This window comes from Mixophyes fleayi, chromosome 5 (assembly GCF_038048845.1).
Source record: "Mixophyes fleayi isolate aMixFle1 chromosome 5, aMixFle1.hap1, whole genome shotgun sequence".
NCBI classification, from domain to species: Eukaryota; Metazoa; Chordata; class Amphibia; order Anura; family Limnodynastidae; genus Mixophyes; species Mixophyes fleayi.
The window spans coordinates 51,197,540-51,303,899 of NC_134406.1; the positions used below are offsets into that span (position 1 = coordinate 51,197,540).

General features: G+C 39.7%; 3 protein-coding genes across 3 annotated transcripts; 1 reads left to right on the forward strand and 2 right to left on the reverse strand.

Annotated features, from left to right (window-relative positions):
• The first annotated feature begins 8,523 nt into the window (after positions 1-8,523).
• Positions 8,524-31,093, forward strand: XIRP1 (xin actin binding repeat containing 1). Its single transcript, XM_075212175.1, has 4 exons — positions 8,524-8,638; positions 20,289-20,402; positions 21,014-21,075; positions 22,792-31,093. Exon 4 carries the CDS (start codon positions 22,792-22,794, stop codon positions 29,839-29,841), a length of 7,050 nt encoding a protein of 2,349 aa, XP_075068276.1. The 5' UTR covers positions 8,524-8,638; positions 20,289-20,402; positions 21,014-21,075; the 3' UTR covers positions 29,842-31,093.
• A 4,011-nt stretch (positions 31,094-35,104) lies between these two features.
• On the reverse strand, positions 35,105-62,252 carry LOC142157658 (solute carrier family 22 member 13-like). Its single transcript, XM_075211242.1, has 10 exons — positions 61,877-62,252; positions 57,339-57,442; positions 55,997-56,151; positions 54,705-54,873; positions 52,841-52,961; positions 50,392-50,486; positions 42,316-42,530; positions 37,708-37,816; positions 37,221-37,430; positions 35,105-36,119 (listed from the first exon to the last, which is right to left on the reverse strand). Exons 1-10 carry the CDS (start codon positions 62,249-62,251, stop codon positions 36,035-36,037), a joined length of 1,638 nt encoding a protein of 545 aa, XP_075067343.1. The 5' UTR covers position 62,252; the 3' UTR covers positions 35,105-36,034.
• A 3,387-nt stretch (positions 62,253-65,639) lies between these two features.
• Positions 65,640-98,481, reverse strand: LOC142158310 (solute carrier family 22 member 13-like). Its single transcript, XM_075212176.1, has 10 exons — positions 98,096-98,481; positions 87,025-87,128; positions 85,424-85,578; positions 84,180-84,348; positions 78,868-78,988; positions 77,625-77,719; positions 76,957-77,171; positions 75,274-75,382; positions 67,325-67,534; positions 65,640-66,126 (listed from the first exon to the last, which is right to left on the reverse strand). Exons 1-10 carry the CDS (start codon positions 98,474-98,476, stop codon positions 66,033-66,035), a joined length of 1,653 nt encoding a protein of 550 aa, XP_075068277.1. The 5' UTR covers positions 98,477-98,481; the 3' UTR covers positions 65,640-66,032.
• Positions 98,482-106,360: the final 7,879 nt, after the last annotated feature.

A 106,360-nucleotide genomic window follows, 5' to 3' on the forward strand; every position in this document is an offset into this window, starting at 1 on the left:
TACTGATGCAGTAACTGATCACAGATAGTTGGAGCCAGGGCTAGTTCCCTACCCCATCAGTCTCACCTCTCTCCTCAGGATGTGGCCCCCGCATCTTCCATACTGAGGAGCATCTGCTGCTCAAATTGGGAGTGTGCCGCTGGCCTGTGACATTATCGCCCCCATCACCACACTCCCAGGGCATCACTGATTTGGAAGAGCAGCATCCGCCTGCCCCACAAATAAGAAGCTGCTGACTGCGGCTTCTCCATATCAGTATCTGACACTGGATGAGAGACCAGGGGTATATTTACTAAACTGCGGTTTTGAAAAAGTGGAGATGTTGCCTATAGCAACCAATTCTAGTTATTTATTGTACATTCTACAAAATGACAGCCAGAATCTGATTGGTTGCTACAGGCAACATCTCCACTTTTTCAAACCTGCAGTTTAGTAAATATACCCCCTGATGTCACTCATTCAGTGTTTTAGGCGTCCCTAAATATTGGCGCTCTAGGCGTCTACCTAGGTCACCTACTGGTAGCCCCGGCCATGACTGCTAAACAAAGAGCAGAGAATTACCAAAGGCCTAATTTATATATTTCATTAAACATACACTTTGCTCTCCCTGATAACTTGTTTGGTCTGTGAATGTTCCAGAAAATGTCCTACTAAATGGGACAATGACATGTTTACACTGGTCACATTTACTATGCAACCCTGACCGTAATATGGTGTGCAGCCATTCAATGCTTTCATTTATTCATGAGTCAAACATTTAAAATCTATAATATTCACATACCAGTGGACACATTGCTTGTGCAGAGGTATAATTGGATCATTTTACGTCAAGGTCTGTGATAGTGGATCAGTGGGGTTTCCGTTTAGGAAAAGTTATGCTCATAAATCACACACATTGTCAATGAGCCTTTGCAAAGAATTTCACTATACACTTTATTCTGATATAGTTAAACATACTTGCCTACTCTCCCGGAATTTCCAGGAGGCTCCCGAATCTCGAGGAGTCCTCCTGGACTCCTGAAGGAGTAGGTAGACCTCCTGGACACTTGTGGAAGCGGGGATTAATGACGCAATCACGCAATTAAGCTCCGCCCCTGCCATTCAATGCCCCAATGACGGCTATGGTGACATGACGGCATCACCACACCACCCTACACTTATCACATGACCTGTTCTCCGGGGGTCTCTCGGAGGACAGGTCTTAGAAGTTGTAGTATGATACAGGATATGTGCGTAGAATACAGAGCGTGAGTTGCCCTCAGAATGCATGCCCTAATGAATCGGGCCCATATAACCCATGATTTAAGCAGAGTACTTCATTAATATGATATGGTGTATACCATCGTATTCTTCATATTCATAGTAAATTGCCCTACTTAAGAGTCGTTTAAAGTGGCTTAACTGTGTATTCACATCACGGTATTTGCCTCCCTCGTACAACTTTCTTGTAATGTTTTAAGGTGAATCCACCGCTACCTCATGCTATTATCGCTAACTCATGACCACCCATTGAGGCATTATAATGTGTAACTGTATTCATGTCACTGTTATTATATGTGTCATTCATATGTATTGTACTCATATATGTCATATCTGTATGCGTCTGGTGCTACGGAATTATTATTATTGTAAGACGCAGCAGTGCTCCGCAGTATCGTACAGTAGGGAAAGCAGGACATACAAGGTAGACAAATAAACACAGACATGAAAACAAAGGGTATGAAGGACCCTGCACATTAGAGAGATTACATTCTAAGTGGAACAGCTGAAACAAGAGGAGCGAGTATGGCTAAGAGTGGAGAATGGGACAGTAGTTATCGTGCATTAGTGTGAGTAGTGTCCATGGGAGCAGGGTAAGATTTAAGAAAGAGATATGTTTTCCGAGATCGTTTAAAGATTTTAAGGCTGTGGGAAAGTCTTATTGGGCATAGTAAGGAATTCCATTAGGGTGTAGCAGCACAAGAGAAGTCTTGTAGGCGGGAGAAAAAGGTGAGGCGCAGGTCATAGCTAGATCACAGCTAGCACCATAGTGCTATATAAAGAATGCAGTGTGTATATAAAGAGTACACAGTCTTGACCTGCCCCTTAGATTGAGCGAAACCGTTACCAAAAATTGGGTTTGTCCCACTAGAATCAGAACATTTGACAGACTATATTACTGGGTTTTGTCACTTTCACCACCTGTGGCTGCTGGTTTCTTTAGTTGCGGCTTGTCTGGATCCTGGAATGTTGGGTGCCCTATTTGGAAAAAATAGGGTACATTTAGAAAATTACAACCAGGCCCGGCGTTAAATCAATTAATACTTGTACTTGTACCTTCCCCCACCTCTTCTTTATCACTCTGTCCTCTTCTGGACCCCTCTTCTTCATCACTCTGTGCCTTTCTGCCTCCCTCTTCTTCATCACTCTGTGCTTTCTCCCCCCCCTCTTCTTCATCACTCTGTGCCTCCCCCCTCTTCTTCATCACTCTGTGCCTCCCCCCTGCTTCATCACTCTGTGCCTCGCCCCCCCCCCCCTCTTCTTCTTCATCACTCTGTGCCTTCACCCCCTCTTCTTCATTACTCTGTGCCTCCCCCTGCTTCATCACTCTATGCCTCGCCCCCCCTCTTCTTCATCACTCTGTGCCTTCACCCCCTCTTCTTCTTCATCACTCTGTGCCTTCCCTCCTCTTCCTCATCACTCTGTGCCTCCCGCCATCTTCTTCATCACTCTGTTCCTTTCTGTTTCCCTCCCTTTGTCTCCGTTCTTTTACATACCTTCCTATTGGCATCTTCCATCTCTCTTCTTCTCTTCTTGTCTTCTGCAGGGACTATATAAACTAAGATGCGTTTTTCTATCTTTTCGCAAAAAATATTTCCATTGCAGCCAAGTCTAAACTGTATGCTGTGATGAGCAGGGTCCTCTCTGTCCCAACATATGGAGTTATGGCACAGACAGGGCTTCCACAATTTTGAGATAGAAAACTAGGACACATTTATGGTATAAATGTATTTAGCCCATAAGAGCTAAACCATGTTACTTTTATCTCTACCAAACACAGTAAAATAATTATACATTCATATTCCTACTATTTCTGTTTGTTACAGATTCCCAATATTAAAACAAAAATGGTTCTGTAAAAGGTAAAAGAGTGATATGTATTTGCTGTAAGGATGTGACCAGGAATAGCTGACTCGCATCTTAGGTAAAGGCAGAGAAGTATAAGGACTAAGAGATGAAATGTTAATAAAATAATTTTCCAAATAACCTAAATTTCCCAGAAGGCACCATTGTATGTAGCTATACTTGTCATACAACGGTTTTGAGATAATTCTGTATTGCTGCCTGAGATGAAAAAAAAATAAAAATAACATTTTCTTTAATATTCAGTTCCAATATGTATGATCACTATCTGAGGAGCACAGTAATGAAATATGCCCTGAGCTGATAATCATATTATAATAACGCCATAGTCTTGAGCAACTCAAGTTCAATGACCTATCTAAAAATAACATCAAGTCATTTTGTTCTGCATCTCACATCACAGAACATGAGACTTATTTTAGAATGGTACTGTAGGTCAGTGTATCCGTCTACAGTGACTCAGTAGTGACTGTATAATAACATTTATCAAGGAGCAAGATTGTGCCAGTGGTCATGTGTTAAATGTAGTGTCTGATGCTTCATTATAAGATATCATGAATGACATGCCTTACACGGTGCTATATGATGTATGCACATCAATATAAACAAGTAAGGTAGACTAACAATATAAGTAAAAATGTCATAAAACACCGCTGAGTGTGATTTCGGAAATATCTCTGTCAATATCAAACAGCATGGATAGATGAAAAAATAACAATTTATTTAACTTGTGCATACAAATAAATAAATGAATAATACATGTAATCAAAAATGACCAGCTGATCCCATTAAAAAAATGTAACAAATGATATCAATGTTCCAAAGTGGTCTAATAGGGAGTAGAAAGATGGTTAATGGCCACTAAGTAACTCCTCAAGTGTCTCTAAGTTGGTAATGACTCCCGTGCTCAACCGAGCTAATAGTAAAATGGAACATAGATTTAGTGAAGTCTGTAAAGCAGGTGTGTCTGCTAGATCAAAAGTACTCGTAGTACTATGTCCGCGGAACCTCTAAATGAGCCGTGATTTCTGATCAATCAGACAAGTTGTAAATAGTCTCCAAAGTAAGTATCTACGAGCAAAAATGGTAGTGCAGTTCATCCAGTAATGGATACACAGGTGAATGGGGACGATCAAGTCTCTAATCATTCATTGATAGATCTCCAAATGACAAAACTAGTTCAATCTCTCAATGTGGAAAGATTATATAACTTCATCCGGTATAGCCAGCAAGCATTACAAATACCGTATCAAGATGAATCCACGAGATCGATCCTAATCAGTCAGTCTGGCAAAGAGTTTACCACCGGATAATCTGGGCTCGGATCTCCCAATATCTCCCGATAACGGGCCACCTCTTGAATGGAGTAATTATCCCAAAACCGGATAGTGAATAGTAGATAGATACCACATACAGAGCTGATGATCGTAACTAGCAGCACACCACTCGATCTCCACTTCGAAAATAGATCAGTTCAACTGGTCATGTGACCTGACGCGTTTCATCACCAATTGGTGATTTCATCAGAGGTACAATATAAGTAGGTTGATAAACAGTTGTCACGCACAAAGCCAATTTGAATGCTGAAAACTTATGCCAATGAAATATAATATTTGAAGTATTACTTTAGCCTTATTAGCGCGGCCAGTAAGCCTTGCATATGTATGGCTGTATCTCTATCTTATCACAACATGGACACCTCTGAAATAATTTTAGAACAAAAAATTGCAATGGTATCTCAAGTCACAATAAACAAATTGAGCACTGTGGATATTCAAAATATAATTTATTTGTATATTGGTATAAACACATTTAAAATCTCACCAAAAAGGTGATACCACTACTCAATATCATTCAATAGTAGGATCTAAAAATTATCTAAAATATAATAAAAAAAAGAGACCTCAAAACTATATAGGTGCACCTCTATGAATAATACATAAATCTCTCTCTGTGATGTCCTGAATGATCCTTACAACAGCATATAGATGTTATAGCATTGAAACATCAAAGTCTTGTTCAATTATGAGCCAATGGTATTCATGAAGTTTGATATCCAATAAGCAAAACAAGTTCATGCAGCTAGATGAGAAAATTGTAGCAATCCACAGAATATAACGTAGAAAAAATAGTCTCTTACCAGGTGAGCTTTTCTTACCATACAAGAGCAGGGACAACATCCGTAGGTGTAATATTGAAAACAAGCTCCTACCAGATGCCTGGAGTATTGATGTAAAATTCAGCTCAAGTTTTCACAGCAGTGTCTCGGATAGTCAAAGGTTTTAGATAGGGTTTCACCCCCAAAAATTTCTACCTTAATGCTGATTCCGTGACTTCCGTTATACGGCGTCTCACCCGCTCGAACTCTTAGTTTAAGTTTCTTAGGTTAAATTCCAACCGGGCACGACCAAAACACATGCATGAGGTCCCCTGCACCCCCACAGTTGCGCCAGCACAGTTTCAAAAGGCTAGGCCATATCTTCTGAAGGCGGGCTGGGGTAAGGTAAGTACGATATAACAATTTATATAGCATTTCCACATGGTTGGTGCATTTAGATACAGTAGACAAATTACTATATATTATGTCCCACTGAATTAGGGAAAAAGAGGTGTTGAGATCCAACTCCCACCTAATTTGGGAAGTGTGTTTGGGAATGGCAGGCAAAGAGGAAAGATGTCTATACCAAAAGGTGATTCCACCCAGATTGTTACCCTTGGTCAATTTGGTAAACAGAAGAGAAGGGGGTGGGTGAAGTGGAACTCTCTGGCGGTGAAGGTCTCCGATCCAATGCCTCAACCTCAGGTATTTATAAAAATCCTTAGATGGGAGTCCAAATGTGTCTTGCAGCTGGGCAAAAGAGCAGAGGCCCCCAGAGCCAAAAAGTTGCGCTAAAGTTAAGATTCCTACTCGTTTCCAACCAGAGATATCAAAATTGGAGAAAAACGTAGACACCGTGAGGAGAGAAACATTACTTGTTGGAATGGTGAATTCTGCAGATGCCCCCCAGTTCTGTCCCACACTCTTAGAGCATCCTCTATAGATGTTAAGGGGTTAAGTGCATGAGGCCTCAACTATTTAGGGAGCCAAATCAAATCTGCGATTGGGCACGTGTGAAATAGAGCCCTTTCCCAGGGTTTTTGGGAGGCCGGGAGAGACCAGTCTCTAATTTGTGATTTGTGGCTGTATATTGAGTTGGGCTTATCTAATTCTTGCACTCACTTGTGTTTGGTGAGGCAGGTCAGGAGCAATCATGTGTAAATTTATTACATTAAGGACATGGAAACGTAAGTCAACGCAATATAATCTTCAATAGACCGTGAGTCGCTTTCAAGGTTGATGTTTCACATTAAAGTTAGTATTTTTAAATATTTTTATTTTCAAATACTATTTAAATAATATATTTAGATAATAAGAAAATAATTGTAACTGTTTTTTTCCAACCATAAGCACTACTTGTTCAAAGTTTCAATTTCGTCATTGCCATTTTTAAATAATTATATCAATTTATGCTTCATATGTTCAAGCTGGTTCACACATGTACAAAGGTTTTTATATATTATGTGCACTCAATAGAGTATATTGACCCACTCTAAATTGTTCAGGAGAACTAACAACTGATAATTCTTCTTATTAAATTTGTATCAATGTCTGTTTCTCGTTTGGGATATCCACAATTTCACACAGCTAAATAAATCCACAGGGAAACATATGTTTTAATGCAAACGCTGCAGTCGCCCACACCTGTATATTTTTATATAGACTGTAGAAGATGTAACATCTATGTTCTGTGGAAAGCTCCAGGTAGATTCTCACAAAGTTCCTGTGTTAAACAAAACACAGCAATATATAAACTGGAGTGATAGGCTCTTAGTATCTGTAATCAGCTGATAACAAGCCTTGCATATTCCTAATTAGGCAATTATTCCAAACTTCCATATTTATTAGTCTACATTCCTTGTAGTGGAAATGTTATTTTAGCTTCATGTTACGCAGCCGGTGTTTAGTGTCCACTCCAAGTTCTTAATACTCAATATTCACAGCAGGAAAGTTGGATGTGTTAGACGTGTGTGAATATGTTACAGCATGTAATAAATAGCTTGTAAGAAGTAGAATATTTGTCATGGTTAGTGTCAGAGAAATGGGAAATGCTGACATTATTCGGATAACCAACAATTACCCAAGTTAATGTAAAAAAAAAAAAATTCTGGGTGCGTGTTCCGTATAATTCTCAATCTTACAGGCCAGTGTAATGGACAAGTAATAACGTCAGCCAGAGGTGTAATGAGAAGCTTTGTGTCCTGGGAACAGAGATTTGTAAGTACACCCTGTCTTCCAGAAGCAAGTAAACCCAATGTCCCCTTATCATTATACAATGTCAGCTACAGTTCAGCTATGGCAATTGGCAACTATGGTACAATATAACACTTGTGAATGCTACAAGATTAGACACAGAAGAAAATAATGACACTTCCATTACACATACATTTCCAGCTGCAGTGCCAGCCACGTGTTTTGAAATTACACATATATATATAGTGTGTGTGTGTGTGTGTGTGTGTGTGTGTGTGTATATATATATATATATATATATATATATATATATATATATATATATATATATATATATACACAGTATATACACATAATTATTTTATTCGTTGCTCTTCAGCAAACTTTATTCTCAGTGTGACATTGTGCCCTATCTTCAACTTTGGGCTTCCGCCCCAGCTGCTCTCCCCCCTCCTGGGGTCACGCCTATGGCATTGACCTCCAATCCCAGTACCTCTCACTTATTATGGAAAATACATTTACAATTTAGTTTACTTGTGTGCAGGTAGTGTCAGATTTGCAATACTAAGGCTAACAAAACCAAATTACATACATGTCTGTTAAATACACAAGTTGGAAACGGAGCAAATGTGTATACGCTTCTGATGTCTCAGTGCAGACAGAGTTGTAGGATTGGATCATAAATATATTTAAAAAACAGGGAAAAAATTATTTAAGCATCAGGGATCCATATTTCCGTCCATGTGTTCTTTAAGTCTGGGCATGATTACGGATGTCCTTGTACTCTAGTCCTTCGTTGTCCCTATGGTCGATGTAGCTTCCATGTTCATCTCTGGAGTTCCTGGTAGAGGAAGATCATATTATAGTGACCTCATCTATCAAGGTGTCTGACAATGACTCAGGGAGAGACATAACAGGCCTCACTTCTCAGCACTTATAGCTTAGTGTCCCTTACTGCTTACCCTTTACTTGACGCGTCTCCCTCCTATGGTTTCAGTACAGTAATGGGTTGACTCAAACTGATAGAATAGTATAGTACTTGCAATTCCCTAAAAATAGACCTGTAGATTCATAGTCCCAACATAGCTCAGCTCCCTGATAAAAACAGCTGCCACTTGCTTGAGCCAGACACAGAGGGAAGCAGGTCCTGCCAGGGACACAGGGAAATTGATCGACCCACTTGGGGACTTTCTATTCACCATTATCTGGGACCACACTTTTCTTGTAAGTCAAAACAAATATCCATATTTATATCTCACCGATTTTCAATAGAAGCATGCAGAATATTATATTTTAGAATTATATTATCCATACTGTTACATTTGTCCTACAATACATTCAGTTTAAGCTTTAACACAAGTAATCTAAAAGAATTGAGCAAATAATTATTCTGTTTAGTTATGAAATAATTACAGTGTTGTTTTATATATACCTATTTTGTTTTAGATTTACTTATTGTTGTTTCTTATGTTTTGGTGTTACTTATGTTGCCTATTAGGCATAAACTCTATTTCTACAATTTAATTACAATTTTGCTTCTTTTGTAAAACATTACAGTTGTTCTAGTCTTTAACAAGCGTCATGCTCATACAGTGATAAGGAAAGACAATATATGATTACATGTGAATGTATATGTCATGATAGAACATATGAGACTTGTAGGGATGTGTTATATATGGCACTTGTTGCAGGTACCGTGTTATGCTCTTCAGTATGAAGAATAATTGCTGAAACTATTGTATATTGGAATTCAATTATAAACACTGGTGTTTCATACAATTGCTATAATCAGTTGCATTTTGAAAGGAGAATACAATGTGTATGAAAAGCAAATAATAAAGCAAAATTCAGGGTATATATTCATTCCTCCCAGAGATAAATTATCAGTCGTCAATTATCTGACTATACAATGGTCTAAATAAATCCTGCCTGCTATGAGGGTGGACGAAAGATGGCTCACTGTATAAAAAAAGACATCAAACTATGGTAATAGTAGTAATACAACACAATAATAATAATAGTAATTCAAATAAAGAAAATACATAATATTGTCCACTACAAAATGCAATAATAAGATGTAATATGCACTAGGAAAACTGATCAATTCAGATGTAAAGGATGATGGTAGCAGAAGGCAGTTAGTTGTATAACCTAATAAAATGTCATCATCCTCATCATTTATTCATTTATATAGCGCCGCTAATTCCGCAGCTCTGTACAGAGAACTCACTGTCATCAGTCCCTGCGGTCTACAAATTGTTTACAAAAAGAGAGGAAAAGTCTAGTGTAACTTATACAAAGCGATCATATATTTGGTTTTATTTGCTAGACAGTCTGAAAAATGTGATCTGTTTGAGTGCTATGGGCACCTTTGTATGTGCACTAATTACATACAGTAACTATGCCTTAATCACTATTTACAGTCCATGCACATGCTCAGTTCTAACACAGAATACAAGTGTCCCATTTTAAAAGTACTGAATCGGATCTGAACTGTAACGGGAAGAGATTATATATATACATGTACTTTTTTTTCTAATTGATACTGTGACAGCTTCATGTAAATCACAAGAGGCAGCGAGTAAAAGGAAAAGGAGAGAGTATGAGATCAGGCAGCACTGGAGAGAGAGATAAAACAATATGGGAACTGTGCAGGAATTCTGGCAGGTCGGAGGATGGATGGGATGGAGAGAGTAAAGTGGAGAAAACTTTAGCGAAATGATACAAAAATATGATTAGCTTTTTTTATTTTTATAAAGCGCTGACATATTCTACAATCCTGTGCAATAAGGGAGACAAAGTAAAAACAAACTAACAATAACAACACAGGAACATAAATTCAAGCAGAAGGCGAGAGTGAACTTTCCACTAGAGTTTGCAAACTAAGACTATCTCAGACCACCTGTGGCTTTTCCAACTGTTGTGGAATTACAACAAGTCTGAGAATGCTGGTGCTTGTGGTACCACAACAAACGGAAAGGCTCAGATTACAGACTTGAAATCTAAAGAATAAAAACAGTGGGAACAGGGTATAAAGTGAAAGGAATAAAATGACTTATAATTATTATTTTTTGCTCTTACCCTTCACATTTTCACCAAAAGACACTGATAGCTTTTTATTAGTTTAAATGTATGCATACATTTGTAGAATTTATTTTCTTGATTCTACTTTCAATGACTCCCAGTTATATCTCATAATATATAAGCCCCACTTACAGTTATTTAAAATGCTTCATCATACACTAGGGGCTAGATTTACTAAGCTGCGGGTTTGAAAAAGTGGGGATGTTGCCTATAGCAACCAATCAGATTCTTGCTGTCATTTTGTAGAAAGCACAATGAATGAAAGCTAGAATCTGATTCGTTGCTATAGGCAACATCCCCACTTTTTCAAACCCACAGCTTAGTAAATCTAGCCCTAGGTTTCCTCCGTGCCTATAGGATATACTTGAGGTCATCTTTCATACCAGTGGAGACTTATTCATTTAATGTTGTCATGGGTGCGGTAAATACAGAACTAGGGGCCATCAAATAAACGCTGTTTAAAATGCCTGAGATGTTTCCCTGAAGAAGAGGGACCTGCTAAGGACATTTGCCTAGTGGTAGATAAGACCACTTCCTGGAGCCACATGACAGCTGCATGGGACCTCAGCCACAATGCTGCTCTTAGAATACTTTCCCACATTCCTGCGTTAGACATAATTCTGCAAAGACTTAAATACAGCACAGTATGATCTATTTTGCTTCCATCATCTTAGACACCAGTTGTCACTAGAAGGGGAGGGACATACCTCTGATTTTTTTCTGTCAACATTGCAAGTCAGAACACTAGAGGTTTTGGGCAAACTCTCATAAACCTTCCTTCACCCAAAAAATATTGTTATTAATAATAATAACAATTATTGCTAAGACACCACAAAGGTCCTCACCGCGGTACAATGAGGTGTAGAACAAAACAACAATGTAATCCAGAACAAGGGAAGAAGGACGTGCTATACCCAGCAGTATAAGTGCAGCGTGCAGTGCATAACAGGCAATAAGAGGTGACATAGATATTAGGCTGAAGGTAGCAGACACGGGAGCGCAGGTGGACAGGGTGGGGGCAGGCAGGAAAACAAAGGAGAGAAAGCTCTGGTCATGGCAGCTTGCAATCTAAAGGGGATGGGCTGACACTAGAAAGCCTGAACACTAATACAGACAGGTGACAGACATTTATAGAAAGAACACATACAACATGTGATGTCACATTTCCGTCTAATGCGCCTGTAAATGTCCAATTCTCAAAATATAAAAAAACGGATTTAATAAATCCACTCCTAAAATGGAAATATTAATCTCCCACTGGGAATAAATACATAGGGCCTCATTTAGAGTCGGACGCAAAGTCCGTTTTAGGTGCATCGACCACAAAACCACTATCACGCCTGTGTAGCAAGCACCATATGCGCCTGCATCTTGGACGTAATTGACACTTGCGACAGCTTGTGGCTTAGTACAAGGAAAAGGGCGGAATGCGTAATTGTGAAGGCGTGGACTTGTATAATATAGACACAGGGGGTGTGACCCCATAAGTAAATCCTAGACACAGTGAGGCGCAGACGCGACATACGTCATAAAAGAGTTAAAAATGTGCAGCATCAATTAGGTGGCCCAAGCAGTTAGCTAGCTGCAGGAACTGCTCGCAGCTCGGTAGGGTATTACGAGTGGGGCACAACTGGGATTGCATGCCACTCGTAGTACCCTACCAAGCTGCGGCACCCTCCCACTCCTGCATGTCTTAGACGCACATTGCGTCCGACTCTAAATGAGGCCCATAATCCTCAATAATCGCTAACGCAAACTACTAAGGGACACACATTGCTTTGCTCTGACCCATGTATCCTTCTGGGATGCTAGACCTTATCTTGCTTCTATTGCCTTAAATCACAACATTGCATCTTCTCACATGACCTGGTGAGCTATGCTATGCTCACCAGGTCAAGTAAATCTTATACTCCAGCTGTAGATTTATATTGAACCACTTTGAGCAGTATGAACATCAATGCATACCCAAAATAGCTCCATTTGTGTTGGGACACATCTGTGGTGTTTGTGGTGGTGCATAGCCATAGTATTGATTGTCGCTCAGAGGATCAAGGTGGGGCTTGGACAAGGTTTATTCCATTTTTCGTCTACGTCTGCCCCTATATCCATCCTCCAGCCAACCGTTTGGAATAGTAGTGACAATTACTCAAGTTTATTTAGCAGCACAGGGACAGCAAAATAAATGTAGTATGCAACCTTAGAGACTGGAATAAAGCCCTAGCATGCATAATATGCCGTATTATGAAACGTTCATAGAATTTAATAATACACAGCTGTACCCTGGCCCTACTATGACCATTTTAATATCACAGAAATGCTCACAGCTAAATGCAATAACACATACAGAGAGAGCCCTATAAATGATAGAAAAGAAAAGAAACTGTGAGGATATTCTCCACATACTTTTCCATACAAAGTTTTTTAAATAAAATATGTTTACACAATTATTATGTACACATTGCAAGCAGTGCGAAATGACAAAAGGCAATATTTTGCTAAAAACAATATACAAGCAGTGCATTTTTAAAGTCACTTTTATTAACTCCCAAAAATAGCTATACACTTGTCAGAAATCATAAGCAATATAAATGTTTCTAAAGGCAATTAATCTTTTCCCCAGTTTCTTTCCCTTCGGTCTTTTGTGACTATCTTTCAATTTGATATAACTTATGTAATAAGTTATGTAATATGTAATAATAATGTATCTGATATAAACATTGTAGGATTATTTTATTTGTTTCATCTGTAACAGCCATGAGCGGCTTACAGGCATCCATACAGAATGGTCTGTGGCCGTGAATTGGATCTGTCACCAATGGCTGACAAGTATAAAGTCACATAGATTAGACAGACACACTGGTTTCTTATCCAGCTATTATGAGTGCCTAGCCATCTATGAGAATTCCACAAGACAGGCCACATCAGAGGCGCCAGAGATTACTGAGCCCTTTGTCAGGACAGATATTGTCATTCAGTGTATAAGGGAGGACGTGTACAGTCTCTCTCCGTGTAGCACTTACTGCAGGCACATTACCCAAATACTGTCATTCTATCACCCTTACACCTACACGTGTTCATTTTCATTTTTTGAGAGATATTTATTTAGAGATATTCTAACAACGTGTTCTGGTAGACAAAATAAGAACTCTGGGCCTGATTCATTAAGGATCTTAAATGAAGAGGTATCTTATTTCAGTCTCCTGGACAAACCTATGTTACAATGCAAGGGGTGCAAATTAGTATTCTGTTTTGCACATACGTTAAATACTGACTGTTTTTTCATGTAGCACACACATACTTGATAGCTTATTTGTACACTGAAATTTAAAGTTTATATTTGTGTGCTACATGAAAAAACAGTCAGTATTTAACTTATACGCAAAACAGAATACTAATTTGCACCCCTTGCAATGTAACATGGTTTTGTCCAGGAGACTGAAATAAGATCTTCTTCATTTAAGATCCTTAATGAATCAGGCCCTCTAAGAGGAAAGCAGATCTTATGTACAAAAATATTGGGGTGATTTTCTAAAGCCTATTACTTTGTCCAGTGCAATGGAGGTTGTCTGAGTTCATTCCTGTCCTGTCCAGTTAGGTGTGTGTGATGGGGGGAGGTGATGAGAGACAGGCTCAGTTCCACTGAACTGGTGAATGTTAAACACTTTAGTAAATTACTTTGCTCCCCCCAAGTCCACACTAGGCAGGCCCACAGCACATTCCTGTTGATACACTTAGAGAAAGTGGGTATATATATATATATATATATATATATATATATATATATATATATATATATATATATATATATATATATATATATATATGGAGTTTGCTGCTGTTCATGCCCTCAATTAATATATATATATCGGATCAATTATCTGGGATTTCTCAGACTTTTTTTTCTCCATCAGCAGGTGCTATGTAACCTGTATGTTACATTGGATATTTTATGTGTGTTTATTTCACACACTGCAGCTCTTCAATTGCATACAAAGCAGACCATGCATTTGCTATGAGACCATGCTGCATCAGGGCCCATTCATAAAACGTGTCTCTATACGATCCCATTTTTCGTTGAATAATGTATAAAATGTCTCCACTTACATGGTGAGGTATGTAATGTCTCCACTTACCTGGTGAGGTATGTACCACCCTCTCTCCTACACAGAGGGAACAGGCTTTCTTTGCCATCTTGTGGTTTCTGTGCATAATCTGGAAGGTGTTGGTAGGAATCCCCTGTGTTTAGATCACCAATACATAGCATTCTGTACAGGACACTTTGGGCTTCATTTAGAGTCGGACGCAATGTGCGTCTAAGACTTACATGAAAGAGTAGGAGTGGGAGTGTGCCGCAGCTTGGTAGGGTATTACAAGTGGCGTGCAACCCCAGTTGTGTCCCACTCGTAATACCCTACCAAGCTGCAACCAGTTCTTGCAGCTAGCTAACTACTTGCGCCACCTAATTCCTGCTGCACTTTTTCAGTCTTGTTTTGACGTGTGTTCTGCCTGCGTCTTAATCCGATTAGGGTAGTTTTTGCGGGTAGACTCTCATAGTATCTGAATTATTCACGGTCACGCCTACATAACTCCGTGTTCCACCCTTTCCCTCGTACTGAGACGCAAGCTGTCGCAGTGTAGACTTGCGTCTGAAAAGCAGACGGAACTGCAGGGAACTATTGCTTACTGTGCATGCTCCATCAGTGGAAATGTGCAGGAATGCGCCTGAAATGGACTTTGCGTCCGACTCTAAATGAGGCCCTTTGTGCCTATGGCTGTGGCTGGAGTTCCATTTCATACAAGAACTCCAATGAAATCACTGCTCTCCTCAGTGCATAGTACTGGTAGTAGTAGTAGTGTTGGAGACTATTAACATGCTTTAACATGAGCGTAGGTGCCAAGTGCATCTAAGATTCTACATCTTTTAACACTTGCTCTTTTATTAAAACCAAAAAAATAAGATGGGATTTACCTAATGGAGAGAAAAATAATGTAATAAATACACACAAACATACACAGTTTATAAGAGGTTATACAAAGAATCCAATACTACAGTCAATCATGGCTAATTGCATTTCCCTGGTCCTTTTCCTCTATGCATTCAAAAAATAAATCCATATTTATCCTGAAAGAAATGCCCGATCTGACCTGAAATAAAAATAAACAATATAAAATTCATGTGGGTGGGTTAAGTACTCCGGCTGTACTCATCATGGCCGAAATATGAAAATTGTGCTGGAATGAAATGTTGGAACACGGCAAGGCATGCAGGGGTTAAAAAAGAGTAATTCACAAGTTCTGTCTAAAATATTTAGATGTTAAAACACAAAGAGGGGCGATTCAATTGGTCGTGTTACTGCCGAAAGTAACGCAGCCTGCGCACTATAACCATTACTATGGTAAAAGTGCACAGTATTACCGTTAGTACAGCGATTTTGACGCTGATGTCTGCTTACAGCCCTCGGGGCCGCAAGCAGAAAAACGGGTTAAATGACTGTATTAATGGTAATACTCTTAGTGCCGCATTATTCCTAGAATAATGTGGCCGAATTGAATCGGGCCCAAAGTATGTGCTTTTTTGCACGTCCCTATCCACAATTATTAAGTGTGTTTTCCCTGAGTGATCTGTAGTCTGCGGATTGTTTGCTGTAATTTGATGGAACTCTGTGAATTCCTTATTTGTTTTTATAGACAGAGGAAGTGATTTCACCATGTTTTTCCCATCAATATTGTGATCCATTCACTCAGAATGAGAGGTATCGGAGTTAACACAGTACACATTATACACATTACATTTACCATGTTGTCGGGCTGGCACGGGCACAGATTTTACAGTATGAAGTCACCACACTGGGTAATAACATGAAACTGGCAGAGCTGCATTGTGTCCGGTCACTCGGATGGGGATTACAGGAGGTGATCGCAGATGACAAGTTCTGGTTGCCCAGTCTGGATGTGTTGGTGCTGAGCTTGCAGTTTGTTATACAGACACAGGCAGGGCACCTCTGTTGGCGATCCTACACACTCTACAAAAACACAAGACCATGATGGATGTGAACAGGTGGGTGTGGGTCTTAACATTGCACTGTAAGAAGCTGAGATTTAGGGAACGCCTCTGACTAGTGACAATATTGTATTGTAGATATATTACTAGGATATAATGACAGCACATTACACTGTTTTGCATCATTCGACTCAAGCAGGTACAATAACTGTATTGTACGTTTTATAGCGTAATGCTAAAAGATTCTAACATAATTAGGTGATGCAAGCTTAGGTAATACAGCTGTTGTAGAACTACAATTCCCAGCATGCTTCATCTTGCTATGGGCTATGAACAGTGGAGAGTCAAAAGTTGGCTAAAAATAAATAATGATATGATAAATAATGTGAAAATCAGAGGCAATAAATAAGGAAGCCAGAATATGTGTTAAGTACTGTAAATGTATCCAATGCTTACTATCAATGTGCCTGAATGTATGGAACATGTTTAATATTTAGGGGTTAATATTTTGCTATAAATAATATAGGGATTAAAAAGACATTCTGTGATCATGTAAAGATGTAAGGCCTCAGGTAAAATGTTTTTTTTTATTAACCACAAAAATCTGAGATGGCTTTAAATATCAATATAACCATACACCATGGTATAGTAATTATTATTCTGTATGTCCTTATATACATTATTAAGTATTGTTTATGTGTATTCTATTGTAGTGTAAGTAGTTTTATTACAATTGATACAAATTTGTAGTTCTAAAAAAACTACTAGACCAAGCTTATAAATGACATAAATAATGTTTCAATAGAAATGCCTGAGGGTCCATATATCTATCTATAGGTTTTAATATATTTCTGTTAATGCAATGAAACAAGGGCATTTTTTTAATGCATTTACACACATCTGCAAATGTCCTGTAATCGGGATTGTTACTGTAAAGTAAGTAGCACTGTGTGTTGACAAATTGTTATTGTAGCTCAGACACCGCACATAAACCGCATAGGTGGGTGTGGATCCTAAGTTCGACATAGAAATCCTGCGTCTCTGTGGCTGCTAATACAAAGTCCTAGAATATACACCAGAGACTGACAGGACATACTGAGCCTTATACAACAACCACAGCAACAAATAGCCTACATCTGGTTTAATAAATCAATACATGCAAGAAAAATAAACGATGTCCATTGATACAGCTCTTATAATTACTAATTACAAAATGTGCTTGGTGAAATTTGGACTGGATTTTGAGTGAAAGACATTAGACTGTTGTTCCACAATTCAGTTGCAGGGATTATATAAGCGCTTTTGTCAGTGGGATCTTTGGTCTATGCTATTCTTAATCTCAAAGAATGTTGTGTCAGACAATGCAATGGCGTGTTATATTTAAGGCCTGTAATAAAAGAGCAGGTGTTACTCTCAGTGATAATCAAGTGAGTGCAATTCAGAATTAAATCTGTTGTTTCTGCAGTTAGTAGCTTCCTGTCGTTATCCAGGCTGGGGAAATGCATATTTAAAATACTTTAAAGACACATGCAGCTTATTTTAGGCAAGCTTATCTCATGAATAGTGATAAGGAATTGTTCTAAATTTGTTCAGCTAGTGGTGGAATGTGTGCAGGACAAGCGGCTGATCTAAAAAAAAAAAAAACAGACTGCTCAATGATATAATACAGACAGATTTAATACAGACAATGTGGATTAACACATCAGCTTCTGTCAAAAAAAACAAAAAAAACTCATCTGAGGTTAACTAAGGACCACTGATTCATGTAATCTGTGCACTGCAGGAATGAAAGAGTTAAAATTTTATTTAGTGAAAATTCTGCTTTACAGGGCTGCATTGATAATCTGCTGTTCAGTCTAACCCTGTAAAAGGATTTTTCAGAATTTTATTTCTCCTAACAACCTTAATTCTATCACTTACAGAGAGTGCAGCTTAAAGAGAGCAATACTAAGGAGTAATAATTGCTCAATATACATTTCTATCGGCCTCATTGACTTTATATAGTTTATTTATATATATGGCAATAACATGACATATGGAGGGTCATGCTGATTTGTAGGCAGATTTAATATTCTGCATATAGGACCTCATTTAGAGTCGGACGCAAAGTCCGTATTAGGTGCATCCAAGAAAAAAACACTATCGCACATGTGCAGAAAGCACCAAATCCGCCTTGGACGCAATTAACACTTGCTATAGCTTCCGACTCACTACGAGAGAATGGAAGGAACGTTGAATTGTGAAGGCGTGACCATGTAAGTAAATCCTAGTCACAGTGAGGTGCAGACGCAACATACGTCAAAACAGGGCAAAAGCTGTGCGGCAGGAATTAGGTGGCGTAAGCAGTTAGCTAGCTGCAGGAACTGCTCGCAACTCGACAGGGTATTAAGAGTGGGAGTGGGGTTGCTTGCCCCTCGTAATACCCTACCAAGCTGCGGCACACTCCTACTCCTACACTTCTTAAACAGACTTTGCGTCCAACTCTAAATGAGGTCCTTAATACGTTTTTTTGCTACGGCACAAGCACACAAAGCACTAATTCCAAAACCAGAGCTTTGTGAACATGGTTAGAAGTGTATTATATGTCAGCTCAACATGACCCCATGATGTCAGGTAGGTAACAACAGTAGAGCAGACTTAGTTACATGCAAATTATTCTTTCTAACTAAAATGAGGCACTTTATAAAAAGATTAATATGAACTCAAAGAGGCTTTTATATAGCAAGTACTCACTGTATTTCTTTGCAGATAATAATTATAATATACGACCTTTAGAACAAGCAAATGTAATAAAATATAATAAAAACTTAGTTGTCACATTGGTAAGATAAGGAAGTAGATAAATATTCTTTATGGGAAAGGGCCTTCTAAACAAAGTATTGAAATTGAAGAAACTAAAACACTGTTTAGTATGCAGTTTATTAAAGATTATTTGTTCTGAAATAAAGTTTAATATGCTATTTAATTAACATTATTTGTGGTAAAGAGCTGCACAAACACCTAGCTACTTGCTGCAACCTAGTTTATTTTGCTAATAATATTATTTTTATCTTCTTATATATGAAATATTGTTCTTTCAGCTGTTTCACTAATTAATTATACCACCCAACATTGGACTATACAGCATCAGGACAGGGGGCGTGGCCCCATCATGATGGGGGTTGGATCTCCTCAGGATAGGAGCGTGGCCACTCCCCCAGGGGGCTGACTAGCGCTATAAAGCACTGTGGGCTGCCCCTTTAGAAACCTCCCTTCCCCTCCTAACACACCAACGTGCACAAGGGGCAGGTGCTACGTAGAGCAGCTGTGGATGGAAGACACTTCCCAATGTTCCTCCCAAGGGACAAACATGGACAATCTGCACAATCAGTACAATCAGCTCCAGATTTGGAATAAATACATTTAGGGCCAGGCCTAGGACTGCAAAGTTGCAGGCGTGACATTCAGGGGTGGGCTGGCTGGTGGGCAGGGGGGCATTTGCCCCCCGGGCTGGTCCTATAGTGGGCTACCTCGGGCTGGGTCACTGGGCCACCTGCCTTTTTTTCCCTTTAAAATAGGCCACTGAGTCGAGTCTTGCCCCCCAGGCTAAAATTTGCCAGCCCTCCCTGGCATTTTACTACATTTTATTGTTTTCTTAAGATTATTAGCTTGTTATTTTTATCTATATGCTAGTTAGTACTTCTGCTGTGGTGTAGAGGTGGCTGTGTTGTAGCACTAATATCTGCCTGTTCTCTATAACCTGATCTTATTCCTGACTGTCCAAGTAATCAGTCTGATGTCATGTTTTAGATGAAGAAAGCCGTCATAGACATACCAGAGGAATAAGTCTCTGTGAGGAAACTATCGTCATACTCATAAAGACAGCTGCAGTCTATTGTAGACAATACCAAAGACGCAAACACAGTAAGTATTTCATTCTTTACATTCTTCTTCCAAGCTATATCCATTTACTTTCCATTCGTATCCAGCAATGATCTGACATACAGGATGTCATGGAAGAATCTATTCAGATACGGTCTGTATTTATCTTGGTTCTCATCAGAATCTATATGATCCAGGTACCATTGTATCATGTGCAGTAATCGATGTATCTAACCGTTCTGCGCAGCACAAACTAACAGATATTTCTATTAACATAGGGCACATAATAAAAGACACATATTGACACTTTAATCAACACTAATTTTATCATAAAGAAGGAATCAATAATTTAGACTCAATCATGTTTCCTCACTCCATAGTATTCTGTACACGTCATAACCAAAGCAAAATAAACATATTCATACCTCATGAACAGCACAGTATACACCCTATATCAAACTATAATCTGTGCAATAAAAATCTTTGAATAATACACAGTTACTGAACAAGGAAAAATTGATGACCCAATAATTAGTTTATTTGTAGTAACAATTCTAGAGCAAAGAATAGGAGAAATGGATGGATTGATATAATTTACTGGTTCTGTGCAGTAAGAGCCTTTGATTGCCTGTTAATATTATCTTTGCTTACAGATCCTAGGAAGATAAGGAGGACAACACAAGACACCGGTATACACACTAACTGGACACTCAAGGTAGGATGATACATTGTTTATGGTCAGATGTTTATTTCATTTAACCAATTAATATAGCTATGGAGCAGACTATATTGCATCATTTGTGGAAATGTAAGGCCACTAAAACACACATTGGATCCAGTATGACAAAATATCTTCCAATATTCACAAAGTAATTGTAATTTTTCATATGGAAAAGTTGACAGTACTTGAGAAGTGTGATGCTGTTTTTACATTTGATGTGCATCTGACTGCAAGCTGCTTTCCTCTCAGACATTCCAGTCTGGGATAGAATGATTGCTATATTTTAATAGGCTCAAAACTAGACGTCTGGTGTGCAAAGATAGAAAAAACTCTCCCCACAATCATAACAGCCCCTCAGATATCTTTAATTCCTCAAGCTTCTGAATTATAAATTCTAGCTCTATAACATAAGGTAAACGGCATCTTAGGTTTAATTGTCTTTTCAATAACCCACAGAATATGCAATTAAGTCTGCTCACCTTAGGTATGCAGTGACACTGAATGGCATGGGTGAGGTTAGTGATTATCATATTTTAATGACGTTCCTACCGTATGCAATGTCCACAGTTTTAAAGTGCTCCTGTCAGCTATAAACAGTGGAGGCAGCCATTTTGCAAATGCATCTTACCAATTTACAAGCAACATCACTCAGGTTATTTGAACCCCAGTGATGTAACTTGTTTTTAATGATAGGCAGCATTATCATGAATATTGGTTCAGCAAACAAAATGACAGTTTCCATTGTAGGCAACAGGTACACTTTAAATACTACGGGCCCCATTTAGAGTTAGGAGCAAATCTAGCTAACGGGTGCAAATGTTTACCTGGGCAAACTATTTGATGTAACTATTGGATATAAATGCATTTTTTGCACGCAGGGAATACTGCCTGCTTTCGCCTGTCGCAGACAAACACTGCATTTTAGAGTTGAGCTAAAAAAAAGTCTCCCTTCCAACTCTAAATCTGCCTGCACGTTATAAATTTACCCATACTGCAGTGCGACATGGATTTGCCAAAGTTCAAAGTTACTCATTTTGTTGCTTTACTTTCCTTAATGAATCAGGCCCAATGTATGAGTTTGGATAAAGTTTTGGAATTTGACTAATTGAAACTGACCCTAATTTCTCTGAGATTTTAGAGCATTGGTGTTATTGCTTCAACAAGCTAAAATAACATATAAGATGTATAATATATGCCCCTCCTCCTAAATTTTAATATGTATGTTAGGGTTTGGTTCACTTCAGTATTCATCCATTTGGTAAAATGATTCAGTGATTAGACAGATTCTAATGTGTATTTGCTGCCGCTCTAAAGCAAAATATTTCCCAATGTCCACAGTACACTTGTGTATATCACAATGTAAAGTACCACATTGCTCATTTATTTAATACATGTATTTTTAGTAATTGCTTTATGCTTAAACCAATTTTATATTTAACTGAGAATTCAGTGAGAGTATTGGAGCTACACCTAATTTTGTCCTGGTAAACCACTTTTCCAACCTGACCTAAAAAAATAGAAAATGTTAATAGAAAACATTGCATTAATCTTTTTTAGGTTTTGTTATTGTGTTTCTTATGCTAATTCAAAACAAATCTATACTTATGCCTGTATATTATAAGTACTAAGTTGCTGTTTCTACTAACCCTATTTTGCTGTGTGGGGATGATTGTGGAAAAGGTCTTAAAACACCATTATTTACTCCTTAAGATGGCAGACAACGTCATGAAGTTATCTAAGGACGCCGATACTGATAAAAGGATTGATGCTGATCAACCTTTACCACCTCCTCCAGAATCAGCACATCCTTCAGTGACAGTAACTGGAATACAAGAGCAAAGTTTTATGCCTCCACCGCCCCCGAAACAGTCATTTTCCAAGTTCTATGAGCAGCGGCAAGTAAATGAGGTAAAAAGACTTTATCGCCATATGCATCCAGAGCTAAGAAAGAACTTGGAGCATGTAGTGACCAGAGACATTTCAGAATTGTTAAGAGCTGATGAGCCTAATCAACAAGATTCGGTCAATCTGGATTCAGTGCTACCTGGTGAGGTACAATCCATGCGTTGGATCTTTGAAAACTGGAACTTGGATACCATTGGAGAACACCAAGGTAGTCGAAAACTGACTGAAGAAGAGTCCGTACTTGGTGGCAATGTCAAAAACACATCTCTGATGTTTCAAGGCCAGACATGCGTTGATAGCAACAAATCCTCCAACGCCATGCTTGGAAAAGATCAAACCAAAGGTGACGTGAAGACAGCTTTGTGGTTATTTGAAACACAGCCACTGCCATCATTAAATAAAAGCTATCCTGCGGACACAGAAGTCCAGGAGGCAGTTTTGAAAGATCCCATTGAAAGAGGCGATGTGAAGGGCACCAAAATCCTCTTTGAGACACAATCCTTAGATGAAGTCGGCCGTTGTAACTCTGTAGAAGAACATACAATTCTTCAGCTTAAATCTGAAATTCAAGAACTGAAAGGAGATGTGAACAAAACGATAAAACTGTTTCAGACTGAGCCTTTGTGTGCAATCAGGGATACAACTGGAAATATTCATGAAATTAAATCTATTTGTAGAGAGGAAACTCAGAGCAATAGTGTAAACACATCAAGATGGTTGTTTGAAACTCAGCCTTTGGACACTATTCACAAGGATTCCTCAAATGTTCAGATTATTAGAGGTATTTCTTTGGAAGCAATAGAAAAAGGAGGTGTGAATGCAGCCAAGTGGATATTTGAAACTCAACCACTGGACACAATAAAGGAACACATAGAAGAAGGAGTTTTCCAGGCATCCACAGACACCATCCAAGGAGTAGACGTGAGCAAGCAAAGCAATATCTTTGAGAAGCAATCTCTTGACTCCATTAACAGTAACACTGATAGTAAGATCACCAATACAGAAGACATACTTGCTGGTGATGTGAAGTCCACTCTGTGGCTATTTGAAACACAACCAATGGAAACACTCAAAGGAAATATTGAAGTTGGTCAACTGAAAAAGGTTGAGCTATTAAACGAAGAGAAGGGAGATGTTAAACAAAGAAAGCACATTTTTGAGACATGTTCACTAGATAGAATTTCCAACAAAGAAGAGGAATCAGGAGACCAATATGGAATAGCCACAGAAGAAATTATAAAGGGAGAAGTGAAGTCATTTAAAAACCTGTTTGAAACACTTCCCTTGGATAGCATTAAAAACAACAGGAGTGTTCATGTCTCCAATCAGGATGAGATAAAATTAGGAAACGTGAAGGCAAATCAATCTTTGTTTGAAACCACACCGCTTTATGCTATTGAAGACAGTTTGGGTAATTACCATGAAGTCACATCTGTCAGTCGGGAGCAAGTAATAAGTGGAGATGTTAAAAATTACAAATGGATGTTTGAAACAAAACCGTTGGATCAGTGTAATGACAGTATCCAAAAAGTGGATCTTATTAAAGGCATCACAAAACAAGAGATTGTGTCTGGTGATGTGGGGACAGCTAAATGGCTCTTTGAAACACAACCTGTTGATGTAATTCATCATGAAAAGAATGAAAAGTGCACAAATCAGAAAGAAATCTTACAGAAAGGTGATGTTAAGAAGTGTAGGTGGCTGTTTGAAACCCAGCCTATTGATATGTTATATGATAAATCAGAGAAAACCCAAGAAAGGGAAACTCATGTTCAAGGTAATGTTAAGTCTTACACATGGATGTTTGAAACTCAACCATTAGACTCCATCAGAGACTCAGAAGAACATTATATAAAAATGAGTATTGCTTCACAAGATAATTTGGAAGGTGTTAACGTGAAAACCACCAAACATCTGTTTGAGACGGAACCTTTAGACAGCATTTCATCTACTAGTGAATTAAAGAACATGGTCAGGTATTCAAGTAGAGTTGAAATTGAATCGGGTGAGGTCTCCAGGGTGAAGGAGATATTTGAATCTAAGCCAAATGAATGCATACCTTTAATAAAGACAGATATCCCCACAGAAGACAACATACAGGTTGGTTCTGTAAATAAATTCACATGGCTGTTTGAAAATTGTCCAATGGACACTATGAAAATTAACAAAGATGGATTTCAAGAACTACCCCCCGAAATGACTATCCAAGGTGGGGATGTTGGAGGGAAAAAATTCATTTTTGAAACATATTCTTTGGATCAAATCCACCAGGAATCAGAAAAGAAGGACATCAGTGAAGTCCAAGAGGCTCTCACCAAAGGAGATGTGAAGTCCTGTACAATGCTTTTTGAAACCAAGCCACTATATGCTATTCAAGACCAAGGAGGAGAATACCATGAGGTGACATCAGTAAAGAAGGAAGAAATTCAGAAAGGAGATGTGAGCGGTGCAAAATGGTTGTTTGAAACAAAACCTCTTGACAAGATCAATAAGGATGAGGAAGTTTTTGTTATCAGAGCTGTGACACAAGAGGATATTGAGAAAGGCTGTGTCAAGGCAGCACGGTGGAGATTTGAGACAGAACCACTGGATTCTATCACCGATATCGGAAAGCACACCGGGAGAACAGTTGACGATATACAAAAGGGTGATATCCAAATAAATAAGGAACTATTTGAATCACAGCAAGTAAACCAGAAGAAGTATGTCAGGCTGGTTAGTGTCAGTGATGTACAAAAGGGAAATGTTAGGACTTCTACGTGGCTCTTTGAAAACCATCCCATTGATTGTTTAAAAGGAGAGGATCAAGAACATTCTGGCATTATAAAAGTACAAAGAGAAGATAATCAAAAAGGAGATGTAAAGAGATGCACTTGGTTATTTGAGTCTCAACCATTAGATAGCCTAAAAGATACGGAAAGGCCAGTTGCTCCTCAAACCATGGAAGAGGTTCCCAAAGCTAATGTTAAAAGTACCACATGGCTGTTTGAGAGTACACCTCTAGATGAATTTGACTTTAAGCATTCAACTAGCGTTGAACAAGAAGAAATTAATATAAGAGTTACCCTTGATGCTTTCTTATCCTGCAAAATAATTCAGCATCCAGGAATTGTGATAGAAAATATTAATGGTAGGAGTGTAAACATGATAAAATATCAGTTATCAACACAGACAACAACTGATATTCAAAAGGAAGAGACTGTTGGTGGCAACCTGCAAAGAATATTATTACAATTACTCCACCGAGCCGATGTTGATCCCCAAGGTACGCTTGTTGAAGAAAACAGTAGCGGACAACTTCATATTACCAGGGTAAATCTACTGAATCCAGTTCAATCAGCAGATAAAGAAGATGAATATGTCAGTGATGATATAGCTAAAGCCCTCAAGATATTGTTAAATGAAGATATTTGCATTAAGACTGGTATTATAATGGAGGAATCTGAAGGAGGCTCTGTGAAAATTATTGTTTATTCTATTTCATCACACTGTAAATTTATTGTGGATGAGGACGATATTGTCAAAGGGGATGTCAAATCCACAATTGGAAATCTCCTTGCTTGCAGCCAAGACAGCAAATCAAAGGTCTCAGTTACCCGTGAGCAAAATGAGAAAGGAAATGTCCAGTTGTACACAAGCTGCATTGAAAAAGGAGATTTAGGATACTTGAGAAGCCTTCAAGCTGAATCAGAAATAGAAGCTCTTACGCTTTTTCAAAGTGAACCTGTACATGAAGACTTAAGTACTGAACAACATAAGCAGTCATCTAACCAAAGCATAACAGGTGCAGGATGTGTGTATGTTACATCCAACCCTGTGTTCCATCCTGTACAGCCTGAAATAAATGTGGTTGATACAATCAAAGGCACAAACTCCCAAAAAGCTTCACTTGGATGCAAAGTAGAAAAGAGGGACATTACTCTGAGTAATACAATGCAAAGCAATAATGCATTGCAGAAAGCCACAGCCAGCAAACAGTCAACTGGAGAACAGAATAGTTCTACATTTGTTAAAGAGGGTTGTGTTGGGGATTCTAATATGGCACAAAACAATTGTGCCGGTAACACCGATCTACAAGCTGCACTGCTAGATCTAAAACAAGCCACAGCTGAAGCTAAGAGCATTCAACAACAGGCACAATGCAAGAATCACAAAAGTGCCCAAGAAATTCAACTCTCCAGCAAGGACATAAAAAGAGATATTGTGCAACCAGTTCAAGCAACATTACATCAAGAACAAGCAAAGCATACAACAAGTGTCATGACCAAAGTTCAAGACACAAGGACATCTTATGCGAGTCTTCAGAAATCCACATCATCCACCAAAAAGGTCAGTGTTTCTGAGGAGGAGAAAGTTGCACAGGAGCATAAAGAGATATCTAGGGCAGAAAGTAGCAGTATGAAAGATGATGTTGAGTCCCCCAAACAAGCAAAACACTATTTAAATCCCTTTATTGATTGTGAATATAAAACACAATTAGAACAAGAAGAAAGAGATCAAGATACTGTCAGGGGAGATGTAAAGGCAGCGATCAAAGCACTGCAATGTGCTTCAACAGAGCAGAAAGAAGTAGAAAAGGAAGAAGTTGTAAGAGGTAATTTAACGTCTGCCCTTCAATCTCTCCAAAAATCTAACGTAAATGTATCAAAGGGAGACTTTAAAGCAGCTATGATATACAGAAATGCAGGGCAGTCTTATGCTGCGTGTAAAAGGAAGACTGATGTTCAGCAGTTTACAGATCAGGCTATGGTAACGTCTGTGCAACCATTTGATAATGACTCTCCTCCTTCTCCAGCTGCTGTGACTGGCCAAGAAAGATGTCAACCTTCAAACACAAGTCATTTAGAAGCAACAAAAGATGACTCTACACAGGTGAAGGATCCTACATTAAAGACTCTCGATTCCGTAGCAAAGGCAAGCGAAAAGACTCCAGGGAATGCACCTACTCAAATGCCACAAAGGAAAAAGCCAGCGCTGCCGCCAAAACCAAAACATCTGCCTCCAAGTTTACGACCCCCTCCACGGCACAAAGCGAACAGAACCTTGACCTCACCGTCATCTCCATTATCTAATCCTATGACTCCAACTGATGAAAGGGATTTCAAAACCTTAACAGATCTAGACAACATGTCCATACAGGTCCAATCTGCACATAGTAACACAGCTAAATCTGCTTACATTTATCCTTCAGTAAACACAAATGGAGAATCAGAGAAGGAAATGCTTTTTCACAATGCACATGTGACATGCAATGAAAGCCACATGGTTACCTCTAAAACTCAAAATTCCAGAGACATATCTACAGTCAAAGCCATTAAATCAAACAAGGAAGACTCATTAAGTGAATGTAGTTCTATTTCAACCAAAGACTTAAAGACAGCACCAGTAGAAAATGTAAAACGATCTTCAGAACATATGTGTGAACAGACATTGTGCCAAAATTCAAATAGTCAAGAGGAGGCACCAAAGAAGTCAGGTGTCACTGTGACAGAATCATTACACAGCTTTAGTCACAGCGATAACAAAGGCGTAGTCATGAGGGTCAAGCATAAAAGGGAAACAGAAGATGAAAGGCTCAAAAGATTATCGGTCCATAGGGATGAAATATTGAAAGACAATGTCAGGGCAGCAACAGATATTTTTGACAACTTGAGAAAACAAGATGAGCTTAAAATGATTTTGGAAAAAGTGAAAGAATTAGAAGAAGAAACTAAAGATGTGGATGTAAAGTCCATGAGGGGTTTATTTGAGACTGTCCCGGATTGGATAGTAAGCAGTAAAGAAAGAGCAACCGCTCCTCAGAAGCAAAAGGAAAGCCACAAAGATGACAATGTTGAGCTACTAAAGGAAGACACCGAAAGTGTTTCGTCAGTGGAACTTGCCTTTGAGGACCTTGAAAAGGCAAGTGCTGAAATCAAGAATTTGAAAGAGCAGACATTGGCAAGACTGTTAGATATTGAAGAAACAATTAAGAAAGCGCTTTTCTCTGTTTCTAATTTGAAATCAGATTCTGACATCGCAAGTCTTTCAAGCCTTTTCCGTGAATCTCTCGGAACATCTACTACAACCAATAACATACGAAAGATTAGCATTGTTTCCAGTAAGACAAAACCCGAGAAACCAACACAACTTTTTGAACAGAAGTATAGTGATGGTGTGAATAGTCAAGAAATAATAGAGAATAAGAAAACAGAGCTGGAGGTTACCAATACTTCCAGCCGCCTTTCCCCAACATCCCCATCATTCATTACTATAGAATCTGCTGCCAGGAAGCCAACACAACACAACGGCAACTCTTCGCCTCCAGCTGTGACTTCAAACCAAAGTGAATACATGTCTCCAGATTTGCTTAGTATGCACAAACCAGGTGTTAGTGGAAACGGACAGAAAGGACAAGATCCTTTCAACCAGTGGAGTATTTCATGTGATAACGGCCAGAGTGCTTCAGCCGGGTTACTTGGTGTCCCTGCCGTTCATGAGCAAAACACTCATGGGAACCTCAAATCACCATCAAGTCCAAATTCTCAGCGGCAAAAAAGTGTTCTAGAGATAAAAACTGGATCCGAAAATCCCAAAGTAATTGGAACAACAATAGTGACGGAGAAATATGAAGAATCTGACCAGTATGGGAACAAAACTGTAAGATCCAAAACATCTACAACTGTTACACAACAATCGGACACTCAGAGCTCTTCCACCATTGAGTTTGTATCAGCTCCTCCTCGCTATGAGGTGACTGCCTCCCCTCTTCTCAGACAACACGTGATGTCATCAGTGGAGAATTCCAGCAGCAAAGCCAACGAGACTGGTGTTATATTCGTTACTTTTGGGAATTCAAAACCAGCAAAAAAATAATATTATTTAGCATGGAGCCCAAGGAATTAAGGTTTCTAATCAAAACATGTCTGGCGGCAGTATACTTGACTTGACAAATCTGGACAATTGTTAGCCACTGCTGAGATTCTGGTTCATATACACCATCATTAGGAAGATTAGTGGAAGGCATTATTGTCTGTTAAATTCTGATTTTATATGCAGTTTGGTCAGAGAAATTAAGAATAATAAAATAGGATATATTGTACATAAATTCTGCTTACAAAGGCGGTCATATACAAAGTATGCTAAACCTCACTCTAAGTCTTTCAGCAAAATTTTACTAATGTCAAAGGATGAAGTTCAGTGATGTAGAAACACAAGTCTTAGGAAATATAAATCTTCTTATGTGGATAGCACTTTTTTAAATACCTTCTGGATTTTTATCAAAACAGACATCTATAGCATAAATTTCTATATAAGAGTAGTCACAGTCTCAATGTGCAAGGTCCTTATGGAATAAATATATCGCTTGCTATTGTCTATTCCTTGGAATGTCCTTCAATATTAGTGAAGATTCTTTTCTTCATATACGCATTGTTATTGTAATGTCATCTGCCTTAGAGTAAATTAAATTAAGTAAATTAAGTAAAATAATATGTGGTTATTTTAATTTGGGAGCTATGCAGTTTAGCTAAAGTGTCCTTTATTAAAATACATGGTATGATCACTTTAAAGATGTAGCATCATATGGACATATTAACCCCTTTACCCTGAAACCAAGTGCATAAAAGAATTCTACACAAGGAAGACTAAAACTATTCTTGCTGCAAGAATTAAATGTAAATTGCAGAATTATCAAGTCATTAATTGCTTTGCATAAAAATGTTATCATTTCAGAGGCACAATGTATTTTAACCTCAGAGAAAGTGCTACAGGTATACGTTTTGAGTAGTGACTCACATATTGTATAATGTCTAAAAATTATCTTATTCATATAAGGTATATGGCTGTATGTGCCTTATTAAATATAAATCCTTCCTTAGTGACACAGCAAAATAAAATTTTACTTTACCTTAGTTATAAGCCTTTGTATGCTTTTCTTAACAAACATATTTTAGAATGTTTAAATATTCTACAATATAATTTATTATTTATGAGATCAATTGTGATTTTTTTTTTATTAGAGTTGTATGCATTAAAATGTTCCATTTATAGAAAGATTATTTACCTTTGCATAGTATTACTTTTCTCATGAAATTCTTTTTTATCCCTTGTGCACCACTGTCTTTGTCAATCTCTTCATTTTTATTGTTGCATAATAAACATATGTATTTGCATTAAATGTATTGTTGGCATTCCTACTTCAACTGGGAGGAGAAAACGTTTAGGAAACCAAATAAGAGGCTGTATACAAAAGATGTATATGATATATGCATAAGCATATGAAATATTAGTTCTGTATTACATATGCATATTTTGCATATTACAGTTTGCAAACTACACAGAGTATTGTTTATGTGATGTTAAATAATTTTGTGTGCTAAATACCTTTGCGTCAAAAAAGACAAAAGTATTATAGGAGTGATACCTTTATTGGCTAACCAAAAAAATTATTATTAGATTTGCTACCGTTCAGAACACAGAGGCACCTTCATCAGGCAACTTTAGGGCTTCTGTACTCTAAAAGATAGCAAATATAATAATAATTTTTTGGGTTAGCCAATAAAGGTATCACTCCTATAATATTTTTGTCTTTTTTGACACAAAAGTATTTAACATCACATAGATTTTTCTGGCTAACACGGTACTGCAATAATAAATTTTAAAAATATTTTTTTTGCTACACATCCAGAGTATTGTTTGAAAGAAATACCTCTGCATTGCCACTCTCCGGTCACAAGTGTTACTGCAGCATTTCTTTAAACAATGAGGAAGCAACAATTTATTTGAATGTACTGATTAGCACTATTATATTATATATCACGTTCAGTTATTCCAATAATGAGAGGTATTGCTGGTAAACTTTGTGCATCCCAAAATATTAAACGTCTCCGCAATTTGAGGGGTAGAAATTCAAGGTTTCATTATCTGCCGCAACACTTAAATGTCTTTATAAATTATCTATCTATCTATCTGTACATATACACACTATAGACATTAAAGAAAACTTTAGAGAGCTGATAGTGAGTGTGCTTAATTACAAAAGATACAAAAAAGGTTGATACTGTGTACTTTTAAGGGATTATATATGTAAGCTTCCCTGGTATTGTGCACCTCACTGATGGTAGATACCATTTATCACTACAAGTGCTAGTAAAGATTAAGAAATTAGAATGAAGTAAATCTCTCATAGATAATAAAATAATCTATACTTAGAAGGGGATACTTGGTCAGTACAGTATTCTAGATATAGAATTATACACAGCCCAAGCATTCAGATATTAATTTAACAGTAATCAGATATTTCATTATAGGACAAATTAATATCAACAAATCAAGGATAGATTAACAAAAAATGCCAGATATATTGACAGATATAGATAGATAGATAGATAGATAGATATAATAAAAAAATGGGACTGTGTTACAAGAAGGGCGATATTTCATTGTAATCATTTTAATCATTAGGGCCTGATTCATTAAGGAAAGTTAAGTAAAAAAAATTGAGTAAGTAGTCTCCTGGACAAAACCACGTTGCAATGCAAGGGGTGCAAATTGTTTTTCTATTCTGCACATAAGTAAAAACTGTCTGTTTTTTGATGTAGCACACAAATATCAACTTTAAATTTCAGTGTGCAAAAAAGCTATCAAGTATTTTTGTGCTGCATAAAAAAACTGACAGTATATAACTTATGTTCAAAATAGAAAACTAATTTGCACCCCTTGCATTGTAACATGGTTTTGTCCAGGAGACTACTTAATGAATTTTTTTACTTAACTTTCCTTAATGAATCAGGCCCTTAGATTGGAAAGTTTGAAGCTGGTGAATCAAGAACATCTCTCTCTGGGATAACTGTTTGAGGATATCATCGCCCCTGTCTTCCAGCTAGATATGTTCTATTAGTCTGTACGTGAGGATTTGAGGATTGGATTAATGGAATTATTTGAAATTATTAGGAACCAACCGAGTGTGTGGTGACTGAGAGTTTGATATTTCTAATGTACTCTTGTAATCTTATTTTACATTGTCTCTGTCTTTACAGTATACTTTAAATGACATGTAATTTCTAACAAGGAAATGACTGAAGCTTTGGTGCAGTTAAAAAGAAAAACTATTAATATTCTATTTAGACCTGTTTTCAGTGTCCTTGGGGTAAATGTGTCAAGCTGCGAGTTTCCTGCGTATTTGGAAAGTGGAGATGTTGCCTATAGCAACCAATCAGATTCTAGCTGTCATTTTGTAGAATGTACTAAATAAATAATAACTAGAATCTGATTAGTTGCTATAGGCAACATCTCCACTTTTTAAACCCGCTGGAAAGTCGCAGCTTGATATATTTACCCCTTGAATTATTTAGTTATTGTTCCCATGTTTATACACATTACATTATTTTAAAGAACCGTGGGCTTGTTGGAATCTAGCCAATTACTATTAAGGTGCACACTATATTACAAACAGCTGGGAGCTAACAGATCAATTAATGCTCTGTTTTATGCTTTATAATCAATCAGGGTCTCTCCGAGATGACTGCACCCAGGTGGGGATTGTTTCGAAAGACTTTCCAGTATTTATTCATAGGGGGAATTCAATTCACCCCTTACCACGCAGCGTTAAACCTATTACCGTTAATACGGTCATTTTAGCACTGATTTCTGCTCGCGGGTCAGGGAGCTGCGAGCAAAAAGGCAGCGTTGAAGTTACCGCATTAATGGAAATAATGCGCATTATTACTGTAATAACGGTAATAGTGCACAGGCCGCGTTACTTTTGACAGTAACACTCCCAATTGAATATGCCTCAAAGTGGGTTTGATCTGTTTCTCATGACAGTTATATGCCGAAATAATCAAGAATTCTTTGTATTGCAAAAAAGAATCACTTTGGAATTGTGTTCTTGTGATTTCCTTTTCAGTAGGAGGTTTAGGATATTTACTTTCTCTTAACCTTTTTCAGTATAGTGAAATGTGATGGTTGAAAGCCTCCTCTCGACTACAGTTTTTTTATTCTGGTAAACTGACAAAGAAATGCCGCTTTTCCATTTCACAACTTGAATAATGCTATTGGTATCGACTGATTTTACAAAAATTTTGTTAATCAGTTGAATTGACTGTTATCTCCTTTCTAAAGCATCAAATCTAAAGAAAAAAAAATCAGAACCTGAAGGATACTGAAAATTTAAATTATTGTTATGAATATAGGCTGCACCATTACATATCATCTATGTATCTGTACATTAAATATGTTACAGTATATGCATAGTGGCCAACATCGGCAACTTGTGTCCTGGGAGGCAGGTGGGTGTGTGGGGGCGGGGCTCGAAGATCACATTATTAGCCCCGCCCTCAAAGCCGACATCACTTTTTTGGCCAATAAAAATAGGGGGCAGGGCAACAATGACGTGTACCCGGCGCCACTAAGCCTCCCTCTGTTTAATTTGCAGAGCCGGCCGGGAATCGGGAGAATTGCCTGCTCTCCCTGGAGTCTGGGAGACCCACCCGGATTTCGGGAGTCTCCCGGACATTCCAGGAGAGTATATGAATTATGTGGCATATATTAGAAGTCACAGAGGAGAGTTCTTTTATACAGAACCTGAATGGCTTCTGTTATCCTTATATTTCGCAGTATGGGGTGCATTATTCCTTATTGACAAATTAAAATAAAATATTATAGTAAAGTAATTACCATTGTTATATATTATGTTTTGGTAGAGTTATTTTGTTTAAGTATGTATTTAGATTTTTTAACATGAAAAAGCAAAGCTATTAGTCTGTCATACAACTGTGTCTTGTGAGAGGATTCTGTCACAGAACTCTGTGTGGAGGGAGTGCAGGTAACGCCGGCTACAAGACTAATCCCCAGGGCATTGTGATCTGTGTGATGTCTACCTCATTTAAAATTGATGGCCAAAAAAAAAAATAAAGTAGACAAACTGCAGTTATTGTTTAAACCTAGGAGATCAATTTTAATGCAATACTAGAGAAATCCAGCTGTAACCGCCTTAAATTAAACTGAAATGTAATGACTAAATTGCTTTATTAATAGAATTCAATAACTTTTTTATACACTACCTAACAAAAATTTAGACATTTTAAAAATGAAATTTTAAAAATGAAGTATAATTAATAAATAAGTATATTATCAATCACTATTGAAGGAACTAAAGAAATTCTTTAAATACTACAGTATATGAATAAGTTCTTCCATCAATGTTATTTTGCTGGGCATAGTGCACGCAAGACACGCTGATATATGTGGCTGCAAATAACTGTCATAGTTTTAATACTGCCCATCAGGTCACATGTTCCACGTCACCGAGCAGGGCTGCAAATAACTGTCACAGTTTCCAGACCACCCATCAGGGCACAGTTTTCAGGTCACCCAGCAGGTGCACTGGGAGTTCACTGACTGTCACAGCTTCCAGAGCAACCAGCAGGTGCACAGATGTATTGCCAACGCCATATTTTCCAGAGGACAAAGGTAAGGCATTGTTGAATAAGGCAGGCAGACATTTTACGAAATAACTCCGAAACAATGCAACTGATTACACTAATATTTTTCTGCAATTCTACTGTCCAAGACCTTTAATTTGGTATATGATGTGGCCTGCACAGACAACGGCATCTTAGAAATAAGTCACTCATAAAAGTCGTACTTATGCTATTAATATATACATTAGATGAACTTTAGAGTGTGAACTATGTTAGTTTTTTCACTCTGACATAGGTAAGGTATGTCCTAACATGGCCCTATAGTGGAAAATATTATTGCCTTTGATGACTAGAATTGTCAGAGAATGGGCTTTGTGGTCACAACCCTCCTAGGCTGAAAATTTTCACTGAAAATGATAGGATTGAAGTGTGTATAAGGTATTTGCTCAATCAAACTCCATCGATCCAACTACTGTTCTATATTGAGCATGTACTGCAATTGTCTTTCTGCTCTGTCAGATGAAAATTGTTATATGGGTGATAAAAAAAATCACTCAAAATTGTAACATACATTCTGATTAATAGCAATCACTAGAGCTGGGATTTTTATTTAAATACATATTTTTTCCTGGCTATTTGGTTCCTTAGAAATGAGTACTCTTTTCCTCCTGTTCTGTATATAATATGTGCAGTCCATTTACCAAATGTTCCTCTTGCAGGTTATCAGATCTGAAAAAGAAAATTCAGCTATAGTGATGACTGCGATAAAATACTTACAATCTACTATATAAATGCCTAGTGGCGTGTGTGGTGAAAAAAAAAACCAAGCTGCAGCACCACCTGCTGGGCAGAGTTATACACTGACCTATATATTTCTTGAAGGAGAAGTGACAGTTGGGAGTGGTTGGTGGTTGCCGGGGGTGACAGTGGGGAGTTTTTAACACCTTAAGTAGCTTGATGAAGGATGTGGCGATGAAGATGAAGGATGAGGTGATGGAGAAAAATGATGAGGTGGTGACATGTGGACAAAACCACGTTAAAAAAGGGCGCTTGCGTCGGAAAGTAACGCTCTTCCCCTGAGGAGGCCTGGGCTAGGCCCAAATGCATGACAAGAATCTTTTTAACACCTTAAATAGCTTGATTTGACTAGAATGCATGAGTATCATGCACGGGTTAACTTGTATTAACAGATGTACAATATACCATATTTTTTTCCCCATTTCAACATAGATGTGAGTTTGCTATAAAATAAAGTAAAGCTGGCGATTTAACTGAAATCACAAGAATTGAAGTTTTGGGGCTAGATTACCTAAACTGCGGGTTTGAAAAAGTGGAGATGTTACCTATAGCAACCAATCAGATTCTAGCTATCATTTATTTAGTACATTCTACAAAATGACAGCTAGAATCTGATTGGTTGCTATAGGCAACATCTCCACCTTTTTAAACCCGCAGTTTAGTAAATATACCCCCTGGTGTCCATTACAATTTCTTCTGCAAGACTCCTCCTGCAAAACTACTTGTTATTTGTGAATTATGAGAATGAATGGATTCCTTCTAACTATATGACTAGGTTTTGTACTATAAGGGATGCAAATGCATTCTTTTTTTTTTTTTTGTATGCTGAGAAAATACTGGCTGCTTATGCACGTAGCACACACTGCAATTTAGAGTTGATCTTTGACTCGCCCTTTCCCATTGTTAAATCTTCCTGCACATTATAAATCCTCCCCCCCCCAATACAGTGCAACATGGTTTTATTGGTGATATTGACCACATTGACTTGATATTTAATATTCTACATCTAAAAGTAGCAAAAAGTAGCTTTACCTTGGAAAACCATTGGCTTCATGCGTATGGTCCTGAAGCTCCTTGTTCCGAGTCTCTGGTAATAAGAAGCAAAGGGAACCACCAATGATGGGGACACTGCCATAAATGGCCAATGGTATAGCAGGGTGGTACTTGTCCAAGAGACTAATAAGTGGTGCACCTATTCCAGCTACACGGGCGGTCATAGAGCATAGCCCCACTCCATTCTGCCTGCAAGTGGACAAAACACTATCATGTTCACAACAGTCATTAAACATGGGCCAAACTTTACAACTTCAGTTATTCAACAGTAACAAGAGGCAGAATACGTAATATAAGACTCAAGTTAACTAAGATGCTTGTTTGCCTTCACCCCAACAAAATAAACTTCCCACTTTGTATTAAATGCTCTCACTATCAAATTACCCTCCTAACACAACTGGTCTAATGTGCATATTAGCCTGAGCAAATTCTTAAAAATGTACAGATTTGTTTGGAGATAGCTCACCTGATGACTGTGGGAAATAACTCTGCCGCATATATATAACAGACTGAATATGATGATGCAGTTGCAGATTTTCCAATTACCGAAAGAACTGTGATTACAACAGAAAACTCTGTAAAAAATGTCAAAGGAAATATTATAGAACACATTATCGGTTATTATATATTACTATAAGTTATTTTATAGGTTTTATTTGCATCAAGACAAATATTATTGATCCTAGTTGAATAGATATTAACATATTGGGGCTCACATAGAGTTGGACCTATGTCTGTTTTATTTGCATAATTCTGGACTGCAGATGCAGATTTTGCTGCATGTTACACTTACGATTTGGAGAGGACCTTGGAGAGGTTGAACAGAGGAGGGAAGGGGCATGCAAAGCGTAGGCCATGTTCACGTAATTGCAACTCAGTTAGACCTGGATGCGTATACTCCTGTGAGGGGCAGTATTGCGGGTGCTGGAGGGCTAGTGCAACAAGACATTATAATGATGATGATGACTATCAGCAGTACTAGCTAGCTGCTTCTGATTGGCTAATCGTGAATTGACCCCTATACCATATAGTACTTAATTAATTAATGTGGCTTCTATTATTTGAAGTCACTCCATATAATCACATTAGTTAATTGACAACAGGAGAAAGAAAGATTCCCATTTCATTTTTATTGAGGATAGCAACTACTGTTTGTATTCAATTTAATTTGTATTTTGTATTTCTGTGTGTTTAATTATATTTTATATGGAATATACAACTTTCACATTTATTATTAATGTCTAAATACTATACTCTATTGTATGACACTTCACTACACTATTGCATTGTGTATGAATAAGGTAATGCGTCTTTTGCATTTACTGCAAACTGTGTTTTGCCTGTCGTCTCTAAGCTATTGTGGGATGTAAGTATACACACTTATTACTTCTTATATAAACATATGGTAGAGATATATAGCTGGACACATCTTGAGGTTTGTCCGTCTAAACAAATACACATAGAAGTGCTTTTGCATGGGTGTGTCTTCTCCTGTTTAATTTCGGGTCATTAATGTGCTCAACTCCATTATATCTATTATACAACACCAAACATCTGTTATACTTTGTGTGAATGTGGTGCTGTATGATTCATCCTAAGTTGTGCATTATATTGTTCATAATAACAAATGAACACAGAGGCTGCATTTATACTATTTTATATTTTCAATTTTTATTTACATTGGAAGATGTTCTAATATTTTCATGCGCTTGTATGTTTCATATAGTATAGTGCCATATAATCCTTATAACCATTTTAAAACGGTGCCTGTAGATTTGCCTTCATTCCATAAAGATTGTAGTTCAAGAAAAGAACGTTTTAGTTGTGTCAGTTGTCTCACTTCTTTGAGACAAGCGTGCAAATAAACCATTTCTGATTTCTGGCTATGCCATTTACACGGAGGTCTTCAAATAAAGGCCTTACTCACTGGGTATAACTGAGTATGTGTATGTTTGTATGGTATACTTATTTATCACTGTATGTGAAGTCATCCTATTGGCTTATAGGGAGGACTTCAGCTTACAGGATGTTTCAGAAGGCTGCAATCTCAAAAATGGTTGATGGTGAATTTATCTAAAAAAAATGGAACATGGGACCAGCTATCTTTTAAATGATTGATATGGTGCACTATACATTGAAATAGATGGCAGTATGTTTAGATTTTCAGATTTTTCATTACATCACTTGGGATTAAAAGCAGAATTAGGCTCAGGGGGTAAGTCATCATCATCATCATCAGTTATTTATATAGCACCACTAATTCCGCAGCGTTGACTAGAAAGCTCATTCACATCAGTCCCTGCCCGATTGGAGCTTACAGTCTAATGCCCTAACATACTCACACACACACTGTGGGCAGCACGGTGGCTTAGTGGTTAGCACTTCTGCTTTACAGCACTGGGGTCGTGAGTTCAATTCCCGACCATGGCCTTATCTGTGAGGAGTTTGTATGTTCTCCCCGTGTTTGTGTGGGTTTCCTCCGGGTGTTCCGGTTTCCTCCAACTAAAAAAAACATACTGGTAGGTTAATTGGCTGCTGACAAATTGACCTTAGTCTGTCTGTGTCTGTGTGTATGTGTTATGGAATTTAGACTGTAAGCCCCAATGGGGCAGGGACTGATGTGAGTGAGTCCTCTGTACAGCGCTGCGGAATTAGTGGCGCTATATAAATAAATGGTGATGAAGATGATGATGTTGCACACACACAGACAGAGAGACTAGGGTTAATTTAGATAGCAGCCAATTAACCTACCAGTATGTTTTTGAAGTGGAGGAAACCAGAGCACCCAGAGGAAACCCACATAAACAAACACAGGGAGAACATACAAACTCCACACAAATGGTCGGGAATCAAACTAATGACCCCAGTGCTGTGAGGCAGAAGTGCTAACCACTAGGCCACTGTGCTACCCGATTTTTTCGGCAATTTAAAATCGCTGCAAATCGCAAGAGATAACCGCCAATTTGAAAAGCAAAATCGCCAAATGTATTAACCAGCGATTTTGACTTTTCAAAGTCCAATCTCTGGTAATTTGTGTTGGTTTTAAAACACCTATCTCTCCCATGTTATAGTCAAACTCGCCGGAGATTAAACACAAACTCACTCGCGTTTCAACAGAAACTGAAACTCGCCCGAGATTGATAAGAAATTAAAGCATTTAGTGTAAGCAATCAGGTCAATGTTAATATAACAGGAGTTTAAATAAACCAAGATTTTTGTTGTAGAGGGGCAAAATTGATTATGAATTTTCTTACGGGGGGGCATTTATTTTAAGAATAAATTAGTGGGCCAAATGTATTAATAGATTAAATGTAAGTTTTTGGGTTTTTTTATTATTACTGTGGCTTATTATTTCACCACCAGTGGGGCAATATTTATATTTTTTTGATATGGCAATACTTAAAAATTCCTGATGGGGACACCATTAAAAGTACAGACCCAAAGAAAAATTTTTTTGCAGTACCGTGTCAGCCAGAAAAATTTATGGGATGTTGAATACTTGCGTGTCAAAAAAGACAAAAGTATTATAGGAGTGATACCTTTATTGGCTAACCAAAATAAATTTTTATATTTGCTAACTTTCAGAGCACAGAGGCCCCTTCATCAGGCAAGTTTACAAATGAATGACTGAGAAAAGGACACAACAATTAGTAGATGTTACATCAAGCAATTTGTACAGGGGGGGGGAATACGTCATAAAGATAAGGTAAAGTAATAAAAAGGAGGTTTTCGCTAAGTATGGAAGAGTGAAAGTCTTAAGAGTTCAGAGATCTGGAGTCACTCTGCTGTGGGGTGTGAAGTGTGTCCATGTAGTGGGTCATAAATCCAGGTCTTAGGTTGAGTCCTTGAGTCAATAACTGGAATGTTCTTATCAGGTTGAATTCACAGACTTTTCTCTCCCTGTCATTTTAAAAAAAAAAAACCTTTGCAAACTGTACAAATTACTTGATGTAACATCTCTTAAATGTTGTGCCCTTTTCTCTGTGCTCTGAAAACTAGCAAATAGAAAAAAATATTTTGGTTAGCCAATAAAGGTATGACTCTTGTGACACTTCCCTTGTGCCTTCTGTTATATTAACATTGCCCTGCAGTGTAACAGTCATGTGTTTGGCAATCTCGTCAATAGAAAGCAGCGTATTGTATCTGGCTGTTTTGAATTCAAACCGGGGCGAGTTTGCAAAATTGCAGCTTCATACATTTGGCGATTTGTATAGCTAGAGTGGAAAAAGATTGGGACTGCGGTTTGTAGTGATTTTGAGATTACCAATTTTGAAAGAAACACATCTCTGGCGATTTTACATCAGAACGCCGGTTAATAAATCGGCAAATTACAACTCTGCAGAGAAAATCGCTGGAGATGCAAATTCGCAGCTTGAAACATTTACCCCCAGGAAACATCTGTAGGCTTCTTAGGGTTCAGGCTATATACATAGAACATGTATATACAAGACCCAACATTCATAGAGATAAAAGGCAATGTCAATGTCAGGCCACATTCAGCCACAGTAGAGATGATGCAGCACCAAATCGGTAACCAGGAGAATATTTCAAATCCAAAGGCAAGACCAGGAGACTGAGAGGGTGAACACACCACAAGAACCACAAGCAGCACTATACCTAATAACTAAACAGAACTTATCACAGGTAGCCAATGCCAATCCAAACTTATGAGCACACCCACGCCTGCCTGCCATACCGAGATGCGTGATCCCGCCTGCTGTTTATGCCAGGAATCCAGCCAGCAATGCATTGTGCTTGCAGGTACAATACATATATATATATATATATGACAGAGATATTCTGTACTCTCCAAATACACAATTAATGCTGTACTAACTGCTGTTCTATAGGGAATTTTAGCTCCACATGTTGCAATATATGTTAAGCTGACCAATTAATGCCAAAGTCTTCTCTTCTGGCCAGTCCTTTCATGTTATGATTGGCCAGGTGGGAATCTTTCCATATCAAAAATTGTTGATGGCAGGAGGTGGAACTAAAGATTGAAAGGAGATGTTTCTTGTGGAATTCAATGTGGGAATTCCACTGTATAACTTTATTGCATAACATAACCTACCTCTTGGTATTGTAGTAATAATTAGGCAGGCGGTTCCTGCCAGTAAGAGACACAGTGCTTGACTCCACTTTCTTCCTAAATATTGCACCATGAATATGGATCCAAGACGGGCTGGAATTTCCACAGCTCCAAATACAAGTTGAGTAATATATATGTCAAGTCCGAAGCTTCCAACACTCAGACTAAGTCCATAGTAGACCAAACTGTTGGCAAACCTGGAAGCAAATTTGGAAATACAGAGAGAGATTACCTTTTCCACCAATGTATGATTGCAGGGAGATGATTGTACCTAATTTGCCATCTGTAAGGTCCCCTGGAGCATCCAGCGCTGCTCTGTACTAACACTTGCCTGTTTCATACAGGAAATAGTGATGTCAATGCCTCTCCCCTGTGAACAGCCCATTTATGTGAATGGGAAGTTAGCAAGGGATGGACATCAATATTACCACTGCCTGTATAAAATAGGTCAAGCATAGGACATAAAGCAGAGCAGTGCTAGTTTGTTGGAGGCCTTTGGTGAACATACATTGGAAGTTAGTATTATATCTTAACACAGTAATCTATAATCAAAATTAATTTTTGGAAGCAGGTTCTCTTTAAGAAAAAACACGCAATATTGAGAAGCGCAACTCACTGATACCAAGTAATCTTTACCACCACAAATTCATTCAATATCAAATAAAAACTATTCATTAAAAATAAACAACTAATAAGACATGTTTTATCATATTCAGATTAAAAAAATAAAATATATATATATATAGAAAATACAATGTAATAAAAAGTCCAATTCAAATATCAATTAATAAGGACACAACTGGGGGCGTGGTCTCACAGCCATACTGAGAGCACGCACCTTTCATCGGCTCGGTTTCTTTTACCACTTTCTACCCTTCTTTGGACCCCCATTGATAGCCTTTGGGCTTGTGAACTATCCTGATACCTGGGCGCTGCCCTTTAATAAACAACCGGATCTCCCCCACGGTCTGGGTCCGTTACCCATCTAGTGCAGCCTGCGTTGCACTCGAATCCCCGGGCTCAAGTTCCAGCCTCACGGCCCTTGGACCCCCTTCAGACTCCTGTTCCTGAATCGCTGCATGTGGGGCTACATACAACGCCCCGAATAGCAAGGGGACCTACTGCACCTGAAGTTAAGACCTCCCTGGAACGAGAACGGACTCCTTCCTTCACTGTAGGATGCAGTGAGGGAACATTAACAACTGTTGTGGTACAAGCCTCTCTACTGGCCCCTCTGGACTGCCTATTCTGCACTGAAGAGCTCAGAATCCCACCTGGTCACCCATGCGACCTACTTATACATAGGGAATCCTACCTTCATGGGAATTCTGGCGGCTCTCTGAACCTCACCATACTCTGCTGGCTCTTCTCCTAAACATACCACAGGCTCAAGTGAACTTAATGTAATCACCTTCCTCGGCTCGGACCTAGAGGGACCCCGCTGATATGTTCTGTGACTATTGTGTGGTCCCCTATCCTCTTCTTCCTTACCCTATCCCATCCCCCTTTTGAGTCTTCTTGGATGCGTGTGGCTTCCTTTACATCCACAATGTCCAACAAACCGGCTCAAGGAACTTCTACCAATTTCTTCGGAACAAAACCCAAAATTTCTCTTCTTCAAGCTGAACACAGTGAGGCATCATATTCCCCCACCCCTGCTGAGGTTGAACTGGACCCGCAAATCCAGGCTGTAATGACAAACCTCCTCGAGGGTGTCATGCATTCTAGCAAGAACTCTCTTAAGTAGTCAATGAGTTCAAACCAGAGCTGATCTCGCTGGGAAGCAGGACGGATGCCCTGGAGATAAAAACAGATGACTTATGTCGCTCACAGTCTGTATTGGATAATGAACTATCTAGTCTCCATGACAAAATAGAGTCCTTGAATCGCTCTCGATGTAACAATGTCCACATTAGAAACGTTGCAGAGAATATCTCTCCATCAGAACTCCACTCTTATTAAATATCTATTTCTCCATATTTTGCAAAGCAGAGGTCTGGGTGTCTGCGCTTCTATTAGACTTATGTAAGATGGCTGCCTAGGTCTGGGGAAAGTGGGGGGTGGGGGGCTCCAGCCCATCCAATTGTGGCTATGCAGCAGTAATTCCAAAGGCGCCTGTTAGTATGTTATACTTAATGCAGACAACAGAAAGGTGGAATAAAGTAATGTGGAACGAAAAATTGTATAATGGTAGTATGCAGATACAATACAAAATAGTAGGTCAATCAAAGAGTAAACACAATGATATATTGAGTAATAAAAAAGGATCTATAAAGAGCTCTAGCTTTCAAACGTGTGCACACAATATGTAGTAGTCCAAAAAAAGAGAAAGTCCTCCACGTAGAAACGGTTATGTAAGCCAAAAGCCAAAGTTCCCTCTGAAGCGTCTTCCTAAGGTATATTTCCAGAAAAGATGTGGAGGAGTAAAAATTGTCTCAATATCAACCAGTGTAACAGTAGCACGGATTGGTAGGCAGTAGCCGGTAAACATCAGGAGTCCGAGTGGAAAGACTTACCCCACTCTCAGGTGTAGTCCCCAATCTCCAATCCACGAAACAGCTCCTCCAATAAAGGCCGCCGGTGATTTTGCCTCCAGATGTGTCCACGTCCTGGCGTTGTGTAGATAAAAGGCGCGCATGTGCATGCAGCCTCTCTATATGAAAACACTTTGTCCATGCTCCCGGATAGAGTAAATGTCCTTAAAAATATAAAAGTGGTCAGAAGTAAGGAAAAAACAACAGAAACCAACGCATTTCACCAAGTAAATTGGCTTCCTCAGGGATATCTGCAGAGATGCCTGAATTCAGGTCCTTATAAGTAAGATAGTGGTGTGCTTCCTAGCTTTTGATTGCCTGTTCATACAGATAGAGAGCTGTAGGCTAAGGATCCAGTAATCACAGGTAATAAGTGAATCCTCTCCTGCGATGTAAGAAGAGTCTTGTCAGCAAAAAGATTGTAGAGGGTTGTATAGCAGTAAACACATAAATAAGTGTCCATGGCTTAATTCAGTAAATAACACTTGCATATTTGTCACGAACAGCACTCATCTGAGCTTGCGTGACGTGTGTATGACAAAGGGTTAATCAAAAACAACAACATGGTCTGTCTAAAATGATTAAATCCTTCCCTATCTACGCCAAGCATTAGCTTTGACATATCAACTATGCCACCACCAAGGTTTTTTCTGAAGAGCTGAAACTCCTATTTAGGAAGCCTTCGGTTCTCCCTTAAAACTAATCTATCACAATTTACTTTAATCAGAGTTAACATAGACCACAATGTTCTCCTCGGTTTTCAATTATGTAGAGTTTTGACCAAACTTTTGCGTGAATTCATAAGAACACAGAGACTTGAACTTATTAAGTGTAATTTAATATGGAAAATACATCCACAATGCTTAAGATAAAACAGTTAGTAAATGACATACAAATATAATGCAATTGTTTTTTATAAAATAGAAATAATAAAACACACAATTAATAACTCACATATAATCAAATTTCTGGTGCTGGGAAAATGTCACAACTTTTCACCAGAATGGCTTACAAACATGATTTTACCTCCACACAGCAGGTCATAAGTTCCCCTTCCTCTTTGAGGAAAGTCCTAGTCTAAATGTTGTTGTTCTCAATGTAACTTTCTAGGTTGAGAAACTTCACTCTCTCTGCACTGATGTTGGCGATGAAGTGAATATTCAAATCATTGTCATTTATGTAAAGAAGGAACAGGTCAAGCTCTTTTCTGGTCCCTGTCCATATACATATGACATCATCTATAAACTTATACCACTGCAGGATGTTACTGCTATGTGGGTTGTTTTCCCAAATGCATAGATTTTCCCAGTGGGCCATAAACAGATTTGCGTAACTAGGTGCGATTTCGCGCTCATAGCCATCCCGCGAATATGTCTATAGTACCCACTTGTAGCCCAAAAATAGTTGTGATGTAACAAACTGTATGCTGTCCAGGATGAACTCTATCTGTTGAACAGGTAGTTTGGCATCATTCATAAGGATAGATTTGACATGGTTACAGCCTGCTTCATGTTCTATGATGATATAGACATAAGCAAGTAGCCTTCCTTCCATTGAACATTTCTCAGAACCTTATGTATATGACTGGTGTCTTTAAGTTAGCACCTCTGTTGGGTAACCAGAGGTTGGAGATAAAAGTCAATGTAGCTGGATAGGTTGGTAGTAATGGAATCAATATCCGAGACGATCGGTCTCCCTGGCAGATTTAGTTAAGGATTTGTGTAGTTTGGGTAGGTGGTAGATAACTGGTAATCATGGGTTCTTTACTGATAGGAAGTCTAACTCCGATTTGTAAAGTATGCCCACTTGTGTTACTTTCAACAGAAGTCTGTCTAGACTCTTCTTGTAGTGAGTAGTAGGGTCCTCTGAGAGGGGTTCATAAGTGCTGGTGTCCCCAAGTTGACTCTCTAATTCTGAAATGTAGTTGCTAGTGTCCAGGATAGTGATCCCTCCCCCTTTATCAGCCGGTTAGATAATTGTCTTAATTAGATTTAAGCTCCCTAATCGCCAAAACTTTCTGCTTTACTGATATTAGACTGGGTGGTCTTTTTCTGGATGTACATCTTTTCCAAATTCTCTACCACCAGTTTCTGAAAAGTGGCAATGTAGGGACTCTTGCAATATTGGGGATAAAAGGTTGATTTACTTTTAAAGTCAGTGTGTCCGAACAGATCAGGAGGGTTGTTGGTGGGTGAAGGTGTCATGCTGATGGCATTTCTCTGATCCTTCATAAAAAAAAATTACGGGTTAGTTTGTGTATAAACTTGTGCAGGTTTATGAAGGTGTCAAATTTATTCAAGGGTTTTTCTGGTGTAAAATTTGAGTAAGCTTTTTTTTGTGGTGCAGTAACCTTATCACTGCTTAGGTTGAAGATACCTCTTGGCGTTCTTATTTACTTGTTTTGGGTGTGGTCCCTACATCTCTTTCCTCCTTGCTTCCCTCGGATGGTTTTTGTCTGTTCCTCCTCTGTACAGAGAGTGGGCTCTGTTGCTGGGAGCTGGTGGCAGTCTGAACGTCGTCCACTGGGAACACATGCTCCTTGGTCAACTCTAATAAAAGATCTAGATTTATCTCTGAATCTGGATCCCATCTTGTGCAATCGGTTATACGGTTTTTGTGCACTTTCTCCAATTTATCTAGGTAATTTTGTTAAGTGTAAATAAGCTCTTGGCAGATGGTATATCTTCCCTTTTTAAACCCCTCCCTTACTAATCCCCCATAGTCTCTCCTGGGTGTATTAATTTTGTGTGGGGAAGTGATGTTTCTTGGGTCTAGGGGTTTATAAATCCTCCTCTGTGTTCCTCTACTTGGGATCTTTTTTATAAGGGGAGATTTGGAATGTGTACATTTGATGGAGTTAGTTTGATAGAAAGTGTCTCGGAACCCATATCTGTCCTGAGCCTTTAAGTTCCTGAAATTGTAAATGCTTTTATTTATATTGTGGTTAGTTCCTGTATGTTGTCTTTTCTCCACCTTTTTGTTTGTTGTTGTTGAATTTAGGTTTGCACTTGGGATATTGTAGATTAAGTTCATAGTCCTCTACATCTCTCAGGATTTTTTTTTCCTTTCTCTTTATAATACCCTCCCCTATGTCTTTGATTTCCCTGAGGGTTAGTTCCTCTAAGTGTAATAATCTTCCAGATGTGGGAGGGAGCTAAATTTCGCTTGTATAAGTGTGATTTCTTCTTCTATTCTAAGTAGTGAAGTTTCTCTCTCTTCAATAATGATCTTCATTAATTCAAATGAGCATGCCTCCAATTTTGAGTGCCATGCGCTCATAAACCCTGTGTTGTCTAAATTGAACGTGGGTAGCTTGGAAATTCTAAGTCCTCTGGGGACAATTTTATTTTCAATATATTTAGTCAATGTGGTATCCTCCCACCATTGTTTAACCTCTAGAGTAAGCAATTTCTCATAGAGTAGAAAATTGGCGCAAAAGTTGTCCCCTAACCTAGACAATCTTTCCTTTCTTTGTAAGTGTATCATTCCTGGCTGAGTAATGTACTAATCCAGTGTTTCCCAACCCTAGACCTCAGGGACCCCTAACAGTGCAGGTTTTTCAGGTGACCAGTGATATAATTATACCACCTGTGGATCTTTCAAAATGTGTCAGTCAGTAATGATTACACCTGTGCTCCAGCAAGAAGATAAGAAAAATATGCACTGTTAGGGGTACTTGAGGACTAGGGTTGGGAAACACTGTACTAATCCAAAGATGCAGCTAATACCCGTGGAGCCCAAAAATAGATAATGTAAAGCAGAGGTCTGGGTGTCTGTGCTTCTATTGGACATATGTAAGGTAACTGCCTAGGTCTGGGAAAAGTGGGGGGTGGGGTGCTCCAGCCCTTACTATTGTGGCTATGCAGCAGTAATTGCCAAGGTGCCCGTTAGTGTGTTATACTCTAATGTTCCTCTGATGCTCAGAGATCCTTGTGTGTAGGTTACGGATAGTTCTTCCCACATATTGCCTACCACACGGACACTCTAGTAGGTAAATGATGCCCTTACTATCGTAAGTAAGTTTGTCATGGATTGTGTGTACTTCATCCGTTACATTTGATTTAAAGGTTTTAATGTGTATAGTGCTCTTGTTAGATCTCACCCCAATAAGGACACAACTTAATATTATTAATAATCTGCTGTCTCACTCTCTACCTACAGTGCAGTTGTAGAAAAGAAAATGCATATATATTTGAAGATTGTAGATACTGCGATTGATGTTATACATAATACGGAAGAGTTGTAAGGCAATACTGTTATTGTTAGGATCTGCTCGTTATCTCGCTCTAGATGTGGAACTTTCTTCTGCTGGACCTTGAACATATACATTTTGTTTCGAGAGGGGAGAATTGAAAGTGGAACCCGGTAACTGTGTCGGCGGTTAGATTCCTCGTCGGCTACAGCTGCCTCCAGTCCCTTGTAACTCACTGCACTCGAACAGCTGGTTTAAGCAACAGTTCCTTTTACTCACAGTCAGATTGTTCCAATAGGAGATTCACATTATCAATTCACAATTTAGGTGTCAAAAAGCTTCTTTCATTATTTCTAAGAACCAATATCAGACGTTAGTCCTTATACCCACCGATCTTACACGTTTCTCCACGTATAGCCTGGTTTCATCAGAGATATTTTTGCAAGGAGCTGGACTTCCTTTTAAACAGCCGCCATTCAATTAAAAGAAGTGTATAAAAAACTTTCACCTGTCTCGCAATATATCCAATTAAACACATTAATTACCCTATATCTATTTGTGGTGGTAAATTGTGGCTAAACAACACTTTTTAATAGGAGCATTGCTAGTATGTTGGAGGCTTTTGGTTAACAGACATTGCAAGTAAGTATTATATCTTAACACAGTGATCTATATTAGGTGGGTGCAGGTTCTCTTTAAGAAATGTAGTCATTGATATATGAGAAACCATCCGGACACTATAAGGGTCATTTACAAACTGCAAACCTGTACTGCTTTCTTTTTCACATAAGTGTGCCAGCACATTTCCAAGTGCACATCCACTTCCCAGTTCTTGTAACTTCCCCTGTAAAAGGGGGATGCACCACCACCAGGTTTGCACCTTTTCTAGTGTGCACATTTTCAGATGTAAATAAAACTTTACACCTTGTGTAAACAAAAGTTTACACAATTCAAGTCCAATCTACTACTAATATAGGACCACACCGTTATTACTTCCAGTATAAACCTTCCCACCTTGCACATTCTCAGGTTTATCTACCAACCCACAAACCTAGGTGCAGAATGTTCTTACAAGGGTGTTTCCAAAGGTCTTGCATTGGGCGCAAAATCCACTTGAAATGTACTTGATACAAAGTACATAAATAAGCAATGGGGGTCCATATAAATGGTGGTTCATAAAAACTCTATAGACATCATATTTTCTAGATTTTTTTTTTCAAATAGTAATGTTGAAGCCTCACTGTAGAATACATATAAATATACAAGATAAGAACAATAATATCGTTGTTTTATTTCCATTATCTCCTGAAAAATTACCGTAATGGAACTTACCATACAAAACACATAATAAGTGTTTTTTTCCTTAGATTTGGTATCCTAAAAAGATCTATCAAGTTCCCAGGAACAGTCGGTTTTTCCTCTTGTAACTTAGAAAATAAGAAGAGAAAAAAAACTGTTTTGGAACAGTAAAAATATTATCTCTAATCCCAACAAGTTTGTATGTGTATCCTGCTTTAGGTGTGATACATATGTCAGACAGTTACATGATCAACAGTTATATGATCAACACCATAATGTAGACAGTATTATTAGGTCGACAATTCGAATGTAGACAGTATTATTAGGTCAACAATTTGAATGTAGACAGTATTATTAGGTCGACAATTCGAATGTAGACACCATTATTGGGTCGACAATAATATCCCTAACCCTATCTCTAACTCTAACCATATAATATTGTCTACATTTCAATTGTCTACCTAATATTACTGTCTACCATGTGAATTGTCTACCTAATGTTGTTGACTTTTTGAATATTGACCAAATTAATTCCTAGCCGTCGACAGCATACTTCTGCTTCAATGCATCCATTTTTTACCCACATCTCCCTTTTTCTCATTACATATTTCATGTCTTAGAGATTATTTCTATAAACTGTCCTATGCTATTTCATAGTGGGGGCTGCCATTTTGTGTACAAATGAAAAAAGCCTCAGTGATATCACAACTAGTTCCTAGAGAAATTATTTGTCGCATTCTCATGAATACAATACCTCCCACATGTCCCCTCTTAGGGACTTTACCTGATAAGACAGTGTGGCCACATACAGCTGGGACATGGCCATGTAATGTTGTGGGTGTCTATGTCTCCCAGGGTCTGTCAAGAACTTATGAACTGCTGGGCTGTTCACCTTTCCCCTCCCCTATGACCAAAGTCCTGACAGCTGGATAGTCACCTGACATCAGGACATTTGGGAGGTATGGAATACTGCTCTAGTTGCATAATTGTTGCCTCTACTGGGTCCCATTTTTTTGAAGAACAAAACAGCTGAGGTACAATCCAAAATGCACTTTGTGTCAGCAATGGCTTAAAAGCATAGTGTAGATTGTGGAGGAGAAGTGAGCACCAGTCAATAGGAGGGATTGGATGGAGTGAGGATGCACTTTGCTATTGTAAAGTAGGTGTGCATAGCTTTACAGTTTAGAAATAAGTGAAGATATTGCAGTGTATAGAAACAAAGCAGAACAAGATTTCATGATGCAGAGCGATGGTAGTGACATAAAATAAAGAGGTGTCTACTGAGAGCATGTGCGCTGCTTAATGTGTGCTTGGATCATCCTGGAACCCCAGTGCAAATCCTAGGAGATATGCTTTACGCAGACACCAGGTGCATTGTAACTTACACAACATGTCCCCAAGGGGTGCTCACACAATGGAATTGGAGGCTTTGCTTTCCAATATCTAGACTAACACACTTGAAATGGAAACACGTTTAGGACTGATCTTTTTAACACATTTTACATAGTCTTGAGAAGATACTGTGAATGTCCTATAGCTCTTCCATGCTGGGAATGTCTTGTGCAACCTGCCTGGACATCTATATTATCTAGTGGATACAATTTTATAATTGGTTTCTCGCAATTTAGAGTGAAGTGGGGATATTGTTTAACATAGTTACACCCTCTACCACTCTGTCACTAGATAGAGTCCTGCCCAGCTCTCTTTCTCAGTGATCACAATAGACGGTACAAAAGAGGGCGGTATACCTGTGACATTACATGTACATTACATGTGCCTCTATTTCATTTACCAAATAGATGTAGAGTAAGTAGCTATGTATAAAGTTAGACAATTGGTTATATGCAAATTTGCCTAATAAAGCAGTATTGCTGTGTCTTTTATAAGAGTCCTCTCCACATTACATCATATATTGAGATATGTTGTTTCTCCAGATGAAAGGTTCAAGTTCCCAAGTCTGAGTGTGAGGATTCACAACACTAGCTCCAGGTGACAGCTGTCAGAAAACTGTTCTAATCTAGCTCTTACTCTGCAAACAGCCCTTCAGTGAAAACGTCAAGTTAATCAGAACAATTTATCTCACCTTTTTGCAACCTTTATTAAGTCCATAAGTTCTACCAAACCTTTGCAAGAGCAAAGTTTTGTTTTTGATTTTGTTTTGTTTGACTGTACATCAAAATTCTACCTTCTCTAATCCTTCTACCTTGGCTTTTCCCCCCACTATTCTATCTTCTACCATGTCTACATTTATAATTGAACCCATTATGCCCATTAATACGTCTACACTATACACAAAGATGTCCAATAGGATGACCACTAAGCAAGTAACCACAGTGAGGAGCGTTACCACACAAAGTATAAGGAAGCTAATCTCATCGTGCTCTGTCATCAATCTACAATATGGTCTCTGGGTAGAGACACCTGACATCTGGAACTCCATTTGGCTTAGAACAAACAGATGCTAAAGAAAGGCTTTTGTTACCTGTTTTAGTAATTCCTCAGTTAATTCCCGTTTATTAATATATGCAGCTTTCTGAAGGAGTTTTTTGGCCTTTTCATTTTTGCCTTTAGCTAGAAGCCACCGAGGAGATTCTGGAAGGAGCCTGAGTTAAGATAACTTCATATTAAATGAATGTAAATGCACAAAATAGAATAAACATTTATTATATATTGCAACCCTACTGTAAAGTATAATGAGATTAGAAGTTCCAGAATAAGTCCCAGGGCTTCTGTACAGGAACCAGAACTCTAAGGTGCCTTATAATATCATTATATTTCACAGTAGGGGTGCATTAGTACATATAATACATGTAGTAGGTTATAACAAAAATAGAATATTTTAATACTATTATCAGTTTATTAATTATGTTAATGCAGCCTTGTTTTGTGAGGTGATTTTGTCCATTGGTGACAGGTTGCTGCATGGGAGAGGGGCAGAGGCAGGTTCAGGTGCAGAAGTGGTGAATTGTAGACAGTGTAATATCTGGCTGAGGTAAATAATATTGAGGAAGAGAGAAATAAATCAGATAAACAGCCGGCTGCAATGACAAAGGGCAAAATGGCTGAGGCGAAGTACAAAAAACTCTTTGGTGGCACTGTGTGCCGAGAGTTACGCAACTGAGCCTAGATATCAGCCAAAGTGCATGGGTTTGCCGACCAAGATGGTGGCATTTGTAGTGGAGCAGAAGGAACAAGATTATACATTGCATGCTTAGGAGCGTTCCTTGATGTGCGGAAGGATGCTCAGCCATTTCCACTCTACTAAAAGACTTTGAGGTAAGGCTTGAGTTTTGCCCCAGCACTGACCTGGTGGAGATCAGGTCTTGCCCTATACTTTTGATTAGACACATTTTGCACTTTGCAGTTACACTTTTGTGGAGAAGCGCATTTCTAGTCGCACTTCACCAAAGACTATGAGGTGCCTCTTCGATTTGTTTAGCTACCTAAATCATAATTACCAACTTTTTACAACTTTTTACTGTTTGCCTCTGGGAGATACTGGAGGTGAGATGAAGTACCTCGAAACTATGACGCAAAAGCATCATTTGTGGGGGGTGGGTCCAAAATGACGCTACTCACCCCAAGTCGTGTCATGGAGGCTCCTACCGGGCACACTTCACTAGTAAGTGGGCAGGGTGCAGAAGAATGACCTACCCTTCCCCTACAGAATTCTTTTCAAACTCCTCACCACCACTTACAAGGCTCTCTCCAACTCTACTACCCCTTATATCTCTAACCTCCTCTCCATTCACACTCCCACCCGCTCCCTGCGCTCGGCCAATGACCGCCGCCTCTCCTCCACTCTGATCACCTCTTCCCATTCCAGAATCCAGGACTTTTCCCGTGCTGCCCCCCTTCACTGGAATGACCTCCCTCGCTCCATCCGCCTCTCTCCTACTCTGTGCTCCTTCAAACGTGCACTCAAAACTCACCTCTTTCTCAAAGCCTACCAACCATCCACTTAACCCCCATCTCCTCCACTCATTCTCCCCTCTCTCCCATTCCCTCAACTGGCTCCTCTTGTGCCTGGTCTGTTTAACCCTCCCTTAGGATGTAAGCTCGTTTGAGCAGGGCCCTCTTCCCTCCTGTCTCCTTACCCGTTCTTCTGCTCCCTGTCTATTGCATCTGCCTGCCTGGAGTTTCTGAAGTATTGGTACTTTTGTTTATTGTTCTGTACTGTTATACCCTGTATAGTCTACTGTTTGTACTATGTGCGGCGCTGCGGAAACCTTGTGGCGCCTAACAAATAAATGATAATAATAATAATCCCAGGCACATATTATCATTTATTTATCTAGGATTTCACCCTTATTTTCTTTACATAATTTCAGAATGATTTTACTTACCAAATGTAGCAGACTAATATAGCTGTGGGTGCGGAACAAGCTATCTGTAACAACCTCCAGTTTCGGATGCCATAACCAAGCCCAGCTAAAGCCATTAGTCCAATTGCAAAACAAACATGGCCAGTGATTGTGGCATATGCACGTTGTGCTGATCCCACCCACTCTGCAACTGAAATATAAATAATTATTGTCTATTATCGTCTATTATTGTGCATTGACTACACATACATCTTTTCTTTCATGATTCTATATTTATTTTCTATGATTTTGTATTCATGAATGCAGTATTTGTTACAGCGGATGCGATTACCCAGCACTAATTTGCATTTTAATGTAGAAATTGTGTATGTCGGTATATGTTTTTATATTATTAAATTATATTAATATATTTCCTCAGTGTACGAATCTGTTGTGGCCCATGTACACTATTGCATTTGCGTTTTTTCAGACATTTGTTTTTTTTTGGGTGGGGGGGTATTGCAGACCCTTTTAATTGGTGGCCTCGACTACAGCCTATCAAGCCCCGAAAGATTTATTGTGTTTGTTTAGTACATTCATCTTTTCATCTGATCTGTTCACTACACTTAATAATCTCTCTTTCAAAATAGTTAAAAATCTTCAAGCACTCAATAAGCACAACATTTATATTTGCAGATTAATCATATGATTTATCAATCTATTCTCTCAAATAGACAAATATACAAAGTGACATCAACAGCAACCTGTTGGGGCACTGGCATAGGTTCCTGTAGAACCAGGGAGCACATGCATGAGACCTTCACAGTTTTGCTTGCTGTGGGAGGGGGGATATTAGCTAAAATATAAACTTTGAATGTAATTACCCTTTAAATGTTCTGAGTTAGGAGTTGCTTTGTAAATATTATGGTATTAATTCAAGTAAAATAAAGTAAGGGTTAACTGATTCCTGGGGACTGGGAGGGATTCTTTACAAATTCACTCGATAAATATTAGCTTGGTCCTAGTTTAAACAAGAAGATGTGTTTTAAAAAAAAAAGCATTGTATGCAATGTATTTCAGCCATAAGGCAGCAAAGAAATTTGCACTGTTGTTCAGGTCATCTTGTTATGAGTTTGGGGATTTAATTATAAAAAAAAAGCTATTGCATGAACCTGGGTTACACTAACTCTTCACATAAGTGATTTGGTACATAGGAATATAACTCAGTTTCAAGTAGGTTAATACAAAATTTACAAATAGAATATAAGAAGAGTTAAAAAGTGGGAACTAAACAGAAGGCAAGAAAGATAAGAGCCTGGAATACCATACATTACCTAGTACGAAATTATTTATCAGGACCCCAGACATGGCGATTCCCACAACACATCGCAGCACTATATAGGTGTAAAAATCTGTAACAAATGCCGCTCCAACACCAAAAGTCAACATCAATAAAACTGAGATTAGTATAACAGGACGTCTCCCAATCCTTTAAAAATTAACAAATTGTATAGATATAATAGATGCATAAATAAATGGACATAGGTATTAGTTTACCACTGCAACTTATTTTACAGATGCCTAAAATATCAATACATAACAAAACTTTCCAATGAAAATGTTAGAGTGTCTCTATATTAAATGTTTTACTTTTTTATACGGTTGATTATAATGGTGATGCTGCTATTCATAAGCATCATATAGGCAATATGCTACTCAAAGGTTTATGGGAGATTAGACCCAGCCTAGTTTGGCAAAAATGCTTTGAAGATCATTCAAACTGGTTTCAAAACTTGTGAGATGACCCAGATTTTTTTTGTACAATACATTCAGCCCTGGTCATGATAGCAGCAGGAAAGCTAAACTTACCGCTTTTTATAATAATATAAAATAAAGCAATACATATTTTTAATAAATATTTGCTGGTATAAAAATCATGCAGACATTTAGGGGTATATTTACTAAGCTGCGGCTCCTACGAACCACCCATTCTCTGAATTCTGCAGCCATTTTTTAAAATGGCAATTCTATTAAAGACAAAGCCCATTGGGTTTTGACTTAAATAAAATTGCAGTTTTAAGAAAATGACTGCAAAGAGCAGAGAATCGGAGGTTCGTCGGAACCGCCTCTTTGTAAATATACCTCTTAGACTGTATCAGAGAGGATTGTTGATGAGTGAAACTATGAAGCGTGTTTTATCATTCATTGAACTGTTGGACTGGAGGAAGATAATGATTCGTCATTGTACAATTATTCAAATGACAGAAGAGAGTGTGTATCACTATCTTAATAATACATACAAAATAAACTATGATCAATAACATTTGTAATGATGATATCCTATCAAACAAAACCGTTATTTTTGGTTTAACCAACACATATGTGAATTGCAATTGTGGTTTTGTCATGAAGTAGCACCAGTCATTAAGGGGTTAAAGGATTTGCAAACCTGTTCACCAGTGTCCCAGCAGCATCCAAAACCACTTTTAATGTTCTTCTAAATGTGTCATTTCTACCAAGAATAACTGTAGGAGCAATAATTGTGTTCATTACAAAGTAAAATAAACGTGGGCCATTACTTCTTGGGAAATTAATATATTATTTAGGAAAAATAGTCCAGTCTCAATTTAATATGAAAATAAGGATGAAATATTAATGTCAGACTTTAATTCTTACCTGTCTCCTAAAGGACCAAATATGAGAGATCCGATGAGGAGTCCCAACATGTAAATGGACTGGGAGATATTAGTCTGTTCTTTTCTTTTGCAGACCAGATCAAACTTAAAAGAAGTCAGATATAAACATGATTTTCATTGGTGCAGCATGTGATGTTACATGGCTTTGTGCATAGTAAACTAACAGCATAGCTTCTTTCTATTCTGCAGAGCACACTCATATAAGATCTAATATATACATAAAATATTAGTAAATAATGCTGGCGCTATAGATACTCATCTATCTCTGAGAAAATCACGACATTTTTTAAAAACAAAATTGTATACATAAATGACCAAATGTTGTTACTTCTTCCTTCTAACACAAACCCCTCTTATATGACATAGGGAATCACCTAATCATGTATACAAGAGGATAATTCAAATTTTTGAAAAACATTTTCGGGATTTTCTCAGAGTATCAATAGCGCCAGCACTATTTACTAATATTTATGTCTATACGCTTGAACATATGTTGATGGAATGTATGTAAGTTAATAGTGGCTGCTCTTTGATTATTTAGCGCAGACATACCAGCTTTTTATAAAGATCTAATATATACCTACATTCTTGAATTAGAAATCTCGAAAACATATATCAGCAATAATTGGAAACTTTACCATATATAATAAGTGTAAAACAAATTGCATCTACCTGCAAGCAGTACAAAGTAATCCACCCCCACAGCTAGCGCCCAGCTTTTATATTACAATCGTTACAAAGGGACCGACTCATGACCCACGGTGGCTCAGTGGTTAGCACTTCTGCCTCACAGCACTGGGGTCATGAGTTCAATTCCCAACCATGGCCTTATCTGTGTGGCGTTTGTATGTTCTCCCAGTGTTTGTGTGGGTTTTTTTTTTTATTGAAAGCCTAGGAACGTGCAATCAAAAACCCAATGTGACCAAAAAAGGTGCAAAACCAGTAAAAAAGTGCACAAGGTCTGCGGTACTTGGCCCTTCCTTTAAAAAGAAAGGGCCCTGGTCCCCGACCCCTGGAACCAAAAGGTCCCTTAGGGAGCAAGGGTCTTCAGACCCCTTCGCCGCAAGGCTAGGGGGGTCCCTTTAGCCCCTGGGATCCACCGAAGCTTCAGCTAGGGCTCAACAACTAGTCCACCCCCTAAGGGGAGGACCTATGTAGGTGTTCAGGGGGGCCGGCGCCTCAGGGCCACACAACCCCCCCTAGATCTTCTCTGGGACAGGAGCCCAAAAGGGCCTACCCGCACCCAAAAAAAATCCAGAAACTGTGACATAAAAGTGAAAGTGACAAACGTGAAGAAAAAATAAATAAGTGCCGAGTGGACACGGTCCTAGCCTAACGGCTGGGCTTGGTATAAAAATTTTCTCACCCAGCCATAAGGCCGGGGCAAAGAATATAGCGAGTTCTTAAAAAGAAAGTGGTCAAAAGTGCATGGGTGCCAATCTAATCACGTGTTTAAGGTCCATGACCAGTGATTTATGGCAACCCCGGGGTCGCCACTCCCGGAGGCACATTTGTCCCAGGCTTTCATAAGCTGCCTACCCGGCCCCTGGCCAGAGGACCAAGTACAGCTCTACCACAACTTCACTTGATCTTAGCCAAAAGGCCGAAAAGAGATGTTTGCGTGGGTTTCCTCCGGGTGCTCCGGTTTCCTCCCACACTCCAAAAACATACTAGTAGGTTAATTGGCTGCTACTAAATTGATCTTAGTCTCTCTCTGGGAGAGCATACAAACACCACAGATGAGGACCATGTGAGGACATTTAGGATGTAAAATCAAATGGGGCAAGGACTGATGTGAGTTCTTTGTAAGCACTGCGGAATTAGTGGAGCTATATAAATAGCTGATGATGACCCTTACAACTATGTGTAGTGACTTATATTCATGTTGTCACAAATCTTGTGATAACTAATAGTGTGAACAATCCAGGGAGGACTACGGTTAGGAGGATGCAGGCGGTTGGGAGTGATGGAACAATGGTAGGTAGGTGCATACATTCTGTGACTAGAGACTGTCAGTGGTTGATGGGTATAAAATATTATAACAGAGTGGGAAGGCAAGTGGAGGACTCTGCTAAATTCAAATATCAAGCTGAGTAGTTAAAAAAAGTGATAGTGAACATTTACTTGTATGGCAATACAAAACAAACAGAATGTTGATTATTTTTTTCTTGATTTTAGTACATAGTTTAGTAGATGTCTCTGTTTCTGAGGAAAATGCCTTGTTTTGGGGGTTTTCTACCAGACATTCCGCCCCCTTTGGTTCCAATTTGACCCTTGTGTCTTAAAATGTGTTGTAACTATGTTTTACAATGGAATGTTTATAGCGTTATGTTTTTATTGTACATCACTATATAAATGGACAACTTTACAGTTGTTTTTCTTTTGTTACAAACTAACCTAGACTGCAACCATAAACTTAACCATACTAATAACAGGGAAGAAAGCCATACAATTATTCAGCATTGGTGCACTATAAATCCCTTTGGTTCTTTTGTGTAATTGTTAACAAATTGGAACGTCTTCTTATATTAAAATATAATCTTTATTAAATTGCATTAAAATTTGTTATGTAAAACCAGTGAAATATAAATAACAAATGTGCATGTGAACAGACAAGATAGTGCATTTAAAATGACTGGATGCCATTCAGTTATTTCGTATGTTATTTTAAGGATTTGAAATAGACATAGGCGATAACTGAAGTGCATCCAGTCATTTTTCCAAATTGCTGTTGCAAATGCTAAAGTGGCAGGAACAAAAGTGTAGTTTCTGCAGGGTATAGCTTCTTACCTATCGGGGAAGGGGATGGTATTGTTAGTGTTGCATAACTCCTTACTATTGAAGTTAGGGAATTGGGAAAATGTCCACGAGAATGGGGCAACGTCCACAGGCAGGGGAGGACTGGCAAATTTTAGCACGGAGGGCAACATTCGACTCAGCTGCGTATTAGGAACATTTTAAAGAAAAGAAAATGCAGGTGGCCCAGTGACCCAGCCCAAGGTAGCCCACGTTAGGACCGGCCCGGGGGGCAGATGCCCTCCTACCCCTCAGCCCAGTGATGCCCCTGTCCACGGGAAGGAGGCATGTCCACGACCCACCGGGAGCGTGTTCTGCACTTCCAAATGCTGGCCCGGCCCCAGCCACCTTCAAAACATTCTGTCAGTCCCATGCGGCACCCGCTGACCACTGCTCTGCTCCCACCTAAATGAAGATAGTTGGGAGGTTTGGGGCTTGTGCTTCTGCTGCTCTGTGTCACTCTGGGAATGAGGCACAGAACCACGCAGCCTTTCACTGACATCCAGGAGCAAAAGCCAGCAGCTTCACGGTTAAGAGGTGCATAATGAGCGCTGAAGTTAATTTCAATTATTAAACACACCCCTCTTCAGCATTGTCAGCGAAAGGAAAAAAGAAACAAAGTAAATGAGTAACAAGATGTTATTTATTCTGTATTTTAGGTGTCCCCTAAACCCTGGTACCGTTGGCAACCTACTGAGTTCAAGTAAGGTATTTTGGGAAAGCGCCTCTAAGGTGTGTTGGGGAATAGGAATGGGGATGCAGCCCTATTACCCTGTAGAAGGGACTCTGTGTCCTCCTCTTGTGGTATAGATGATATAAAGAACAAGGTTGAAGGCGCAAAAAAGGATTCAGATGGGGGCAGGGAGAAATGTGTTATTTTTAGAATATGTATCTAATCTGATAATCTGAATGTGAATGTTATAAATGAATCAGTGACAAACAGAGTCTGAATGTGAACCAGATATCAATCAACAGTTTTAGGGATGAGGTTAGTTGCGAGTAATTGGCTTTTTCTTCCTATTTTTAGTCTGATACTTCCATGGTTAATAGGTGATTTATCAGCTATATGATGTATGAAAAGTCCCGTAAGTCCCTTAACTAACGCATTTCATCTGTAGTCAGACTTCCTCAGGGCAACAGATGAAACGTGTTGGGTAAACTACACTCTGTCGACCTCAAATTGATTACTGTCTCCTGACTCTGCACAGGGCACTCTGATCCGGATGAAAGCTGATAGAACTATCAGCATAAGAGTCAGGCATTACGGGACTTTTATACACCACATAGCGGATCAATCACCTATTAACCAAGTACCTTTCAGACTAAAAATAGGAGGAAAAAGCCAATTACTGGCAACTAACCTCATCCCTAAAACTGCTGATTGATATCTGGTTCACATTCAGACTCTGTTTATCACTGACTCATTTATAACATTTACAATAAGATTAGATACATATTCTGAAAATAACATAATATAATAAATATAATAATTTCTCCCTGTCCCCATCCGAATTCCACCCTTTATTGCACCTTTAACCTTATTCTTTATACAACCTACTAAGTTCACCTAATGGCAGCTTCATCCCTGGTTCAGCCACAGTTATATATAAACGTTAAAGGTTAACTGGACCCTTTTACACCTAGTCTGGCTTTATTCTTCCATTACAGGTTCTTGATTATATATGATTAAGCATTTTAATTAATAGACAAATATCTACAGACCTCAGTGACCAGTGTTGACTTTTGCTGTGACGTATCATACATCCATCCATTCTGGCAGACACTTGTGCTGTTCAGTCCATATCTTTGAATTGATTCGATGTCCCAATCCACTGGGGCGTACATCAGACATTGTTCATATGACCCATATTCATTGCGTGGGATGGTTAAATTCAGCTGCACTTCCTCAGTTAGGTTTGGGGCTTTCTCTAGGATCCAGTCTGTATTGCAGTGGTGAGGGACAGATATTCCCATAAACACCTGCCCAAACATGTGGAAGGCATTGAAGAAACTAAGGAAACAAAGTATAAACACCAAAGTTTTCTGAAAGCGACCAAATTCTCCAACATTTTTTAGGATTTCCCCAAAGTCCGTCATTGTCATCTGGTTCACAGTTATGAAAGACACTCTACTGACAGTGAGAAATTAATGGTTAACCTCTGTTCGAGAGCCACCTATAATAAGTCAAAGTCCCATATTTAATAACACTTGAATCTGTTTACTAGCACAATATATGTACTGTACATTCATAATCACAACATATGCAATACTTTCCATCCACTATATAACTATGATCTCCCTGGAAATACATTTGTTTTCTGTCTCTATTATACATATCAATAGTGATAATAACATCACTCTTGTTTGTCTAGTTATATTGTTTAGGGTTTGTAGAAATGTTTTATAAATAATGTCAAAAGTTTATATTATATTATTTTTGTTGTTATTATTATTATTATTATTATCCTTTACCACAGAATGTTTATTCATTCACACCCGTCCCTGCCCCAGTGTAGATTACAATCTACTTCACTACTACAAATACACACACACACAGGTCAATTTTAGTCAGAGATTATTTAACCTACCACTATGTTTTTGGACCATGGGAGTAAACAGGAACGCCCAAATGAAAGCCACGTCAACACCGTGAGAATATACAAACTGTATGCAAAACGCATCTTCAGCAGAGAATACAGAATAAAAGTCATCAAAATATATTGTGCATTGACCACTTGTATTGTATTATGTGGAAGAAGTAGAGAGATTACTTTCATTCATTTACACTAGAAGTTACAAAAGTCAATTTTTCTCCATTGTCCTCCAAAGCTTAATGTGGAGGATACATTATATTATAAATATCCCAAAAGTGTAATATAAATGTTTATGGCTTCATGGTGATTATTAGTAGCAAACTAGAGTCATCTCACATCCACCTTTTTTGCTAAATGTATTTAGTTCACAGTATCATCTCTATGCGGATAATACCCAAATCTATCTATCCTCTCCTGATATCTCGACATCTGTGTTGTCCCGTGTAACTGACTGTCTTTCTGCCATTTCATCTTGGATGTCCTCTCGTCAACTCAAACTTAATCTTTCTAAAACAGAGTTAATAATATTCCCACCCGCCAACAAGAGCATACCTGACATTTCTATCTCTGTTGATAACATGACCATAAATCCCACCCCACAAGCTCGCTGCCTAGGTGTAATCCTTGATTCACGCCTATCCTTTGTTCCCCACATTGACTCTATATCTAAATCATGTTACATACATCTAAAGAACATTTCCAGAATCCGCACATATCTCACACAAGACACTGCTAAAACCTTAATTCATGCACTAATCATCTCCCGCATTGACTATTGCAATTCCCTCCTTACTGGTCTTCCCAAAAACAGACTCAAACCCCTAAAATCTATTTTGCATGCTTCGGCAAGACTGATTTTCCTTGCAAATAGCTATTCCTCTGTTGAATCACTCTGTATGTCTCTACACTGGCTGCCTGTCTTCTACCGAATCCAATATAAAATACTTTTACTAACCTACAAGGCCATCAACAAAGCTGCACCAACATACATCTCCTCTCTTGTCTCAAAATATCTCCCAACTCGGCAACTCCGTTCTGCAAAAGATCTGCGTCTCTCATCCACCCTCATTACATCCTCCCATTCCCGGTTACAGGACTTTTTTCGGGCTGCACCCACTCTATGGAACTCTCTCCCTCGCACAATAAGACTCTCCTCTGTTCTACAAACTTTCAAGCGTTCTCTGAAAACCTACCTATTCAGACAAGCTTATAATATTCCTCAACCACCATCTTAACCTCACTACCTTTAGCCTGTTACACAATTTCACACAAGACAACTACCCCCGGACCAACATTGTTGTGTGACAGGATCATTTAGCTTATGAGTCACCTTACCTTTGCAGTCTGGCTGGGCCAAGATGCAAAATGTATACTTAACCTCATGTGTCAATCTCCCATTGTCCCATAGATTGTAAGCTTGCGAGCAGGGACTTCTCACCTCTTTGTCTGTTTTACCCAGTTTGTTTATTAGTTTATTACGTTTGTCCCCAATTGTAAAGCGCTACGGAATATGTTGGCGCTATATAAATAAATGATGATGATGATGATGATGAGAGACAGTCTGTCTCCCTGAACTCCTTATTTTCAAATGAACAGCAATGTTAAACCGGTAAATGCTATCACCTTATGCCAGCTGACATACATATAAAGAATATATGTAATGTAATAGTCTGTAGGAAATGGACATATAACGTAATAGTCTGTACAAAGTGTCACTTGTGTAAACCCTTTAAGCAAGAACAATAGGTCCCTCACCATTCACTCTAACCCATACTTGCCAACTCTCCCGGAATGTCCGGGAGACTCCCGCATTTTGCGAGAGTCTCCCGGACTCCCGGGAGAGTGTGGCAATATCCCGGATCTGCCCACTTCACTAGGAAGTGCCCCAATCGCAGCGTTTGACCCCGCCCCCCGCTGTCAAATGACGGGTTTGCGTCATTACGTCACAGAGGGCGGGCCCAAAATGACACGCATTTTGGAGCCCCGTACCCATCATGCCCACCTCTCCCGGAAACCAACTTTGTCAAGTTGGTAAGTATGCTCTAACCTCTGTTAACTATACACCAATCAGCCACAATATTAAACCACTGACAAGTGAAGGAGGAGGGCTACACAATATTAGGGGGGTGGTTTTAATGTTATGGCTGATCAGTGTATGTACTTGTATAAGCAGGGTCTGATCAACCAATAGGCTGACCAGGGCGCTGGGACCTGGAGGGTAGTTGGGACCTGGAGGGGCGCTAAGGACCTGGAGGGACGCAGCGCCGGCTGCATGTAAGATTTTTTTACATTTTTTGTTTTGTTTCACTATTGATTTTCCTGCACACGGAGCGCCTCACCCCTCCTACACACTATTTGCACATTTCCAAAACAGGACCACAACTTTCCAGAAGACAGCTAAATGACAACAAGGCTGCAAGAACAAGCAAGAAAGAACAGCAAGAACAGGTAAGAGAGTCTGTCTAAATTTGTTTGCTGGAAAATACTCCTGAATTTTCCTTTAGTGATTTGGGGGGGGGGAAGGGTGCTACGGGTGTATTAGTCTAGGGCAGCCATTACCCTTAATCAGGCCCTGTGCATAAGGTACTGTTGTGAAAGAGTTGTAGGAGCACTGTCTGAAAGCCCAGGAACCAATGCACTTACTGAAGACATTGAGCTTCAGATTAAGGTGGGTGCAGTTCTCCTATAGTCTCTAGTACAGGCAAGTACAGAGGTCAGGAAAAATTAAATTAAATTGGCCTTGTGTGACTCTCATGCTCACAGTTGGCAAACACACAGTGCAGAGTAGACATCGTTGTAGAATAACAAAATTATTACTTGGGCATCTCTCCTGAATTGGATACATCTTGGGTTGAGGCAGTTTTTCATTTGCAAATAATTTACTATTCTGAGGACTTTGAAAGTTTTATTATTGCTCAAAGTTGTTCTAAAAGTCAGTTATAATTCCCATAGAACCACTTTCCTCACAATCCTTGCAAATCTATATTTAACAAACAACTAACAAGAATCTTTGTTATATAGTTTTAATAGAAATCGATATAGGCATTTAATTGTTTTGTGTGCTTGTAATTACAGGATGAACACAATAAATACATTATCGACACAGGTGCAATTTGCAGTTACTGACCTCCCCTTTTCTCATTAATATTCTAGGCTGTCTATTATAAATAAACCCACATTGGAGAGCACAAAATAAAAATATATCACTATTTTTATGCATTTTGGTGAGGGCAACGCAAAAAAATGTTAAATCTAATTTATCCAAATGGAGATACATAAAGTTCTTAAAGGCGGGTTGATTTTTGTTGTTCTTTTGGATCCAGTTCATGGTATTGATGGTTTTCATTTACCAATTGTTCTTTCGTTACGTCAAGTGATCTGTTAGCAATGGGAAAATAAAAACATGCTTTAAGGGCCTATAATAACTAACTACAGCCATAATTTAATGTGGCCATATATAAAAGGAAACATATTACATATTACTGAGCTGAATATCTGAAATAACTGAAATGTTTTTAATTAACTAAATTTATCCACTACACTCTTATCATTTTGCTGAAGGCTGCTATATTAAAGAAAATAGTCTTCTCCAGGGGAGGACTGAGCCAGGGAGCAAAGGTTAGTCCCAGAGGCTATACAATTTTGTTTTATTATAAACACATTTGATTCAGCCAGGGAGCATACTCTGCATTTCTCTTGTCCTTAGAATTGGGATCTGCATTTTATAGTAGCCTCCAAAATAGGGTATTGAATAGTAGTCACAAGTATGCATTGCATTTTGACTAGTGGTCACCAGAATGCTCTCTGTATTATAGATATCACTACAATGCTCTCTGTATTGTATGCAGATCACTAGATTGCTCTCTGTATTGTATAGAGGCCACTAGAATGCTCTCTGTATTGTATACAGATCACTAGATTGCTCTCTGTATTGTATAGAGGCCACTAGAATGCTCTCTATATTGTATACAGATCACTAGAATGCTCGATGTATTGTATAGAGGTCATTAGAAAAGTGTCTTATTATATATTTGTTGTTAATGATGTCTTCTGTGTTGTATATCGGTCATTATGATGCTCTCTGCATTGTATATCAGTAACTAGAATGTTCTCTGTATTGTATAGTGGTCAATAGAATGTTATCTGCATTGTATTTATGTCATTAGAATGGTTTATGAAATGTATAAATGTTACTAGAATGTTCTCTGTATTGTATAGAGGCCACTGGACTACTCAGTGTATTGTATATTGGTCACTAGAATGATGTCTGTATTGTATATAGGTCCCTGGAATGCTCTCCGAATTATATAGAAGCAACCAGATTAATATCTGCATTAAATAGTAGTCAGATAAAGCTAGGTAGCTGTTATATTTGATTACAGCTTTTTGACATAACATCTCTCCATAGCGGTACTCTGGTATATATCACTATTATTATTAATACTTTTATAGTTTTAAAGGACAAAGAAGACGGGCCACTGAGATAATTCTATCTTAAAATAGCAAAGCCTACTACAGATGGCTACATCTGTATGTAACAATATGTGTTCCTTTTGCTAAATATGGGAGGATTTACCTTGGAATACCATTGGCTTCATCCGTGTGGTCCTGAAGGTCCATGTTCCGTGTTTCTGGCAATAAAAAGCAGAGAAGACCTCCAATGACTGGGCCACTGCCATAAATGGACATTGGTATAGCAGGGTGGTACTTGTCCAAGAGGCTAATGAGTGGTGCAATTATCCCAGCTACACGGGCGGTCATAGAGCATAGCCCCACTCCATTCTGCCTGTAAGGGGAAAAAAATCAAACTCTGAAGCTTGTCCACGCTAGAATATATAGGAGTGTAAATGGAAAATAAAGCTCACCCTCACGGGATACAACATCAAGGCATCCTCAAGAAAACCATTCAAATTAACTATCCAACCCAGAAGATACTATAACTTATATATTTTTTTTCCTACTTCTATTTGTTTTTCCTACTAGATGGCACAATTGCAGAGACGAGGCTCTCACTCCTGGCCCCCATCGACCTCTCTAGTGGCCTGTGTAAACCATTGCCTTACTCCTGTACAGAATGCATGGCGACACATTTTACTGTAGGCTTCCTTCTGTAGTTCCTATGTGAGGAGAGTGGTGACTGTGTTTGGGAGATTGGGAGTAGAGGAATATGGGGGAGGGGGCAAACCATGTCCCGCATACAGATGCACCAAGACTCAGGTGTGGGAGTCTGATTGTTTGAGTAGCATCGGTCATGGGTAAATTGGATTGAGGGTTTTATTTTTTTCTTTCTTTATTGTGATGTTCTCATATGGTAGGCAAGATAGCTCAAACAGCGTGAGATTTGAGCTACGACTACTGTGGTTTATATGCCTACCATGTATAAAAATCAGGACGTTGGTTTACAATATGGTAGTTTAACAAAATGTGGTTTTATGTACGGTAGTAAATCCCACAATTTAAAAACTGCACATAAAACTGCACATAAAACTGCCAAAAAACATGATTTTGCAAGACCACCCCATAGTATATCTTCGAGTCACTTAAATAAGACATACTGAATAAAGCTGTACTTTAGCTTAAATAATGCTGTACTACAGACATTAAGTGAACTGGATTCATTTGCATACATATTTTGCTCATTAGCCAAGAGAAAAAAGAATTGTTATACTTCTGTTAAATCCTTTTATCTTAGTCAATTGGGGGACACTGAAGACATTGGAGTGTAGAGTGCAGCCGGAGCGCGGGCATTTTAAACATTTCAATTTTAAATACCCTGCGCCCTCTAGAGCATAAGTGACCTTTTTAACCCACAAATCCCACAGGACAGTTTAGGAAAAACACATAAACAAGGAGGGGAAAACAACTATGTTCTCCCAAAACAAGTCAACAGACAGACTAGTGCCTAATGGACTAAGGGATAAGGATTTAACATAAGTGTGAAGATACCGAGTTTTCTGACCCAATTCTACCCACTTCACAATGCCTGGCCACCCAGAGGGGCTTTACTATGCCAGGGAAGCCTACCCAGTACCTTCTAAAGTACAACAGTACATTTATTGTAATAAAAACACTAGAATAGTATATACAAATAGTAAATATGTCCCTTACCCCACCAACTTAAGGAGTTACAGTCATTTGGCTGTCTTCACTTGAAGACCCATGGATCTGCAGATATAGTCCACTGGTAGAGAATGGCCACTCAACACCAGACCTTGCACCTTTCAGGAATCAATCCACATAATGAACAACCCTCCCAACTTGGGGATAAATGTATCAAGCTGAGAGTTTTCCGACGGGTTTGAAAAAACAATCAGATTGTAGCATTCATTTATTTAGTACTGTCACGGTTCAAATACAAAGTGCAGCTCAGGAGCCAGGAATGAAGTGAAAACACATGAAGTTTATTGCTGAATACTGAATATACAGGAACATGCAGGAATAAATACCGGGTAGATGGCTGCTGAAGGTAAGTGGTAATATGGAGAGATCCAGGCAGCATGAAACCATAAGCACAGCAGAGGAAAGGAACAACAGGATGGGACAACAGGTCGGCAGAATGTATGTTGAGATCCCAATGCAGCATAATCACAGGAGCAAAGCAGCAGGAAGAATCCACAGGGTGTAACAACAATAACAAGCCCTGAATGCTGGGAGAGACAGGTATAAATGGAACACACCCAGGTGCATGGGATAATGAGTGAGGCAGAGTTAACTCCTAAGGAACTAGGAGCAGGCACAATAGCAGCACCTCTGGTGATCAGAGGTACTGCTGCTAACACATAAAATGAACACAAATAGTAAAGTCTGATAGTCCAGGTTAGGAGCTGCAAGGCAAAGCAGTATGCTGCAGGCAGATCGTGACAAGTACATTCTACAAAATGATAGCTAGAATCTGATTGGTTGCCATAGGCAACATCTCCACTTTTCAAACCCGCCGGAAAACTCTCAGCTTGATACATTTACCCCTTGGAGTGACTCCTTATATCCAGGGTCAAATTTCCACAGTGCTTTCCCCTCCCTAGGCAAACGCCTGGCTCTCTCCCTCTTAAACATTGGAGGGTGCTAGATCAGGGGGTTGGAGGGGGTGTGGAGATGAGCTGTGTTTCCACAGAAGCTCCCCTGCTGGGTTGCAGACAAAATGTCTGGACAGTCCTGTGAAGGACAATGGATACTAATTGGCCTTCCCTAACTCCAGATATAGGATAGCAGTCAGTTCATCACCTGTGTCCTGGAACTTGATCCTTACCCATAACTCACCTGCCTTCACTTTAATAACAATGAATAACAGCTTCACTGCAACATCAACAATATACAATAAACAATATACATATTTACAATGAGCTACAATGTCACCTTATCCACATGTAATTAGACACTGTATTTGTACTCTGGTGATCTGGGAAACATAAACAGGGCTATAAAAAGCACATGTTGTAAAGCTAAACATTTTCTTAGAAATGAGGGACAGGCTGGTTGAGGGGATATCAAGCTCGTTTCGTCACAGTAAGCATAAAAATCCGCTTTTGACCTATGTCCTATTGTGTGACACTGAAGTTACTGGGGACATCCCAAAGCTAGGCTTACAGGTGGTAATGCTCAGTAGAAGTGGTGAAAGCACCTTTCTTCCAAAACTGGCATGCCTAAATGCAATCACATTGAACCTATACAATTTGGTAAATGTGTGAACTAAGGAACAGATTGCAGTCCGACACAGCTTCTCAGCCGAGGCCCATGCCGTGTGGCCATGAGGCATCCAATGACCTGGTGTAGTGATCCCTGAGATTTTCTGGAACAGGGCACCCTGCTCCCCTGTAAGGATTATGGCCATAATCCATCTGGCAATGAATACCTTGGATGGTGGCCAACCTCTGCTATGGGCCTCATAGAGGAACAAAAGGCTATCCATCTTGCAAATATCGCAAGTCCTATGAACATAGGTCCTAAAATCATTGACAACATCCAGAGACTGAAATCAGTCCTCTTCCTCTGGAGACCTACCATGGTCCAAGGCCAGAATCACTATGTCTTGGTTAAGGTTAAACTTGGAGATTACCTTATGCTTAAAGAAAGTTTTGGTTCGAACAGCCGCCCTATCCTCATGCTATAAAAGAAAAAGGAGACTTGTAGGACACAGCCGCCAGTTCGGATACTCATCTAGCAGTCAAAATAGCTAAAAGAAAAACTGATTTCCAAGTAAGAAGTTTTAATTCTACTGCAATCAAGGGTTCAAATAGCGAATGCTTCAAATCATCTAGCTCCAAACCAAGATCCCACTGGAAAAACGTAAGGAGAAAGTATATGCAACACCCCCCAGCAAAAACGTCTTAACATATGGCAACAGAACTAATCTTCTTTGAAAGAAGATGAAGAGTGCTGACACCTGAACTTTCAGGGTGCTAAAGCTCAACATAGCATTCAGCCTGTCCTGCAAGTAAATAAGAAACCTAGGAAACGAAAAAGTAGAGATATGAAACCTCTTCCTTTTGCACAAGAAAATATATGTACTCCACACTCTTTGGAAAATCCTGCCCCTTAGCATAGTTTGTACCATAATGTCAGGCAAACCTTTAGCTCTAAGAATAAATGCTACTAAAGTTCGCCGCTATAAACCTTGGTACCTTGGTTGCCTCTCTCTTCAACTTCTTTAAGATCCACTGAAATATTGCTATTGAAGGGAACACGTAAACTAGATCCAACAGCCAGGTAAATGACATGGCATGTACTAAGACAGACTTTCGTTCTCATCATATCGACGTCTGGCTGACCCCACCTGCCCACAATCTGATGAAAGCCATGTGGGTTAAGAGACCATTCCCCTAGGTTAATAGTCTGCCTGCTCAGAAATTCTTCCTTCCAGTTCTCTACCCCTGGTATGACGAATGCCACGATGGCCTGAACATTTTGTTCTGCGCAGTGCAAGATTTTGCTGGTTTCTTGCATGGTGTGAGGACTTATTGTGCCTTCCTGATGACTGAGATACGCCATGGCCTTTGCATTGTCCAGCTGTATCTTCACTAACCTTCCCTGCAAAAAATGTTCTTTGCTGACTAGAGCGCATAACACTGCATGCAATTCTAATGTGTTTATTGGAAGTCTTGACATAAAGAGTGACAGCTCCCCAACGCCATAGGCTGGTGTCCATAATCACCAGAGTCCACCCCCAAATGGACAATGGGTAACCCTCGCTGTGGTTCTCACCTATTAGCCACCAAAGATATCAGTGACGTACTCTTTGGAAAAGACATATCACCTGACTGGATAGGCAAAAGAGAGATTTGTCCCACCTTAAGATGAATTCCTGTTGGAACTCTCTTGCATGAAACTGATCAAATTGGACTGCCTCAAAGATCGAGGCCATCTTGTCCAGTGCCCTCCAGCACAGATGGACAGAAGACTGTTTGTGAGCCAACAGAGACTGTACTATACTCTGCAAGGACAGAATTTTGTCCAACGGTAAGTAAACACTCTGTTTTTGGGTGTCAAACAGAATACCTAAAAAGATCATCCCCTGTGACCGTGTCAATTTAGACATTTTGTAATTGAGGTTAAAGTCTCTTGCACATGGGCCTGGAGCACCATTTTTAATTTTGCTGTGATCAACAGATCGTCCAAGTAGGGATAGCAGAGCTGCCATGAACGACATTGACCTTGATGAGGGCCATTTAAAGACCAAAAGGAATAGTCTGAAATTGGTAATGATTGGACTAGACAGCAAACCTGAGAAGAAAAGGATGCCCTTCCCAGATCGGAGCGTGTAGATACACATCATCGGTATTCAAAACACCATAGACCTGTGCCGTTCAATGCTGTTTACTACCAATCTCAGGGACTCCATCTTGAATTTGTCAACCAAACACTGGGTGTTTAAAGTTTTCACACTTGAAATGGGTCTTAATGAGCAGTCAGATTTTTAAACCAAGAAAAGGTTTGAGTAAAATCCAAATCCATCTAGTGATCCAGAACCAGAATAACCAGTCCTGAAGAAATAAGAGATTGAATGATTTTTTGCAACCCTTGATGTTTTGTTTTGTCTGCAGGGTGGTGAAGAATTTTCTGGGTGGGTATTTGTGGAGATCTATAAAGTATCCCCAAGTCTAAATCCCTCTCACCCAGGCATCTGTAGTGGACTCTAACCACTGATCACCAAAGAGGAGGAGACAGCCCCTCACAACAGACGATTCTGGATAGGCAAAATGCCCAACATGCTTATGGAGTGTCAGAACATGAGAACGGATCAGCTGAGTAAGCGCTACAACAAGTTGGCTAAGACTTAGCCCAGGTTGGTTCTGCCGCATCAGTACCAGAGCACCCAGGAGTACAGGGCACCTTAGCCTCAGAATGGCAGGATGCACCTAGGACATCCATGCCTAAATGTCCCAGAGGTAACTTAACTTGGCATCTGCGTAAATTCTTTACGGAAGCCACCCTCTCAGCCTTAGCTCTGAAATAAACTACCTGGTCTGACATGGCAGAAAAGAGTAGCTAGAAAACAATAAGCAGAATACAATCAAAAGAAAAAAATGTGATCCTGCTATACAGGCCCAAGCCCAGTAAACGGAGATAAAGATCGCTTAGAAAAAAAAGCTCACGGTATAGAAAGGGAGAGCTGGACTGGAGATGTCTATACTGCTGCTTCTTTTGTGCTGCACTCACAGCGAGAAGAAATGCAAAGGGTCCACCTTCTGATGGAAAAGCCCCTCTACCCATGGCCCATCACAAAGATGGCAGCTTTCCTAAAGGGCGGCCCCCTCAGTCCATCCCAGGGGCATGCTATACTAGTAGGCCTACTATACTAGGCTAACTAAGAGACTCCCCCCTAATAAGAGCAGCTCCCAGAGCCCACTGCAACGTTAGATACCATCTTTCTCCCTGCACTACTTATGACAGGCTGCTCTCTGGTGCACAGTGGTACGGCCATCTCGACGCAGCTGCTGCATATAACGCCGGTCACTTCCAGTGAAGGCAGTTATCGGCTCCGACAGAGTAATCTACCATTCGAGCAGGGTCGGGCGGCAACAGATGCACGACTGGAACCTCTAATCCACATTACAGCAGCTGTCTGTGCTGAGCATTGCACTAAAACCTTCCTTCAGAACTCTGCAGCGGCCCTTCAGCAGCCACTGATGTGCCCAGTATTTAATAATTCTATAAATAAATGAATATAAAACTTTTAAACAAAATTGCTGCAAAGCAGCAGTCTACTATGGCCCCTGCACTGTAGGGCACATTAAAACAAACTGATGCTCCAGCAGGCAAAGGGTATGGAGGTGGAGAAGCTACAATTTAAATACTTAATCCCTGCGCTCCTGGCTGCATGCTATACCCCAATATCTTCAATGTGTTACAAAATAGGACGTAGGAGAAAACAGGATTTAGTTTTGTTAAGTCACCATTTAATAAGAAAACACTAACAAATGCAGGGGAAAAGCCTTTAATTGAGAAAATACATTATATAGGGTGAAAGAATATTTACATTACAAAATATATTAATTGTGTTATTATTTTTGTTATATATTTTAATACCTAAGACTTAAAGGTTATGCATAGCATGAAAACTAGCACAAATAAATGAACAATTACAGTTTACACCACTCTATGGGGCAGATTCAATTGACCGCGTTACTCTCAAAAGTAACGTGGCCCGCGTACTACTACCACTACTTACTACGGTAATAGTGCACATTATTACAGTTAGTATGGTAATTTCAATGCTGATTTTGCGTTAAAATTACTTTATTGATGGTAATAATGCGCAGGCCGCGTTACTTTAGAGAGTAACACAGTTAATTGAATCTGCCCTATAGGGGTTACTTTCAAGAGTAATGCGGTCAATTAAATCTGCGCACTATTATCGTTAATACGGTAAGTTTAATGCATAATCAGTGTTGAAATTACCGTACTAAGGGCAATAATGTGCACTATTTACGTAGTAACGGTAATAGTGTGCAGGCCGCGTTACTTTCGAGAGTAACGCGGTCAATTGAATCTGCCCCTATGAATCCAATATTCTGAGGTCGCTTGGCAGGACAACATAATATCAACCCTTGTAAGAACCTTACACAGCCTCTGTTATGGGGCTGGTAGCAGCATTACTAAATGGTGTTACTCTTGTACCCATTCCCACATGTCATATAAATCATTTTATGCAAGGGTGATTAATTTAATGAATAATTTCACTCACTAGACCCGGGCAAACCAGTGTGACTGGGAAGTAGGCTGAAGTAGTAGGAAAAATGTACTGTCGTTTCATAAGTGATGATTTATAAAGTCAGGTTACGAATGTCATGCCATGTAAACCAATTTTGCATAGAAATATCACCACTTGCTGTCAGTTTTACCAAGAACAGCTGCTTTCTCACAGGACAGGTATGTGTGGTAAAAGGTATGATCTGTAACTACTGGAGGTAGATCCCTCTACTATGGGGATACTAAGACCAAAAATGGAGAAAGTTGCGGAAGTTGTAAATACACTGTATATACTTTATCTGGCTTGGTAATGCATACAAGTTATAATAAGTAACTCACCTGATGACTGTGGGAAATAACTCTGCTGCATAGATATAACAAATAGAAAATGAAGCGGCAATTGCAAATTTTCCAATAACTGCCAGCACGGTGATTACAACAGGCAACGCTAGAAAGAAAGGAGGAAAACGTTAAGATTAAATTCTTTTCCACTTCTCCAACATTGCAGGTACTCTTAATACTGTTGTATAAAGTAATGGTAATTTAACTACTCTATTTTTTTCTATGAAATATTACAGGAATTATTTTCTATTGATGCTCCTCTTTTTCACTATATTATTTTCAACTTCCGGATCATAGAGATATATTTCTTGTTATTACTGTCTATTGAGAGGTGCAAACTACTATTCTCAGATTGCAGAGCACAGAGAACCAGCAAAATATTCTTACAGGATGTAGTATTCCAATATTCCAGATAACCATCTATAGCCTAGCAAACTACTACCTCCGGCTCTATAGATAGGGCAGTGTATCAGTGATGTGTTTTACTAATCACGTAGCTAGATGAGGACAACACAGGAGAGTTTATTAAACACGGAAGTGTTTGACATCGCAGCAAATCGCCAGAGATGACCAGAGATTTTTTAAGATCAGAGTAAAAATCGCAGTTTAATACATCTGGCGACTTGGGGACTGAAATTGCGGGTTATGACTGCGGGTTTGAAAAAGTGAAGATATTGCCTATAGCAACCAGTCAGATGCTAGCTGTCATTTTGTAGAATGTACTAAAAAAATGATAACTAGAGTCTGATTGGTTGCTATAGGCAACATCTTCACTTTTTCAAACCCGCAGTTTAGTAAATATACCCCTTTGTCCCCTTTACTAAAGCAAGTACAACTCATCATGTTAAACTAATTCATAATAAGTAAATAAAAGGTGCTGCTATAATATAATAGGGTAAAAATCGTCTGAGAGCAGTGCCCTTAATGTCCCTGTGAATACAATCTTTTAAATCAAAATGTTGATTGTAATATAATGAGACTAACTTGCTGGTACAGTTTATAATGGCATTATGGAAGCTAATGTATAAATAGAGCCCTTCCTGAGCCAGAAAACAAAGTAGATCCCCACCCTGGGGTCTAGTGTAACGGTACCTAAATCTGGATACACACTACACAGTTTTCATCCAATAATCGTCTCAAACAACCGACATACGACCACTCGTTCAAAAGTCGGGTCAGTCGAAAGTCTGCCCAAATGGACGATTATCGCCTCATTTGGTTGGTCGTACCGTTTAATATTTTCGTTCCAATCTCGTTTCCGCTGTGTAGTGTGTATAAACTTCCGACCGATCCACAACTGTGAGTACGAAATTACAGTCATTGCTCACGACAACATGGCTGTAAAAAGTCACTAAAGGGACGTCTGCTCTTCCCTTTATCGTCCTAAACAAGGCTAGTGTGTATGCAGTCCATGGACCGAGCGATCGGAACATCGATCGCATGTAAAATCTATTGGCATAAAAAGTTGTTGGAAAATTCTGTAGTGTGTACCCAGCTTTAGTGGGCAACAGTACAGCCAGATAAATACTGGGAAGTTATATAAGGGGAATAAATCCACAAGGAGTTTGTGGCAGTGTTGTTTTTATTTATTTAACTATCTGTTTTATGGTTTGAACGTAAAATGTTCTGTAACAGGCTGCTTTGAAAGGCCTAAAATAAGGTAATCATACCATAACTTACTTTTTGGTATTGCAGTAATAATTAGACAAACCGTTCCGCCTAGTAAGAGACACATAGATTGACTAAGTTTCCGTCCACAGATCTGAACAATGAACATGGATCCCAGACGAGCAGGAATTTCTACTGCTCCAAATATAAGCTGGGTGAGATATATGTCCAGCCCAAAGCTCCCGACATTCAGACTTAGACCATAATAGACCAGACTGTTCACAAACCTAAAACATATAAAAAACACAATGATTTTCTCTAGCAATAATAATATAATAATAATAATAATAATAATAATAATAATAATAATAATAATAATAAATGAGAATCTGCATTGTAGAAGACATGAATGGAAAATTAAATATAAATTAAAGAACATTAATTATTTTGTAGAAAATGTAGGACAAACTGGGAAAGTATATTTAATATAGTGAATCATGCAGTTGCAATATAATGGGCTCCATCTACAGCTGCTACTCCGCTAAACTAGGAGCCTTGTTTCCATGTTGCTTGCATTAAGCATTAAATAAACACTTTGCATCTGCTTCATGTCCATGTCTATGATCCTAACATGTTCTGAAGAGAGGTAGTCAATGCCAGGGGCGACAGTTGTTGTCTACAGACCCCACAAATACCAGGGTTATATCTACTTCCCACTTGTGTATTGTCATGGAACTTACCACACAAAACTCATAACGAGGGTTATTTTTCTTAGATTTGGCCTCCTGAACAGATCTATCATACTTCCAGGTTTCGTCCGTTTGTCTTCTTGCAGCTTAGAAGAAGAAACAATAAACAAAATTTCTACCAAGCAATATTATTTCTCCTTTGCCATATAATTGGTAACCACAGGAGACATTGTAACATTTCCAGGATCACTAGATTTTGACACTATATTCAATACACTTTCCAATGTATTAAATGGCTAAAGCATATAACATAAGGTTAGTGTTAGCAAACAGATTTGTTTATGTCACAGTTATATACATAGAAATTCATATACAGTTCTATATAGATACAGTGGTGAAAGTGGGCTGTATACTATGGTAAGCCATACCGCCACTTGTCCTACTGCTTTGATTGTAAAACTATTAAATTCCATACCACCACTTCTAAATATCCATTCGACCACTGTATACATACTGTAAAGCAAAACTTACATACATAAGCATACAAAATTAAAACCAAACGTAAAAGACTGGGTATTATTAATATTGAACAGTATTATTGAACATTTTGATTCTAGATGCCCTGAAGGATTAGAAATTAGATGTTGCTGCACCTATGAAGATAATAAAAGACAATGGGCCTGATTCATTAAGGAAAGTTAAGCAAAAAATTGAGTAAGTTTTCATACTCAAGTTTTCTGGACAAAACCATGTTGCAATGTAAGGGGTGCAAATTAATTTATTATTTTGCACATAAGGAAAATACTGGCTGTTTTTTCATGTAGCACACAAATAATTGAGAGCTTATATGTACAATGAAATTTAAAGTTGATCTAAGACATGCCCTACCCCTACTATAAATCTGCCATCACATTTTGAATTTACCTTTCCCTCCAATGCAACATGGTTTTGCCTTACTTACTTACTTTTGCTTAACTTTCCTTAATGAATCAGGCCCAGAGTCATCTACTTTGACCAAACTAAAGGGGCATATTCAATTAGCATTAGCGGGCCGCGATTACGCACGGCTGCACAGATCCAGGTACCGCAACATACCATAATGGCACTTTACACACGCAGTCGCCCGTAATCATGGCCGCGAATCCTAATTGAATACCCCCTAAAGAGTCTTTGTTTCCACAGAACATTCCACTTACACACCTGGCCGGCATTTCTCAGTGTAATGTACCAAATTTAATGACTCCTATGATCCCATTTTAGGGGCACCCATTAGATAGACAGGGCCTCATGTTACCTTTGATAGTAATTCTTCTGATAACTTCTGTTTATTGAAAGATGCAGCTTTCTGGAGGAGTTTTTTGGCACGTTCATTTTTTCCTTTAGTTAAAAGCCACCTGGGTGATTCTGGGAGTAGCCTGTATTAAGACAGCTTCACATTAGATGAATAAAAGTCTGAAAACATGCATAATACTTTATGTAATAATTATGGGATGACTTCATTGAAACCAAAATTGTTTCATTGAGAAACAGAAACAGGCCGCAGGACAGGCATGGTCCCCAGTACTTTGTGTAGGCTCCCACCCCCTTGCGTCCTCAGCGCCCCTGACACTTATACATGCCATATACATATCTCATTCTCACAGAAAATTGTGATCTTTGTAATACATTCCCTAACAGTAATTCTCAGTAGATTTACTATATTTGCTAGGTGTTCTATGGTCCACGGGGTAACAGGTTATCCTTTATTAAAGAAAGTGCCATCCGGTATATCACCTAAGGCACCACGGTGCTATTTGCCCGATCTAAGTTTTTCTTCAGCTACACTGGCCGAATATTCTCAGGACGTGTGAAGGACACTATGATGTATTAACTTTATTTGTGAGCAGGCCTGTGCAGGCTGATTACACTACTAACAGGGTGGAATAAATCTGTTTTAGTTGCCATGTGAAAGTGCAACATCACTCAGCTTTATATTTCACAAAGTCTGTATCTGCTGTTTTATCTGCATCTGTGGGGACAGGTTTTTATTTAATTTTTCTTTTAAGTGAATATTTTGGTGTTGATAAAGATACAGGTATGTGTACGGATACAAATACATATGCAGCGACAGGAAGCGGATGCAGATAGGATTGGATACAGATACATGTAGGGTATGATGATACAGGTACACGTAGGGTATGATGATACAGGTACACGTAGGGTATGATGATACAGATACATGTAGGGTATGATGATACAGGTACACGTAGGGTATGATGATACAGATACACGTAGGGTATGATGATACAGGTACACGTAGGGTATGATGATACAGGTACACGTAGGGTATGATGATACAGGTACACGTAGGGTATGATGATACAGGTACACGTAGGGTATGATGATACAGGTACATGTAGGGTATGATGATACAGGTACACGTAGGGTATGATGATACAGATACACGTAGGGTATGATGATACAGGTACACATAGGGTATGATGATACAGATACACGTAGGGTATGATGATACAGGTACACGTAGGGTATGATGATACAGGTACACGTAGGGTATGATGATACAGGTACACGTAGGGTATGATGATACAGGTACACGTAGGGTATGATGATACAGGTACACGTAGGGTATGATGATACAGGTACACGTAGGGTATGATGATACAGATACACGTAGGGCATGATGATACAGGTACACGTAGGGTATGATGATACAGGTACATGTAGGGTATGATGATACAGGTACATGTAGGGTATGATAATACAGGTACACGTAGGGTATGATGATACAGATACACGTAGGGTATGATGATACAGATACATGTAGGATATGATGATACAGGTACATGTAGGGTATGATGATACAGGGACACGTAGGGTATGATGATACAGGTACACGTAGGGTATGATGATACAGGTACACGTAGGGTATGATGATACAGATACACGTAGGGTATGATGATACAGATACACGTAGGGTATGATGATACAGGTACACGTAGGGTATGATGATACAGGTACACGTAGGGTATGATGATACAGGTACACGTAGGGTATGATGATACAGATACACGTAGGGTATGATGATACAGGTACACATAGGGTATGATGATACAGATACATGTAGGGTATGATGATACAGATACATGTAGGGTACCTGCATTGCACTGCTAGGTTCATGTGATTAAGCAGTGCTCCTCGTATGAAGCTACTGGGTTTATAGAGTGTCCAAGACAAAACTTGTTGAATTTTTAGACTTAATTTACAAAGGCACAGGGCATTTGGATATAGTTACATGCAGAGAGCTATTGGCTATCAACAAAAGTACTAGTTAAAAACAAGGGGGTTGTACTTTCAGAGTATTTCCTTACGTATAGCAATATGCGTTCCTCGGGAAGGAGGTAGGATGCACAGTCTTTCGAATTGGATAAGGCCCACTGTCTCCTTTCCCCTCCTACAGGAGTGGGTGGTCAATGGGGGCCTATGACCTGGTGTCACAGCCCTACTTCTTCCCTAGTTTACTTCCCCATTCTACACAGTAACATATGTGATCAGGGGAGGGTCACGTAGACCCATTGTATCATTAATATCTCCAATACAAATTTACCCGTCTGCAGTTACTGAACAGGGATAGGTCGAGTGAATGAGTTGGCCTGATACAGTTTCTCTCATGCCCTGTGAGACAGACAACATGCCTTACAGCATGGAGGCCCTTCCTTCTCCTGGTTATGGATGTGGGTTTGGACCCTAGTTATAATGATGGGAAATGGTATTTTGGAGTTGGACGTTTCTTGTTTATATAAATTTAGAGAAGAAAAGTCGTTATAGTCTTGCCAGGAGCCACTGATCACTCCAGTACCAGGATGTAGCTCACCATCCAGGTCATTTGATTCAGCTCAATTCACCCTACGGGCAACAATGTTATCTGGTAATCATTGGGTCTGCAGGGACACGGTATAAACGTAGTCCGATATTTCTGGCCTCACATTTTCAGCTTGGGTGCGGCATTAATCCTGAGAGAGCGGGCTCTGATTGAAGTAATTGGAATTGCACCATAGCCTGCGTATTTGATTAATCTGATATACAGTATTTGCAATGCAGTCTCCTATGACGCTGCAATCCCTTATGTTTATGCTTTGCTCACTTCGATATTGTTTGGTGCACAGTATTTACACTGTAGTCCCTTATGGTTACGTTGTAGGCATGGCAGGTGGGTTAGGGGTTACTCCTTATGCCAGGTCATTTCCACTCAATGGCGGACGATGCGTACGAGAGTTCCCTGGTTCGTGCTGCCTTTGTGATATTGTACTGTGGGTTTCAGGTGAGCGAAGTGATTGCACGTGGTGCTTGCACACTCCCAGGTCAGCTGTACAGTGAGGAGGTTCAAATCAGAACAGCTGGGTAGGGGACGCTGGGTCACGTTAGCGGCCAGGGTTGGTTTCTCTGTATGACCAGTTGCAATTGTCAGTGAATTTTCCAGCCTTCGGTCGCGGCCCCGTAGCGGGGGAGTGGTGATGGTTCTCCCCTCACCAGGTACCCATTCTTGGTGTTTTTTTCAAGCAAATATGGGTTGCACTAGGCTTGGATAGTTGTTCAATTCGGCACCCATTCCTTCCAGACTGGCACCACAAGGTTTCATGGTTTTACCTTCGCTAGTGTCTTCCAGTTCCCCTTTTATTTTCCTGTTTTGCCTCGTGAGCGTGTACACCTCTGGTATGGTGAGCTGCTGGTGCTGCTGGGTGTGTGAGGTTCTCCACTGGTCTCTCTATTCTTTATTTCTTTTTCCTTTTCCCCACTCCGCCTGTTTTAATTTGCCACTGCTTATGTATGCTAACATTGTGGTTTCTTTCCTGTCTTACAGACCACCGGATCCCGGTGCAGATTTGAGTGATGGTACACTTAGATGTCCAATGAGCTGCGTTGCATAGTGCAAAAGGGGACACCTTTCCATTTCCGGGGTCAGTATTTGTCTATGGGAGAGGTTAAAGGGTTTTACAATGGCCCGGGTTTAGGGTGCTCCTGGAGGCTGACATAGCTAGACATGTGATGCCCCATATCTTGGTGATACATTCGTGGGAATGATTTGGGCTGCTATATATCCATGGACCTGATGCTATTGAGACAATCCTACCTAGCTTGGGTCCATGCCTCCTGGCCTGCCCTTCTCCTATGCTGATCCGATGCAATACCTAGGAGGGTCTGGCGTTTCTTACCAGAAGGGCGCGGGGCAGTTTGTTATCCAGAAGATAGTTTGTCCCATGTGGTCCCAGTTCATGTGCCCTTGAGGTGGCTGGCAGATGGAGCACCCACAAATTAGATTCCCGTGCCCGTTCCTCTATAGGCCGTTTGGAGTTCGCTTGAGCAATGAGGGCATTGGCTTTGTTTATAGGTGACATGTAAGAGTTTAGCATAGGTAGGTGTAGGTATGGTGGTGGGCCTTGGGCCTTGAGGACCCGGGCTTGGCCTGAAAAAGCAGTGCAGTCGACGGCCAGTGGTTGGGGAGCATATTAGGGTAGTGGGCACACTGAACCCGCCTCTCTTCTTGCGAATCGGCTATAGTCTCGGTACAGGTACCGCCCCTGTGGGTTGCCCTATGGTTGCTTTCCGTCTAGCACAGAGGATGGGCGGGTTGTGTAAGCCCAGGACGCAATGTCCAGCTAAGGTAGATATGTGCGCCTGGGGTGTGATTGGTTGCCCCACACTTGGACCCATTGTTTGATTGATTGTCCACCCATTGATGAGGTCCCATGGTTAATGCTGGGACACTTGGGTTTTGCTTGACGGACATCGAACTGACTGCTCTCTTCTCCACCACCATATTTAAATAAACTATTTAAATTTGCCACACTCAGGTCTCGTGTCAGTTATTTAAGGTTATAGTTGAGTAAGAGTAAGAATGTAAATGAAGTCAGGATATCAGCCATTAAGCCTTTTAATCATTATACAGTGTATAAGACATAATAGGTAGATTATATGACCGGTGTTGTAAAGAACATGCAGGAGGCCAGAGACAAGGTTGCACAGGTAGACACGGTAGCAGCAGACAAGAAGACAAGAGGAAGGATGGGCCTGCTCTTGAGGGCTTACAATATAATGGATGTAAAAATAATTTCAAACCATCAATTCACTAATTTCCATCTACCTCTTCACTAAATTAATTAAAGCTTGTGGGTCACAAAGCATACCTCCCAACAGTCCCTGGCAGCAGAGGGCGTGGTCATATCACAATGGCACTATGGGGCGTAGCCATGATATGATGGGGCATGGCCATGACACTGTGGGTGGTGCACCAAACCCAGAGGGCTGCCTAGCGCTGTAATACCCATAGCAGGCAGGACAGCGGGGCAGAGCCCTAAAATCGGGACTATCCTACTGAAATTGGGACATTTTGGAGGTATGATAAGGTGGCCCTCTAACCACAACTGTTCAGTTACATTTTACATACTGCCAATTTACACTTCGACCACTGCCACTGATGGTAAGTTCTCCTAAGCAGGGCTCTCCATAGCTATATGTATCTAGATTTGTCATCCCATGTAACCTATTATTGCACAGTACTATCCACTAAACTGGCGATTTATAAATAACATAATGAATGGTTTTACCTACCAAAAGTAGAAAAACAATAGACCTGTGGGTGCGGAACAAACAATCTGTAACAACCTCCAATTCCTGATGCCATAACCAAGTCCAGCCAAAACCATTTGTCCTACTGCAAAACAAACATGGCCGGTGATGGTGGCATACGCACGATGTGATGATCCCACCCACTCAGCAACTGAAATAAAAGAAAACGTTTATTTGTTATATAGTTTTCTTTTAGATGAATGTTTTATTTACACTAAAATGACAGAGCAGAGATTATTCAAAAGTATAACCCAGGGTTTCCCAAACCCAGTCCTCAGGGCTCCCCAACAGTGCAGGTTTTCCATATCTCCTTGCTGGAGCACAGGTGTAGTCATTACTGACTGACACATTGTAACAGATCCACAGGTGATCCAGAAAACCTGCACTGTTGGGGAGTCCTGAGGACTGCGTTTGGGAAACCCTGGTATAACACCATCTACGTGATTCTTGACTTCTAAATCAATGTTTAATATTAAAACATGGCCTGCTAAACAATTTGTGACGTTATGACAGTCATTGACACTAATATAGAGGTAGGTACTGTTATGTAACAATAGAAGTGTGAAGTAATTAGTACATATGGGCATCACGGTGGATTAATGGTTAGCACTTCTGCCTCACACCACTGAGGTCATGAGTTCGATTCCAGATCATGGCCTTAGCTATGTGGATGTTCTCCCTGTGTTTGCGTGGGTTTCCTCTGGTTGCTGCTCCCACACCCCAAAAACATACTAGTAGGTTAATTGTCTTCTATCAAATTGACCCTAGTCTGTGTGCATATATTAGGGAACTTAGACTGTAAGCTCCAGTGTGGCAGAGACATATGTGAGTGAGTTCTCTGTACAGCGCTATGGAATTAGTGGCGCTATATAAATAAATGATGATAATGATGATAAATATCCTAAAAGTGATTTTATGGAGCAAAGGGCACAGTTGCTGCTGTACCAGTAACTGCTACATATTCAGTTAAATTTGATGTTGCTTGCTTTGGCAAAAGGCAAAGGTATAACACTAGTCACAGTGGCCTTATCAGCCCGATGGACTCGGCAGCCGGAATTTACTAAGAGGGAGTAAGAAGATAAAAGCTGAATAAGTTTTCATTTTATCATTAAAAGTTTGGTATCTTCACCAGGAAATGCAATAAAAATCATATACAAGTTAAGCTAAAAATGGGAAGATGACATGAAACAGATATCACTGAAAAAGAGATGTGTATAGTGTTTTACCTAAGACGAGATTGTTAATCAGGACCCCTGACATAGCGATTCCCACAACACAACGGAGTATTGTATAGACGTAAAACTCTGTCACAAATGCTGCTCCAACACCAAACGCCAACATCAATAATATTGAGATTAATATAACAGGACGTCTCCCAATCCTTTAAAACACAGCATTAAATATTCATTCAAAATCTGCATAGAGAGAATAGTTAGTAGCATTTTGATTGTCATTGTAACTTTAAAGAGGTAGGTCTACAGCCAACACAGAAATAATCAATTTGTAAAGGAAAACTACATTTATTTGCAATATTAATAACTTGCGAGATTCTTCATGTTGCTTAAAACATTTGTTTGAAATATTCTTTTCTGTAAAGTGCTGGGTAATATGTGGGCGGTATATAAATAAAAGATTAATAAATAAACATGCATTTGGATGCAATTTTAAAGAGCGCAATACCTTCAAAGGCCATTAGATGGTGTTTTGCAATCTATTACTAGTATACTGCTGGTGCAAAGGTATCCAGCCCCACCTACTGACAGGACACATCAACAATATACTGTATATTAGGAAAACTAAACATATTTAAACATATTGCAAAGTGCAATAACATTACCCAACATATTTAACCATCCTTCTTGTTTATTGAATAATATATACATAGTAAAATGAATTACATATTATATTTCTATTAATAGGAGCCGCACACTGTATCATCAATATGTAGTTCTTCTATTTATTAAATGTACCCCACAGCAACCAGTTTCTGTCACTGCGGTGGTACAGTGTAGAAAAAAACAATTACGACACAATAAGAATAGTTTATGCAAACTGCATCTAATGTAAAGAATAAGAGAATATTGACTGAGCAATTCGCCAGTATTGACAAACAATAACATTGTCAGTGACAAATCATTAAATTCAAGGACTGTGGAAACTAGGGACAGTCGGAATCTATGTGTCTTGTTACTATGGGTTACATCAACTTTTTACACAGTTACATCTGCACCAGGTTTCAGAATGTTTTTCCTAACTTGGATGGATCTCATAAGGTTTATGAAGAAGGTAAGAGGGACATAATACAATGAACAATGAAATGCTATTGCAGTCCTACCGCCTCTCAGCAAATTGTAACTAAGTAATATTTTTTGATGAAATATGTAACAGAATACAATGAATATACATAACAGGACATTTATGAAATCTGGTTCTCATATAAAAGCTGCTGTAAAAATAAAATATTTGCTTTTGTACCGTAAACTTTATAAGAAAAAAATAATATCAGTTACAGCATGCTATAGTATCTGAATTAGAATGGGCCTATCTAGGGGGAGGCAGAACTTGAATAACCGGCTACAATACATTCTGATTCATAGAAAAACCCTAACCATTCAACTAGCTAAATGAAATACTGATGAATCCTGATTCGGAAGTTCCTAGCTGTGATAATATGTCAGCCCTCTAAAAATATTGCATAGTAATAATAATTGCTGAATACAGTGAATAATTAAATTAGTTCTTAAAATGTAATTCTACTCTTGAAGTCAAAATTTCTTCTCTGTATTAAAATAATGGTAAAATATTAATTTCTGACGTTCATTCTTACCTATCTCCTAAAGGACCAAAAATAACAGATCCGATGAGGAGCCCCAACATGTAAATCGCCTGGGAAATGTCTGCTTGTTGTTTTCTGTGACAAACCAGGTTGAACTACATGGTAAAAAATTAAAATATTTACATTTCAGTATTTATTTAACTAGACTTCATTGTTTAGAGGATTCCCTGTAAGGAAACATGTGAATCCTGACATTCAGTGGTGAAATACATGCTGATTGATATGTAGCAGGGGACTTTGTGATGTCAATCTGCTTTGGTATAGAACAGTCAGGTATCAGTTGAGTCTAAGCAATATACACATACATACATTGTCTATTGCTGAGACTGTTTGCAGATGTCAAGTGGTCACTTTATTAGGTACACTTGTACATCTGCTTGTTAATGGAAATATCTAATCAGAAAATCATATGGCAGCAACTGAATGCATGAAAGCATGCAGACATGGTCAAGAGGTTCAGTCGTTGTTCAGACCAAACACCAGAATTTCACCAAAGTGACCGCTGATCTCCTCGAATTTTCACACACAGCAGTCTCTAGATTTACAGAGACTGGTGCTCAAAACAAAAAAACATCCAGCAAGCGGCAGTTCTTTGAAGGCTGACAGGAAGGTGACAGTAGCACAAATATCCATGCCTTACAATAGTGGTATGCAGAAGAGCATCTCTGACACATTGAACCTTGAAGTAGATGGTCTACAGCAGCAGAAGACCACACTGGGTTCCTTTCCTGATAGTTAATAACCGGAAACTGATGCTACCAGTGAGCACAGACTCACCAAAACTGGACATGTGAAAGTTGCAAAAACATTGCATTGTCGGATAAATCTGTATATCTCTTGCAACATGCAGATGGTAGGGTAAGAATTTGGCAGGAACGAGGTGATATAATGGTGGGGGAATGTTTTCTAGGCGCATATTAGGCATCTTAATACCAATTGAGCATTGTTTAAAGGCCACAATCAAAACAGCAGAAGTAGTGGCGGTATGACATTTCACTGTATACTGGCCCACTTCGGCCACTATATACACTCAGTAGCCACTTTACTAGATACACACTTTAGCAATGGGTAGTGACCCCCTTTGCCCTCAGTACAGCCTGATTTGTTTGTAGTATGGGTTCAACAAGGTGCTGAAAACATTCTTTAGACATTCTGGTCCATGGTGCCATGATAGGATCACCCAATTGCTATGGTTTGTTAGCTGCACATTCATACTACACATTTTCTGTTCCACCACATCTTAAACATGGTCCATTGGATTGAGATCTGTGGGTAAATGTATCATACCCCGGTTTCTTCAACTCGCGGGGGATCAGCGTCTTTGCAGCTTAAATTTAAAGCTGTGCTGCCTTGGAAAGGGGGAGACCATTGTTGTTGTTGTGACCATTTCTTTATGGCCACCGTCTACCTATCCTCTAATGGCCACATCCAACAGGATAACATGCCACATCACAAAGCATACATCATCTCTAGCTGGTTCCACAAACATGACAATGAGTTCAGTATACTCCAATGTTCTCCACGCATTGTATACCTCTGTCCCTCATGATGGAGGTATCAATGCTGTTAACAATATGTTGCTGAGAGATAATACTTTAACAACACATAAGAGATTGTTTATAATTGATTGGATACAGTATATCCTTACCCATAATTATTTGTGGTTATCATGCTTTTCATAAAAGCTGTTGTGGGTGAGTGGAAATGTATTTTGGAAACCTACGGACAGAACAGTCATACTTCATGGGCTTCCTTATTCTCAATTTTTAAGACCAACTGTTATGTGAACAACAATTACACAAAATGCTTCAGATGTTAATTGAGAATGCTCCAAGAAACAGGGATAGGTATTTTAAGACTTGAACTAAAGAAGATTGTATATTTGTATTCTTTATATTTTCTTTCATCGATTGAAGTAACCATAGTGAAAAAAGACTATTGGCCTCTGATCAGCAGTGATACCACACCACCGGTTATTTTATCCACTTTGGATTACATATAGTAAGGTTAGAAACTTTAGAGAGATTCTGGTTAAAACAGATCCAGTAGCAATATATGGTAAGAAAATGGAGTGACTACAGCAGCAACATAGTGCTCTTGGTGCACTACATATAATGGGCCTGAGTCAAGGTACCACATTTTGCCACCCACATGCTAACCACAAATACTCTCTCCAACACTGAGGGGTCTATTTAAGAAGCAGTGGACGCCAGCAAAAGGCTCCATCATCGTTTTTTTGTTATTTATCAATATGTTAACATTGGATAAATCATAGATTTCTCCGACATTCAGGGCCGGATTAACAATGGGCCTGATAGGGCTGTAGCCCCAGGCCTCTCCACAGAAATAGGCCCAGGCCTGCCAGGAGTGAAAAAGAAAAAAAAAGAAAAAGGGGCACCATGGGGAGGGTGGTGAGGCTTCCCTTGTTGCCAGGGGGCAGTCCTATCATTGGAAAGCAACAGGCTGAGTGAGCGGGGTGGGGGCTGCGTCTACAGAAGCTATGTGTGACTCGTAATGTGTGACGCATGCTGGATCAACTTCCACCCAGTCACACACGGAGGTCAGCGGCATTCAACACAATAGGTAGGAACTATTTCTTTTTAACAGGGATATGTGACAACAGGCCCAATAGGGGATATGTGACAACAGGGGATATGTGACAACAGGCCCAACAGGGGATATGTGACAACAGAGGATATGTGACAACAGACCCAACAGGGGATATGTGACAACAGGGGATATGTGACAACAGGCCCAACAGGGCATATGTGACAACAGGCCCAACAGGGGATATGTGACAACAGGGGATATGGGACAACAGGTCCAATAGGGGATATGTGACAAAAGGGGATATGTGACAACAGACCCAACAGGGTATATGTGACAACAGGGGATATGTGACAACAGGGGATATGTGACAACAGGCCCAACAAGGGATATGTGACATCAGGGGATATGTGACAACAGGGGATATGTGACAACAGGCCCAACAAGGGATATGTGACAACAGGGGATATGTGACAACAGGCCCAACAAGGGATATGTGACTGTAAGTATATCTATCTCTATCTCTATATATCATATATATATATATATATATATATATATATATATATATATATATATATATATATATGAGAGATAGATATAGATGTAGGGGCCCCGGTGCACTGCTTTGCCCGGGGGCCCATAATGTTGTTAAGATGGCCCTGAAGAGAGGTGCAGATTTTGTGCAGGACGGAGGCGTTGAGTTAGAAGATATTTTGAGACAAGTGAGGAGATGTATTTTGGTGCAATTTTGTGGATGGCCTTGTATGTTAGTAGAAGGATTTTATATTGGATTTGTTGAAATACAGGCAACCAATGTAGAGACTGACAGAGTGGTTTAGCAGAGGAAGGACGATTTGCAAGGAAAATCAAACTAGCCGCTGCGTCCAAAATAGATTGTAGGGGTTTGAGTCTGATCTTGGGAAGACTAGTAAGGAGGAAATTGCAAATTTTGATGCGAGAGATGATGAGTGCATGAATTAAAATTTTTGCAGTGTCCTGTGCAGGGCCGGACTGGGACTAAAAATCAGCCCTGGCATTTAAAGCACGCAGGCCCACCTCTGTTGATTAGCAGGAAAAAAAAATGTGTGCCGCAGTGCAGTGGCGGTGCCGCCAAGAACGTAGCTACATTATGTTGGGGGCATGGTCAAAATGGTGCGTTGATACATACATTATAATAAAACATTACATTTATCAGACCCTCCCCATCCACATTACACCACCCCCCCAGATACATTATGACACCCCCAGCCCACTGTACTTATCTATGCTTCTGATGCTGCTGACATTCCTGTAGAGTGAGCAGGGAAGCTCTTAGTCTCATGAGATTAATAAATCTCATGAGACTTAGAGCTCCTCAGCTTGCTCTGCAGGCTGTGCCCTGTCCGGGATGGAGCACAGATCCTCCTGCTGACCAACTGGATTAAGGCTCGGGGGCCCCGGCACTTACGTCAGGGGGGCTCCTATGATGTAATTTGGTTATTAGACAAATTTTTGACAAATACACAGGCAATACTGTGTGCACTACTGTTAGGTGCACACAGTTCTGCCTTAACAAGCAGTACAGTGTGAAGCAGGACATATCTCCCAACTGTTCTTGTAGTCAGACCAAATCCTGACTAAGTGGGACAGTCACTCACCAAATTCAGAACAGTTGGCAGACTGTCCTGGTCTCTCCTACCTGTCTTGTCATGGTCACCACTTGTGGCTGCTGGTGTCTTTAGATCAGTTGCTGCTTGTCTGGATCCTGGAATGCTGGATGCCCTATTTGGAGAAAAAAATGAGCAGTTGAAATTTAGCCCTGGTGTTAAATCAATATAGCATCCATGTTTTAAAATTAGGCCTCACTGCAGCCACAACATTAAAATACTAGTATTCACATTTGATAAATACATCAATTTCCCTCCAACTAGCCCTGACATTAAATAGTATTCCCATTTAATAAATAAAACTATTTCCCTCTCTCCAAAGCACCCCAGCATTAAATAAAAAATGCAATCACCCCATCTGAAATTGATAGGCCCCACTATTAAATTGCCCCCACCATCACCCCACAAATTGAATTGCACCCAATAATTAGGCCCCACCTGCAATTCCCTATTAGATTAACAGCCTACCTCCCATATTATATTAAGAGCTACCCATACACACATTATTGTCATACACCGGCCCTCACACACACACACATTATGGTCATACGCCAGCCCACACACACATACTATAGTTATATTGTTACACACATACACACTATAATCATACCCTGTCACACACACACACACATACTATAGTTATACTGTTACACACATACACACTATAATCATAAGGGTCATTCTTTGGATATTTTTTTTGGGGGTTATTTTTTTGGTTATTTGTATTCATTGTCATTCAGAGCTTGATTTATATATTTTTTAACTTTGTCGATCCCATTTTTATTGGCGCCTGTCAGTAAATTCTGTGTTATTTTTTGTTCCACTATAATCATACCCTGTCACACAAATAGCTCCTCTGTCACACAAATAGCTCCCCTGTCACACAAATAGCTCCCCTGTCACACAAATAGCTCCCCTGTCACACATATAGATCCCCTGTCACACATATAGCTCCCCTGTCACACAAATAGCTCCCCTGTCACACAAATAGCTCCCCTGTCCACATATAGCTCCCCTGTCACACAAATAGCTCCCCTGTCACTTACATAGATCCCCTGTTACACATATAGCTCCCCTGTCACACATATAGCTCCCCTGTCACACATATAGCTCCCCTGTCACACAAATAGCTCCCCTGTCACACATATAGCTCCCCTGTCACACATATAGCTCCCCTGTCACACATATAGCTCCCCTGTCACACATATAGCTCCCCTGTCACACAAATAGCTCCCCTGTCACACATATAGATCCCCTGTCACACATATAGATCCCCTGTCACACATATAGCTCCCCTGTCACACATATAGCTCCCCTGTCACACATATAGCTTCCCTGTCACACATATAGCTCCCCTGTCACACATATAGATCCCCTGTCACACATATAGCTCCCCTGTCCACATATAGCTCCCCTGTCACACAAATAGCTCCCCTGTCACACAAATAGCTCCCCTGTCACACAAATAGCTCCCCTGTCACACATATAGATCCCCTGTCACACACATAGCTCCCCTGTCACACACATAGCTCCCCTGTCACACACATAGCTCCCCTGTCACACACATAGATCCCCTGTCACACACATAGCTCCCCTGTCACTTATATAGATCCCCTGTCACACATATAGCTCCCCTGTCACACATATAGCTCCCCTGTCACACATATAGCTCCCCTGTCACACATATAGCTCCCCTGTCACACATATAGCTCCCCTGTCCACATATAGCTCCCCTGTCACACAAATAGCTCCCCTGTCACACAAATAGCTCCCCTGTCACACAAATAGCTCCCCTGTCACACATATAGATCCCCTGTCACACACATAGCTCCCCTGTCACACACATAGCTCCCCTGTCACACACATAGATCCCCTGTCACACACATAGCTCCCCTGTCACTTATATAGATCCCCTGTCACACATATAGCTCCCCTGTCACACATATAGCTCCCCTGTCACACATATAGCTCCCCTGTCACACATATAGATCCCCTGTCACACATATAGCTCCCCTGTCCACATATAGCTCCCCTGTCACACATATAGATCCCCTGTCACACACATAGCTCCCCTGTCACACACATAGCTCCCCTGTCACACACATAGATCCCCTGTCACACACATAGCTCCCCTGTCACACATATAGCTCCCCTGTCACACATATAGCTCCCCTGTCACACATATAGCTCCCCTGTCACACATATAGCTCCCCTGTCCACATATAGCTCCCCTGTCACACATATAGATCCCCTGTCACACATATAGCTCCCCAGTCACACAAATAACTCCCCTGTCACACATATAGCTTCCCTGTCCACATATAGCTCCCCTGTCACACATATAGCTCCCCTGTCACACATATAGCTTCCCTGTCACACATATAGCTCCCCTGTCACACATATAGCTCCCCTGTCACACAAATAGCTCCCCTGTCACACATATAGCTCCCCTGTCCACATATAGCTCCCCTGTCACACATATAGATCCCCTGTCCACATATAGCTCCCCTGTCCACATATAGCTCCCCTGTCCACATATAGCTCCCCTGTCCACATATAGCTCCCCTGTCACACATATAGCTCCCCTGTCACACATATAGCTCCCCTGTCACACATATAGATCCCCTGTCACACAAACTAACCACCCCCCCTCTTACCTTGTGCGCTCCGCGGCGCTGTGTAGTCTCTCCTAACACATGGAACTCGTCCCATGTGACATCTCCAGAGCCATTCATAGAAGAGAGGGGAGGAGCGACCACACCAGGAAGTAAGTGTAGTGCCGACCCCACTGCTCAGCACACAGACTGTCATGCTGAATTCTGGTATGACAGTCTGTGTGCTGAGTGATGGGGCCGGCCAGCTAGCAACTGGCCCATCTGGCCATCGGCCCTTCTGGCATTTGCCAGAAGTGCCAGATGGCCAGTCCGGCCCTGGTCCTGTGTGAGATATGTATCTTTTTTGTAAATGTTTTTTAGATGTATGATGCATGATGTAAATATACAGTTGATGTGGGGAACAAAGGATAGTTGTGAGTCAAGGATTACACCTAGGCAGCGAGCTTGCAGAGTTGGATTTATAGTCGTGTTATCAACAGAAATAGAAATGTCAGGCGCCACGCTTTTTTTGGTGGATGGGAATATTATTAATTCTGTTTTTAAAAGATTGAGTTTGAGTTGGCGAGAGGACATCCATGATGAAATGGCAGAAAGACTGTCAATAACGCAAGACACAGATGGTGAGAGATCAGGAGAGGATAGATAAATTTGTGTATCATCCGCATAGAGATGATACTGAAATCCAAAGGAGCGTATTTGTTTTCCAAGAGAAGTGGTGTAGATAGAGAATAGCAGAGGACCTAGGACTGAGCCTTGTGGTACTCCAACTGATAAAGGAAGCAGAGCAGAGGGGGATCCAGAGAAATTAACACTGAAAGAGCGATTAGATAGGTAGGATGAGAACCAGGATAGGAAAGTGCCTTCAAGAACTAGGAATTGTAGCGTTTGTATAAGGAGAGAGTGGTCAATAGTGTCAAATGCAGCAGAGAGATCCAGGAGAATTAGAGAGAGTAATGGCCTTTAGGTTTAGTTGTGATCAAATCATTGACAACCTTGGTCAGGTATAGATACATACAATAGACAGTGTTTTCATATATATTTATACTTAGATTCAAGTTTTCAGCACCCTGTACTTTGCTCAATGTTAAAAATCTGAAAATGAACATTTTTCATGTATGTTTCTGTTAAAGCACTTTATAAATCCACTACGCTGGCTCAAATTATTTGTAAAATACAGTACAGCTTTGAAATGCAGACGATAGACATGTCATACTCCACTTCTGCTTCGGCCCCTATCATGAAGTGGTTCAAGTGGCATGTATACGTTACAGAGGAAGCGGGTGTAAATAGAGGGTCATCTTCTTCCTCTCCCACCCACTCACTCCTGACATTACCTGATTCCCGCCAGGAGGATTAGTGGTTCCCCCCACGGCAACTTTTGGATGTTCTATGTTTCTATGATGTGCGTTGCAATGTTTTTTTGTTTTGTTGTGTCTTTTCTATTTTCAGAGAGTGTGGATTTATATTTGTTGGAATACTCATTGAGCAACCCCCCTCCCTCTTCGATACAGGGGGATACAGGGTATCCCCCTTTGTTGAATCCCGCCTGTATCCAGGCGCGGGCTGGCAACACGCAGCCCGGGGGGCACACAGGCGGCCACATCACATCATACGCGCTGCGGCTGCGTCATAGATGATGCGGCCGCCTGCACGCTGACGCGGCCGCATCGTGTGTCCGTAGATGAAATATTGAGGTAATATTACATCCACGGGGGAGCGGCCAGCCCAAACAGCGGTTACTCCGAGTGGCCCGGGAGACCGATGCCCCCCTGCCCCCCTGCCCCCCTGCCCAGCCTGCCCCTGCCTGTATCGAATTCCCCTTGTTGAATCCCCTCCTTTTTTTTCTGTACCCCAAATATTTTGCAAAAACTTAAATATAAATTATTGATGAAACAAAAAAAAGCATTTTATAAATAAAAATAATCAACCATTGTATTTTTGTCTGCAATGGTCAACAAAATAACATACCTTTACCTCTCAACTGTCCCGATTCCATCAGGATAGTCCTGATTTTAAGGGACTATCTTGATTAGCCAAGAGCTTGTCCCAGCATGAGGAACAGCTGGGATGTATTTCCACTCTTCACTTTACATACATGCTGTGTGAACTAGTTAGTGTTGCAATCTTTATATAAGGGAGGATGGGAGGGAGATGTAGCTGGCTGGAGGGAAGTGTAAGCTATGCCCTCCATGGTGCTGACCACGCCCAAACACAGCTGGCCACACCCACATATCACTAGCCACACCTCCGGTGGGACAGCACTTCTCACAACAGACCCTTTATAATTTTCAGCCCCAGGCCCATGTGGCCCTTAATTTGGTTCTTCCAGCACTAAGCTATTTACTGAGACTTCCCACTGTCCCCATAGACCACTATGGAGATAGTATAATTTATTAATGCATTAAGCTTTACGCAGAAAAGTAACGCCATCTCAAGATTCTGACTTCGCTCAATCCCTCACCAGGAAAGTGATATGTACACAGCGCTTTCCCCATTGGCTGGCAGCATTGGGCTGCTTTATTTTTATTTTTATGTTTTCTTTTACTAAAAAAAAAAAGAACATTTTTTTCTGTGGGCACCCTCATGTAAAGCCACTGTGAGAGTTAATATGGTAAAAAGTACATATATTGATCAAACTTGTAAAATAAAAGATGCTTTTCTTTGTTTTTCTGAATATGATATTGACACCAGCTTTTCTGTTTCTTTCTCATGTGAATATGCTGAGCTTGGCAATACGCCCAGAGGCCGTGGTGGAGACTACGGCTATGGACCGTCCTTGAAGATAAGGAGTTACAGGAGTTACAGGCCTTGACATTTACAGCAGCATCCCTGAGAAGTGAAGTAATAGATGTATAGACTCTTTCTGTTGAGACTATGTCTAATTTTCTCTTGAGAAAATGCAATAATTTCTAGATAACGAATGTGCCTGCGAGCACACTTTTCATGTATAAATAAAGCCTTCTGACTAGGGGGCAGTCAGAATTGATTCTCATTCAGCCCTAAAGAACTGAGTGTGTCTCTTCTCTATCGATCGATAACCCATTTGTTGCACAGGTACCAGAGCTGATAAGTTACACTATTGGGGTGTAACTCTGACACCACCCTGAGATGCCGTTAGCAATCAGAGGAGACATCAGTGGTACTTGTACCACAGCTGTCCTTGGTAAATAGGCTTCCAAGATTTAGCAATTATTTCCCTTTGATAAATAGATCGCAATATGTAACTGACATTTCTAAGAGTTCTTGTTATTATGATATGTTTTTCATTACATAATATATGTTTAGTTAGCAAAGTATAATCCATACAGAACTATGTGAAATGTCTTACTCACTTTTGATTTATTTACATTTTAGTGTAGCAAATATTGTTATTACTGTTTACATTCTGTTTTGACGTGACAGATTATTATACAGAACTGATATATTGTACTGATAGCACAAACATGTGCTGATATGGTGTTTAACTCTGTTGTTTGATGAACGAACTGAGTCATTGACGAAACTGAACATTACGTCTGTTATTTAATCTTAATAACTGGTTTGCCTATGGAAGTTATTATGATTATTTATTTGTATAAAAATATAATGGTTTCTGTATTTTCCACGAATGCTGTTGTATTGGATTACAAAAGATCATACAAGGGGTGTGTGATTATGTAGATGATTTATTGATAGACATTAAGAATTTTGTGATTAACACTATGAATAGACGTCATCACTAGGGGTATAGAAAATGAATCCGTCCATACTCCTGTCTTGGTAACGGTCCTGCTTTGGACCGAAATGTTGATGGATTAATAAAAACATTTTGAATCCAAATATTTCTGTACACAGGCTGTCTCTTCTTCGCTCCTTCTGGCAAGTCAGAAACCCTCATACAAAGGTAGCAGGAAACTTATTTTATCAAATCAATATGTTTTTCAATGGACTTTGTGGAGCTTTTTATATTATGATTATCTGTACTTCTGTAGATATTCCCTTATGAAATGTTATGAGTCCTACACTATAATGTGGTATGTGACTTTACGACTCAAACTTTATAATGAGGTGTGTAGCATGTGTGATCAACCACAGCTATTGTGGGCACTTATCTCTGTATTGTTCCCTTATTAGATGCCTTAGAAAAAGATTCCAGTGGGAACCAAAACATTCATATAGGCTGCTATAAAAAAAATCATATTAGTATTTTTGACAAGCCCTGTGACATACATACAGACACTCACTGATGATTAAATGATTACATTTACAGACCTCAGTGACCAGTGTTGACTTTTGCTGTGATGTATCATACACCCATCCATTCTGGCAGACGCTTGTGCTGTTCAGGCCAGATCTTTGAATTGATTCGATGTCCCAATCCACTGGAGCGTACATCAGACATTGTTCATATGACCCATATTCATTGCGTGGGATGGTTAAATTCAGCTGCACTTCCTCAGTTAGGTTTGGGCCTTTCTCAAGGATCCAGTCTGTATTGCAGTGGTGAGGCACAGATATTCCCATAAACACCTGCCCAAACATGTGGAAGGCATTGAAAAAACTAAGGAAACAAAGTATAAACACCAAAGTTTTCTGAAAGCGACCAAATTCTCCAACATTTTTTAGGATTTCCCCAAAGTCCGTCATTGTCATCTGGTTCAAAGTTATGTTGAAATAAATCAGTCAGACATACAGAAATTAATATTTAACCCTTGTCAATGTGCCACCTCAAATAAGCCAAAGTCTCATACTTAGCTTAGGTTAATTTGCTACCAGCTATCTCTTGTAAAATATGGGAGCCTTACAAGGAGATACCTGGGTGGGATTATCTGTGTACGGATGTCCCCATTAATAGAAGGTATATTGAAAAATGTATATTCATAAAATATCATCATATGCCATAATTTTCCACTAAATAACAAAAAACATACATAAACTTTTTATTTATTTTATATAAGCAATTTCATGTGTTGTAACTTTGTAATGCCTCACATGTGTTTTACCTGTAAGTAATATGGTTTGAATCCACTACACAAATTTATATTACCATGACCTAATGCAAAAGCTTTATCCCATAGGCTGCAAGGAGCAATCTGAGCATTCACTGAAATATCCCACAAAAAGGGCTTATGTCAAGTTATGTCATACTTGCCTACTTTTGGCAAGTTCTTTATGGGAGGGGGCGCAACGGAAGGGCTGGAGGGGGTGGTGTGCGGGCAAACGTGTCATTTTGGTCCCACCCCCCAGCAGAAATGCCGTTTTGTTGCATGGGGCGGGGCCTAAATGACGCGATTCACCGCGAACCGCGTCATTTTGTGACGCACTAGCGAGATGCGGGAGATTTCCCAGCTCTCCCGGGAGTCATGAGATTAACCCGAATTTCGGGAGTCTCCTGGACATTCTGGGAGAGTTCGCCAGTATGAGTTATGTACAAAAAGAGAAACGTTCTCTACTTACAAAGTAGTTTTATTTTACATTAGAAGCAGCTGTGTATCTATAATGGGTGCAGGGCATGCATGATCAAGAGCAGGCTGGGTTGGGGGGCATAATCCCATAGTGGGCTACCTGCATTTTTTTTTTCCTTTAAAATGTTCCTAAGTGACTGCAGAGCCGAGTCTGCGACACCCCTCCCCCTCCCCGAGCTAAAATTTTCCAGCCAGCCAACCCCTACTCATAAGACAAGGGGGGCTTGCACTCGCAGTCGGTGACATATTTCTCTCTTTGGGAAGAGAATCAGGAATATGGCGCCTATGCAGGAGACTCTGGCACTCGCCACATTTCCAGGGAGGTGGGGGAACGCAAAAAGACTTGAACATGTGTCACATACAATTCTGTATTTGGCACAGAGGACCATTATTCAGTTGATTACATACCCTGCTCAAATTTGATATAATGACATATTATCAAAAGACAAACAATACATTCCGTCAAAATAATTGTAAAAAGCAGTATTTTTGTTTAGTATTAAACAGCATGGAATAACTGGGATACTTAGGGTTTTATTCTTACATAAAGTCATGAGAAGGAATTCACTAATCCATCTACATTCTGCAAGTGGACAGATAATCCTTAAATCTGACAGTATGTGAGGAAATATCACTGACTTTACCTAAAGAAGAGTAATCACATAAGATAAAAGGTGCAGTGGAACTGAAAGGTCACATGGGTATGGACAGACCCGACCCCACCCCACCCCCTCTGGCACCTGAGTGGGGAGCAGAGTGAGGGACCCCATAGCAACACACAGTGGAGCAGACATTTTGTTGACTGTGACAATATTTATGAGATTATAGCCTTTCAAATTACTAGGAACCAGTAACATCAATGAGCCATATCATGATAAAGTGACACAAGGGGAGATATTGTAATTTGTATTAACCAATGGGACTCCTACTGTCATTTTTTTGTCACAGTTGACAAAATGAAGGTAAACATCCCATTCTACGCTATGTGCTAGAGCACGTTTTGCTATGCACCAGTTTTCATATATGTCCCACAAGCTGCACAGTGCTTATTAGTCCTTAAGTCAACTATTGATTCTGCTCAATTATCTTAGTCATTTATTTACAAGAAACACCTGTCTATCTCTCTGGCCTATGGACCTCCTTAGTTATTAAAGCACAGGTCAAACTCTCACTTTCATATAAACAGTATGCAGTTAAATTATAAACTTTTACCTCCCAATCAATGTTTAAAGATCCTATTGATAGGAAAATTCAAAAATGTTTTTTTAAAAATGGCATGTTTCCGCAGGTACGACATTTAAATCAGGAGTCGCCATGGTTTTGGTTTCCAGGACAATCAGAATCTGATTTGACAATCTACATACTAATACTAAAGAAAAGGGAAATAGACAATAAGTGGTGTTACCACCAAATCCTGCATTCTTACCTAAAACTCCAAGTTTCATATGACCCAAAAATGCATACACCAGGTCAGAGCAATATCTGTGTATCTTATCAGAGCAAGGCTGTTGGAATAACAGTTCTTCTCCTTGCACTGCCTGAAGGTCCAAGAAGGGTCAAGTTACTTCCAAAAATATGCTTGTGAGATGGGTTACAGAAGGTATTTTACAGGCTTATAAGAAGAAAGGACATGAGGTGACAAAAATATCGAGGGCACTTTCTGCAACAGCAGGGCAACTTCTTTGACTATCAGGGTGCAGGCTTCAGCAGTAGATCTTTGCCAAGAATCAGGATGGTTGTCACTTCATTACATTCTCCTATCATCTTGGATGTCATAACTCATGTCTTCTGAAGACGCCCAGTTTGGCAGAAAAATTCTTCAAGTGCATGAATTGATCAGTGTTTAATTGATTTCTTTTTTTTCTTTGACACCACCCCCCCCCCCCCCCCCCCCGCGCTTTATATTTGATCGATGTGGTAATACACATTCATTTAGGCCGCTTTTGAACAGAAAAGAAACAGAATTATCTGTACCTGATAATTCTTTTCCTAGAACGCCATAGCAGACCCAATATTTCCATCCCATGTTTTCTTTGGGTATTGTCATGAGCCGCGGCGGAGCCCCATGCCAGAGCTGCTCATTGCTTACCTGAACGCCAAGTCCCTGCCGTCACTATGACGACTGGAACGTCACTTACTCCGTTTCAGTCGTCTCCTAGGCAACGGCCAGGATACTGTTAGTAGCACCCCGTTCCAGCATTAGGCGACAGCAGGGCACGGGCACAAACGATAATTATTAATTAATCATCCTCCTGGGGCAATAGGAAAAGTACCACATAAATTATCACCCTCCAGGGGCGATAGGAGTGCCTAGCCTGGTCTGCTGAATGGCCATCTTCAGTATATAAGGCAGGAAGGGCTTAGCCTCCCTGACAGTTATACCGTAGATGCTTTCTGTTGCTGACCTGCTGTGTTCCTATTGATACTCTGCAGAACTTCTGATTGACTCTGTTGTGACCCCTGGCTTGCTTCTGTACCCTGCTTGTTCTCTGATTGCCCTGACATTTGGTCTCATTTCTGGATACCCCTGCTTGCTGCCAGCCCTTACCATTTGGCCTCTCCCTGCCTTCTCTGCCTGCTACGGATCGCTGACCCTGGCCCGCTTCTCACCATCCGCACCTTTCTTAGCTACCACCTCCAAGCTTCCTGCTGCGGTACTGTACATCATATTCCACTATACTATAGTTAGAACCTGGGGGAATCAGAGTACCTGCGAGCGCAACAAGCTCTAAGGGAGAGGCAGCTGCTATGGGCGAACACCTCTGTCACCTGTTCTACAAGCTTATGTCAATAGCCGCTAGCCGCAACAGATCTATTTTTCAGAGGCAGCTTGGAAGTCACTCAAACACAAGGACAGAAAGATGAATCACACTATATATCTGTCAGGGGTGTCAACTTTTTCCTGTCTCAACTCAGCCGATGGGAGATTTAGCCATTCATGTTGGCTGCCATTGGGTTATATACATCAAATTCCATTCACTTACATTTACTGAAACACTGAGTGAGTGCACAGTAAGGGCAGAGATTAACCTCTTCTGTGCTGTTATGTAAGCGACTGCTGCAATATGGGATCACACATCTATTCTCTGAGATGCGTTCTAAGGTAATATACAGAGTTTCTTATTATTCATCAAGCAAATCAGATTTGCAAGTGAGAAAAAGTTTGGTTTTATGTACATATATGAACTGTAGCAGGTGCATATCCCCAACTGGACAGCTGTCTAAATATTGGTTCACTTGATCACCAGATGACCAAAATTCACTTACAAACTACAAGCTTTCTTTTTACATCAGTATACATGAATAGGAATAGTACAAATATGTAATATAAGATGTAGGTTGTATAGGCAGTCTGGTAAATATTAGTATGAACAATTTATTTTTATAGATATATTGCTTCAAGCATGCCAGCAATTGTTAAGATAAATCAAATAAATTAGATAAACAATAAGTATTTCATAATATGATCAGATCCTTGTTCCAGGACTCATGGCCTTCCCTCCATCAAGAGTCTTCTCCCCTCCCGACCTCTCTATCTCTGTTGACAACCCCACTACCTCCTCTGTTCCCCAACTCTGCTGCCAGGGTGTCATTATTGACTACTCTCTCGTCTTCGCCCTCAAATTCAATCTCTTTGCCTAATGCTGTCGCTTCAAGCTCTGTAACATCGCCTGTATCAGACCCTTCCTCTCCCAGGATGCCACCATAACTCTTATCCACTCACTGATCATTTCTCCTTACTGGCTTCCCCTGCTCCCTTCTCTTTGATCTATACCTAATGCTGCAGCTAGACTCATCTTCCTCACCTTTCCCTACAGAATCCTCTTCAAACTTCTCACACTCACATATAAAGCCCTCTCCAACTCCACTGCTCCCTATATCTCCAATCTCATCTCCATACACACTCCCTTCCACTCTTGCTGGTCGCCCAATGACAGCCTTCTTTTCTCCTCTCTGGTAACCACACTTCACTCCTGTATCCAAGATTTCTCCTATGCTGCCCCTCACCACTGGAACAATCTTTCTCATTCAATCAGACTAACCCCCAGCCTGTATAGCTTCAAACACTCATTGAATAAAACCATTGGAAAAAAACCTCACCCTCTTTCACCTCTCCCACTCTTGCCCTCAGATCCCCTTACATTGGCTCACCCCCATGTGTCAATCGTTTGCCTGCCCCTTTCCTTTTGGATTGCCCTCTTCCCTCCTGTTCTCATTACCTATAACTTTTGCTCACCAGCTACACTGCACACCACTTCCTCTAGCTCTCTGCCCATTGATTACTCATCCATTGTCTTTTTAAGTGGCTCTAAACCTGTTAGTTATGCCCACTCTAATGGGCACAGGTTCACCCTGTGCTGAATATACCACTTGCACCCCAGTAGCTGTGTTAAGAGTCATTTGTGTACTGTCTTGTTGTTTACCCTCTGTACGGTGCTGCGGACCTCATGGGGCGTCCTATAAAGGTTGATAATATTCTTTATTAGAACAATGATGGACAATTCATGGAGCCCTTGTGACCAGAGTAATCCCCTCTCCTTGAGAGATGTGGGAACATAGAAGACATTAATGAAACGGCCAGTAACACAGGGACACGAGAAGTGGGGGGACTACATAGTGCTAAAACCATCCGAAATCTCCATTATTTTCACACAATTAAAAGCCCCAAATATTCTGGGGGCCAGCTAGCCCCAGCCCCCCATTCTTCATTCAGTTTCCACACCAGCACTTTTATTGCCCACTACGACCACTGTATATATGTCTTTCTTATTTTCGGGACCATCTGACACGAGAGGAGAGTGGTCAGTTTTCAGACTGGGGTAATTTCAGAACCAAATGGCCTGGAGGCTCCTGTTCTGCTCATGCACTGGGTCTAATACATGCGCTATGGAGCCTAGTTGAGGCTTCTAGTACCATCACTGCGGAAATTAAATCCCAAACTGAACTCCACTATGCATGCCCCCACCCAAGGATTTATTCGCTATTCCAACAGGAGGCGAAAGAGTATTTACCGACAGGACTTACTACTCTGCCATCGTTAACCTCATAACTCTGGTAGGAGCAATTGCTACTCCCCAGTGGAAGGGAGTCATTTATCTTTAGTCTATGAATAGAATTTTAATATTTTTATTTTGAGAACATTTCAGCCCAACTGAAAGTGACATCTCTAAATCATATGAAAGCTGTGAATTCATGTTCCTATCAAGGCTTTAATCTCAAACTTTCAAGTGAGTGCAATCATATAAGGGGCTCCTGCTATATATTATTACAATCTATTGCTCTTTCACTGGTCCTGTCTTTTCTTGGAACTTGGACTTTTTATATTACATTTTAAGGTTGAAATTTATCCCACAATTCTGGTTTAATTTTTCCATTATGTAAAATGGTGAATGAGATCTACCCTTGAATCCAGGTATGTGTACACCTTAAGGATTATTTCAGGTGGTGATGATGTGTCCTATATGAACACACTACAGTATTATTTGTTTTGTCTCTTTTTTGAGGAGACTTCAGAAATGTGCCTGCAAGAATAAATTTTAATTTTGCTTATGGACATTTCAGTATCTGAAATACGTTTTGACTTCATCTGTATTTTGGAATATTTGTATGTAATTGTCTATATTATTGTCACATCTATAATTCAGAAAAATAATTGACAGTTTCATGTTCAATGGTTGAATTCCACTGTAAATTGTGTGAGGGCCAGCGCCATTATCTATATTTGATCACATATTAATATATACTTCTTGGAGTTTATTTGGTGAAACCTTAAAAATACAGAGATGAGCTGCAGACCCCAAAGGTGCGCAGTAGACCTCCAAAACCTTATTTCCATATAATATTTCATCGTCAAGTTACATGGTTATGGTCTGGAATCCTATACAATATGGTGTTGTGGATTCTGTTATTATTCCCTACACTTTGTTCTGTCTGTGTTCAGAATACTGTACAAGAATCTTGTGGATATCCTTAAACTGAAGCATCTGATCATACTATTCCATGTAGGTTAACTAAATCTAACAAAAGAGAGGAAACACAATAATTTACTATGCCACTCTGCAAGGGAAACTCCACATTTATGTATTTTTATTTAGACCTGAAGGCTCTATACTGCAGATATAACCCCTTTCCTTTGTCTAATCATTTTCTAGACTTACTCTCTAGCACAGCTTACTGACTACTCTTAATATTGGGTGCATGCACTCTGTCTGAGACCAACCCCCACCTGTGCTTCCCAAACCCATCATTCCCAAGTTTGAACCAAATAGCATGAATATCTGTTTTGCATTACCTAATTCAAACAACGGCAGCCAGATAACATAGTGTGGGAGCTGGGCACAGACAGAGGGCTTGTAATCATAGTTCTATATAGTAAAGGTATAAGAAATACTTGTTAAGCCCTTCAGAGCCAGGCGTTCTCCAGTATGGGCAGTGCTGGAGAGTGAGTGTAAGCAGGATTAGGGACAAATATGTCACAGAATAACTGTCTTTTAAAAAAAAGAATGATGTAGATATAATCTTTAAGGTAGTGCTACCTAAGCACTTACATCAAGTTGGGCAGCACGGTGGCTAAGTGGTTAGCACTTTTTCCTCACAGCACTGGGGTCATGAGTTCAATTCCCGACCATGGCCTTATCTGTGTGGAGTTTGAATATTCTCCCTGTGTTTGCGTGGGTTTCCTCTGGGTGCTCCGGTTTCCTCCCACACTCCAAAAACATACTGGTAGGTTAATTGGCTGCTAACAAATTGACGTGTGTGTGTGTGTGTGTGTGTGTGTGTGTGTTGGGCAATTTAGACTGTAAGCTCCAATGGGGCAGGGACTGATGCGAGTTCTCTGTACAGCTCTGCGGAATTAGTGGCGCTATATAAATAGATGGTGATGATGATGATGATGTGATACTTGTGAAATAGTGTGATAGCCAGCTATCTATATTTTGTACAGTTTGCAGAAGTTGTCAGAAATGGTGGAGGTAACAAAAAGTCTAAGAGCATCATATCCTGTCAACTGGACAGTAATGCATTAAGGCAGTAAGTAAAACCTGCACTACAAACGCCTGTCACTTTGGATAAC

Excerpts from the sequence above, each read along its gene's own strand:
- XIRP1 (XM_075212175.1), top strand. The coding sequence starts at position 22,792 with ATGGCAGACAACGTCATGAAGTTATCTAAGGACGCCGATACTGATAAA.
- LOC142157658 (XM_075211242.1), bottom strand. The coding sequence starts at position 62,251 with ATGACGGACTTTGGGGAAATCCTAAAAAATGTTGGAGAATTTGGTCGC. Across the intron at positions 57,443-61,876 it reads AGTCAACACTGGTCACTGAG|TTTGATCTGGTCTGCAAAAG; the intron begins GTCTGTAGATAT and ends ACTTCTTTTAAG. Across the intron at positions 37,431-37,707 it reads TTATTTCCCACAGTCATCAG|GCAGAATGGAGTGGGGCTAT; the intron begins GTGAGCTATCTC and ends GTCCACTTGCAG.
- LOC142158310 (XM_075212176.1), bottom strand. The coding sequence starts at position 98,476 with ATGACAATGACGGACTTTGGGGAAATCCTAAAAAATGTTGGAGAATTT. Across the intron at positions 87,129-98,095 it reads AGTCAACACTGGTCACTGAG|TTCAACCTGGTTTGTCACAG; the intron begins GTCTGTAAATGT and ends TTTACCATGTAG. Across the intron at positions 77,172-77,624 it reads CTCGTTATGAGTTTTGTGTG|GTTTGTGAACAGTCTGGTCT; the intron begins GTAAGTTCCATG and ends TATATGTTTTAG.